This window comes from Rattus norvegicus, chromosome 4, assembly GCF_021556685.1.
Source record: "Rattus norvegicus strain SHRSP/BbbUtx chromosome 4, alternate assembly SHRSP_T2T, whole genome shotgun sequence".
In the NCBI taxonomy this organism is placed as follows: Eukaryota; Metazoa; Chordata; class Mammalia; order Rodentia; family Muridae; genus Rattus; species Rattus norvegicus.
The window spans coordinates 121,380,248-121,522,776 of record NC_141537.1 but is presented as its reverse complement, the minus strand read 5'-3'; the positions used below and the strand labels follow the sequence as shown (position 1 = coordinate 121,522,776).

Below are 142,529 nucleotides of genomic sequence, written 5' to 3'. Positions count from 1 at the left end.
GACAGAGGTTCTTCCCCATCAGTCAGAGCAAAACCATCTTATTCACTTCTGTGTTCAGTTGTCAGAGCAAAACTATCTTATCCACTTCTGTGTTTCAGTCTTACTTGTTTGTTTAGAGAGTTCTGCTATAGTGGAAAGTTGAAAATAACACATTCAATCAAGTTCTTTTTTTTTTTTTTTTCTATAGTTACTTCCCGTTACAATCACTGTGGTTCATTCTACTTGAAGAGATGGGTCTTCTGTCTCTGCAACCCTATTTTCTAACCTCTATAGCCTGCTTCTTTAAATATCCCTAGATTGGATGACCTTTGCATCTGTTTCCCCTTGTCATACTGTGTCCCCTAGATCCCTGTGTGACTGATATTTTATTGTTCAGGTCCTAGCATGAATACTGCTTTCCCAGAGTCCTCCCCTGCCCTCTCGGGTGTCTTTTCCCTATCTATCGTCTATGTGCTTATAGCACTCACCTGGATTGTTTGTCTCTTCCTGTTGAAGATAAGCCCCTTAAAGACCCAGATCCCTTTGGGCAGCGTCAGACACATATGTTCTTTATATGCTTGCTTACTGGTTAATATTTACAGAGGGAGCGGAAGCCAAGGAAAGTGAAGTAACTGGTTTACCCGAGGTCTCCTACAAGTCAGGGACAAAATCAGGATTTGAACTCTGGAATTGGCTGGCTTCTGGGTAGAGTGCTTACTTTCTGATTCCCTCTGAGCCCGGAAAGGCCGCTCCAAAGTTCTGGAGGCTGATGACGTGGATGAAGTACTTCACTCACTGAGCAGAGTGTGCTCTGGGGCCGCTTTGCTTTGTCTTTCTTCTCTTCCCCTCTGTTTTGTTTGTTTTAAAGACAGAGCTTAATGTAGTTTAGGCTGGCCTCAAACTCACTATGTAGCCGAGGATACCCTTGAACTTGTGGTCCTTTTTCTGGCCTCTACTTCCCAAATTCTGGGGCTTCAGACAGCTATCACTACAACCAGTTTTTATACTGGTATACATATAAATATTTTCGATAAGAGCTGGCACCAGAATATTTCGGGGTGTTTATCAGCTAGTAGGAGCACTGAGATAGCCCCGTTTGGGCTGGTCAGATGACTCAGCTACTAAAAATCCCTGGCTGCCCAAACCCAGGGTCGCAGGTGAGAACAGACTCCTGAAAGCTGACTCCTGACCACCACACATGTGCCATGGCATGTGTGTACCATGGTGCATGCATGCACGTGTGAAGCACATCATATACAGACACAAAAATAGCCCACTCAGGTCTCACAAGCTGTTGTGCACAGCCTTTTTAACGGTCATTTGAGGAGTCTCCAGGATTTGCTTTAGGTCTGAGGGTGGATGCAGCACATGAATCTGAATGCCGTTTATTGGAGAGTCTGAAGGTGTGGATCTTCTTTCTGTCTTTACGGTGGGAGTTCTTTCTGGTAGCCTCAGGCCTCTTCATCTCTGAAATGGGACTGGTGACCACTCACCTACTTGTGAAGGGTGTTGAAGAACTGGACATGTTTGAAAACACTTAAAATTCTCCTGGCTTTTTTTCAGTTATATTTTAAAATTTATTATTATTATTGTTGTTGTGTGTATGTGCACACACGTGCATACACTTGTGCAACAGCAGATTTGTGGTGGTCATAGGCTAACCTGCGCAAGTCCCTTCTCCTTCCACAATGTGGGTCCTTTGGAGGGAACCCAGGTTACCAGGCTTGACAGCAAGCTCCTTTATTCACTGAGCCATTTGTCACCCTTTCCTAGCTTTTTTTTTTTTAAATAGATGATCTAATCATATGGTTCAAAGTACAAAACCTCAAAGACTTAAAGAGACACACAGGGAAGTTTCTCCTACTCCTTTGTCCCCTCAAGCTACCCCAAACCCAATAAGCAAAAAAGTTAGTACTACCCATCTCCTTTTTATTCCCCAAGTATATTGTAAATAAAGCCAAATTTTATGATGCAAACAAGAAAAAGATTTGCTTTTTTGTTGCTTCTGTCGCCATTTTCTCTCTGGATGAGCAGGGCTGGTCAGCTTGCTTCTCTACCTCACCGCACTGCCCGCTGCACCGCCCCTAGGAAAGCCCAGCTTTAAGCCCTGAGTGCATGCCTACTGCGTCTCACTTCCTTCACGTGGACACAGTCTGTTATGTAAACTTGGCTGTGGGAGGACAGGGAACCTGCTCAGGAGTTCGTCCCTTTACATGGCTCCATCAGGCCTCCTGGCCACTTGGTGGAGACACCGGCACCCCTCCTCATGGAATGGGTGCCTTAGGACCTTCCAGCTCATTGTCCTTGATTCAGGCTGTTTTGGGCCTCTTAAGTGCTCTTTGTTTTCCTAGCTCCTCCTGTCACTTCCCAAGCAGGGATAGGGAAGGTTTAGAAAGAAACATGCGTGTGTGTGTGTGTGTGTGTGTGTGTGTGTGTGTGTGTGTGTGTGTGTCTGTCTGTCTGTCTGTGTCTGTGTGTCTGTCTGTGTCTGTGTGTATCGTGTGTATCAGTGTTGGTGATGGAATCCAGGGACCCATGCACTCTAGACAAGTGCTCTCCTACTGAGCTGCACTCCCAACCCAGAATTTCTTTTCTTTTTCTTTTTTTATTGCCTTCCCAGTTTTTCCAGTCCAGGATCTAGTTTTGTGTCTGTGCATTTCCTATTCAGATAAAATCAATTTGACTTTTCGGTTCTGCTCAGAAATAGCAAAAGGACTGTTAGATAAGAGACGTTCTAGGTCACGGTGATTTTAAGAAGAAATCTGTTCTTGATACCAATGGCCACCATCCTCACTGTAAACTAAACTAAACCTTGTCTCCTGAGGATTCTTACTGTCCTCAGGCAGTGCTCATGTGGAGAAAGGGGGTGGAGGGGGGGGAGAGAGAGAGAGAGAGAGAGAGAGAGAGAGAGAGAGAGAGAGAGAGCTCAAGCGACAGAGGTGGGTGGGCAGAAACAAGCTAAGCCCCTAGTTAGCTCTTACAGACTTTGCCCTAGTGGATTGTCAGCAGAATGGGAAGTGATGCTAAGAGAGGAAGTATCTCAGGGAGTCAGGAAGGGTGGCCGCTCAGCTTATTTGTTATTGGCCTGCCCCACTCTGTCCCCCTCCCTTTTTTTTTTTTTTGATTAAAGTCTTACTCTGTAGCCCAGAATGACCTTGAAGTTGCCTCCTCCTCTCCGGTGCTGGTATATTGGGTGCTAGCTACCTCATATGGCTCCTTCAAGGTTTCTTTGGGCACTTGGTGTGTAAAGGTCAGCAGCAGGAGGAGCAGTGCTTGTGTGTGTGCGCCTTACCCTCCTCTGAACGAGTTCCATCTGAACGTTGCCGCCGCCCCTGGGGGTGGGGGGGGTGTCTCCATTGTACAAGGGAGGAGAGGTCGCCTGGATGTGGAAGTCTAGAACGGGAACCTAGCCTTTCAGCTCCTAATCAGGAGCTTTCTGTCCTTGAACTGTTAGACCCTCCACCCCCAGCAGTAAGCACACAGAGCAGCCAGTGAGGGAGGCAGGGATCAGTATAGAATCTGGTTGGGGGCTGCTGAGGTAGCTCAGTGGGTAAAAGTGCCAGGCTGACAACCCGAGTTCAGTCCCTGGGACCCACATAGTAGGAGAGAGTCAACTCCTGAAAGTTGGCCTCTGACCTCCATACTGGCTGTGTGGTACACCTGTGCTCCCCTCTCCCAAATCAGTGGTATTTAAAAATTAAAAAAAATAAATCTGGTTATCACAGATCATTTGCATTGGACATTTTGATGAGCAGTATTGTTTCAGCATTGTCATACCAGGTACTTATTATAAACAAATGCTCGTTCAGTCGAATTGGGCAGTGTTGAAAATGGCCACCGTGAATAAGGGAAAACGTGTCTTGGAGACTAATGTTTGAATACAAAATGCTTTATTCACGTTGCAATAGAAACCAACCAAATCCTTCTAGATAAGGAACCTGTAGCCTGCTGTGAGTTCATGAGGAAGGACCTTTTGTCGTTAATAGCTTCTTAAATCCCATGTAATATTGTCTTTGTTGTCATCGGAAGAGGCCGGGTCTCCTTATGTAACCCTGGCTGACCTGTACTTGCTGTACGGCCCAGGGTAGCTTTGCATTTTGGACAGCCCTCCTGCTTCACGACCTGGGATTGTGAGCTTGCCCGCCCCTGGTCTCTTCTACCCTGCATTGTGTCACCTTGTTTTGAGACCTTCCCTTCCTGGATGGGAAAGGGGGAGCCAGTCCTCAGTGTGGTGTTGGATACTTGGTCCTTCCATTTACAGTACTGGAGATTGAGCCCAGGATCCTGCACATGCCAGGCAGTGTGCTTTACCACTGAGCTATACTTTTGGCCCCCTATTTTCTTTTCTTTTAATTTAGTTTTTGTTATGTAGCTGACCTCAGTGTTGTGTGATCCTCCTGTCTCAGCCTTCCTGTGCTGATGTGAGCTACCGTGTTGGCATCAGGCTTCATTTTGGACCAGAATTAACTAAGGACACAAAGGCAGGCCCTAGTGGCCCAGGCGGGCACTGCCTGCAGTCATCAGATCTACCCCTGAAGACCTGCCGAAAGAGAAAGAACAGGGTTTCAAAAAAGACTCTGGATGTAGCGTTGTGGCCGATTGAACATTCAGAACTACCAATTCAAGGAGACCACTCTGAAAGGAGCAGCACTCATGAAAACACTTAAGTTATCCTCTGTGATGTCAAAAATTCAGTCATGTTGCTAACCATTAGTCACACCTGTATATGCTTTTGCTTTCTGTCTGTCTGTGTCCCCCCCCCCCCCCCCGTGTGTGTGTGTGTGTGTGTGTGTGTGTGTGTGTGTGTGTGTGTGTGTGTGTATTCTATGTAGACTAGAGGTCAGCCTGCTTCTGCCTAAAGAATGCTAGGATTGAAGACTTGTACCACCACATCCAGCTTTATTTTGAGACAGGATCTATGGTAACTGGCTTGGCCTGGTACTCCTGGGCTCAAGGGATTGTCCTGCTTCAGCCCCTAGGTAGCTGGGATTAAAGGCAGCTAGTTTAACATTCCGTATTTGGGATGGTATCACTGATCATGAACACATGTAAAAGCTTAAGGACGGATGCTTATCAGGTCTGATTGCACAAGCCTGTAATATCAGCTACGCATAAGCCTCAGGCAAGAGGGTTGTAAGTTCAAAGCCTGCCTCAAAAAGCAGCCAGCAGGAGTCTGTGAGATGGCTCAGTGGTTAGAGGTGTTTGCCACCATGCCTAATGACCTAAGTTTGATCTTATGATGGGAGGAAAGATCTCACTCCCAAAAGTTATCTCTTGACCTTTCCTGTACACAAAAATAAATAAAATGGGGCTGGAGAGATGGCTTAGTGGTTAAGAGCACTGTCTGCTCTTCCATAGTTCCTGAGTTCCCAGCAACCACATGGTAGCTCACAACCATCTATAATGGGATCCGATGCCCTTTTCTAGTGTGACTGAAGACAGCAACAGTGTGTTTATGTATAATAAATTAATCTATAAAAAGTAAATAAATAAAATGTAATAAAAATAAAACAAGAAACTAAACAACCCACCCAACAAATAAAGCCAGCTCTAGGGGTTCTTGCTCATTGCTACAGTGTTTACTTGCTCAGTACACAATGCCCTGTGTTCCATTCCCAGCACGGGGACAGCCAGGTGGTTCACTTTAGGTTCGAGGGCAGCCCCAGACCCCCAAGACAATTCTGACATTGGTGGGCAGTGACAGGCATTTACTAAATGTGTCTCATCCCTTTTTCCTTTATTTTTATTTATTTTTTGAGATAGAGTTTCTCTATTATGTAATTATGGCTGCCTTAGAATTTGCTGTGTAGACCAGGCTGGCCTTGAACTCACAGAGATCCATCTACCTCTGCCTCCTGAGTGCTGGAATTAAAGGCATGTTCCACCATACTTGGCTCTTTTTTTTTTTTGGTTCTTTTTTTCGGAGCTGGGGACCGAACCCAGGGCCTTGCGCTTCCTAGGCAAGCGCTCTACCACTGAGCTAAATCCCCAGCCCCTACTTGGCTCTTTTTACATTTGAAATATTTATTTTGTTTTATGTATAAATGTTGACCTGCCTGTGTGTGTACCATGTGCATGTGTCTGGTGTCTGCAGAAGCCAGAAGCAGGTATGGTATTCCTGGAACTGGAATTATAGACAGTTAGGAGCAGCCATGTGGGTGCTGGGAATTGAACCGGGTCCTCTGAAAGAACAGCCAGTGTTCTTAACCCTGGGCCACTCCGGCCTGTTTTAATTTTTGAAGTAGCAACTCTTTAAGGGGACTAAGCAAATCTTGACTTGAGAGACCAGTTTGGCCTCCAGCCCACAGGCATGGGTTAGCTTTTTATCACTGTAACAGAAAACCTAAAAATCAGTCAGTCAGAGGAAGGATGGCTTACTTTAGGTGACATTTTCAGAGACTCTTATGTGTTTTCCTTGGCTGCTTTGGGCTGGTAACTCAAGTGCATCATGGGAGCATGTAACTAAGGAAGACTTGAGAAAGAGAAAGAGCTTAAGTTCACGCCCTCAGGGGTGGAGAGATGGCTCAACCATTAAGAGCACTGGCTGCTCTTCCAGAGGACTTAGGTTCAGTTCCCAGCACTCACATGGCAGCTCACAGCTGTAAGTCCTAGTCCATGGAATCTGACATCCTCATATAGACATGCAGGCAAAACGTCAGTGTGTGTGTGTGTGTGTGTGTGTGTGTGTGTGTGTGTGTGTGTGTATCATGTTCCCAGTGATCCATCTTCCTTCCCCAGGTTCTACTTTCTAAAGTTCTACCGCCTACCATTAGTGCCACGGGCTGGTCAGACTGTAACAGCAAAGGGAGGTCAGTCCCTGTGGGCAGTTTGCTGTCTATGAGGATGTGGTGTGATCCCTGAAAGAATTCTTGTCTTTGCACACCAGTTAACTGCTTTGTTGCCATTGTTGTGGCTGAGGAGTGTAGAAGCTGGGTGAGTTTTGGTGCTGGGGACAAACACAAGGCCTAATGTAAGCTCTTCGGCCAGCTCCCACATTACCTTTTGAAAGCTTAACTTTGCAGTGATTGAGCATAGAGCCCTGTGCATGCTGCGCAAGTTGTCTACGTCTGACCCGAATTCCTAGCACAATATTTTATAAAGTTAAAAGTACTCTTTGTATAGTTTCAATGAAAAACTGATTCCCCCCACTTAGGTATACTAATGACCAAAAAGGAAAAAAAATTAGGATTGTCAGAATAAGCATCAGTTTGGTAACTATGACTTGTTAATATCTGCTATATTTGTATTTAAGTGAAATACGTAGAAAAAGTTGTAGGAAGTACACAAAAGTTTCTGTGAAATACATAGAAAAAATCATACAAAAATAATTCTATTACTGAAGCGCCAGGGTAAACTCGTAACTCTGTAGTTCTGACTGCTTCTTGGCTTTTGGGATGGCCTACTTTTTAGTCTGTGCTTGGCCTGTTCAGGGCCCAGGGTTCTACTCTGAAGGGAAAGAAATCTTTCCAAGGTTTCAGGCTCTTGATGGAGCAGTAGGTGGGTTGAAGTAAGAGCTATGGGGAAGCTATGTGGGACCTAGCCAGTGTTCTGTGGATTCCTTGTTGACTAGAGGCTTGGGTTTCAGCTCTGAATCAGGACAATAATCCTCCCATGACTGGCTCGTGGTTTGTCCATGGTTCTATAAGTACCTGCCTGCCTCCTCTCAGACAGTGGTCCAGGTCCTGAAGAGGGCAGCTCTACCTATTGGGAATGCTGGTCCTCATGGTGCCTATCTGAACTGGGCCAGGCACCTGGGAGCGATCCTGTGCTCTATGCTCTCCTCTTGGTGCTATGTCCCCATGACTGGTTGTAGGTGGGTGGTCCAGGTTTCCAGGAAGGGAAGAGGGGTGTTGGGAGCAGTCAACCCACTGTGAGCAACTAAGGCAGGACTTGGTTGCCAAAGGTACAGCAGAGGTGGTCCATTTTCTTCAGGCCTCATCTCAGACAGCACCCGGTACTTATTAATGCTGTCACCGTGGTGGCTGAGACTCTGAGCCAGGCAGTGGACACACCTGGTGCAAACAGGGCCACAGCAGGGCAGAGTGTTAATAGCGACGATAGCTACTACAGTGCGGAGCCCTGTGGTGTTGTAGCTGCTGCGGACACACAGGGATGTATGTTGCATGCTTGGGCAAGCCCAGAGGAAGCAGCAGTCCACCGTGTCCAGGGTTATGGAGACAGGAGGGTTGAGGGAGGCATTAGAAAATGGCGGAGTGTTCATTCCTACATGGGAGACAAAAGGGGTTTCAGATGTCATGGAGGTATGCATGCCAGACCATAGAAACACGCTAAAGGTGTGGGTACACTTGAGAATGGGGGATGAGGCCATGGATTGCTCCCAGGCCAGCTCGATCCTTCTGGCATTGTGTCCACTGTGTTCTGAGGGTAGCAGGAAACAAAGTGATCAGCTTTCTCTGGGAGGCCTGGGAGACTGCCGTGCACTGCTTTGATATGGGGGAGGACAGAGGACCCAAGGTCGAACAGAGATCCCAAGCTCGTGTCACTTTCTTATTACCAAGGTGGCAGGGCCCAGGGAGGGTGTCGAGGGGGGCGTGAGTTGAGCCTGTAATGTGTGCATTAGACTGAGGATGTCCTGGGAGACAGGACACAACTAGGGGTAGAGCAGCTTGTTTAGCATGTACAAAGTCTTAGCTTAATTCCCTAGCCCCTATTTTAAAACAAACTGCCTTATTGGTAATAGAGAGAGCTTGAGTTTAGAGACTTAACTGTGGAGACTCGGAGGGCCAATGAGGGCAGAACTCATGGCCTCTACTTTAAGAATGCCACTCTTGTTACAAAAGGCTCTTCTGATAGGCATGGTCACACGAGGAACTGAAAGCCCCTCCTACTGGGTGTTGTTCTGGTTCTGAGGTGCCCATCTGAACTGGGCCAGATGCCCGGGAGAGATCCTGTGTTCCAGGCTCTGGTGCTGTGACCCTGTGGCTAGTAGTAGGTGGGTGGTCTGAGCTTCCAGGAAGGGAAGAAGGGGGAAACTGAGGCAGGACCTGTTTGCCAAAGGCAAAATGTCATGGGCATTCAGGCAAGGGTTTGATTCTTGTGGGAGATGTAACTCACTGAGGAGATTTACTGAAAAAACCGTCTATGTGCTGTGGGAGACTTGCACGTAGTGAGGGGCATGGGCTGCAGGCTCAGGATACCATTGCCACAACCTCTCCTGTGACACTGAAGATGGCAGGAGTAATCTTGTAGCTGGACATGCTGCCATGGTTCTGTCCCCTGCACCAAATAAAACTAGGATTGATGGCACATGCCCGTAATCCTGAGACTCAGCGAAGATGGGGACAGAAGGATCAGGAGTTCAGGGTCACTTTTGGCTACATAGAGGGTTTGAGGCCAGCTTGGATATGAGATCTTGTCTCAAAAAAAAAAAAAAAGAAAGAAAGAAAGAAAAAGAAAAGAAAAGATTGATCCTGGGGTGACAGCTCTAGGCACTCTGCTGAGTTCTGCTTGTCTGGATATGAGGCATCATGGACCTGACCTCTCAGTATGGCTGTGAGATGAGGTAACACTGTCTAGTGTGCTGAGGAAACCTGCAGAAGGCTGACATAGCTGCCCCTAGTCACATGGTCACATGTTCTTTGTGTTGCTACAAATTCCCATGGAGAGCCACATTACTGCAAGGGACTTAAGTACTTCCTAATGCCTTGACCAAACCATGTTGAGGGATTGGGAGGAATTCTGTATGCAGAGGCTGTCCATATCCCTCTGACATTGACTCCTTTCAACCTCTTTTTGTTTGCCTTGCCAGTGTCCTCAGGACAATGTGTTCTTCTGACCTTTCTTCTCCTCGCTTGTTCTTTGTCAGATCAAGACTTGCCTCTGAGCACAGGTTAGAGTTAAGCGCTGTTAAATATAGCCGACCAACCATCAATGATAATGGCAGGTCCTTACTGTAAGCACCCTTTTATAATGTGTATTCTTCCTTTAAATAAGTTAAGATTTGGGGGCTGTCTTAGTTAGGATTTCTATTGCTGTGAAGAGACATGAGCACAGCATCTCTTACAAAAGACAACATTGAATTGGGGCTGGCTTACAGTTTCAGAGGTTAAGTCCATTATTGTCATAGTGGGAAGCATGACAGCATACAGGCCACATGGTGCTGGAGAAGGAGCTGAGAGTTCTATATCTTGATCCACAGGCAGTAGAAGGAGACTGTGTGTTACACTGGGTGTAGCTTGAGCATAGGAGACCTCAGATCCCAGCCCTACAGTGACCACACACACACTCCAACAAGGCCACTCCCTATGGGCCAGGCATTCAAACACATGAGCGTATGGAGGCCAAACCTATTCAAACCACCATGGGGGCCAACATGAGTTGATAGCTATTAAACTTTCCTTGGTACCCTGTCTGCCTTTGAGCAGAGGATTATCAGCCAAGTAGCTGGCTCTGATTGGACTCATGGATTTCTTGAAGAAGCCATACAGCAGCCATGGCTGCTGACTGCCCAAGCAGACCTCCAACTCCAAAGTCATCACCCCTATCTTGACTGTTCAAACAGCTTGCACTAGGCTTTTGCCATCACAAGCTTGGTGAACTCTAGCAGCCATTTCCCCACAGGACAGAAGTGGGGAACCCTCCACTGGTGGCTCAGCAGAAGACCTGTGATTGAGGCACGCATGGTCCTTGGCTTGTTTGAAGGAGCACACTGTGATGGTGCGGATATTCTGGGCACGGCACCTTTCTGGCCATGTAGGAAGTCAGTTCCGTTCACTTTACACTCAGCTACAGGACACTCCCTTGTACTGAACCTGGGGTTGCAGCATTAGGTCAAATGCAAGGCTTCTCCTGAAGGTGCTTTTCTTGCCTTCTTTTGGCCATTATTATTACTAGATGGCGGCATGAAGAGGGGAGGGCAGAACCCAAAGCTATGGCAGCAGTGACAGCATGAGCAGTAAGAGGGTGGCTAAAGAGTTCCCGAGACGGCAGACAAAACCTTCCGAGAGCCAAAGGAGAAGAGACATAGAAAGCTTTGAATGAGATGAGATTGGGATGAGAAACTGTTAGCTTCAGCTGCTTGAAGAGTTCCAAGGAGCTGCCAGGTCTTTCTTTTTTAAAAGATTTATTTATTTATTATATGTGAGCACACTGTAGCTATCTTCAGACACACCAGAAGAGGGCAGCAGATCCCATCACAGATGGTTGTGAGCCACATATGGTTGCTGGGATTTGAGCTCAGAACCTCTGGAAGAGCAGTCAGTGCTCATAACCACTGAGCCATCTCCCCAGCCTGAGCTGCCAGGGGTTCTAGACACATTAAGCCTTCGAGCTGTGACACCAACCACTGCAGGAGCTAAGGCTCCCAATACTGAGGTTCATTAAGGAGTGCAAAGCAAGCTGTGGGAGACAAGGGTTACAGTGGCTGCCAACTAAAACCCAGAGCAGTGAGCCTCTAGCCTCAGGACCTGGAGACACAAGCCTTTGGCGACTGAAGTTGGAGCAACAGGTCACTAGCTTGAGCTGTGAGGCTGCAGTGCCAGCCCCAGGGGAGCGTTCATCACCTACTCACTTCTTTTTCCAAAGCAGGAGGCCAGACAGCAGGTTGAACCTGCCCACCTACTGCACTTCCCTTTGTCAAAAGTACTCTTGCCTTTTGACAGCTAGTATAACACACTGGGTTCTGCTGCACCCAAGCTCTTCCCTGTGGGACAGAGCACAGCAGAGGAGGCCGGCTGGAGGAGGAGCCCTCAGACGCTACCTCCTGGTTTGACTCACGTCCCAAGACATCATAAAAAATAGCTCAGGAACTTGTATTTGGGTCAGCCTGACCATCTCAGTTTTTGCCCTGAGAACTGACTTTTCCAAGGTTCTCTTCTAAGGCGAAGAAGGCTGGAACTTTCCACAGTCTGCTTGCTCAGGGCAGGCTCCCTTTCCATCGGGTGGGCGGGACAGGACACAGGTCTTGGAACTGAACTTCCAGCAGTGTTTTTAACCTAATAAACAGGCTTGATTTACTGCAGCCATGTGACTTACTCAGTGGGACTGAGCCATGAATCCCTGGAAAGCAACTTGCAGCCCCTGTGTGCATGTGTGTGTGTGTGTGCGCGCGCGCGCGCTGCTGTGGCTGATGTTCCTGGCTTAGCTCCTGAAGTCATTCTGATGGATACTTGGTAAATAGATAATGCTTTCTATGGCATGAGTTGTTAGGGAGACAGGAACATGAAGGGAAGAGGAGTTCCTTCTGTTTTAGGGCTGGAGCATGAGTGTCAGGGAGAGCTACCCCAGGGTGGTAAGGGGTGGGTAGAAGAGTGTAATACTAAGGTAGGACCAACGATACAGGTAACATAGCTTCATCTGGGGCTTATGGAGACTTGTGGGCCAGCATTGGCTGAGAGTCATTAAGGGTGGAACTTGAAAGTGATTAGGAGCCCCACCCCCATGGAGGAGGATGATTCCCAGTCTTTCCATTACAGGGCCAACGAAGAGATTGAGCCTCACTCGCCCAACCTTACTTAGTGGCAGTGGAGAGGCAAGTTTTTTTCTTTTTTTAAAATGAGCATTTGTGTTCTGGGAGTCCATTTTTGTCCTTACTGGGACTCAGAAGTGCTCTGGCCCTACAGTTGCTCATGGGTACAACTCTAGATATCAGCAGCCTGGAGAATTTCTCCTAAAGGTTAAGTGCAGGCTGAGAAGGCTCGGCTGGGAAGGATTGAGAAGCAGGTGCGGCAGGTGAGAGGGTGCAGAACCAAGCCCCGCCGGCCTCCATGTGGCGATAGGGACTGGGGTGGTGTCAGTTTGATAGGTATTCTTGGCAGTTTGAGGCTGATCTTGGCAGTGAAAAGGGTTCTCAGCTTTCATAACACTCAAATTGATCAGCAGTTAGCTGTCAGAAACTGTGGCTTTGAGCCTGATCACAGGTCAGGCTCCTGGGACAGACACAGTATCCATCCTCCCATTTTTATTGGCATTGGACCCCTTCTCATGCTAGGCACTGTGCTAGGGGCTGAGAATAGAAAACCAGATAGACATAGGCCTGTCTTTAGAGGACTCATGTGAAGGGTGGGGCTGAGAGAGAGAGAGTGAGAGAGAGAGAGAGAGAGAGAGAGAGAGAGAGAGAGAGAGAGAGAGAGAATGTGTGTCTGTGTGTGTGTCTGTATGTCTGTGTGTCTGTCAGTGTGTGTGTCTGACTGTGTGTGTGTGTGTCTATGTCTGTGGTGAGTCTGTGTGTGTCTATCAATGTGTGTGTGTGTCTGTGTGTGTCTGTCAGTGTGTGATGTGTCTCGTGTGTGTGTGTGTGTGTGTCTGTGTGTGTGTATGTGTATGTATGTATGTGTCTGTGTGTGTCTGTTAATGTGTGTGTGTGTGTGTCTGTCAGTGTGTGATGTGTCTGTGTCCATGTGTGTGTGTGTGTATGTGTATGTATGAATGTGTTTGTATGTGTGTGTGTGTCTGTCAGTGTGTATTTGTCTGTGCGTGTCCATGTGTGTGTCTACGTCAGACTGTAAAGTACAGCGAAGGGTATTTACTTGGGTCTGAGCTGGAACTACAACTCAGTGGTAGAGTACTTGCTTGCATGTGCATGATCCTGAGTTCCCCAATCCTGTCCAAAAGGAAAGAAAAAGAAACTGGGGTGAGGGAGTAGATGGGGCTATTCCGTGGAGGTGTTGACTGAGCGTTTATTACAATGAAAAAGGAAGTGACCATCTAGGACAAAAGCCTTACTGCTGTGACCCAGGAACTCAGGAAGAAGCATAGATTTTATTATTTTGTTTTCTGTTTTCTGTGGTCTCCCCCACTCCCATAGTTTGACTATGATCCACTATAATTTATTGTGTTTCTTCAGCTTGGGATTTGTCGGTCTCCTTAGTCATTTGTTCTTTAGCTATCCCTGGCAGGGATCATCACATGCACACACTCTCTCCATTGCCCGTCCAGCAGGGTGCCTACCGTAGGGCTCTGGCATTTGTTAAGTGAAGAAGTAAATGGTGGAGAAAGGCCCTTCACCCTGTGCTTTGGCCAGGGTGGATCAGCACGCACCCACTGCCCAGTCAGCTTCCTCACCACCGACAGTAGAATCATCAGGCCCTACTGTACGGTCAGGACCCAGTGAGCTTGCAGGAGAAAAGACCCAGATGCATAGCCTCAGTGCAGCCTTGGAACCAGTTCCTCACCTCCAGCCTCTGGCGGTCAGCATCTGTAGCTGTAATCAGGGTTAAGGGAGAGTCCATGGAGGACGCAGGTCAGAATTGCCTGGCCTTGAGGGACCCTAGAGTTTCAAGGCAGGCTCCCTGTCCCCCAACCCATTCGCTTTCCTTCTTCATATTGGATCTCTGAGTTGCTTTCTTTCCCTTTATTTTTTTTTTTAATTTGTCTGCACATCCAGAGGCAGAAGAGAGAGTTGGGTATCCTCCCATCACTTCCCATCTACTTCTTTTGTGGCATGGGTCTTTTCCCTGAACCCGGAGCTTACGTTTTCTAGACTAGGCTAGAAGCCAGCAAGCTTTAGTGACTCTGGGCTCACTTAGAGCTGAGGTTCTGGCTGTGTGTGGGAGGTCTGGTTTGTACATGAGAGCTGGGGCCTGAGCTCTGCTCTGTGGGATTGCACAGTTATGGCTCTGAACCCTCTGAGCCATCTCTCTAGTCTGGGTCACTGTCTAAGGCTGGCAGGATTGTCGCCGTGAGCCATCTTTAGGCTCGTGAACACACTGTTCTGGGCATGGGTCTGTGGGGCTGCCCTTCCTGTCCCTTTGACACATGTCGTTGGGTCAACCCCTTCAGCTCCAGATTTGGGACACAGCCGGCCAGGAGCGGTTCCGGACCATCACCCAGAGCTACTACCGAAGTGCCAATGGGGCTATCCTCGCGTACGACATCAGCAAGAGGAGCACCTTCTTGTCGGTGCCTCACTGGATTGAGGATGTGAGGAAGTACGCGGGCTCCAACATCGTGCAGCTGCTGATCGGTGAGCTAGGGATGGTGGCTGAAGGGGTCTGGGGCAAGCCCTATCTCTGCCTTTGCCTTTTTTCTTTTCCAGTACAGGGTAAGCCTGCCTAGAGAGGGGCTAAGCTCGAACAGGAAAGGAGCTGCAAGTTGAACAGGGAGCTTTCAAGCCCTCATCCCCCTTGTCAGTTTCAAAGTTGAGATCGGAAGGCGTGAAGGGTGCTGGAGTTGGCTCTGCTGTCCCTGCTCCAGATCATCTGGCTGTAAGGCGTGGTGTGTCTGCAGACAGCGCAAAGGCAGCTTCTCAGTGCTCAGAGGAAGCCATGTGGCTGGTTGGCTGCTCAGAGGTTGAGGTCACTTCGCTAGTGCACGAGAGGCTACAGGTTCTATCCCCAGCAGTGCAGAGGGGAAAAAGCAATAAAAAGAAATCAAGATGCCACAGAGTAGGAGCTTTGTTTATCTGGATTTTACAATTGCATTTAGAGTGTAGCCTGAGCATGCAGGCTGTACTGCAGTGCATGTAGAATCAGAGGACGACTTGCTGGAGTCAGTTCTCCCCTTTTGGCTAAGTGGGTCCTGGGAACTGAAACCAGATCACTTGACTTGGCAACAGTGCCTGTACCTGCTGAGCCATTTTGTTGGCCTAGAATAAGAGTTTTAAACATTTAAAAAAAAAATCTCTCAGTCTGCCTGCCTGCCTACTCACGTCTATCTGTCTGTCTTGTCATCTATCTGGTGTATGTATGTGGGCATACACATGCCAAAGCACATGTGCGGAGGCCAAAGGACAACTTACAGTCTGTTTTCCACTGTGTAGGTACTGGGGATTGGATCGGGTTACTTAGCTTAACAGCCAGCACCACAACTTACTGAGCCATCTTGCCAGTCGAAAGTAAGAGTTTAAAAATGAAGGCAGTCTGACTTGGTGGTTACACTTGTCTTAGCTCTCAAGAGGCTGAGAGGAAGGAGGGTTGTTCTAGTCAACAATTTTGAGTTTAACCTAGGCAACCTATGAGAACTCTTAATTAATTAATCTATTTATTTATTTTAGGTGTTTTCAAGACAAGGCTTCTCTGTGTAACGTCAGATGTCCTGGAACTTGCTCAGTTGACCAGGTTGGCCTCAAACTCAGAGACCCACCTGCCTCTTTAATCCTCCTTGAGTGCTGGGATTAAAGGTGCTTGCCACCCCAGCCTGGCTGAGAACTGGGTGTGGTGGTACTCTCCTTTAATCCTAGCATTCAGGAGGCAGAAGCAAGCAGATATCTCTTGAGTTCAAGGCCAGACAGAGTCTACAGAGGGTGTGCTAATCAGCCATACCTATACCTGTGTCAAAAAATAAATTTAAAAAAGATTAAAGTAGTGGCTGGAGAGAGGGCTCAGTGGTTTTGAGCGCTCACTCCCTTACGTCCTGAGTTCCCCCGACAGCACCTACATTTTGGCGCAAACCATTTATAACTCCACTTAAGGGGATATGATATTTCTTCTGGTCTTTGTGGCTGCCAGACACACATGTGGTTCATGGACATACACTCAGGCAAAACGTCCATGCATAACATTCTTCGAAAGGTTAAACTAAAAAGGACTATTGTAAGTCAGTCTCCACACCTAGCAGTGTTACCCTGGAGCTGGTGGAGGGGCACTCCTGGGGACTTTTTGTGTGGCTTTGCTGGGTAGGACTGTATAGGTCTGGTTCCTGTGGGTCCTACCATGCTTTACTTGGCCTTTCTCCACAGGGAACAAGTCAGACCTTGCTGATCTCCGGGAGGTCCCGCTGGCGGAGGCGCAGAGCCTGGCTGAGCACTATGACATCCTCTGTGCCATCGAGACCTCTGCCAAGGACTCCAGCAATGTGGAGGAGGCCTTCACCAGAGTGGCCACTGAACTCATCATGAGGCATGGAGGCCCCATGTTCAGTGAGAAGAACACTGACCACATTCAGCTGGACAGCAAGGACATTGCGGAGAGCTGGGGCTGTGGATGCTGACTGGGGGGGCAGGGCAGGCCGGCTAAGACCTCCCCTCCTCCTTTGTCTGCAGCCTGTCAAGACCCACCCCTCAGAGTCAGCCCTCCAGGGCACTGGCTTCTCTAGAGGGATTCTGCACCCCTAGCCTGGATGCTGGGTAGGAAGGGAAATGCAGGGAGTGTATCCTGTGCAGAAGGCTATTGGCCCAGGGCCGAATGTGGACCATCCCACAAGCCAGCATCTGCTGCCTCCGTGTTTGTCACATTCCAGGGCTAGCCTGAGCCTTCCAGCAGACTGTGGTGGGAAATGGGCTGGCTGCGGGGCCCAGCCCTGCGTGCTGGTTTTGACCTTCTCCTGCCTTGACTGCCGCAGGCTGCTGCTCTCCAGGGATGTGGCTGGTACCCCAGGTTCTTTCTTCCAGGTCATTCTCCTGCCTCTTACCAAAGCATAAAAAGCACATCAATTAGACCAACAGACTGGTGCCGAGCCTTGTCCCGGGGAAGCCTGAGGCGTCTCTGTCCTCACTGCCAGCTTGGAGCTCTTGGCTCCCTGGGCCTGACTCGTTGCCTTACCAAGACCTCTCAGAGGTTTCTGCTTTCCTGTGTAGCATCTCATTTTCACCGACCCAATTGTAGGGTCATGGCCAAGGGCCAACTGGGAACTGTCCGTGGGCTTAAGGCCCAAAATGTTGCCAGTCAGGTTGCAAAAGCATCTAATCTTTCAGTGTGGTTGAGGGGTGAGATAGGAAAGTGAGGATTTAAGGAAAAGGAGCGGCTTGCAAGGGGCAGCTCGTGGGTAGAGCACGTGCCAGGCCCGGAGTTCAGTCCTCAGCACCAAAACCATACAACAGCAGCCTCTGCTGTGTCCCTGAGGTTGAGGGCCCTGTGGGCGCCAGCCTTGCCCCATGTGGAGAAGCTGTCTCTGCCACTGTCCAGAGCTTTTAGTTCCCTGTGGTCCTGGTCTGGGTTACAGTTTCAAAGCAAAACAGATGAGTGCCCACTGGCCTGAGACCCGGCCATCTTGGACCTCACTGGTTCTCTGCCTGCCTTATCGGGTGCTTCCTGCTGGGGTCAGGAGGAGTTGTTCCCTACATCTCCCTTCCCACTGGCATCCTACCCTTGCCTCCCACCTCAAGCATTTTGGCCTGTCAGCACCTTCCTTAGAGAGATCTGGCTACAGGGCTAGGAGCAGGGCTTTGCAACAGCTACATTGCAACCCAGGGAGATGGACCTGGGGTAACTAGATAGATGGGCTATACTCCTGGGCCCTTTTGAGGTAGGAGGCAGCCTGCGGATGAGCCGAGCCTGGCTCTGATGGGATAGAAGGTGGCCTGCGTGAGCCAGGGCCTGCTCTGAGTGCTCAGGGGGGCTCACTGTGGCTGTACTAGGCTGGGGCTGCATGGCTTCAAGGGCTGGAGGCCATGAAGCCCATAAGTCATGATCCTTTTGATGGGAGGCAATAACCTTTCCACAGAGGTCACCTATCAGAAAACAGCTGACTGCCTGCCTTTCCTGGGCTTGATGCAGTTGAGAGGGTCCTACTTGCTGGTTTCATTGGCGTAAACTCCTGCTGGGGAGAGCTGGTTCCTTCCCTGACCCCTGCACTGCAGAGCCTGGCCCACCCATGGGTGGAGAATGCCCTACACTGAGTGGGCTCTTTGCACTGCACATGGTCTTCGGAGCCGTGTGGCATCTGTGTTCTGTGAGTAGATCCTGTGGGGTTGATGTTTCCAGAGCCGATCAGGAAGGCAGCCCTGGCTTCTTACAGCCCTGCTCTTTTGCTGGGTGGTGAGGAGTTTGCCAGGCATTTGGTCCATGTCTGGTGTTCAAATGGAAGTCCCATTTTTAGGATGTGTGTGTCTGTCTAAGTATAGACGGACCCTGCCATAGCTACCCACTACTACCCAGCAAGCCTTGCTCTTTACCAGTGCTGAGCCCAGCAGGACACTAGGGTTCTTTTGTACTTAGGGCCTAGAGGAGGGATGCCAGAGGCCTCCTGCTCTAAACAGAGCTCTACCCAGAATTCACAAGACGGCAACCGATAGTGATGGGGCTCACTTACCCCCCCACCCCCGGGCCATGAGCCTACTTCCCAGCCTCCAAGGCCTGGAGGCCATGAAGCCCATAAGGTGATGTGTCTTAACTCATGAGTCATGACCTCTTTAGGGGGTTCAGATGACCTTATCACAGGGGTCACCTATCAGAAAACACAGAAACTTACATTATGATTCATAACTAGCAAATTACAGTTAAGTAGGTACGAAAATCATCTTATGGTTAGGGGTCACCACACCATGAGGACTGTATGAAGTGGGGGCACTAGGGAAGTTGAGGAGGAGGCTGTAGGCCTACCCTGGAATGGAACGAAACTCAGCAAGCCCTTCTTCACCCGTGGCCCCTTGGCTCACCTGGAGACCAGGAAGATTCTTTCTCCATTCACAGGAGTAAACCTTACTTCCCTTTTACAGCCGCTGGGTGCAGAGTGTGGAGGAGGCCCTGCTCTGTACCCTTATGTAGGAGCTGCCCTGCTTTAAGAGTTTAGCCCAAACAGCAGTCTCCTTGAGCCCTGCACTCCCCCACCCCTGCCCTGTAACCACCCTGTTGTCTCACATTCTGGGTTCCAGTTCCACTGCCAGGTGCAGGTCTGGAAGGCCAGGCCCAGGGCCCTCAGCCACTGGATGACCATGGCCTCCACAACCTGCCCACCTCTCTGCTCACCGTCACGTCTGGGGCTAACGTGACCTCCCTCTTCCAGATCTCTCAGCCAACCTGCCTTCTTATAGCACAGAATCCCACACGTGACCCAAAGCACCATCTTTGAGGGGCTGTACAGCCCCTCCCCAGCTACAGGCCTTACCCCCCAGTATCCTGGCAAGGATCAGTTCCTCCCTTGACCCCTGATTCTGTGGCCTGGGAGGGCCCTGAGTTCTGGACTGAAGCTGGCTTCTATGGAGAAGCTGCAGCCGTCCCTTTTTACGGTAGTGCCAAGCCTCTGGCCCTCTGCTGAGGCACCTGCCCCACCAAAGTGCTCAGAGAGACCTTTGGGCCTTTGTCAGAAGGTGCCCAGGGCTTGAGGACTAGAAAATAAGCAAGAAACAAAGCCAGCTGCTTCCCATCCCCTGGGCAGACTTGGCTGGCTGCCAGCAGCAGCCCAGGGCCTCTGAGGCAAGGCAACAGGAGTTTAATCTCTTCCCTTTGAACAGTTACTGAACAGCAGGCGCGGGTGGAGGTTGATGCTGTTGGTGAGGAAGTTCCCACAGAAGGGCTGGTAGGGCCAGGGGGCGCAGCAGTTGTAGAGGTCTTGCCCACTAAAGGTACTAGAGGAGGGGCTTCATGTCTCTTTGGGTGGAAGTCTGTTTCCAAGGACACAGACCCCAGCTGGAGGGGATCTACTGGAAGCCCCTGGTTCACATTGAATAGATTATCCTATCCCAGGATACTGCCAGCAGTGGGCCTCTAGCCAAACTCACCCCTGCAGGGCCTGGGCAGGGGCAGAATTGCCAGCCCAAGGATGCCAGGCACATTGTGAAAATTTTCACATTACCTATTTATGAATATGTAAGTCTTTCTATAAAATCTATTTTTGGAACATGAAAAGTTGCCTTTCTGGATATGTCAGAGCCAGTGTACAATTCAACCATTAAACATTTCTGTACTGACTCTGTGCTCAAGCTTGGTCCTATTACCTCCGGGCGTAGAGCCTGTCTAGTGGTCTTACCTGCAATGCCTTGTGGAGTCTCTAGACTGGGTTTCAGCATGGGTGGTGGGTGCATCTCACTGCCCAGCCTGGTCTGGAGAAAGGATCCTGACTAACCTTTCCTCTGGTTCTGGCCCCTCTGAAGGAGAAGCAGTTGGAGATAGGGCCACATCTCTGCCAAGGGCAACAGTGACTCTGTTCTGGACCCCACAGATGGGGTCATGTCAGGGAGGGTTCCTGGAGGGTGGGGGCCAGTCCACGAGGGAGGAGTTACCCTGCCTTTCACCGGACATGGAAGGCCTCAGGGTTAACATTCTTGCTGGAGGAAGACAGGAAGAAGCAGCGCTGTGGTTCTCAGTGGGCCCAGATTGCTTGCTTGGCCCCTGACATGGCAGATGCCCAGGTGAGGAGTATCCGAATCAGCTGCCTGACCACACGCCCATAGCTGGTATCCGCCCAGATAACCTGAGGTCATTTCTAGTGGGATTCTTCACTGATGGAGTTTTCACGTGTCTGGCTGTTAGTCTGTCCTCCAAGGACTAAGAGGCTGAGAGGACCCACTTGTCCTTCCAAACCCAGCTGTGGGACAGTCTATCTGAGGGTGTGGCTTGGGTAAATTATTACTTTTCTCAAGGCTCCAGTCTCCACAAATATAGGATCTGATTGGTCCAGTGGTTTCCCCAGGAGCCCTAAGGAAACCTCACGAGGCAGAACATAGGACCCTGGAGGCCAAGAGTCCTTGGCTTTCAGAAGGGACACATTTCAGGGAGAAGTAATACTTGCTTAGGGCAAGAAGTGACGTAACCCGCTGTACCCACTAGATGCCAAACCCAGAATTAGACCTGCCTGAGATTGGCCACTTCAATACCCCCTCGCCCCCCAGGGCTCAGATATAAACTTGTCTGTCCTCAGGATTCTCTGATACCTCTGTCCACACCACAGGGACACTAAGATTATGGGACAAACTTGAAGAATAGTGGATGTAGTCCTGGACTTGGAGCAGGGAAACAGTTTGGAGCCCATAAGGACTTTTTCTAATCTCTGAGTTCTCTCCTGATCATGACTTGAGCTAGGTCTGGGCTGAGTTCTGGGACCAGAGTATGCACCTGCCAACCTCTAATGGCCACCAAAGCTCCACTTGGGACTTGTCCTTTCCAACAGTGGCCTTGGCACAGTGGGTCCTGCCAGCCTTCTCTTACAGAGCGTCCAAGAGCATGTTAGACATTGACTAGATCTCACTAGACATCAGGTGCTTTAGACAAGTGGTCGACACAGCTGCTGGCTCTGTGTTCTCTGACATGGCTGCCATCTGCAGCCATGGGACTCTACCATTCACCATGATGTTGCCCCTACATGCCCTCCCCAACTGCTGAACAGCTCATTGCTCTTGATGTGGGATGGGCTTCTCCAAGCAGGAGCTCCTGTTCCAAGCCTCAGCTGGATCCCTGTGCCCAAGGCATAACTGCTTGTCCTGACACTGACCTTTCAGATGTTCCCACTAGCTTCAGGGTAGGAGGCCCGGGTCCCATGTTGCCCAGGTTGTGGTCTCAGGATGTTCCCAATATGTAGCAAAGACCCAAACCTTTGGACTCAGTGCTTTGGACTCAGTCACTAAGTCCACACAGGCCCTTGATAACTGTCCTCAGCTGTGACCCTGGCAGGGTGCTTTGCCCCACCTCCACTCCAGATGGATCTGTCTGGTTCCTGCCACACCCTGTCTGGTGCTTGGAGAGCTCTCTTTGCACATGGTGCCCTTCTGTGACTGTTCTCACACAAAGAGTTTCCATAGTAGATTCAAAGAAGAATCATTTAATCTCTCTGTGTGTCTCTGTGTCTGTGTCTGTGTCTCTGTCTCTATGATAGGATCTCACTGTATAGCTCTGGCGGGCCTGGAACTCACTATGTAGGCCAGGCTGGCCTCGAACTGACGAGATCTACCTGTCTCTATCTCCCAGATGCTGGGATTAAAAGCATGTGCTGTTGTGCCAGGAATAAGTTTGTTTCTTATGATCACAAATGTTTGCTGAATTTGAGGAAGTGCCAGGGACCTGTTTATCAGGAAGTCATGAGAGAGATGATTGGTAGAAGAGGGGCCATAGCTGGCTGTGAGACAGGAGTGGGACTAATTTGCTTCAACCTTGCTCATGTGGCCTCAGGCCTAAGGCTTGTAGCGGCAGTCAGCCAGGGACTTGTTCAAAATGTGGACTCTGAGTCTCCACCTCAGATTCTTTTCTAACTTTTCTTCATTTCAATTTAATTACTTTTTTTTTAAAGATTTAATTTTATGTATATGAGTACACCGTAGCTGCCTTCAGACACAGCAGAAGAGGGCATCAGATCTCATTACAGATGGTTGTGAGCCACCATGTGGTTGCTGGGAATTGAACTCAGGACCTCTGGAAGAGCAGTCGGTGCTCTTAACCACTGAGCCATCTCTCCAGCCCCAATTTAATTACTTTTAAAAGGTTTCTTTTATTTGTATGTTGTAAGCGCCCATGTTGTACAGGGAATTGAATCCAGGTCCTCTTCAAGAACAACAAGCACTCAAACGTGCTGACTCAGCTCTTGACATCCCCCTTTATTATTTGAGTATTTTGTCTTCATGTATATCCATATACCATGAACATGTATATCCATACACCATGAATATGGAGTGTCCTGGGAGGCCAAAGAGGGCATAGGATCTCCTGGCACTGGTGTTACAAACAGTTGTGACTTCTTTGGGTCTTCTGAAAGAGCAGCTGGTGAGCTCTCTCTCTCTCTCTCTCTCTCTCTCTCTCTCTCTCTCTCTCATTGAATATATTTTTTCATACAATATATTCTGATTACAGTTCCCCTCCCCCATCTCCTCCAGACCCTCCTCATTTCCCCATTCACCGAAAACCAAAACTAGAATAGGACAAGACAAACAGGAAAAAAAAAAAAAGCCAGAGAAAAAGCACAGGAATCATACAGATGCTGAGAGACACACAGAAAACCCAGAAAAACAAAACAGGAAACAATATATAGGCCAAAAAACAAACAAACAAACAAAAAACCCAAAAAACAAAAACCCTATAAGGTTAAAAAAGAGAGATGTCTAGACAAAGCATTGAGAAACAAAAAATGCTCCAAAGATATTTTGGAGTTCATGTTGTATTGGCCATCTACTGCTGTGCCTGGGATGTGCCCTTAAGTGTGCTTTGTATACCCAGGGATCTCCACTGGGAAAAACCTGATTGTTTCCTTTTTGAGTAGTTATAAGTTGGAGACGGCTTCTGATGGGATGGGAGCTCGTGTCCACTCGCCGTCTTAGAACTGGGGCCTGTGCAGACGCTGTGGGGACCTGTGCAGACGCTGTGCATGTGCCACAGTCCCTGTGAGCTCGTATGTGCACTGTCCTGTTGTGTCTACAAGGTCCTCTTCCTTCCGCGTCTCCCATCCCCTCTGACTCTTACAATCTCTACCTTCTCTTCTGCAGAATTCTTACTGCTACTTTTCTTTTAGAATAGTTTTGGTTTCTCCTCCAGTCCATGGCTGCCGTAGTCTTGGGTTCTTGACCACTGTGGCAACGCCGTGTATAGGTTCCATTTCTGTGGGATGACTGTAATTCTAGTCAGTATTGATTGGCTACTCCCACAAGCTTGCACTAGCATATCGTGCAAGTAGGACAGCAATGCAAATCAAAGGGTTTGAAGTTGGGTTGATTTTGTGTTTCTCCTTTGATAGTGAGCAGAGAGCCATCAGTATCCTCAACACTAGTCAGTAGGGGTGCAGGCAGGAGGAAGGTACCCACTGGGTTTCTCTGTGTTCAGTGAGAACACATATGATGATGTCTTCACCAATAGGGCCTTGCCACTGGTTGGTGGAGAGCGACCAGTAGCCTGGCAATAGCTTGGGTTGTTTGGGAGTTTCCTTGATGCCCCCTTTGCCAACAACTCAATTAGATGTAACCCATTCCCAGCCCTGGAGTTTCCTTTGATGGCCAGAGATGTCTTGTGGGAGCTTTGTCTCCCCCATTATTTGGTGGTCCCAATTTACTTTCTTTCACGTATATAAGAACCTATATTAGGTTTCGTTGAGACCCCTCAAATGGCCATTAGTTTTAGCTGTTCCTCCCCATAGTCCCTCTCTCACTCTCTTTACCCCCTCTCCACTGGATCCTACTGTTCCAGCCCCAGCCCCTCCCACCCATCTGTAACTGTTCATTTGATTTTCCCTTTCCAGGGAGAGTCTTTCCTCCCTCCTCGTCCCACGAGTACTCTTAACCACTAAGCCAACTTGTCTAGATGCTCAGATTTTTGTTTCTTTTGAGACATAGCCTTGGCTGTCCTGAAACTCACTATGTAGACTGGGTTGGCTTTAAACTCACAGAGATCCACTTCCTCTGCCTCCTGAGTGCAGGGATCAAAGGCACGTACCACTACCCTTAGCTCCTCAGATTTTTTTAAAGATTATTTTTATTTTTCCTTTGTTATATTCATGTTATGTATATTATATTTTGATCATATCCTTCCTAAATTCTCCTTCTCTATAGAGCCTACCAACATGTGCCCCTTCTGTCTTCGTTTTGTGTGTGTGTGTGTGTGTATTTGTGTGTGTGTGTGTGTGCGTTTAATAATTCTCTGAGCCCAAACACTGCTGTGTGCAAGAGCATTGGCAGCCAGAAACCACACTGAAGAAAAATGATTCCCTCAGCAATTGTCAGTAGCTCCTAGCTTATGAGCTCTTCACTTATCCGTAATAGAATCACTGACTGCCTTGATCTTGTGGGATAACTCCAGATGCCCGAAGTGCATGAGCACGAAGACTACATCATATCCTACAATAGCTTCTCATAGAATCCCTCCTTGCCGATGTCTAGCTTTGGTATCCGTGTGGTGGGTAAACTGAGGCAGGCAGCCGACGAAGGGTCAGTGTTGAGAGCTGCTGATGGGGGTGGATCCAGATACCTACAGGGGCTGCTGCCAATAGCAGCCAGCGATTAGAGGTTACTCAAAGACTTTTTTCTGAGGGAATAAAGCTTAAATTCCTGGGGCTGGCACTCCCTGTAGCCAGCGGAAAAACAATAAACTCTTTTAACTCCTTGGGGCCAACGAAAAAGAAAAAGAAAATAATTTACACACACACACACACACACACACACACACACACACACACACACACACACACTAAGTTGATTAAAAACAAGAGAGAGTCCAATAACTTGATACACATACACATAGACAGACAGATCTACAGACGTACACACATTCACACATAAAACTGTTAGAGCAAAGCTCCAACAAGCAGGGTCCAAACATTTCACATCTACATACACAGATACACAATTGGTAGATGGAGCCAGCTCCAAACACACTCAGACAAGCTTTACACACACACACATATACATACATACATACATACATACATATACACATACATACATACATACATATACACATACATACACATACATACATACATACACACACATACATACACGCATGCACGCGCGTGCACACACACACACACAGAGTTGATGGACCTTTACAATTATGTCATACAGGTAAAGAAAACAAATTATTCTCCAAATCCCACATACATTCATAACTAAGCAACTTGTTATAGATTAACAAAGTGTAAGCCACCAAGGTAGTTTTCTCAGCCAGTTCCTCTTACTGGCAGGCAGCAGTTTGCCGTTACAAAGAAAGAAGTAATTATTTTGCTATTTAGTTTTAAAAGTAATCTCGTAAGAGTCTTAAAAGAATCACAAATCTACACTTTTATGTAAAAAATCAGTCATATCTACCTTAAGTACTCAGATGCATATCGACTCACCAGCAATCCTTATTAAATCATACCAGGGAGCTGAGGGCAAAAACGGGTATGAGAAATCACTCCTCACCAGGCCAGCCTCAGTGAGAGTCACATCAGCCAGCGCTGCCATTGTTCTTGATCCTAGCTTAACTATTAACACCATGCCTTTGGGGTTGGGGATTTAGCTCAGTGGTAGAGCGCTTGCCTAGCAAGCGCAAGGCCCTGGGTTCGGTCCCCAGCTCCGGAAAAAAAAAAAAAAGAAAAGAAAAGGGAAAAACAAAAAACAAAAAACACTGTGCCTTTATAAACTTCAAATTGTTTCCTAAGATTTTCTAACTCAGAGCCAATAATGAAAACATCTCAACCTGGCTTCACTAACAATTTTATTTTTCCAAATGCTTTCTTTTTCTATTTCCTTTTTTTTTTAAATTTATTTATCTTATGTACCTGAGCACACTGTAGCTGTCTTCAGACACACCAGAAGAGGGCATCAGATCCCATTACAGATGGCTGTGAGCCACCATGTGGTTGCTGGGAATTGAACTCAGGACCTCTGGAAGAGCAGTCAGTGCTCTTAACCGCTGAGCCATCTCTCCAGCCCTTTCCAAATGTTTTCTAAGGGTGGTGGTGGTCATTGTTGACAATCCTTTCTCTAAGTTCTTTCCTAGGGTGGTGATTGAATCATGAATCTGCTCCAGCAGCAAATGCCTGAAAGAGCAGCCCTGTGCCGGTGCCTCCTCTCAGAGGAAACTCCGCAGCACTGTGCCCAGGGATTCTCCTGTCACTTGGTACTAGCTTATTTTTAGAGGAAATCTTTGTAGAATACATTTGGAAAAGAAAAGGCTTAGTAAGCTGTCAGCCGTGCTTGTCTTTGACTAGAGGAGTGCCATCATTTGTGCATCTCCATTCTACAAGTTGGATCGTTCAAATGATAGAGGTTCCGCAATTCTGGCATCTGGTTAGGGCCCCATGCTGTGGCCTGAGATGGTGGAGGGCACTACATGATAAGAGAGGAACTGAGCAGATCGAATCTCAGAAGAGATGCTGCTTAAGCTGATATGAAGACAAACTGGAGGGACAGATATTAACTCCACAGCAGGAGCTTAAAGAGATACATTGTTTTTTAAACAATTTTTCCTGGTGCTAGAGTTTGAACCCAATGCCTTATACATTCTAGGTGTCTTAGGATTTCTATTGCTGTGGAGAGACAGCATGGCCACGGCAACTCTTATAAAGGAAGACATTTCATTGGGGCTGGCTTACAGGTTATAGGTTTAATCCCTTCTTGTCATGGCGGGAAGCATGGTGGCGCACAGGCAGACATCACCATGTCTGGAGAAGGAGCTGAGAGTTCTACATCAGGATAGGCAGGCAGCTGGGAGAGACAGCAAGCCACTAGGTCTGGCTTGCACTTCTAAGACCCCAAAACCTAGTGACACACTTCCTCCAACAAGGTCACACCTCCTAATAATGTCACTTCCTATAAGCCTACGGGGGCTATTTTCTTTCAAACTCCCTCACTAGGCAAGCCTCTGTACTGCTGACCTGCATTCTCAGCCCCTGTTGTTTTTATTTATTTAAAACATTATACATAAAAAGTATTTTATGTGTGTGGGTACTTTTTGCTACATGTATGTCTGTGCACACATATGTGTGCCTAGTGCAAGGTGTCAGATTCCCTTCAACTAGAGTTATAGATGCTTGTGAGCTGACACAGGGCAGCTGGGAATTGAACCTAGGTCCTCTGGAAGAGCCTGAGGTGGTTACTACTCCTTTCTTGGTCGGGGAAGCAGAGACAGGGTGTGGGCTCCAATACCTTCTCCACATACCCGCAGTGCTTAAATTCCTCTCATCAGACTCCTCTTCCTGAATGTTCCAACCCTCTCTAGAGTGCCTCGTGCTGGGGCCCAAGCCCCCAATTCACCAGCCTTTGGGAGACTTTTAAGATTCACCATAGCACCTGGTCTATGGTGAAATTCGAGTCTTGTCTCTGGGACTCTTGGAGAATCAAACCCCAACTCCTACCTCACAAGGCTGAGGGCAGCTGGCAGGTTCTCACTGGATTGAGCCAGCTTGGCTAGTAGGGTGAAGGCCTATAAGTGCATATAAGAGTACCAGGAGGGGCAGGAGGATTGTCCCCGCCATGATGGGGCCAGAGACTGAAAGTTCCTTAGATCTGCACGTGCTCAGATCTTCACTGAGACAGAGTCTTACCATGTATTCCTGACTGTCCAGTACTTGCAGGAAACCACCTGCCTCAGCCTTCTGAATGCTGGGAGCTCTTGATGAACCACTTCTGGTTACCGAAAGGGTCATGGTGATCCGTCTATCAATGGCTTGGGGTCCATATCCCCCTCTACGCTAGGGGAGACACCTTGCTGACAAGATACCTGAGAACACGTGGAATTTCACACAGGCCTTAGCCCCAGCAGTAGATGCCACAGTTCGTTGTTGTTACATGTACCCGTGTAAAGGTTAATTTCTAACATAGGCAAGGTCTCACACTGTGTTCTGGGCTAGGCTGGTACTCACTATGTTGTAGCCCAGGCTGGCCCTGAATTTACAATGATTGTCTTACTTTGGTTTCCATAGTGCTGAGATTACAGGTATAGATCCACTCCCTGCTCTTTTTAAAGTCTGGTTTGATTGCCAACACTTAAAGAACACATGGTCAGGACCTCTGGAGCTTAGGGGACACTTTCTACTCAGTGGCATTGAGTGAAGCCCAGGTTGTCTAGTTGTCACAGTCCCCACCACTCCCCATTGTCTCCTCCCTGAGCGTCTGGCTCAAGCACTTTACTGAGTCCTGTGAGCCAGGGTCTTGTTGTACACTTTGTCCTCTTGGCCTTCGGGGCAGAACCTCTGACTCACGTGCCCACCCTGGCTGGCACAGTTCTTAGCTCGTAGGTAACCATGGAACTTCTACAAGTTCGGAGAGGGAGGGAGAGAGAGAGAGAGAGAGAGAGAGAGAGAGAGAGAGAGAGAGAGAGAGAGAGAGAAAGAATATCTGATGACTACTGCTTAAGGCAGGATGGGACCCAGACTTTGGGCTGCTGGTGCCAGCACTTTGGGAAGAATTGTTTTCTCTTTTGAATAAAGAAGCAGGCAGGGAGGAAGAAGAGGAAAGAAGTCATGGAAGAAGCAGGGAGCCCCCACATCCCCCATACTGGAAAGAAGCTCAAACACCAGCTGGGTAAAGCGCCATGAAGAGGCCCCCTCTCCTCTCCCCTCCCCTGGATCTTCAGTTCACTCTGTCCCACTCACTGCTATGCCCAGTGAACTTCTGTGGAGCCTGGGTGGGAGCTGAAGGCCTGCGTGAAGGGGCTGTTAGCAGAGGCCATGAGAGCTGGTCCCAGGACCTGGCTCAGGATGTCTAGAGATTGTGGAATTGGTTTAACTGGATGGAAAGCCTCCGGGAGAGAGTAGCCTCGGTGCTAAGTTAAAACAAAATGTACTCAGGGGTTTCTAGAAGAAGCAAGACTTAAGAAAATGATTATTTTGGGCTCATACAAAAAAGGCTGTGCAGAGGGTTTATTGCTGTCTTTTAAAATTACATTTATTTATTTGTCGTGTGGGCATGGCAAGGCTGAGGAGGTGAGATTCCATTCTCTTCTGAGGATCCAACCCAGGTCTTTAGACTGGGCAGCAAGTACCTTTACCCATGAGGTGGCCTCAGCCCACTCCGTGTGGGCTTTTGATAGCATGGGCTGACTGGGGCTGATGCTTCTGGGGACCTGGCTTAGGTCTGGGCTCTCCCTGGTTTTGGGGCTAGGTTCAGTTCCGGGACTCTGTAAATGTGTTCAGTAGACCAGCCAGCAGAATCAGGCCTAGCACAGCCACAGCCACCAGTGACACATCCCACCAGATCCCTGAATAGGCCCAGGATGGTGGCAGCTTCCAGCCACAGTTACCTAGCTCATAGCCTGTGAGCTGGCCCAGTGGGCGCTGGGTAGCCAAGTCCGGGCTGGCACAGTACACATGTGACAGGGCCTCGGGCATGTGGTCCTCCAGCCAGAGGCGTAGGTAGGTGAGGCTGCAGTCGCAGTGCCAGGGGTTGTGTGCCACCTTAAGTTCCCACAGCTGAGGCATGTGGTCAAAGGCACCCGGTGGCACTGAACGTAGGCTGTTGTTGGTCAGCAGGAGCTGGCGAGTGTTAGCTGGCAGCACAGGCAGGGCTGTGAGGCCTCGCCCCTCACAGTTTACCTTTAACCCCATGGTTTCCAAGGACTGGCAGGTACAGGGTCTGGGGCAATCCTGAGTAGCTGTGGTCACAGGCCAGAGCAGCAACAGGAGCCCCCAGGTAGGTATCCAGCAGATGGGCTGTGGGCAGAACAAGATTAGTGCTTGTCAGCGTGTACCAGGATATCTGTGCCGGGCAGGGTGTGCACCTTCTCTCTGGGCCTCTGCAGAGTGTTGGGTTCAGCTGGGGAAATGTGGTAGAGAGGAGCAGGGTCTTCCTGGTCTCTGGCAGAGATTCGAGTCTCTGCTCAGGAAGGGAAGCAGGTGACTGCTAAGAGACTCCAGTCTTAGTCCCTGGCCACAGAGAACAGGAACTGTCTTTCTGGATTGTACCCAGTCCTTTGCCTGGGCCAGGAGTCAGGCCAGGGAATGCGTTCAATACCATGGCCACTCTCCCATGATGCCTGATTCAAAAAACCTGCAGGGCTCCTGGGGTGGCAGCTCAGAGGGGAGCTCATAGACCTGTCATTCATGTAGGCTAATGCCCAGAACTGGGAAAGGGAGGCTCAGAGAGGGAAAGCACCTGCCCAGGGTCACCCATGGCAAAGTCCAGAGTCAGGAAAATGCCTCATGACCACCTGGTTCTGCCTGGTTTGCAGCCTTTTTGTTTCTTCCATTTGCTCGCCCGCCAGGCCCAACTCACAGCAGGCCTCTGGGGGTGATCACTGAATGACTCGTGAACCTTGACTCAGACAAGTTGCTGGTTGACAACTTAGAGCAAACGATCGTCCACTTTCCGTCTTTTAGCAGAGTCCAGCGAGAGACAGAAGTGTCCCTCTCTTTCTGCCAGCTCAGCTGGCGTGGACGCCAGGCAGGAGGTCATGCTGAAAGGAGGAGGACTGCTTACCTGTGAGGCCTGGGCTGGTGCCATCCTGGTCAAGGCAGCGGTGGTGGTGTGTGTGCGAGCTGTGTGAGCCGGCAGTGTTGCTTGACAGGAGGAAGGAAATGATGAAAATAGCCTGGCTTATCCCCTAAGGACAGCCCCGAGGGCCTGTCAGGGCCAGGAGGCACCCAGGGTCCTAGGGCTGCAGACCAACCTCACTTTAAGGGAGGGGTGCCTCTGTACCACAAGCAGCCTGTGGTCTTGTGTGATCAGTCTGTGGGCCAATCAAGGTGCCCCTTGCCTGGTGCTAGTGGCTGGCAAGGAAGGGCTTCCTGGAGGAGGAGAAGAGTGATGTCTGGCTGTAAGTTTTCCTTATAGATGTGGGTGATGGTCCTGGTGCTTCCCTTCCTGAGGTGTGGTGTGGATGTCTATTTATAGCCAGTCCTCCCTCTCTCTGAAGGTGGTGAGGGAGGCTCCTCTCACTCTATGGCATCTTTCCCACCTATCGGGCCCTTCTCGGTCCTGTTCCTCATAGAGTTGCAAGTTTGCAGGGCTGAGCCTCTCGGAGACATGGTCCCAACTGCAACGGAAGACCAATATTTATCTCACGTTTACTTTTCTAGTCTCTTCCACTTGAGTGTGGAAACTCAAGAAACCTCTCTTTTCAGTTTAAAGAATGCTTTTGGAGGGGCTGGGGATTTAGCTCAGTGGTAGAGCGCTTGCCTAGGAAGCGCAAGGCCCTGGGTTCGGTCCCCAGCTCCGAAAAAAAGAACCAAAAAAAAAAAAAAAAAAAAGAATGTTTTTGGGGGTTGGGGATTTAGCTCAGCGGTAGAGCGCTTGCCTAGCGAGCGCAAGGCCCTGGGTTCGGTCCCCAGCTCCGAAAAACAGAAAAAAGAAAAAAAAATGCTTTTGGTATTACAAGATATTAATAAAAATTGGGCTTAATGGTGAAATAGAGTCATCATGCAATTAAAGGTTAAATCTGTGTGTTCTTACAACAAACCACAAAAACCCCACAGTTGTGAATATTAACCAAGTCAATTGATACTTAACAGATGACAGAGTTCTTGGGCACAGAAGTGGTGAAGTCCGGGCTGGAGTAACATTTGCTGGAGCTCCTGGGACAATGGGAGGAAGGATGGACCACTGGGGAGAGTAAGGGACCCCTGACCAACCCTGTGGTCATGGCTGGGGTTGGCCAAGATGTTGATCCTGGCTCCTTGGTCTGGAGAGATTCAGATGGGTATAGGGTTGCAGGGAGCAGCAGTGCCACCATCTAAGGGAGTAGGGTTGGAGAGGGAAACTGAGGCAGGGAGCAGCATCTAAGGCTCACTGGATCCCGTCAGCAGGGACAGAGGCCAACATCCTGTCAGCAGGACAGAGACCGCCAATATGGCCTGCTGCTGGATCCTATGCATTCTTCAGGAGCAGAAGTCACGCTGGCCGGAATCAGGGCAGAGGCTGACAGCGTCTCCTCTTACTCTTACACAGGCCTCTCGCACCTCTGCAGACCGGCTGCTGCCCACCCTGTATAGGTCTTTGGACGAGGCTGGTGACTGGGTCTCCATCTGGGCCTGTGGAAGGCCTGTGCTTTCATTGCAGCGTCTGCCCGCTTCTGCTTTTGTAGAAGGGCTGCATATCCACAGACTTCTTATTGGGAGAGCTCTGGTTCTCCAGGGCAGGCTAGGTCCTTTCTGGGCCCTGAGGTTACACCTGCCCAGAACCTACTTTCATGCTCTTGTGAGGACGTTGCCCCTGGTAAATGCTGGCCTCAGCCTCTGCGAGCTTTTCCTCCATTTATGGTAAAGCTTTGTGCATCAGGAATCTTCACTGTCCTGCCCATCTTCAGGGTAGCTGGTTTCTCCTCAAGGTGGGGTCAGAGTCCCTGGGTGAGTGTGGATCCCACAGACCCCAGGCTGTGCTTCTGACCAGGCCTGTGCAGGCTCCTAAGACTTCCTTATCTTTAGCAGATAGAAGTGGCAGCAGCAGCAGCAAAAACAACAAAATACTCCACAAATAATTTATCTTTCTTAAAGGAAAATGTTCAAAAGAGTAGGAAGAAGAAAATAATATTTTTCTCCAAATCCCAATATGAAGTAAGAATGCCTTTGGGGGGGGGTGCCGTTAAGGGTGCAACTCAACATAGAGAGTTTGCCTAGCCTGTGTGAGGGCCTGGGTTTGGAGTCCCCGAGCCATATGGTTAGCAATACATAAGTCTTGGCGAAATAGGTCATTCAGAGCCCTTTCTCTCCTCGGCTCTCTCAGGCTTCCACTGTGACTAAACCCACATCCACAGCATCTGTCATGGAGGCTCAGCACTGCTGTGTGGGTGTGGCTTCCTTAAGGAATCCTCTTATCTGGTTTGCACAGGGCCTTTGTGGTGCTGAGGGGATCAGAAGTGTCTCCCCTCCCTGGGGCCCTGGAACTGTGGCTGAGCATGGTTAGGATTACAAACAAGTACTGTTAAACGCTGTTAGAACTGTGGCTTGTCGATCATGAGATGCTATAGTAAATATTCTTTAAGTGCTATTTACGAATAATAAAGACTGCCAGGAGCTGTTAGACAGGTCCTTACTCTCTCCCCCACCCACTTGGAGCCAGGGTTTCTCTGTGTAGCCCTTGCTGCCTGGATCTTACTCTTGTAGATCAGGCTGGCCTTGAATTTAGAGTCTGCTTGCCTCTGCCTCTGGAGTTCTGGGATTAATCTCGACAGCCTTGGGATGAGGATTGTCAACCTAGTGGCTCAGCTCTTCTCTTGTAGTTGGCCTGGACTGTTCTCACAGCAGTCCTGCTAAGCTGGACACTGACTGAATGGATGGATGGCTGCCTTGAGGAAGCTGCACCTGACTACAGCTGCTTTCTGCCAAAATACAACTCCAGCTTTCACTAGTTCCCATGGACTAGCAGCTGTTTTTATCCAGATCAGATGAAGAACTGGTCTCAGCCTCCCTATGTAGTTGAGGAAGATCTCAAATTCTGGGTCCTCATGCCTCTACGTACCAAGTGCTGGAATTACAGGCCTGCGCCACTTTGTCCCTCTCAAAGACAAATCTTATTCTTTTTGTTCTCATCTCCCTCCTCTTCTTTCTCCTCAGGATGGCTTTGGCTATTCTGGCTCTTTAGTAGTTCTGTACATCACACACACACACACACACACACACACACACACACACACACATACACAGACACACACACATATACACACACATACACACAAACACACACACACATACACAGACACACACATACACACACACACATACACAGACACACGCACATATACACACATACACACACATACACACACACATACACAGACACACACACACATACACACAAACACACACACATACACACACAAACACACACACACACATACACAGACACACACACATATACACATACACACACATACACACACATACACAGACACACACATATACACACATACACACACATACACACACACAAACACACACAAACACACACACATACACACACAAACACACACACATACACACACATACACACACACAAACACACACACACATACACACACAAACACACACACACAGACACACACACACATACACACACACATACACACACAGATACACACACACACCACACACACACTCACACACACACAGACACACACACCACACACACATCACACACACACACATACACATACACACACACCACACACACATACACATATACACACACACAAACACACACATCACACACACACACAAACACACACATACACACACACGCATTTTTATTTCATGTGTATGACGTGTTTTGCCTGCATGTATAACTACACCACATGTGTGCCGGTACCTGCAGAGGTCAGAAGAAACATTGAATCACCTGGAACTCGAGTTGTAATGGTTGTGAACCCATGTGGGTTCTGGGAACTGAGCCCAAGTCCTCTGCAAGAGTAAAAAGTGCTCTTAACCAACCAGCCATCTCTCCAGCCCCTTTATAGGGATTTTAATATTTTTCTATTGCCATAGAGAAAGTCATTGATGTTTAGATAGGAATTGTATCAGTTCTATAGGTCACTTTGGGCAGTATGGCCCTTCAGTATCATGGATTCTTTTGATCTATGAACATGTCCTCTGATTTTCCTCTTTCTTTTCTTTTCTTTTCTTTTTTTTTTTCTTTTTTCGGAGCTGGGGACCGAACCCAGGGCCTTGCGCTTGCTAGGCAAGCGCTCTACCACTGAGCTAAATCCCCAACCCCCTTTATTTTCTTTTTACACTTTCTCTCTCTCTCTGTGTATGTATGTGTATGAGTGTATATGTGTGTATGTGTATATGTTTTTTATGTGTGTGTTTATGTGTGTGTATATGTATGTGTGTATGTGTATATGTATGTGTTGTATGTATGATGTGTATATGTGTGTTTATGCATGTGTACGAGTGTATGTATATATGTATATGTATGTGTGTGTGTGCAAGCATGTAGCATGTATGGGTGCTGTAAGACAGAGAAGTACTAGCAGGAGTCAGTGCTCTCCTTCCATTATATGGACTGTGGACTTGGAGCACAGGTCGTTAGGTTTGGTGGCAAGCACCATTGCAGTCAGCTTGTCAGCTCTTTTACTGAATACTGCACTGACGGCCAGGCAGTGGTGGCACACATCTTTAATCCCAGCATTGGGGGGGTGGGGTGGGCAGAGAAAGGAGGAGTTCTGTGCACTAGACACTAAACTTCCAACTTTATAATAAACACATACAGAAATTGTCACACAGAAAGGAAACGCCATTGTTTCTCTGCTTGGCACAGCTTTAAGTTTTTATGTGGTCACAAGAAAGAGGAATATGGGGGTTGGGAATTTAGCTCAGTGGTAGAGCACTTGCCTAGCAAGCGCAAGGCCCTGGGTTCAGTCCTTAGCTCCAGAAAAAAAAAAAAAAAGAGGAATATGTTCTACAGCTTCTTTAAATTCATTTTTAAATTTACTTATGTTATTTTCTGTATATGAGTGTTTGACCTGCGTGTGTGTCTGTGTGCCACATACATGCAGTCCCACATAGCTCAGAAGAGGACATCAGATCCATGGCCCTGGATTACAGAGGGTTGTGAGTGAGCTAGCATGTGAGTTTGGGGAGTCGAACCCGGGGCCTCTGGAAGAGCAGCCAATGCTCCTAACTTCTTTCACCAGGGTCTTTTTTGACTTTGAACATTCAGCGAGTTCATTGTGCAAATGGACTGCTGCCTTTTCAGTGCCGAGTAGTTCTTTGTTATAGCAATGTATACGAATAAGTGTAACGAAATGTTTATAAGCAACTATATAAGACGATAGATGGCATTATTAGGCTCCAGAGGATACTTTTTTGTTTTGCTTTGTTTTGTTTTCAAGGCAACGTATCTCTGTGTAACAGCCCTGGCTGTCCTGGGACTTGCTTTGTAGTCCAGGCTGGCCTTGAACTCACAGAGAGATCCCTGTCTCTGCCCAGATTAAAGGTGTGGGCCACTATGCCTGGCTAAACTTTACATCACTCATGCACAAAAACAAGAGATTGGGATTCTCATATGTTCTTATGAGCATGCAAAGAGCCGCTCTCCTTGCCGTAATTTATAATCCCAACATTTTTATGCACTCTGAACAGTGAACCACTCTTCAGGGCTTTTATTATGAACAGAAATAATTGCACCAGGGCTGATGGCTCCAGTACTCAGGAGGAAGAGGCCGATTGTCTCAACGTTTGAGACCAATGTGGCCCACATGGTAGGATCCAGGACAGCCAGGGCTACACAGCAAGACTTCATCTCAGAAAAGAAGAAAAGGAGGAAGACCGACTAACCTGGACCCTTGGCAGCTCTCAGAGACTGAGCTACGGACCAAAGTGTAATCCTGGGCTGGACAGAGGCCCATGACACGTAGGGCTGCCTTCTCTGGCCACAGTGGGAGAGGATGTGTGCAGAGACTTGACCTGCCAGGGTGGGGGGATACCCAGGGGGCCCGCCCTCTCAGAGGAGAAGGGGAGGGGGAATGGAGGGAGGGACTCTGTGAAGGGGGGATTGGGAGGGGGAACAGCATTTGGTATGTAAACAAGCAAACAAATAAACAAACAAACAAGTAGGTATATGTATGTGCCAGTGCCAGTGCTGAAGAAGGCTTTTTTGTTTTTTGTTTTAAAAAAGACAAGACAAGGTTTCTCTGGGTAGCCTTGAATGTCCCGGAACTTGTTCTGTAGACAAGGCTGGCATCCTCGAACTCACAAAGATCTGCCTGCCTCTGCCTCTGCCTCTGCCTATGCCTCTGCCTCTGGCTCTGGCTCTGGCTCTGCCTCTGCCTCTGCCTCTGCCTCTGCCTCTGCCTCTGCCTCTGCCTCTGCCTCTGCCTCTGCCTCTGCCTCTGCCTCTGCCTCCCAAATGCTGAGATTAAAGAAAGGCATGTGCACTGGCTAAAAAAGGCTTTTTAACAACAAGTATGAAGCACACAGCCATAGTAAATAAAAGAAATATCTTGAATTAACTAAACTTGCAAAACAAAAAGTGGGGGAGGAGTTTGAGAAATTGGTTAATATCAACAGAATCTATTCGCATCTTACAAGACTTTATTGATTGAAAAGACAATTTAAAAAGCCCCACAAGTTAATAGAAGATCTCATGTTACTTGCTGCCGTTAAAATGTAGAACTGGTTCACGGAAACAAGCATGGGAAAGAAGTTATAAAAATCCCCTTCTTGGGGGTTGGGGATTTAGCTCAGTGGTAGAGCGCTTGCCTAGCAAGCGCAAGGCCCTGGGTTTGGTCTCCAGCTCCGAAAAAAAGAAAAAAAAATGCCCTTCTTTGAATGATGCTGTTTCTAAGAGAATTTCTGAAATTAGTAACCAAGGGTTCTAACAGTGTATTAGCAGATTACAGGCACCTCTTCGGAGTCTGTACTTCCGGTAGACAGAACGACTCTTTCATTAGTTACATATTTGTTCCTTTAAAAGGATTTGTTTATGTGTGTCTGTGTATTGTGTGGCCAGCAGGGGCACACGTGAGTACCAGGGTCCATGGAAGCCAGAGGGGTGTCAGGTGACCAGGAGGTGGAGTTACAGGTGGGCGTGGAGCACTGGAACCTCTTCAAGGGTAACAGGTGCTCTGCTCTACTGTTCTCCGGTCCCCTGCTCTCCCCCCTCCCTCCCCTTCTCTGCCTTCCCCTCCTACCCTCCCTCCTCCCTCCCTTCCTCCCTCCCCAGGGTTTCACTGTGTAACCCTGGCTGCCCTGGAACTCCATGTAGACCAGGTGGGCCTGGACACATACAGAACCCGAGTGCTGGGACACACGGCTCGTGCTTGGCCTGTGCTTGGCAACACGTGCCTGTCCTGGCTCCTCCTCAACCCCAGTGTGTTGGATTTATTTCTCAAGACAAGGTCTCAGGGAGCTCACACGCTGGCTTTGAACTTGTTATATAGCCAAGGATGACCTTGAATTTCTGATTCTCCTGCCTCCACCTTCAAAGTGCTGAGGTTCTGGGTGAGCATCACCTTGCCTAGCTGAACGACTGGCATTTTTCACTTTATGAGAGACGTGTCTATAAAGGGCACACATAAAGAATTGTCGTCTTATTGCTGTCCTCTAGGAACACGGGGCGTGGAGGTGGGGGTTGCCTTGAAGCTGATGAGTTTTTCACAACTGAAGCGTACAGTGGGAACACCGCATTGGTTTGTCCAGCCAGTGCTGGAGGGATGGTGGTGAGAATGCCGGGTTTGCAGTCACAGTTAAAGCTGGTGGTAATGAGCAGAGTGCTTTTCCTTTGGCGCGGTCCACCGGGCGGGGCACTCAGAGCAAGACAATATCAATATCACTAGCGCTCCATGCTGCCTGGAGTTTGCTGTATGTATAGACCACCAATCAGCAACGTGTGAGCGGAGCCCTAGCAGCCACTTGCCTCAAACCCTTGCAGACATGCTTGATCACCGAAGCTTAACCAAAGCTTATGACTTCATCTGGAGAGAGGGGCGGAGTTTAAACAGATGATCGAAATTCAAAGGTTAAGTTTTTAAAGTGCATGCGTGTGTGTGTGTGTGTGTGTGTGTGTGTGTGTGTGTGGTGTGTGTGTGTATGTGTGTGTGTGTGTGTGTGTGTGTGTGTCTGGTACACGCACGCATGTATGTGGGTGGGACTGCCTGTGCATACACTCAGAGGCCTGAGAAGCATACTGCCCCTGCTGTATCACTTTCTGCCTTGCTCCTTTAACGGGGGATCTATTACTGAGCCCAGAACTAGGCTGGCCGTTAGATGCCTGAGGGGCGCCCCACCCACTGCTGGGGTTATAGCTGAGCCCTCTTTGTCATGGTTCTGGGGTCTGAACTCAGGTGCTGTGATTGCTCTAAAACGCTGCTCGTTTGGCCTTTATTCTGGACGCTGAGTTAATTTCTCCTGTTGTTGCTGTTGCAGATTCCTCCACTGATATTAGAATCAGCTCCACCAAACTCCCATAAAGGACAGGTATTCATTCATCCATCCATCCATCCATCCATCCATTCATTTTTATTCACTTTACGTCCTGATCACTGCACCCCTCTCAGTCACCCCCCTCCCACAATTGCTCCCCCCACCTTCCCTTCCCTTCTCCTCTGAAGGAGTGGAGACACACCTCCTACCTCCTCCCGGTATCTCCCAGTCCCGGCACATCAAGTCTCTGTGGGGCTAGGCATGTCGTCTCCCACTGAGGCAGACAGAGCAGCCCAGCTAGAAGAACACATTTCACAGACAGGCAACAGCTTTTGGGATGGGTCCCACCCCAGTTGTTCAGGAACCACATGGAGACTGAGCTGTGCATCTGCTACCAATGTTCTGGGAGGCCTAGGTGCAGCCTGTGTATGTTCTTTGGTTGGTGGTTCAGTCTCTGAGAGCCCCAAGGGTCCAGGTTAGGTGACTCTGTTAGTCTTCCTGTGGAGTTCCTATCCCCTTCTAGGCCCTCAATCCTTCCTCCAACTCTTCCATAAGAGTCCCCAAGCTCCACCCTGTTTAACTATGGGTCTCTGCATTCATCTGAGCCAGCTGCTGGGTGGAGCCTCTCAGAGGACACCCATGCTAAGACTCCTGTCCGCAAGCATAACAGAGCATCATTAATAGTGTCAGGGATCTATGCTTGCCCATGGGATGGGCCTCAAGTTGGGCCAGTTATTGCTTGGCCATTCCCTCCAGGGTCTCACTATGTAGCCTTGGCTGCCCTCACACTCCTAGAAATCTGTCTTGGCTTTACAAGTGCAGGGACAAAAGTGCTGCCATAGCCAGCTTCATCACTGACTGAGGACCAGTGGATTTTCAGGAACCCTCCCTGATTTTGGTGCAAGATTGGGAGTGCTTGGGCCCAAGCTTTGTGAGTTGATAAGCTGTGGGGTTCTCAGTTTCTCAGGGTGTCAACTATTGTTATTCCTTCAAAGTAAGCTCATTTAATGATTTTTCTATTTTATATAATATATTCTATCTGTCTGTCTCTCTGTCTGTCTGGTCATCCCTCCTTTTTGTCTTGTTCTTCTAGAGAACCCTGTATAATACAGAAGCCCTTACTTAAACCACACCAACTCCTTCAAACACCTTTCTAAAAATACTTAGTTGGTCCTGAGCAGTGTGAGGTCAGAAGTCAGGTCAGGAGCCAGGTCCAGGGTCTTCTGTCTTTCTCTGTGCTACTTTTTTTTGGGCATGCTTCATTTCTTAAAAATATCTACAACTATACTTTATAAATTTTTCTTTAGACAGGACCTCTCTATATAGCCCTAGATGTCCTGGAACTCTCAGTGTAGACCAGGCTGGCCTCGAACTCACAGAGATTTGTCTGCTTCTGTCTCTAGGCTGTTGGGACTAAAAGAGTGAGCCACCATGCTTAGCTGGAGCTCCACTGAGTTCATTTATGAGCCGTAAAATCTTTTAAAATGCAATACATACCATTATCTACACGTAATGCCTCATTATCTATGCGGGTACCTTTTCTCTTCCTGATTTGGATGCCCTTTCTTTCTTCCTCTGGCCTAAATGCTCTTGGTCAGACTTCCTGTACTACATTAAATAAGAGGAAAAGACAGACAGACTTCAGACCTTACAGCAAATGCTCCAGCTTGTCCCTGTTGGTGTGACACTGTCTGTTTTTCACGAGTAGCTTTTGGCATTCTGAGGTGTGCTTCTTCTGTACCTGACTCATTAGGAGCTTTTCTCATGAAGCTATGTTGAAGTTTATCAGATATTTTTGCTGTATGTATTGAGGTGATCTATATATGATTTTGTGCTTTATTGTGTTGGGTTGTATCATGATCCGTGTATAAGTTTAAAAATAGAGCAGATTCTAAGGTTAAAAAAGAAGGGACTGTCCTAAGGCTCTCGGGGTTGAGCTTGAACTCCCATTCCAGGCTGTGAGAGGTGGAAACCTCGCCCTCTGTGCTTCCATCCAGTGAGTGAGTTCTCCACCTAGTGGCGACAATGTAGAATTACTGCCTCTTAGTTGGGTGTCAGGGGAGGAAAGCAACTTAAGGTCAATGGAATATTTTTGCCAGAAGGTGAAAGAAGGACATTGGTTAGAACTTCCCAGAAAACATTTTTTCTAACAAGTTACAGACACTTAGTACAATTCCAAAATTCCAGAGAAGCACTTCTAGAAAAAGAGTCAGAACGGGCAAACAGGACGTCTGTCGTCACCCACTGTTGTGTTTCCCTGACCTGTTGTGGAATTGCCTCCTTCCCTGCCCTGTTCCTCAATTTGCTACCCAATACATCGCTCTCGCCCTTCCATTCAAGGGCCCTACACTGGGTGTCTCAAGTTCTGGGTATTATTATTATTATTATTATTATTATTATTATTATTTTAATTTTGAAACAATTTTTTTTTGAATTTTGTTTTCTAAGTGGTGGGTGCATGGACTTCTGGAGCCTCAGCGCACACAGGCTTCGCTCTTTGATTACCTTCCGGCCTCGCTGCTGCGGGTCCCCTGCATCCTTGTCCTATCTCAGCTCAGCCTCCGGCTGAGGGGTATTGTATCTGATGTGGACTAGGAGAACCAGGCCTGGGCAGGAATGCTCCTCTCCCAGTACCTTTTTGCTTATGACTGCCCTTCAGCTGCCTTCCTGCTTTAACTTGTTTAGGGATCACTAGACAGGCCTCCCACCCCACGATGTACATTAATGAAGCGCGAGTTACGTTGGCCGCCTGTGGCCGCGCGTGCGTTTGTTATTTACTGCCGCGTAACACACCTCCCTGCAAAACAGCAGCTTCGCAGTTTGTTTTCATTGGTGGTTTTTGTAGGTCAGAAACGCTCGTCTTTGCTGGAGAATTCTAGACATTGCAGGTAAGATCTCAGCAGACCTGCGGTTGTCACTGTTATGAAATATAACGCGACGAGGAAGTACCTGGCCGGCCCATGCCCAGGTGCCTCTCTGCGAAATTACGCAATGTAACGGATCTGGTATAAGGAGGTGTATGTGGGCGAAGGTGGGAGTGAGGATCTGGAGAAGGGGTAGAGGCAGACGAATGGACAAGTAGATGGGCAGGCAGGTAGGAGCAGAACTGCGAAGACAGGGAAGAGGAGGGGGCACAGAGGAGGACAGAAAGGGGTAGAGAGAGAGACTGGAGGGGATATGTGGCAATGGAGAGAGCGAGCTGGAGTGGTGGGCAGTCCTTCTATATGCAGCCCACACCTGAAGCAGTTAGTGGTGGCAGATGATGACAGAAGTCATTGCTGGGACCCTGAGAGGAGCCTAGTGGAATTGCCTGTAGTAACAGTCACTGAAAGTTTTGACTGGGGCTGGTGGAATCACTTCAGAGATGTTCGTCTGAGCTGATGGCTGGAGTCTTGTTTCTTGCTGGCTATTGACAACTGGGATGACTCAAGGCCCTCTGGACAGAGCTGACTGGGTGTACTTAGCCCACAGGGGCCAAGAGAGCAAGGTAGATACCACCAAGCCTTGTGGCTGAGTCTGTGTTCTCACCACCAACTCCTGCCACACTCTGCTCGTAGGTATGGCTCCTACTTGACAGTCTTGTTCACCTTCGAAGGAAGGAATTAGGTATTTCATTCTGGAGGAAGAGTAGATATGTGAAAGAGTTTCCCTCCTCTTGATGATAGGATGGAACTTAGGACTTCACTTGTCAAGAACTCTTCAATCAAATAATTGCGAGGCCTTTATTAAGAAGATGGCGGTTTCCAGATGGGGGTCCTGACACTAAGAAGGGGACGTGGACACAGGTTCCCACTCTAAGCAAGAAGCTCTCTGCAATTAAAACCCGATTTTCCCCATGGAATCTCATGGGGTACTAGCCACACTTCAGGGGAGGCCTCACACACAGCAGGAGATTGACAGAGCAGAACAAACCCAGTGGAAATCTTGGAGACTTTTTGTGTCAGATTGCTTTGTTTGGGCACTTTTTTGTTTGTTTGTTTTGCTTGCATATTTTGGTTTCCATTTTTGTGGGGTTTGCGTGTGTATGTTTTTTGATTTTTTTTGTTGTTTCTTTGTTTTATTTGTCTTTTAAAAAAGAGAGAAAGAAACGCTGTGCAGTTGGATGGGTAGGCAGGATCTTTGAAGACTTGTGTGAGGAGAAAAGCGTGACCAGGATATATTGTATACAATTTTTTTCAAAGAGATCCTAGATTTTTCATATTGAAAAATAATTGAAAAATACTTAGTAGAACTTCAGCTGACAAAATTAGTTTAGACAAGGGTACTATACAAGGATGCAGTGAGTGTGAGTTAATATATTGCATGTGAAAAAGATCAGTGATAAATTCATTTAGCTCCTTTTCTAAGATAAGTTTGGTATAAATTGCAAGCTTTGTGTTTGTGTGTGGAAAAAAATAGAAAACACTGACTGAATGTGGAGTTCATTTGTATCTGCTTGTTTACATAGGTAATGCTATTTCGGTGTTACTGTTGTTGATTTAGGTTTTTTTTAGACTTTCTACATTCCTTGTCTGGTATTATTTATTGGACCGATATAGAAATGCAAATGTGCAAATATAGCAGTTTCCTTTCACCTGCTTTGAAATGTTAGACACTTGCTGGCTACACAGAGATGTCTACCTACTCACTACCTCAGGTGTGCTCTCGGCAACACACGATATGTAAAATAATGGGAATATAAATTAATCTTTGGCTGAGAGTTGTATTATTATTCATAGAAAAAACCTTGTTAATATGGATTTAAAATAAAGTGGCCCATTTAAATGTTCTTCAATTAAACAAAAAAGAAGACAGTCTTATTGAGCAGCATAGACCAAGGAGTTTGGTGAGTGGTGACTCCTGGGACTCACAGGAAGTGAGGCAAGTTTGGGTCAGGTTCTGGGACTCACTATCCAACTAGCTCATTCATTCATTCATTCATTCATTCATTTTTTTTTTTACCATTTTGGGGGCTTCAAATATCAGGGGAGGTTCTGTTTGAGTAGAATCGTTCATGTATAACTGCTTTTGACTCAAAGAGACACAGTTCCCTTAAAGACAGCTCTCTGGGGATGTGGCTTTGGCTGCAGTGTCCTCTCCCTGTGAAGGACTTTCCTTGACTCTTCAATGTTTAGGCATCTCAGGCCTTGAGCTCTGTAAAGGTCTGTGGGCTGGCAGATCTAGTGGTTGGATCTGGCCTTTGGTCAGGTCTGCTGGGCTCTGCTGATGAGCTGTGTGGAAGACTGTAATGCCCAGGGTTATAGAAGAAGGGTCCAGAAGAGTGTCAACCCCCAATACCTCAAACTTGAGGACCTACCTCAGTATTTGGCTACCTCCCCACTCCCAACCTGGCCCCATAAAGCTGACTCCCCCACCATCAATCCTAGCAGGAATTTATTACTCTGACAGTTACTAGGCTTTACTCCTTGTTTGACTTATAAGGAGTCCCCCCTCTGCCACAACCAATCCCCTGGAAAGAGTCAGAGTTGGGGTTAATCTAAGGCCAGTGGGAAATTCCACCACAAACCTCTAAGCACAAAGACCTCTCCCTTCTAGGGAGTAGTTAGTTCCTGGAGCAACGGCAAACCAAACTGTCAAACAAAGCTTCCTGTGACTCCCAACTGACCTCCCCTTGACTCCCAACCGTCACTCCTGGAAAGTCCAGAACGATCCACTGATCACATGTCAGTTTGGAGGTCACTTTGCCCCACCAATAATACCCTGCCTAGTTACCAATTGTTTGAATTCTGCCCCAATTGTTTGCAAGGTATATAACTCCCTGTCAGAGTCTGCTTGGGGTCATCTCTCCTTGAAGTGGGAGGACCCCGATGTGTCGGAATTAAACTCCTCTTGCTATTACATCAATCACTGTCTCCATGAGTCTCATTCAAGAGGTCCTGGAAGAGGTTCAACTTGGACCTCACACCTGAATGTAGATAAAGTACCTTCCAACACCCCTAACCCGGCCAATGGTAAACAGACACACAAATCTTGTCCCAGAGACCCTGGCCTCCCCAGGGGCATAAATATCCCTCCCCCCTCCAAGAAATGAACCAGTTCTCTGAAGCTGTTCCCTAGTGTGTTTATTACTTGTGTGAGATCCTACAATGCACCCACACTTGCCTGTCTAAGTTTCCCTCGCTCCACCCGGCTTGGTGTGCAACCACCCTGGTATTCTCCCCCGACCCCCACCCTTCCTAGGGAGAAGCAGAAATTACAGCAGCAGTCCTTGTCACTGAGGTGTGGGTGCCAGGTAATTCCATAGCTTTCGGACAGTCATATAAGATGCACTGGCCCTGCCTTCGTCCAGAGAATCCCACTGTCTTCTGAGGTCGTCTCACCCTGAGCTTTGTGCTTGGCTAGGAGAGTAGGCATTTTCTCAGACCCCATCCAAGGTCAAGGCCTCTGTACACTGGGTGAGGGAAATGGTGCCCTAGGCTGTAGGCCGGTAATGCTCTGAAGGCTCAAGGAGCCTTGTGTACCAGCCTCACTTAGGAGGCCATGGTATCCTGCCTTTTTCCCATACAACAGTATGTTAGTTTCACTTGGGTAAGGTGAGCAGACCTACCTTCCTTCCTTCCTTCCTTCCTTCCTTCCTTCCTTCCTTCCTTCCTTCCTTCCTTCTTTCCTTCCTTCCTTCCTCAGTGATAGAGATTGAGCCCAGGTCCCAGTGAAGAGCAATAGTCTGCCAGTGAACTTTGTCTCCAGCTTACGCTGTTGACCATGACTTGCTGGAGATCTTTGTAGCTGTACCTCTGAGACATTTTGCTCTGTCTTGTTTGTTTGAGGTATTTGCTAGCATGCTGACAATCCTGATCTGACAGAAAGGGCTTCTGTTTTCTGGAAAAGACTGTAGATAAACTGTAAAACCTTCTCCCTACAGTTCAGTGGTGCTGTAGAAACTGTCCTGGCCCCTGTTACTTTTCTGTTTTGTTAATTATTAACTAAATTATCTAATACATATCAGATTGTTTCACGTGTGTGGCTTTTATGTGTTTTTCAAAGAATCGGTCCCTTTTATTTTGCCCACCAGGCTTATTCACAGTCACACTTGAAATATTTCTGGTGGCGTTAAGAGTTGCCCTGCGGTGACAGCCCCTCTCTCACCTCTGGTATTAGTAAGTTGTTTCCTCTGGTTTTTCTTTAATTAGCCTGGCGAGAAGCTTCTATTAACCAATTTCATTAATCTTTTCAAAGAACCAGCCTTGGCTTTCCTGAGATCCTCTTTTGAGTTTGATTTCTGCCGTGATTTGTATTTCTTCGTCTGTACACTTCGGGTTGATTCTGTACATCAAATTGGGACGTACTGATCACGTTGGTCTTACAGTTTGCTTTCCTTTTTATAGCTTCCTGAGGTGGAGGAGTCTTGGTTTTTGGACGTCTCATTCTTGTTAACATCCTCATTTCCATGCCATGAATTTCTCTCATTTCTCTCTGAGCACTGCTCTTGCTGTGTGTCCCATACATTCTGATGGGGTGCATTTCCACTTTCATTTAGATAAGTGTTCTAAAATTACTCTCGAACTTTCTTCTTTGATATCTATTTAATGCAGAAATATGGTATTCAGTCTCTAAGCCTTTATGGATTTCCAAGCTGTCTTTCTGTTACGAGACTCCAGTTTAATTTTGCGTCACTTGAGGGCAGTGTATGATCCCCATAGTTTAGTTCAGAGTGTTTGTGCCAGAATGTGGAGACTGCTGTCTGAGCTTGAGGACAATGCATTTGCGCCATTGTGGAATGAGCAGGCTGTGTCCACTGGATCCATTTGCTTGATGTTTCTGGTGTGTTCAGATTTATGTCATAACTGCTGGATACGCCCAATTCTTACAGAACTGTTGAAGCCTGCTACTACAATACTGGACTCATCAGTTTCTTGAAAGTTCTATTAATGTGTTATTATTATTATTATTATTATTATTATTATTATTATTATTATTATTATTTTGAGACAAGGTCTATGTAGAACAGGCTGGCTCTGAACTCACAGGGATCTGCCTGCCCCTGCTTCCTGGGTGTTGTGATTAGAGGCATGCACCACTATGCCTGGCTTTGTGTTAATTCTGTCCCCGGGCAGTTTGTAGCTGTTACTAGGTAGACACATTATTTTCTTAGTGAGCTGACCCCTTTGGCACCATGTGATTCCCCTTTTGCTCCTGATCCTTTCCCTTGCCTTGAAGTCTGTTCTGTCTGAAATGAGTACAGTGAGTTGGGCTTTCTTTTGACTGCCATAAACACAGTAGTGTGGGACCAACTTCACTTAGTCCACAGGAGTCTAAATCTAAAGTAGATCCCTTTTTAAAAGATTTATTTATTTCATGTATGTGAGTACACTGTTGCTCTCTTCAGACACACCAGAAGAGGGCACCGGATCTCATTATAGATGGTTGTGAGCCATCACATGGCTGCTGGGAATTGAACCCAGGTCCTCTGCAAGAGCAGTCAGTGCTGAACTGTCTCTCCAGCCTCCTAAAGTGGATTCGTGTAGACACCATGTAGCTAGCTGGTCTGAGAATCTCTATCCTTTGGTTGTTATAATGAGACCATTAATATTTGCGGGCGATGCTGACAGGGTGCTGATGTCCCTCACGACTGCTCGAGTTTAACCTTTGTTGTTCTGTCTTCGCCTCGTAGTCTGACATTTGTGGTTCTGATTCAGTGTTTTCTGTAACCCCTCCTCTCTTCTTTGCTGCCCCTTCCTCCCTTCCTTTCCTAGTGGCTGCTCTAACATTGCAATACCCATTCACACGAATCCAAGTCCATTTCAACAACTGTACTGCTTCATGGGCAGCAAAGCTTCCCGGGCTCCATGGTAGCAAAAGGTTCCCAGTTCCTTGGCTGCCCTTGTGCCTGGGCTGGGCATTTCACTCACAGAAGCTGAACGCAATACACGTTCCGTTCTCAGACCGTCCACAAACTGCTCTTCATTAGGTAAGAAAGAATAAGAGAAATAAAGGATTTTTTCTACCTTATTCTTTCTTTTGTTGTTTTTCTTTCTGTATATGAATCCAAAATGTTTGTATAATTCTCCTTCTCCCAAACACTTCATTTCTTGCAAGCCCAGATGAGTTTTGTTTGTCTGAGACTCTCCACTCCTTTGATCTGAACGGTAATTTTGCAAGTCACAATGAATATTAGGCTGTTTTCTCTCCCCACCTCAGAGTCTCACTCTCTCCTCTCTCCTGTTGTCCTTTCTGAGACGAGCTCTCAATATCTAGCTTGGGCTGGCTGTAAACACCTCCTGAGCAATGGAATTACAAGTGTGCATCACCATGTCTAGCTTCAATATCATTTTATTTTTTATTTTGTTTTGCATTTACTCTTCTGAATATGTGTCTTGGTGCCTGAAGAGTGAGTGGGGGGGGGATTAAAAGTCCTCACTGCTTTAACGGCTGTCTGTCCTCCCATCCTTAGTTACACGTGTTGTAGCTGTTTAACACGTCTTGGATTTTTCTGCTCCTTGTTCCTAGACTTTTCATCTCTGCTGTTCAGTTCTAGAATTTTCTAGGATGTGTCTTTAGGCTCTGGAGTCCTTCCTTGTTTCTACCATCGTCTCTGAGCCTACAGGAGAGTTCTTTTTTTTTTTTTTTTTTTTTGGTTCTTTTTTTTCTGGAGCTGGGGACCGAACCCAGGGCCTTGCGCTTCCTAGGCAAGCGCTCTACCACTGAGCTAAATCCCCAGCCCCTACAGGAGAGTTCTTTATTCTGTTCAGTCGTAGGACTCCGAGGAATTCTTGGCTCTTCCTTGGGATATGCATCCTCTGTTTGTGTTGCTTGCTTGGTCTTGCATGCGTCTGGCCTCTTCCTTTAGAACTGCCTGGAAACCAGATGTTTCAAATTCCTAGTCTGATGGTTCCCGACTCTCTGATATAGTCAAGGATGGCTGTCTCTTCAGATTGTCTTCTGCTAAAGGCTGACTCCATGGGCTGGGTAAGGAACCCCAGGAGCTGAGTCTTTAGTGACATGGTAATAAAAAGTGTATGTAGGAAGTAGGCGTTTTGTTATTCCAGGATTTGCTAGCTTCATATGGGACTATGGCCTATTGTTCCAGATACCTGGGAGCCAGGATAATAGCTTGAGCCCAGGAGTTTGAGGCTAACCTAAGCAACATAGGGGAATCCTCCTCAGAGAATGTAAAACAATCAGACACAGTGCCTGTGATCATGGCTGTGTTAGTGAGCCTAAACTTGTCTCTGAGGGTCTCCCCTCCCTTGCCTAGGACGAGGCCTAGGGTGTGCATGGTTGGGGAGTTCCTGCAGTGCTTAGACATCCCAGTAGGAGAAAATCAGCAAAACTAAACCCAGGATGGGGGAGCCCATTCCACACTGGTCACTGTCCTCTTCCTCCTAGAAGTATTCAGTGGTTTATCTTCTATCTTTTCTGTGAGGGTTATAGTCAAGCTCACAAAGTTAGACTTGCCAATGTGAGGGTTCCCCTTTGCCGGGTCCCCTGGAGTTTTTCCTTGCACATTTATCCACACAAAGTTCTAGTACAAACACAGCCTGACCAGGCCTTTCTTGACCAGGCCAAATAGCAAAGGTCAGTTGCTGGGGCAAGCAGGGCCTTGTGGGCTCAGGCCCAGCAGGGAGGATTAAAAGGGGGCAGTCCTTCTGCTCAGTCCTGTCTGTTTGGTGCCTGGCCTTGGGCACGGACTCCTGAGGGTGGCGGGTCCTTGGATCCTCTTTTGATCTGGTTGTACCTTTCTTCACTGTGCCCACCCACATCCCACTTCTCCTCTTGGATGACTTGGCAGCCCAGCTTCCACCCACAAGCCTACAGACCTCATTTTCTCCTTGGAACTCAGATGTGGGGACTTCCCCAGTGATTAGGTAAGCCCTGGAGGCTGGGCCTGGGTTTACTCAGCAGGCATTCTGGTGTAAGAGGACAGTGCTTGGGGGTAGGTAGGGAGGGGAGATCTCAGGACTCTAGGGAAGAGATTCTGGGATGTGCTGTGCCCAGGATGAGGGCAACAGCCTCAGGTCGAGGCTGGTCTAGCAGCTTCAGACTTTCAATGTGGGTGTTCTGAGAGAATGTGAGAGGCCAAAGAAAGGGGTAGTTGTCAGACCTAGTCTTGGAAGGAGCCTTGGCTGCCAGAGATCTGAGGGAGTGACAATGGTCAGACTCTTTGTGGAGTGTTCAGATGGCGGAAGACAGTCCAACAGTGGTCAGGCTGGCCATGGAGGCTGGACTGATGATAGTCAGGATGACCACGGTGGCTGGTCCAGTGATGGCCAAATGCTAGCTCCATGGTGGTCAGGTTGACCATGAAGGCTAGCTAGTCTGGATGTGGCCAAGGTTGGTCTGATGATGGTAAGACGGTATGACGGTAGCCCAAGGCTGGGCCAGGGAGCTCAGCAGGAGACGAGGAAAGGGTTCGTATGTGCAGGAGCCTTGGATGCTGGTGCTGAGGGGTTTCTCTGTAGGAGCTCACAGCCAACTAAGGCTTGGTGCAAGGTGTCCAGGATGGCCAAGGTGCCCCGTGTACCCTCTGCAGAGAAACAAGGCGGGAGCCAGGGTGGATTTCTGCATCTTAGCCACAGTCACTTCTCTCTTCCATGTGGTTCTCCTACCACCTGCCCCGTACCACTTCCCAGTCCTGCCCAGAGCTGCCGCCCCTTACGTCCCTGCTTAACTCCTAGACCAGCGGGTCTCTCAACCTGTGGGTTATGACCATCCTGCACACCAGATATCCACATCACGATTCACAACAGTAGCCAAAATACAGCTATGAAATAACAATGAACCAGTTTTATGTCTGGGGGTCCCCACAGCATGAGGAGCTGTGTGTGTGAAAGGGTCACAGCATTAGTAGGGTTGAGAGCCACTCTTCCGGTTACTCCTTGTCTCCACTGAGAATGGGCAGTTGAGGTTCCTGCCAGCAAGTGAAGGCTCACCTATCTGTCTCCCCACGAGACCCTGTGTCGCAGGGTCAGTGGTGGGGCGGTCTCAGCTGCTCTCAGCTTGGCCACAGGGCCTGGAGCATTAGGTGAATCCCAGGCATTCAACTGAGCTAATTCTCGACTGTGCAATGGGGGTAAGCCTTTCTTAGAGTCAGAACTGGGCATGGAGGTGCTTCCCTGGTTCTGCCCCTAGTAAGCTCAGTCTGTAGTACCAGTCTGACTCGCCAACAGGCACACCTACCCCTGCCTGCTGTTCCCATGCTGGCTTCTAGTTGTCACAGCTGCCGGTGGCCTCTGCAGCTCTGTTCTGGTTAAACGGTACTGTCTGCCTTCTGAAATCTGTTTTCACTATAGCCTGTAGGCCTTTGGGGGTTGGAACAGCGTGGCCAGTCTGCAGACAAGAGCTTAGAGCAGAGCTAGAGTTCCTGGTTAGGGTGCCCTTAGCCACCATTCATTCTCTGCGAGGCACCTTTGCTTACCCTGTGAGGGGTTCTGGTCCAGGGCATTCAGCAGCATCTTCCCCAGTGCTCTTTTTGATATGTTCTTCAAGAGAGATGAGAGAGGCCGGATCAGATTGTGGCTTCCATGTTTCCACTCAGCATGTGGAGCACAGAAACTCCTAGAGGCTTCTGTGCAGCTCATTCTCCCTTCCTGCACCCATCATTCCTCCTTTCCGAGCTCCATCATCCCTACCAGCCCCTATCATCCCTTCCTGCCCCAATCTTCCCTTTTTGTCCCTTCTGTCCTCCCTCACTGCCCCTCTCTGTCATCTCTTCCTACCCCTGCCCTCCATTCCTGACCCCTCATCTTGCCTTCCTACCTTGTACACCCTCTCTACCTCCCACCATCAAGGCTGGACACAATGGCTTTTCAGAGACTGTCAACAGGTAGGGGTGGGGTGTGTAGCCTCCATTCCACCAATGACCAGAGCAGATGGCCCTGGGCAGAACGGTGACTAAGTCTTTAGCATTTGCTCATCCACACCCCAGAACGAACCATTTATTATGTGCATGTAAGCAGTGGGGAATCAGTACAGGAAGGAAGAGGCAGAGAGAAAGAGTAGGCTACACCTGTGATCCTAGCACTCAAGAGGTGGAAGCAGGACCAAGATTTCCAGGCTAGCCTGAGCTATATAGTGAGGTCCCTTCTCAAAAACAAACGACCAGCCCCAAGCAAAGAACACTGCCCTGCATTGCTGCTTCTGGGGCTGAGCTGGGCCTCAGCTGGTCTCGGGCTCATTCCCAGCCTATCACGTAGTCTGCCTGCCTATGTGATACTGGGCCAGACCTTGTCAGCCAGGGTCCCAGACAGCCCACTCAGAGCTCTGGAGACAAGGGCTCATAGCCAGTTTGTGCCTCACACAGGCTGCACAGTCCTGGGTGGCTGACCTGTTAAGTCAGTGGTTCTCTCCTGTGGTCTGCAGTGGGGTGGGTTATGGTGACAGATTGCAAGGGTGTGAAATCACCTTTAGTCTTAAGGTAATCCACACAGTCAATTTGCAGTTCTTTTTTTTTTTTTTTTTTGGTTCTTTTTTTCGGAGCTGGGGACCGAACCCAGGACCTTGCGCTTCCTAGGTAAGCGCTCTACCACTGAGCTAAATCCCCAGCCCCTAATTTGCAGTTCTTTAAATACTGGGTTTGCTTGCTTGTAGGTTTATTTTAGTCAATTTATTATTATTGAGACAGGGTCTCACGGTATAGCCCTGGCTGGCTTGAAATTCACTACATAGAACAGGCTGGTCTTGAATTCTCAGAGGTTCTCTGACCTGTCTCTGCCTCCCAAGTGCTGAGATTAAAAGTGTGTGCCATCATGCCTGGCTAGTTTATTTTATTAATTTACTTTATGTATGTGAGTACACTGTAGCTGTCTTCAGACGCACCAGAAGAGGGCACCAGATCCCATTACAGATGGTTCTGAGCCACCATGTGGTGGCTGGGAATTGAACTCAGGACCTCTGGAAGAGCAGTCAGTGCTCTTAACCACTGAGCCATCTCTCCAGCCCTGGTTAGTTTTTTTTTAACTTTTTTTTTTTTTGAGGTAGAATGTGCCAGGCTTGACTCAAACTTGTGGCAGTCCTCCTCCTGTCTCAACTTCTCCAGTGTTGAGATTACAGGCACCACTGTGGCCAAGTTTGTTAGTCTTTAGTAATTGGTAGCCATGTTTATTTTAAAAACTATTTTGTTTAATTTTATGGGTACGGTGTTTTTCTTGCATGTGTGTCTGTGTACCATGTGTGTGCTGGGTGACTGAAGAGGCCACAAGAGGGCATTAGAGCCCTTGGAACTGAGGTTGTGAGCAGTCAGGAGGGTGCTGGGAATTGAACCCTGGTCTTTTGCAAGAGCAGTTAAGTTCTTTTTGCTGTTTTTTGTTGTTGTTGTTTTGTTTTGTTTTTTATTTGAGACATAGTCTCTTTACATAGCTCTGGCTATTCTGGAACCTGCAGTGAGTGCTCTTAACCACTGAGCTATCTCCCCAACTCTGCAGCCATGTTTAAAAGAGATGCTAGTTTAAATTCTTTCTTGATCATCCTCCTTTGATCTTTAAAAATCATTTATTTGTTATTATTGTACGTGGGTGCATATGTGTGGGCATGCATACCGAGGCATGTACATGGAGGACAGAGAACAGTAGTATGCCATTGGTTTTCTTCTACCTTTTCACTGGTTCTAGGGATAGAACTTGGGTCACCAGGCTTACGTGGCAAGCTTCCTGTCAGCTCCTGACCCAGCCTCCCAGTCTCCTAGCCTCCTCTGCTCCCTACAGTGTCCCCTTATAGACTCTCCTTGGCCCATCTTACCATCACCTTGCTCTGGCTCTCCCAGCTGACCCCCAGCACCCGTTTCCCTCCAGGATCCCCTGAGTTCCCACCAGGTCCCGGAGCCTCTGCAGGAGTTGTAGCACATCCACCAACTTCTCTTCCATCAGCGACAGCCGGACCCTCTCCGTCTCCACCATCTGCAGCTCCAGCCTCAGATGCTCAGTTTCCACCATCTGCTGCAGTTCTGCCTGGTAGAAAGGGTCTCGGAGCATTCCCTACACCCCCTTCCCCAGGACGCATGTCCATAGCTCCCCAGCAAGGCTGCCTGCCTCCCAGGCACTTTTGCAGAGATCACCTATTCTGGCCTGCGTGTAAGGCAGCCATGCAGATAAACCACTGTGAGGCCAGAAAAGCGAAGTGCTTGCCCAAAACTGTCCAGTGGATAGTATGGCGATCATGCACACACACACACACTTATGAGCACACACACTCACACACATACACACACACTTATGCACACACACAATATACACTTATGAGCACACATTCACACACACATACACTTATGCACACACACACTCACACACATACACACACACTTATGCACACACACATAATACACACTTATGAGCACACACACACACTTAAAATACACGCTTATGAGCACACACACTCACACACACACTTATGTGCACATACACATACATACACTTATGCACACACACACTTACAATACACACTTATGAGCACACACACTCACACACACACTTATGTGCACACATACACACATACATACACTTATGCACATATACACACACAATACACACTTATGGGCACACATACTCACACACATACACACACACTTATGTGCACACACACATGCACACACACATTTTGTTCTCTAATGACTCTATTCTCTCTTCTTTTTTCTATCTTGGTTTGTTTTCTTTTCGATGAATCTGAGTTGGCGGCAACTAGTAGAAACCAACGTGATTGGCTGACACAGAAGGAACTTACTACAGGCTAGTGGACTGTTCCCGTTACATCTTGTCCAGGGGTCCTGGACATTCAGGGAGCTGTCTACTTTCTACAAAGTGTTACCAGGATCCCAGAGTTGATGACAGGGGAAATGTCTTATGTTCCCCTCCTAAATCACATATGTGACATGACAAGCACCCTTTGGTACCAGGGTGCTCAGAAGTCCCTCTGGCTTCAGGTAGGAGTACAGAAGGCCCTGTGCTTCCACCCACTGCAGGCAGGAGTAGAGGCTAGCCCATTCTGGAGCTTTCCCCTTTTATTGACTTGAAGTTTACTTGGAAAAGTGACAGCTGTGCCTTTCCCCAGGTGTTCCCTGACTGCCAGTTCATATTCACATCTAATGGGGACTCAATACAGCAGCTCTCTCCTCTTGGGGGAGATCCTGGGCTGCAGGATCGGTGTCTCAGGGAACAGCACTGTGGTGCAAATAGACAGCCTGAAACAGCAGATGAACCTAGAATCCCAGGGGGTCTTCACCAGGCAATGACGGTCAGAGCGGAACCACAAAGAGCTCACTACCCACAGCTTTACACACTTGACACATGTGTGATGGCATGCTCCAAGTGTGGAAACCAAGACATGGAGATGCTGAAGAATCCTAACCAGGCCACACAGGTACTGCATGGTGAGGCTGAAGAATCCTAATAAGGCCACACAGGTACTGGAGTTGGGACTGAGGCCAGGCAGTCTACTCTAGTGTATACTGTGGGGCCCTGCTCTGACCTGTGACTTTCCATTGCTCATGGCTTAGCGTCCCTCGGCGGGTGGAGGGCAGAGTGCAGGGTGGAGGTCCTGAGGGAAGACTCTTACACTGACAGGAAGACCTGGCTGTCCTGTGTCCCAGGAGAAGCTGGGAGGGACTTCAACAATGGGCCTGGTGTGATAGCTTGTTTACCTTCAACCTTACCAAAAATGCAAGACCTGTAGGAAGCTGGCATTTCTTGTTATCTGTAAGTCACCCTGCAGTCCTTCCTCACAGGGGCACAGCTAGTCCTGGTTTATTGGATACTCACTGTTCAACGGGTTGAAGTGTACCCTGGTTCTAGAATCACAAATGGAGCTAGCTGAGATCTTTAAATTGTTAAAACTCTATCCTTGGGGGCTGGAGAGATGGTATAGCGGTTAAGACCACTGACTGCTCTTCTAGAGGTCCTGAGTTCAATTTCAAGCAACCACATGGTGGCTCACAACCATCTGTAATGGGATCCGATGCCCTTTTCTGGTTTGTCTGAAGACAGCTGCAGTGTATTTTTTATATATGAAATGAATAAATAATTCTTTAAAAAAGACTCCATCCTTGATGACCCCTAGGGTGTTTAGTCTGTGACTGGAGGCTGAGGCCTCAGAGAGTCACAGAAAGGAAACAACCGTGTTTATTATGTGTCTGGCCAGCTATGCCTGCAGCCCGCAACCCCCTCAGGTCTCATAAGCTCCTGCTTTGTAACCTAGCTTATCTGGGGTGGGATTCTGTAACTGGCATTCAAAGTTCCCATTCAGTGACAGTGGAGGGAACCACACCTCCTGAGCTCTGGTCACATCTCTGTGAATGGGCTGCAGGACTTCAAGTCCCTCCAGCTGCAAGACCTGGTATCTTAGGGCCCTGCTCACCTCCTCCTCCTCCTCCTCCTCCTCCTCCGGCCTTCCCAGGGTCTCTCTGCTGCAGCCCAGGGTCTGCAGCTGTTCCCCAAGCCTGGTGACATGAGGTTCCAGCTCTAGGGTGCAGACGTGCTCAGCACCATCACAGTGGCCGAAGGAAGCCTTGAGCGTCTCAGCTGTCTGGTCATCACACCTGTAGGAAAGGACAGGTCAGCACTGCAGGGAGCCCACCATCCTGGTGCTCCAGCCTTTGCAAGCCGATGTCATGGGGTCTGTCTGCTCAGCATTTCCTGTGGCTCCCTGGCTTCTCAGAGGGACAGCCAGAGGTGTCCCCTACAACCTGCCTAACAGCCCTCCCTCACCCACCTCACTCAGTCTGCCCCAGCCAATGGACCCCCCAGGCCCCTGGGCCCCAAAGCCTTTGCCTACTCTTCCTTCCCTGCCCCCAGGTCTCCTCTCACCTCCCTTGTCTCCTCTCTTGTCTCCCTCCCTACAGTAGAGGCTCTAGGATGGCAGGACAGCCATCTGCTTATAGTTTCTCAATGTCTCCAGTTTTGCCTGGCACAAGTACCCACTTGACAAGTACTTTGTGTGAACACAGTGGGTGATGCCACGGCCCTAGAAAGCCAGTAGTGCTTTACAGTGCAATAACCATGCTGTCCCTGAGGCATCGTCCACACTGGCCTCAAGTCCTCACGAAGACAGCGTTACAGACACTGTACAAGGAGACCGAAGCCCAGGAAAACCAGGCAAGCCGAGACACCCATGGATGCCAAGCCCACTTCCAGTATCCTCGAAGATGGTACAGGGGTTACACCAGCGGGTGGCTGAGAAAGAGCCAGCCCAGGGCCAGGCTGGGGAAGAGGAGGGCTTTGAATGGTGCTGTAGGAAATGATGGGTAGCTCAAGGACAGGAGTGGGCGGGTCTCGGGGACAGTGGTCGAGGGAGTGATGGCCAGTGGGGACTAAAGGCACCCACAGGTTCCTCATTTCACCTGTGCACTTGGCAGGATGTGTTCTGAGCTACGACTACCAGGAAGGGCCATCAGGGGCCAAGTGTGGCTGTGCACTACAGCTGCCAGCTTCCCATAACGAAGCCAGTGTGAAGGGCCCTGCAGGCCAAAGCCTCCTTTCGACTGCTCTGTGCTTTTTGGCAGCACCGGGGCTATCCAGGCACTTACCTGTTCACACAGCCTGAGGGTTGCATCAGGGGTACCTCGCTGTGGGCCTGTGGGCGCCCTGGCTTTTCCTGCCACCTTTCTTCCTCTTCCTCCTCAGAGGCAGCCTGGCCTTCCACGGAGCGGAACAGCTGTTCTTCCTCTGGGGAAACATAACATCTAGGGACTGGAGACCCAGCATGAGGACCATCCAGCCCTCATTGGGACATGTGTGAAGTGAGGCACTGGGGACACCATGACACTGGCCCAGCCCCTGGGGAACTGCAGGGGAGTCCCCGAGATATAGCCCATTTCCTCAGGTGACACGTGAGGACATATCTCTGGTGTCATGGTCGAGCATCAGTTCTACTTCAGGACATGTGACCTGGATTGGGGAACTGGATATGGCTTTGTGGGGTACTGGTATTATGTCACAAAGACTTTCAGTTCTCAGTTTTGGGGGTTTTTGAAGAAGAGGTGTCCAATATGTGGCCTGTGGACCCCCAAACTGACGAGCTTTGATGAACTGCATGCTGACTGGCGTAGGGATGGCAGTCACCCTGTCTTAGTGCCCAGTCAAAGTCCTTGTCCCCATTTGTAGATCAGAGACTCCTAGAGACCCTGACTCTTTTGTATTCCAGCTCTGGGTACCTGTCAGGCTGTGCCAACCCCTGGCAGCCCTCTCCAGCCACAGGGAAGGCTCTGGAAGATCTGAGACACCATGCACGTCAGTGAAGAATATGGCCAAATTGAACTCAGATGAGAGCTGATCTTCCTGCTCTGGGCTTGAGGGTCAGGATATGGGCTAGAGCCAGGGTTGGGGGGAACAGGCCAGGCATTGGGAGTGGCCCCAAATCTATGGATGCAAGTTATTCGAGCCCATACTTTCCTTTTAACCTGAGCAGTTTGTGCTGACTGATGTGACACTCAGATTTCTCCTACCTCACAGGAGACCCAGGAAGCTTGTGGATCCCTGGCTCTGGATACCCATTGCCCTCCCACGGCTTCACCCATGGGCTCTCAGGGATCCACTGTCTGGCTGGGCCACACAGACCCACGGGGAGGACTTTCATGACAATGTTGCTAATATCAACAGTATTGTTTCCCTCCCCTGACTGCCCCCTGACATTCATCTGTGTTGTCCTGGTGCTGAAAGCAGGGGCAAATGGAAGGGCTCTGAGACTGGGAGTGAGTGACAGAGATCCAGGACCTGGCACACTGTGGGGGTGAGCGGCCTGACTCCCAAGGTTCAGGTTCATGTGGAGACACCAGAAGATATCCTTTGAAGGAAGGTACTGGAAGCCAGGCTGACAGCAGGGTGGCGGCTTGTCTGGGGGCTGGAGGTAACTCTGATACCTCAGCCCTTGAGAACAGGGATGGGGCATGGCCTCCTCATTGACTGTGGGTTTGGTGGCAGGCTGGGCATGTGGGGACTGACCTTCATCTGTGTCTCTACTCCTTAAGCTGGTGTCTGACTGCAGGACTCCCTCTGAAGTGGTGTCTGAATCTCTGGTGCCTCTAGCCGTAGGTTCACCATTCTTGTTTCCTGGCCTTGGACTAGTTTGTGGGGGTGTTAGGAGCTGAGGCCCTTCTGACCTGTGGGTAGGGGAGAGACATGTTTTGAGAGGTTGGACACCCTCATCTGTTTCTTATGCTGCACAGGTAAGCCGCCTACGGTCTACACCACTGTGCTGGCAAAGGCAGCCTCCTGTAGGCCAGAAAGAATGTTAAGATACGTCGCGCTTCTCTTTGCCGATAGGGAACAGACATGAAACCCATTTTTAGAGAATGGGATGTGTTGCAGGATATTTGATCACACTGTGAATCCTCAGATTGTGTCACTTACTGGAAAAACCTGTTTTTAGTTGTGGTGTGGCTCAGGTCTTGCACACACCTTTAGTTCAAGAGCTTTCTGCAGGGGTTGGGGATTTAGCTCAGTGGTAGAGCACTTGCCTAGCAAGCGCAAGGTCCTGAGTTCGGTCCCCAGCTCTGAAAAAAAAAAAAAAGAAAAAAAAAAGAGCTTTCTACTTCAATACTGTAAACAGGATTAAATAAAGTCAACTATCGGTCAAGTGATGGTGTAAGCAATCCATTGACAGGCAGTGAACAGAGGATTATTAAGAAAAAAAAACATAGAGAGTAAGAGGGAGTCAGTCAGGAGGATGGACAGAGACACACAGGAAGTAAAAGGGAGGAACATTCAGTTGGAAGGAGGTTTTTTCCTTCTGTTTTTGATTTTTTTGTTTTGTTTCGTATTGTTTTGTTTTTGAGGATGGCAGCATGAGAGAGGGGCATTGTTTCTGGAACATCGTCTGCTGAGGAGAAAGGCCAGCTGGGTGCTTTCTCTCTCTCTCTCTGACAAGCAGGCTTTCACCCCAGCAGGTTCCAGAGTCCTCACTGGTAAAATTGAATGATTGAGATTTTGTTGGAAAAAAAAAACACCAAAAAAAAAAACCACACCAGAAAACAAACAAACCAAAAACAAACAAACAAACAAACAAACAAACAAAAACAGGAATGCAAGGCAAAGTCTTCTGCAGACACTTCAGGACAGATTTTCATCTGTGTAACAAGAATCACGAGGCATCACCAACAGTGGTTTGGACCCTCCCACATCGGTCACTAAATAAGAGTATGCAGCAAAGACTTGTAACAGGCAAATCTGGTAGGGACATTTTCTCAGCTAGGTTCTCTCCTCCCAAATGACTCTAGCCATGTCAGACTGACATACAGCTAGCTATCACACCTGTACCATGGCCCCCCTCCCAACTTCTTTCAGCTTAACTTCATCTCTCTGAGGTTCTATAACGTCCCCAGACATCTTGGGACTACATGTCTGCACATGAGCTTGTGGGGACATTCCACGTGTCAACCATAGCAATAAGTAATGCCATTGTCCTTATTTCACAGAGAAGGTCTCGTCAAAGGGACAGGAAGCCCCTAGAGTGGCATGGCATAGCTGCTGTCAGCTTCAGGAGCCTGCAGGCCACATACATGGGTTTGGGAAGAGGAAGCCCCTAGGCAGGGCTGTGGCAAGGACGTAAGGTAAAGAAAAACGTTGGAACCATTTTCTGAGGGTTCCATGTGGCTTTTTCCTGCTACATGGGATTTCTCTGAGACCTCCGTGGTTGACAGAGCTGTACCCCCCTTGTTAAGTCACCAGGAGGCATACTGTATTTCCCTGTCCTGTGTTCTCCAGGGGGGGCCCTATTTCACCGAGTACCATCCTCTTTTGGGATCCTTAGTGGAGTAAGGGTGTTTCTAGGAGATGTCAGGGTGCCCATGACCTGGAAGGCCTTGTTGGAGCCTCCTTAGTGGCTAGATAGATCTGGAGAAATGAACTCTGGTGACTCCCACTATTCCTTAGACTCAAGTCCTCTGTGTGGCTGGGCGTTCCCGCCAGCTGGCCACAGCCACACCCTCCTGGAACCCTAGTGTGCCTCTGATGGCTTCCATCTTGCAGTCCATGGCCACCTCTGGCTGCCAGCCCAGGGGCTTAAACAGTCTGACAGGAGCCAGATGTTGCATTTTCTTCTCATCCCAGAGGTTCCTAGCTTCCTCTAACAGGCTCCCTTCTTAGTTCGGTGATGCCAAGGGGCCACAGAAGCTGCCATCAGCCTGCAGGACCACATCTTCGCTGTGTGAGCCCTGCAACTCCCTCACCCTCCTCTGAGCTGTCTCAGTTCATTTCCCACGTGTTTACCAATGACCAGTAATGGTCTCTACCATTGAGTTGGACATTTGGGGGTCCTATGATGAAATGAAACAATGGATGTTTGGGGTGAGTTTAGGGAGAAACCAGATGAATGTGGAGACTGTGTGTATCCAGCTAAGCATTTATTTCAAATGTCTCCTAAAAATAGTGAGCGCATTCGTTTTATTTATTGTCTTTTAAACTTTATAATAGTGATATGACTTCCTTTTAAGATTATTTAAGCTGGGCTGGAAGTGTAGCCAGGGGCAGAGTTTGTCTCGCATGTGTAGAGATCTGGGTTCCATCCCAGCACTGCAGAGAGAGAGGGGTGGGGGAGGAAAAGGAGGTGTCAACTTAGGGGAAAACAGTAATTAAGTAACAGGCTTTACATATGGCAAAGGGGGCTGAGGCCTGGGCAGTCCAAGGCTAAAAAATGCTGAAATATTAGCAGTAGTTTGGGGCATCATCGGAGCAGGGCTCCTCCCAGACAGGCTTCCTTTGACTCTAACAGTCCGGAGCCATGGAGATCTGGACCGTTTCCTGGAAGCCAGCATATTGAAGATTTGGTGTTAGCTTGGTCTTACTGGGCCATGACGGAGCTTATTATGAGGTAGGGCCTCATGGGATAAAGTAATTTGGGTGTGCTCCTGGGGGTGGTATTTTTGGGCTCCTCACCCTTTCTTCTTTCTTTGCTTTCTGGTCCAGGAGGTGAGTAGTTTTGTCCCCTGACCCACAAGCAAAGCTACAGATCCATTTCTTTAGCCACCTTACCACGCTGGCCACATTCCAAGTGCTCAGTAGCCAGACATGGCTCTGGCGTAACTTTGAAAAGCACACAGAGAAAAAGAGAGGAAGCTTCTAGCTCATCTTAGTCAGGACAGCGCAGTCCAGGCATGGGCATTGGTCTAAAACAAAGGCTAACAGGTAAGTGACTAGCGTCTTACCACAGACCCCAAACAGCATGGCTAACCAGCCATGACCGTGAATAACCAGGACCGTGAGCCAAGTACCCCTCCCCCATCTCTCCACGCCTGGGATTGGCCAGAGGGCCTCATGAATGCCGACCCAGCCCAACCCCAATGGTTTCTTAGATACTTTGTTATTATGACAGAAAGTTGACTAACACAGACATTGTGGAGCATTCCTCAGCTTGAATCTGAGAGCAGGCTGGATAAACAGTACACTTTTTATTTTGAAAAAAATTAATGTAATGATAGTGAACAGTAACTTAAATGGGGAAAAATAATTTTCTATTACAATTCAGTATGAAATATTCAGATATAATGAAGCTTTCAGGTACTTGAACCTACACATAGTGGTGAGTCTGTATTTAAAAGGGTCAGGGTAGTATTTACTTGGATGCTGTTGGTTATCCTTCATATATCTGACATTTTGAAACACAGGATAAGAACATATTTTCAGATAGACAGATGGGCAGGTAGACACACAGACACACGGACATAAGAGTGAGGAGTTACAGCGTCCGGCAGTGGGAAGGACTCAGCTTCCACCATCTGCGGTGTGCTTGGGAAACGATGAGCAGCTCTTGGGGAATTCCAAACAAAACAAAGTATAATGCCTCAGCTCACAGAGTCCCGTGCTCTCGGAAAATTCTTTGCATTTTATAACTGTGCCGAAAGCTGTTTATTCATCCAGCGGAGTTCAACTCTGAGTTTAGATTGTTACTGTAGCTATCTCTTTGCTACTTTGAAGGTTCTCCTTTCTTTCACCCTTTCCACACTTTTCCCATTCTTTCAGCCCCCTAACACTAGATATAGGAGAGAATAAAGGATAGAAAAGAGATGGAGCGACATTACCATTAGACTCCTTGCTGCTGATTAGGGGCAAGTCTGATCTTCACCATCAGGATGTCTAGTTTTTCCTTCTACTTGTTTCTTCTTTGTGCATGACTGCTTAACATATCACAACCGACAGCAACCAACAGCAACTGACAGCAACCTACCAACCACCAGCTCTCAGGCCCTAGCATCTATTTACCCTCTGATAAGTCTCCAGAATTTGAAACGTCACATGATAAACAGAAACTACCTGCAGCTGGCAAAATCACGCCCCTGCTAGGGCACGAGGCAAATCATAGTCACTTGCAGTGAGGCAGCCCCATATTCCACACCTGGGAGTAAAAGGAAAACATATTCCTGTAATATTTCTGTATTTTTCAAAGAAACCAAAACTCCAAAATTATCACTACAATCACAGCGGAAGTGTTTAGTGCACAGATGTCCAGCTGACCACACAGAAGCTGTGCAGGAGTGGGGACCAGAGGCTCGTTTTCCTGGTGTGAGAAGCCCTGTGTCTAGTCATCCTCCCACAGTCCTTGAGGAGACAGCTTCTTGTTGTTCCTGACTCCTCCATAGTTTTGGTCTCACGTCTTCCTGGCCAGCCTGGGCTGGTCATACTTTCATGTTGGTTATGGCCTGCGGACAGGCAGCTAAGGAGCGTGTCTGTACCTTAGAGGGGTGCCATCTAAGGTTTCTGCAGTCTGCCTTTTCCTCTGGGACCCCTCGTGAGACTGGTTTTGGCTTGTATATCTGCTCTACTGTGGGTCAGTGCTAGGGAAGGCTTGCTGTTCTTTAGAGGAAGGAGGTCACCAATAGGTAAGGGTTGGGACTTGACACACAGTTGGTACTGAGTAGATGCCAGCCCCCATGCTTGCTCACTGTCTCCTTCCTGTTCACTGGGTCTTTCCATCTTGTATTTTGTCTCCTTAGCTTGGCCCTAAGTTTAAATCTGATCTATGCTGTCCAGTATGGCAGCCACCAGTCAGAGATAGGTATTTAAATTTAGAATAATTAAAACAAGTCAAGCTATAAGCCTATTTTTCTTTTTCTTTTTCTTTTCTTTTTTTTTGAGACAGGGTGGTGTGGTGAAAAGTCTGTTTTTCTGCAAACATCTGAGCTTAGAATTGGACCCTGCTCTTCATACAAACACAAAGTACACCACAACTGAGATTCTTTACAATGCTGTGTTTTGAGAACTTAGTCCCCAAATCAAGATGCTGACGGGTATTTGGGGACAGAGCCTTTGGAAGAGGTTAGGATTGGTGACATCGTGTGGGTGGGTCCCCATGGCGGTGTTAGTGCTTTGTCAGAACAGCCAGTGTCACTGAGCTTACCATGTGATGCCGGTGTCACCTCACTGCAGTGTGAGGGTCTTGCCAGATGCTGACATCATACTCTGGGGATTCCCAAACTGAGCGAGCTTCTTTCTCTATAAACTACCCAGCCTTGGGTTTTGTTATGACAACAGAAAACAAACTGACAATGCTCCAAATTTTGGGAAGAATTATTTGACTGATGAGGAAACCAACAGAAGGAACTGATGAAAAGCCTGATTGGTCAAATTAGATGGAAGACAGCACCCCCCCCCCCATACCAGCCGTGAAGAGAAAACTGGAGCGACCCACTGGTCACACCCCTGGAAGGGAAGAGTCAGGGTGGACTCAAGATCTCAGCTTGAAGGAAAAATCAACAGAACGACACAGAGCTGAATGGGTTTGTGACCCAGGGCGAACAACTCATTTCAAAAGCAGAAGTCACAAGGCAAAAGGACTTGATCCCGTCATAGCACACTGTGGGCTGCCCTGTATTTCTTGGTCAGAGGGCATGAGCATCCTTCCCATCCATGGCCTATCAGATCCTCTTGGGTGATGTCATATCAGCTTCCCGGGGCACACAGGAAGATGCACATTTAACCTCATCTCAGGAGGAGGAGGCTCCCTCTGATGGGTGGAGGACTGTGTAAGGGAGAAGTGGTGGGCTGAGGGATCTGGAAACATGGTCTGAAACCCAGCACTGAGCAACTGAAGAGGACAGGAGGAGGAGGAAGTGGAGGAGGAAGGGAAGAAGGAGGAAGAAAAGGAAGAAGAGGAGGAGGGAGCATGAGAGCACACAGTACCATCTCTGCAAGTAGAAAACACATGCTTTGCAGGAACGCACACAAGGGGGGAAGGTAGAGCCCTTCATTGGGGGGATTCCTCATCATGGCTCATGGATGCCCACAGCTGCTAGCTCAGTGGGCTTTTTCCTCTGCAGACCTGTGAGAAGGCATAGTTGATAAACCAGGTACAGTAAGAGGTCAAGAACATTGATTCACATTGCTCTGGAACAGTTACTGTACCAAATAAGTCCCGTCCTCGGTTTCTACTGCTTTGATAATGACCATGACCCAAAGCAAGATGGGGCTGAAAGGGTTTATTTCATCTTAGAGTCCATCACTGAGGGAAGCCAGGGCAGGAGCTGAAGCAGAGGGCATGGAGGAACACAGCTTACTGACTTGTTCCCCATGGTTTGCTCAACCTGTTTTCTTAGACACCCCAGGATCACCTGCCCAGGGGTGGCACCATGTACCAGTCATTAATCATGAAAATGCCCTACAAACATCTGGTGGGTGCATTTCCTCAACTGAGAGTTACTCCTCCCGGATGTGTCAAGTTGATGTAAAATTAGCCAACATCAACCCATGAAGATGGTTGTGGAGTGACTAGTGTGGGTTGCACATGCGGGATAAATATAGAAAAGGCGCACAGCAGGATGCTATGGGATTTTATCACACTTTTCAGAACAGTGCAGTGTGATGTTTATGAACTACTTATTTCTGGCACTTTCCATTTTCAGATTGTGAGTGGCCACTGGTGACTGAATCCACAGACAGTGAAATTGAGGGTGTGTGGGTGTGACTAGCGACCACTGACATCATAGGAGGAAGGGGACTGGAAAGAGAAGCAGAAAGACTGTTCCTTCCCCATCCAAGTTTCCCACTCAGGACAGACAGGTGCCTCAATGGCAGATGTGATGGCACCAAGATAGCTTACCAGTCATGAGGGTGATGTCATGTATGTACTCAGGCATTCATGTATGTAAGCACCCGAGGGCCTGAACATGCTCAGAAAGTATTCTGCCAGACACTGACATTAAATCAGGAATTGGCAAACTTTTTCTGAAGTTATTTCAGGCTTTTAGGCCTGGTCTTACTATACATGGTCTTTGAAACACAAAAGCAGTCTCGGAGACACTCAAGGGACAGACATGGCTGTGTTCTAAGAACCTTTGACTATCTTCACAAACAGAATTTCATACTGTGAAATTTTCATACTGTGAAACATCCTTTTTGAAGTATTTTTAAAGATTTATTTATTTTATGTACCTGAGTACACTGTAGCTGTCTTCAGACACCAGAAGAGGGCATCAGATCCAATTACAGACGGTTGTGAGCCACCATGTGGTTGCTGGGATTTGAACTCAGGACCTCTGGAAGAGCAGTCAGTGCTCCTAACCACTGAGCCATCTCTCCAGTCCCTTTTTGAAGTTTTAAAAAAGTCATTAAAAATGAAAAAAATAATTCTTCGTGGATTGTGGCAAGCTAGCCCAGAGCTAGGCTCTGTCTCGATGAGGTAAGTGCTTTCTGCCCTCTCTGCCAAGCCTGTCTGAGCAAACTGTCTAATCAACAGTAATGTCTCACCTTTGCTTCCAGGCTAAAACCTGCCCAGCGCTGCCTGAGGCCCTCAGAGAAACAATCACCAACCAGGGCAGGAAGATACCCTCAGGACTATGGGGAGCCACAGTCACTGCACAGTCACCGGAACCCTGTGGTCATCCCACAGGCAAGGTGCTTCATAATTGAGGAAGGAGGGGAAGCGTGTTTCTGAAATCATTTCTTAGTTGTCAGAATCGCTCACCTCTGGACTTTACATTTGCGGGCACAGATGTTGTTGTTGTTGTTGTTGTTATTATTATTATTATTATTATTATTATCATTTTTATTTTTACTTTTGGTCCTTCGAGACACGGTTTCTTGTGTAGCCCTGGCTGTCCCGCACTCTGTAGAACTCACTCTGTAGACCAGGCTGGAGTCTAGCTCTTCCTGCCTCTGCTTTCCTAGTGCTAGGATTAAAGGCGTATGTTACCACTGCCTAGCCACAATAATTTATTTAATTTTATTTTATGTGCATTGGTGCTTTGCCTGCCTGTATGTCTGTGTGAGGGTGTTGGAATTACAGACAGTTGTGAGCTGCCATGAGGGTGGCAGGAATTGAACCTGGGACCTCTGGAAGAGCAATCAGTTTTCTTAAACACTGAGCCAGCTCTCCAGCCCCCACACACGCTATTACTTAAGCTGTTGTGAGTTGTGTTTATGATTTGCAGCTGGAAGTATTATCGTTACTAAACTACTTTCTGCAATCCTTGGGGGGGTGAAATGAGGTTGTGTAGATAAGAACTCTGGCACACTGCCTCATGCACAGCAGATGCTAAGAAATGCTGGCTCCTGTCCTGTGTCCTTACCTCAGCCCCCACAGAACTAGACTCCAGCCCGAGCGGGTAGGTCACCTCTAGCTATTTGCCATGTACTCATACCGTGTCTATAGCAAGCTCCAGCAAGGTCTTCTCTCCAGCAGGTAGTCTTGGAGACCTGCCAGTCAAGGCTGAGACTTGCTGAAAGGGAAGGGTGAAGGCAGCCTGGAGTTCACAGCACGGCACACATGGCCATGCCTGTAGGCAGAGCGCCCTGTCACTCAGAAGCCTTGACCTTGCTTCTGAGGTACCCTGGGCTCAGCATCAAGTCTAAAAGCAAATGAAGGCTGGTCTCAAACATCTGCAGGGGCCTTCACAGCAACCATTGCAAACCTCTGGCTGGAATCAAGCGTCCGTCACTTTACCATGCCATTCCAAAGCCCAGGAGAGGCATGGAGACCTTCCCACTTTTGATCTTGGCCTCTTCTGTCATAAACAGTGTCATGGTAAGCGGCTCAGTCACCTGCCCTTTCAGCCACTCGGTATCTTGGAAACTTCACGAAGACTTAAGGCTGATAAGACCCTCTGCTGGCAGGTGTCCTTGTGCCAGACTGGTGTAGACATCCAGGCCATAGCCTTCTTCCCTGGAGGTCCTGGGGATTCTACACTGGCTTCCTTTACTGTAAGGTATTTCCTGAGCTGAGAAGCCTCCCGGAAGTTGAGGCTCCTTGTGAAAACAAGAGAACAACAGCAGGAAGGAGGGCCAGCATTGCTGCCAGAGAGAAGTGGAAAAGAAGCCACAGAGGAACAGCACGGGACAGCCCAGGGGTCTCTGCTGTGCAGTCTCTGGTTCTGTGAGGGCCTGTGGCTCTCCAGCTGGTCAGCCCACTGGCAATACTGTCCTCTGATCCTCAATAAACATATTGTGGGGCAGCTCTGTCCTGAGCAAGAATGGGCCCCAGATCCCATGGCTTAGCTGACATTAGGGAGATAGAGAAATTGTCACAAAAAGAGAAAGGGATGATGGGAAGGGTAGACTGTAGGGACCATAGGGAACTGCTTTAGTAGCATGGGGTATCTGGCTGAGATCCGGGATGGCCACCGGAGACCGATCTAGGGGCTGCAGAGGGCTGTGGTGGACTCAAGGGATGAGTGGGTTGGTAGATTCACTGCACTGGATCCTGACAGACCTAAGGTCAGAGGTCAGGTCACTTGGAGCTATGAATGCCATGGCGGATAGGCTCCAGAGGCTATGATTAGGGAAGCTGCCCAGCTCTCTTGGGTGTTCAGAGGCCACCCTCATTAGTGACTGGAAGGGAGCTGGGAACAGAGGAGGAGCCAGGGAAGCCATACAGAGGCAGTGCAGGGCTAGATGGACCGAGCAGGACCAGGTAGAGCCGAGATAGGGCAGAAACTGGGGTTCAGGGGGAACACGAGGCAGCATCTGGGGCTTTCTGCCTACTTCGCTCTCCAACCTGTGTGGCTTGTTCTAATCTAGGCCAGGTCCTTCTGCATATGCCACTCTGAGTTCATGCCAGCCCTGTGTTCTGCAGTGCGACTCCCTGGCCCAGACTCGAAAGACTCAAGTGGCATTCTGAATATCAGCGTTACCTCAGAGAAGAGACACCTACAGTGTGCAGGGCATCCCCAGATTTAAACACCGAATCATGGCTGCTGGAGACAGGGGTTGTATATGGATAAACAGGTAAGATGAGGTTTTAGAGTGCCCTGCCGTCCAGTTTGTCCAGGGTCCTGGCAAACACCCGGAAGTCTTATCGTCTCATTTTACAGATAAGGACACAGAGGCTCCTGGACACAAGAAAGTCTTGTCGAGGGTCACACTTAGCCCTCCCTGACCCCTCCCTACACAGTATGTATACCAAGGTGGAGGAACACAAGTTTCCCCCATTTAGTAGATGAAGAACTTGGTCTCATGGAGGGGAATACACTTCCGGGTACTGCATAGCCCATAGAAATAGCTGGGATTTGAGTTTGGGGTACCTAGGCCTCTGAGCCTGGGCCTCTCCCCAGCTTGTCTCTGCTTTGTCTCTGAAAGAAAGGCCTCTGTTCCTGCCAGCAGCCACCCACAGGGCCTCAAAGGACAATGGGACAGATGACTTGGGCCCCCGCCCTGTCCTTTTCTCTGTCCTTCTGATTGGCTGACTGTGGCCTCCAGGTCAGGCAGGCCTGCTGCTGTGGGTGAGAAGAAAGGAGGTAGCCCTTGAATGGCCTCATCTTTGTGTGCCTTTCATGGTGGTCTGCAGACTGAGCAGTAGTCTGTCTCCCTCCTTTCCTGGTCTTTTCATCCTCCTGACAACAGAAGCACAGAGGCCAGCCCAGCCCCCGGGGCCCCACTCAGTGGTCAGGAGGAGACGGGGGTTCTGTCTGATTTCTTTGCTTGCTCTAACTTCCTAGCCTGGTGTGCCGACACCTGGCTTCAGGGCAGGAGAGGCACAAGACACAGAAAAACTGCTATCCCAGCAGAGGCTTCTCACACCCCGGGTGAGCCTTGCTAGAGGCAGAGCTGCCACTCTGGACAGCCTGTGCTCAAGCTTCTGAGGCTAGCCTCCACGCATGCATTGCTGGCACCACTTGGCTGTGTGTCAGGCCTGGGCCTGCTGTTTCCTTGGAGGGAACAGTCAGGGAAGGGGATCCTGGTGTGCCTGTGCCCCCTCCCTAGCAAGCACTAAGGTGTTCAAGCAGCACAGGTCGTTGGGGTCAGAGTCCTCTGAACTACCCTCAAGGTGCATTTGTAGACAGGAAACCCTGACATGGAGACAAGCCTGGGTTATGTCTGACCAGGTTCCTCCTGGGCGTTACTGACCAAGCTTTAAGGGGTCCCAGGTAGGCTGCTCCTGAGCTGAGAAGGAGGATTTGTGCTGAGATCATGAGCTGCTGAGGATATGCAGCGTTTGTATGGGTCCTGGTACCCTCTCAGTCCTCTTAGTAAAGGTCCCAGCCCAGAGGACAGTGTAGTGAGCATGGGACTGAGGCACGGCTAGCGAGAACATCAAATTATCCTGCCACAAGACGGCTTCAAGGCGGGGGACATATTTCCAAGGTGGCGAAGAGGCTTGGATCTGGACTTCTATGGGATGCCCAGGCAAGGGGTCAGGGGGTAGCACTCTGCAGGGTCGGGGCAGAGGACTTGCCTTTAAGTGAAGGCAGCCCTCAGGAGATGGGCAATCCCGCTTGGGTGCCTGATCCAGCCACACCTGATGCCGCACAAGCCTAGGCTTTTTGGCTCTACGGATTGACTTTGCTTCCACTAGTCAGTTTGAGTTCAGCTTTCTCGCATTTATGAAGGAGAACTGCTTGGTAGGAAGGAATGAGAAGAGAGAGTGGGAATGGGGTGGGTCTGGGTGGGTGGGTCGAGCTGAGTGAGGTGCCAGTGAGGCACATGGATCAGTCAGGGCAGAACGATATTTTACAAATGGCGGCACATTTTGTAGGAGGTTCCTTCTGTAGGAGGTTCCTTCTGTAGGAGGCTTCTTACTGCAATGCATTCTCTTTCTTCCTCACCACACCTAGATAGTCTTGGAGGCAGAACCTTTGCTAGGCCCAGGCGGACTGCCTTGTGGGATTGGAGAAAGCAGCTAAGACCTCGGCTCACATGAGAGAGGGACTGCAACTGTACAGCCATGATGGTATCCCCTTGGGACTGCTGGTCTCAGCAGCAGGGGGCTGGGCGAGGTGGGTTCCTGGAGACTTCTATACCCCAAGGAGACCTAAGACCTTATTATACTTTGGGACGCCTGTCAGACTTGGGACCTTCCACGTCTGAAGGCACCAGGGCAGCTTTGTGGCTGCTCGGTACATGTCCTAATATGTGTGACCAGGACCTGCTCCCTGGAGATCATCGGAGTATGATAAGTGATTATATTCCATTTCTGTATCCTTGAGGGATTTAGCACAGGTCTTGGCTTATAAATTATGGTTTAATTAATAAATGAATGTCTCCAAGTGTGTAAGTATTCACCATCCTGTCTTAGATTGGTGGGCAAGGTGGTTCCTGATGCACTACAGAATGTTCCCTTCCACCTACAGACAGACAGATAGCCTGGGTAAGACATAACACGTAAAAGAACAAGGGACAAGGCAGAAGCAAGAAGAGACCTGTAGTTCACGTGAGGAGCAGGAGATGCTCACAAGGCTGAGATACAAAAGACAATTTGCCGAGTCAGTGAGAAGCTCCTGAGTTCAGGTGACATAGGATAAAAATAAAACTTCCTCTCCCAGGCCTGGGGATTTTATCCCGAGGTATGAGGCTCTCAAGAGTAAAGTTGAGAAACTCGGTTCTAAGGAACCCATTCCAAAGTGGTTAAGATAGAACCAGGCTGTGGTGAAGACAGGGGTGAGAAGGCCAAAACCTTGCTTCTCAAGGACTCTTAAGGGCCTAAGCTCTGCCGCAGAGAGACTTAGAGCAAGAAATTGCCCAATGCACCAGAAACAAGAGACAGCAGATGTACAACACTTGTGGAAACTCAGACACCATAGCAATCCAAACACTAAGTCTGGTCGGCTGTCAGAGTCTGCAGAAGAATGGTTTCTGCGCCTCCCTCCCATGGAAAAAATCCTTGCATGCTCAACCTCTTGTATACACTGGCGTTGTGTTTGCACAGAACAGTCATGCATCATCACATGACTTTAAGTCATCTCTTCAGAGCTTTTAACACTTGGGATGGTGTTAATGCTGCATGCATGGCTGTAACACTATATTGTGTAGAAACAGCAACTCTACAGAGACACAGACTTTCCACAGATTGACTGTGGCATACAGAGGCCTTGTTTAATGGAAGACCAACTCTGTCTAAAAGTTGTAGAGGGTTGGATGGAACCAACACAGGACAGAGCAGGATGAAAACAGAAGCTTGGTTTGGAAAAGGACTAAACGGAAGTCCTAGAGATGGGAAATTAGGCTGTTACCTAAGAAAAGTGGCAGGGGTTGGTTTACAGCTGAGGACAATCTGGGCTCTGGTTCAGCTGGGTCCTTCCTCTGTGATTTTAATAAAGCCACCAGGGCCCTTAGTCAATAAAGTTCCTATCTTAGAGCACCCTTACTTAGCATCAGAGTGGAAGGTTCTATGAAAACTAGAAGCTAGGTCAGCTGCTTCACAGACATGCCTTCAGAGCACTTGGAAGTGTTAGCATGGTGTCACCTAGGAGGGCAGAAGGGCTCCCATTTGTTCCTCCCGGATGTAGACCCCAGTCTAGCACAGAGGAGGGAGGGGTGGTTTGACACTCCGGGACATCTGAATGCCAGATAACGCATAAGCAGAGATAGTGTGTAGTTCTCCCCACCCCCGCCACAGGCTTGTCTGTTGGGGTCTCATTTGCTTGGTGATGGGCTTTGGGCAGATGGTGGGCTCTTGAGAGTGCTGGCATATCAATATAATAACCCCTTGATGGATCATAGCATGGCAGCATTATTGAAAGGTGGTGAAAGAGATGTGGTGGGGCCTGGTTCGAGTTTAGAGGACAGTGGATCACGTCTCTGTGAGCTATAGCTGACCCTGGATCCTTCATACTCTTTCTCTGTGCTCCTTGGTGGCCATGAGGTGAGTAACTTTTGCTTTATGCTGCTGTTGCCTAGAATCAGCGGGCTCAAGTACTATGACCAAAACTCTTGAAACTATGATCCAGAACAAAGCTTTCCGCACAGAGTCTGAGTAACACCCCCTTTCCCCTGGGGTTGTAAAGCATCCTGTGGATGTTTGGTGGGGATGGGAGTGAGCAGTGGGGAAACCCATCTTCTCAGAGCCAACTAAGCCATGTGGCATCGGGCTGTGCAGGTGGGGCTTCCATTTTGCCTCTTACTTGGTCCTAACACATGTCTTCTGGTCTGTGATACAATAAGAATGGTCTTCAGTTTGGCTTTGAGCTCCTGTGCACTGTTGAGGAAAGGGTGCTTACCATGCAAAGCCCAGTTAGCTTTGGCCTCAGGAGATGAGCAGGGCTCTGCCTCCTGAGCCATTCATTTACCTGCTCACAGTGTGGCCTTCACACTGTGTCATTTGCCCTTTAGTACTCAGTTCTATCCTTCCAGACTCTAGGTTGCCTGGCCTTTCCTATTCTCTCCAGACACTTGGCGTTTCATCTGCGCTCTCCACAGCCACTATTTCCCCTTCCTTAAGAATGGAACTCTGATTGTATCTGGGGCTCGCCAGTACTATCAGTCACCACCGTGGGTGACTGCAGAGAATGACATAGACCATGCCAGTGAGATCCAAATTCAAGTTCTGAAGGCAAAGGCATAGGATCCCCGGGGGAGTGTGGTGGTTTGTATATGCTTGGCTCAGGGAGTGGCACTATTAGGAGGTGTGGCCTTGTTGGAGGAAGTGTGTCACTGTGAGGGTGGGCTTTGAGACCCTCCTCCTAGCTGCCTGAGGCAAGTCTGCTCTTAGCAGCCTTCAGATGAAGATGTAGACCTCTCAGCTCCTCTTCGCCATGTCTTCCTGGATGCTGCCATGTTCCTGCCTTGATGATAATGAACTGAACCTCTGAACCTGTAAGCCAGCCCCAATTAAATGTTGTCCTTTATAAGAGTTGCCGTGGTCATGGTGTCTGTTCACAGCAATGGAAACCCTAGCCAAGACAAAGAGCACATCCCCCTTGTGCCTAAATGGTGGGTGCGGAGCCGTAGGCATGGTAGCCATCCTACAATCAATGGAACAGCAGCAGCAACAAACACGTGGGGTAGAAGGGAGAACACTAGCTGTGGGGCAGGCAGACTAAATGTTTCTACTTTCTGGCTGCATAATCTCAGCTGTGTTTAAAATGGTATCTGTAAGATGGGGATTGAGACCTCCACCTTGTACAGCAGTTTCACGGATCCAGAGCTGCGATGACTAGGAATCTATGTTCTCTGCTGTAAATCTCTCTCTTATGTTGTAATTGTTTTGATGCATAGACAAGTAATGGTGACTTTAAGGCAACGAGAAGGAGACCATTTGTTTCTCCTCATGGATGTGGACTTTATGTCAACCAGCTCTGATCTGTAGCCATCAGCCAAGCAAACAGGAAGCAACTATGCAAACATTTGGAGCTGCAGGAGGCTGGCCAGGGTCAGCCTCTCCCAGCTGAGTGCCTCAGAAGTCAAGGATGAGGCCCCTCCTCTGAGGACATAAGTTCAAAGCCATCCCTTTGGGCTGTCCTCCCCTGGCCTTGGTCGGATCACCATCTGTCAGGGGAGACCTGTCCTCATTGGCTCCTCTAAGCTGTCTCCTGTACTTTGCCCCTCCTCTCTGCCCCAGCACAGCAGGAATGGGGTAGGTTTTTTGTTTGCTTTTTTTTTTCTTTCTGAAATGCAATCTGCTTGGGCCGTCTACGAGTCTGTGATTTCATGTTCTCTAAGGATTAGATAAAGGCTATGGGTGTCTGTTCCTTTCCCTCTCTTCTGGCCATGCTGACTTCTGTTTCGTTTCTGGAATGTGCTATGGTGGCCCTGAAGGCTTTGTTAATATGGCTCCTATTTTCTCAGCGTTTAGGGGACAGGCTAAGACTGCAGCAGGGGGGTTGGGGATTTAGCTCAGTGGTAGAGCGCTTGCCTAGCAAGCGCAAGGCCCTGGGTTCGGTCCCCAGCTCTGAAAAAAGAACCAAAAAAAAAAAAAAAGACTGCAGCAGGGACACATTACCCCAGCTCTAGCATTTGTCCCACCTCAAGTCTGTTCCTGTGGAGGTCTCATGCTCTCTGACTGCAGCCTATGACAGAGATTTTGGTCTGTTCTCTTCACAGTCACTTGCCAGGTAGACAGTGGCCCAGAAGGTCCCAGCTGCTGTGCAGGTCAGGGAGGTAGGCCCGCTCTACCATGTGAAAGAAAAACAAAACCAATCAACCAAACAAACAAACAAAAAACGGGCAGCAGGCACAGCCAGGCAGAGCCTCACAACTGTTCTGCTCTGCAAAGACTCCAGTCTGCTCCACCCAGGAGCAACAGGCTCAAGGACAGCTGGTGACTTGCCAAACTTACACATCTGTCAGCAACCTTGCTAGAATTGGAGCCTGGTCCTGAGTCTAGCTTCCTGCCCCCATCCAGCTAGCACAAAAGGTCACTTTAAATCTGTTTCCTCATCTGAAGAATGGGATCATAACAGGACCCTCTTCGCTGAGCTGTCCCTAAGGATTAACTGAAGCAAGCCCATAAAGTGCTTTTGCTTGGGGCTCGCCCATACACAGTGTGCAGTCAGGGACCAGCAGGATCAAACTGAAGAGCCAAGAATGGGTATCATTGGTTGCAATCCACGAGTAACAAGTGAAAGGATTTCCTGGATGAACAGATGGATGGATAGATGGATGGACCGATGGGTGGTAGTGGAGTCCACAATAACTTAAGTAACGGAAGAATCATATGTACGAATAACTGAAGACAGGAATGAACATTAGAGTACGCAGTGGGTGTGTTCACCTAGGTTTGGGAAACGGGATCCCGTCCCAACTGCTCCCCGCCAGTTGCTGCCCCGCTCACCGGTAACGTCTAAGCTCTGCCTCCAGTCGCTGCACCTGGCGCTGCAAGCGGGGAACGCGCCGCGCCAGCGACTCCAGCTCTCGCACTCGGTGCAAGCTGCGCCGGACCGCCTGCCGGGCCTCCTCAGTGCGCAGCCGCACCTCCACCTGTCTTCGCTGCAGCCGTCGAGCGCGCGCCTCCGCCTCTGCCAGCGCTCCCTGAGCTCGCTGCAGCTCGTGCGCCGCCGCTTCCGGGATGTCCGACTGGCTTTTCCAGAGGCCGACCTACCCGCGGAAAGCCACAGTGAGCGACCACTGCAGGAGCCTACGGGGACATCCCCTTACACCACTCGTTGAACAGCGGGCACAAGCGGCTAATGCACTTGTGTGCAACATCCCCACCCCCAACAAGGGAAGCTGGGACAGGAAGTCCACACTCTGTTTTTTTGTATGGTGACCGTAATTTCTAGGCTTAATTCCTGCATCCAATGTGCGCTGCTCCTAACTCACTGGACTCAAAGCACAGATTAAAGAGCAGACTGAAGTTTCCGCCCTTCCTGAGATCTGTGCTCTGGCCTGTCCTTGGAAACTGGAGGCTGTTCTGTTATGTTTACTGCAGTGTTGGAAAGCATAAAGGAAGCTGGCACAACTTGAGTGTGAGAGATGGAGAGACCCTTTTAGCCAGTCTCAGGCACCCCACACACGACTCTGCGTACTCCGAGAGTTCCCTCTGCCGCGTCTGACGCAATCCTGGCACACATAAGAACCTCGGAAGGACACTTTGACACCTAATTGTACCCTGCAGCATCTAGGAGGCAGGAGACACCAATGTAACGCCACCTTCAGGTCCTCTTCTCATAGGGGCTCCTTTTCTCCCTTGGCTGGTCACCTGAGCAGCACTCAACACTTATCTGTGTGTAGGACGCGAGTGTTCCTTGACTGATCCCAAAGGCCAGGCTGAATCTACAGCTCAGTCAGTGGCTCCACCTCAGTAGCGCAGAGTGAGCTTGGCGCTCAATGTTAGCCATCGGGTGTCTTTCTCACCTGGGCTAGGGGCCTGCGGGTGAGGGATTCTATGGGTTTCGCTGACTTGGGGGAAGGATGATCCTTTCTGTTTTACGTAAACCTTCCTGAAGAATGATGCCTGCTGACCCATCACTATGTGACTGCCTAAACAGGCTCCTTCTAGAATTAGACAGATAGGAAGCTGGGGTCTTAAGGGATGATACATTGGGGTGAAAGTTGGAATGAAGAGGGTGGGTTGAGGGCCAGCTGAGGAGGGGGTGGGCCACGGCCCAGTGCCTATGTCTCCACCCCCGGCGTCCCGCGCACCTGAAGAGCCAGGCAGCGCGCGTCACTGCTCTGCAGCGCAGCACGTAGGTCCTCCACCAACTCGCGTAGGCTACTGTTTTCCTCCTCTAGATGTGCCACGCGCTCGCCATAGGCGCCACCGTGCAGGCTCGGTGAGCCAGGCCGGCGGCGGCGGCGCGGACGGCGGAGGCGGATCTGCGTCTCGATGTGCTCGCTCAGAGCTCCGCGAGGCAGCCGGGACCCCGCTCGACTACTGAAGTAGCCACAGAGGCGCGCGTGGAACTGGCGGAAGGTGAGTTCAGGAGGATCGGCCCGCAAAGCCAGGAGCGCCTCTTCCCTGACGTCCGCGTCTCCGCCAGCGATCATCCCAGTAGCCGGGTTCTTGGCGGCCACCTCCGGGTAGTTTGCGTCTTCCTTGGCCGCCTCCCCATCAGCGTTCAGTCCCAGGACCGCGCAGAGTGCACGGAAGTCGGCGCGCGGCAGGCGGCCAGCGCCCCGGCAGTCCAAGTGGTGGAAGACCTCCTGCAGATACTGGTCCAGACCGGTAGCCAGCACCACGATCTCGTTCTCCACGCCGCGGTCCAGCCCGTAATGGTGAGCCAAGGCGCTCAGCAGCCACTGAGTACGCCGCGCGGGCCGCCGGTATGGGTCTCCCGCCGAGCTCTCCATGCCTCGACCTCGGCGGCTCCTCTCAGTGGATCGGATCGGCGCCTTCAGACGGCCGCTCCAGTCCGCCGAGGGAGGGGCCGGACGGCCACCGCCGGGCTGGAGAGGCACCGGACTGTGGCCAGGCAGCTGCGTGGGCCGTACAGGACGTCTGTGCTTATCCCGGTGGGAGGCGCTGGAGCTGCGCGCTCTAGTAATGGCTTTGACCTGCGCTCCCCATCGCATCCCCATTCCCATCACTGTAACCAGTCCCAGGCTCGGTTCTTTTGCCCTCTCCAGGCCTTTCCGCTATTGTCACCAGAGGCTGGAGCTCCTGCGCCTGCTGTTGTATTTTGCAATTCCCAACCCTGGCCCGGCAACCTGCCTAGAGTCCTCTGCCCCATTTGCGAGGCCTCCTCTCCAGACTGCTTCCTAAGCTCTCCCGCCCCCTACCTAACTAGAACCGAGGAGCAAACAAACTTGGAAGTGGATGAAGTCAGAGTTATGGCGGGAGGAAAGTGGTTGTCCACTGCTGCCACCTTTGGGCTCCAGGTGGTGGCCTGAGTCCCTTCCGCGGACTGGGATGAGGTAAACAGGGTTGTTTGGCCACCATTTTCTCTGGCGTCCTAGAACTTGTTTATGGAAGATGCTGGACAGACCTGCTTGCTCTTGAGTGCTAACTGGTTTTCCTTTTCTCTTTCAGAGATGTGGTGTTGACTCCACCTGTTACCTGCCATGGAAACCTTACCCAGCCATGTTGGAGCAAAAGGCAAACTCCGTGGCCCTTGATAGGCAGATCTTGTTTTGTGTACACCTCTGATTTTAAATATTAAATCTCAGTTGAAAAGTATTATCATTTCGTTTCCTCCATTATAGCACCCCAGACCAGCACTCTGTCCTTTGTCCTACACATTCTTAAGCACTTTGTCCAAGGCACACCTCTAACCGGGAAGGAATCAGACATCCCGAGCAGTTTGGATAGATGAGATTGGCTGCTCTTCTAGAGGACCTGGGTTCAATTCTCGTTCCTACAAAGTGGCTCACAACCACCTGTAACTTCAGTCCCAGAGAGTCCAATGCCCTCATCTGACCGCCATGAGCACTTCATGCCCATGACACACAGACAAATGGAAGCAAAACACTCATACACATAAGATTAAAAAAGGGGGAAATTTGAAGTAGTCCTTTGTGTAATCTTTTTGTTAGTGTGTTTGCTTGCATTTTTTTTTTGTATTCTTAGATCATTTTTATTTAATTTTTTTTGGGGGGGAGAAAAATGTAGGTAATGCAAAACACTTTTTTTTTTTTTTCCGGAGCTGGGGACTGAACCCAGGGCCTTGTGCTTGCTAGGCAAGCACTCTACCACTGAGCTAAATCCCCAACCCCCAAAACACTTTTTATATTAGAACAGGTGCAGATAATATTGAATAGAATATAAAATGTACATTACTTTTTGAGACAAAAGTACTTTTGACACCAAAGACATTTGTAGCTAAGCCGTGTGTTGTAACCGCACAGGAAAAGACTGGCATGCTCGCACTACCTAACGTCACGCCCTCTGCTGCACTGATAGAAATGTAAGAGCAGCACATTCAACACTTCCTTACTTGGCCAAGTGCAAGTGAGCCACTTAGGGCCTGCCTCGCCCTAGGCTTTCTCTTTCTCTTTCCTCTTCTTTTAACAAAAGATATATTTATTATATATAAGTACACTGTAGCTGTTTTCAGACACAGCAAAAGAAGGCATCAGATCCCATTACAGATGGCTGTGAGCCACCATGTGGTTGCTGGGATTTGAACTCAGGACCTCTGGAAGAGCAGTCAGTGCTCTTAACCCCTGAGCCCTCTCTCCAGCCTTCTCTTTTTTATTTTTTAAAATATTTTATTTATTTATTTTTCTTTTTTTTTTCTTTTTTTCGGAGCTGGGGACCGAACCCAGGGCCTTGCGCTTGCTAGGCAAGCGCTCTTCCGCTGAGCTAAATCCCCAACATTTTTTTATTTATTATATGAGTACACTGTAGCTGTCTTCAGACACACCAGAAGAGGGCATCAGATCTCATTACAGATGGCTGTGAGCCACCATGTGGTTGCTGGGATTTGAGCTCAGGATCTCTGGAAGAGCAGTCTGTGCTCTTAACCACTGAGCCATCTCTCCAGCCCTCTCTTTCATTTTTAAAATTAAATTTTTATTTGTTCTTCGTGAATTTCACATCATGCGCCTCAATCCCAGTCATCTCCTCGTCTCTTCATATCCACCCTCTGCCCTTGCAACCTTCCCCCACAAAAGAAGAGAAAAAATAAAAATAGAAATAAAAAACAAACAAGCAAAATAACTCAAAACAAACAAACAAACAAACAGAAGTCTCGTCCTGGCTTTCTAAGGAAGGTGTTGTCACATACACTTGCATTCTGTGTTACTTCTGAGGGATGCTCCACTGTGTGGACAGACCACATCTTGCATTTTTTTATCCATTAGCTAATGGGTGTTGGTGTTTGACTGTTGTGAGTGACCCTGCTAGGGATTTTGTTTGTTTGAGTTCATGCGATTCACTCCCTGTAGGTGTATACTGAAGAGTGGATTAGTGGTTGTGCTGGCTAGGCAAAGCTGGAATCACTCTGGAAGAGGGAGTGTCAACTGAGAAATTGTCTCTATCAGATTGGACCGTGGGCATGTCTGTGGGGTCATTTCCCTTGATTAATGATCGATATGGGATGAGGGCCCATCCCGCTGTTTATGAGCCACCCTGGGGCCCATAATTCTGTATTATATAGGAAAGCAGACTTAGTAAGCCATGTAGAACAAGTCAGTGACCATGGTTTCCCGGTGGCCTTTGCTTCAGTTCCTGCCGTGGCCTCCCTCAGTACTGCAGTGTGGTCTGTCAGGCAGATAGACCCGTTCATTCCTCCTCGGGTTGCTTTCGGTATCCCAGCAATAGGAAGCATCCTAGGACAGAGGGATCCTGTGGTAGTTTGATGTCTTCTTGAGGAATGGTCCCTGTCTTCCCCAAAGAGGCCTCCATGTGTTCTCCAGCGTGTCGAGTAATGCAGAGATGCTCTGCCTGCACTTTCTCCACTGCAGTGCCTGCTGCCAAAGTCTTTCTTCAGGCCTGTACCAGTCAGCTGGTACCATCACCGTAACAAGTACCCCAGGTGACTAGCTTTGTAGGAGGAGAGAGATTTATTTTGACTCACAGTTTGCTTTGGGGCCTTTTGGTGACATATATGAATGCATGGTGGTTAAAACGCCATACACTTCATGGGTGGTGTGGTGGTTTGAATAAAATGGCCCCTATCGGCCCATAGGAAGTGACACTATTAGGAGTGTGGTCTTGGAGTAGGTGTGACCTTGTATAACTAAGCTGTGCGCAGTGTGACTCACAGTATTGTTCTGCTGCCTTTGGATTAAGACATAGAACTCTCGGCTCCTTCCCCAGCACCGTGTCTGCCTGCACGCTGCCGTGCTTCTCGCCATGATGATACTGGACTAAACCTCTGAACTGTAAGCCAGCCTAAATGAAATGTTTTCCTTTATAAGAGTTGCCGCGGGGTTGGGGATTTAGCTCAGTGGTAGAGCGCTTGCCTAGGAAGCGCAAGGCCCTGGGTTTGGTTCCCAGCTCCGAAAAAAAGAACCAAAAAAAAAATAAAATAAAATAAGAGTTGCCGTGGTCATGTTGTCTCTTCATAGCAATGAAACCCTAACTAAGAAAGCTGGAAAGAAAAAGAAGAGGACGGGACCAGGAGTCCACTGTTGTCCTTACCGACACAACCCAAGCAGCAAGCTACTAGGCCTCATCTCCTGAACTTTTTGTCACCTGCCAGTAGCAGCACCCAAGGGACCAAGGTTTTCACATACGTACCTTTGGAAGACATGGAAGTTCAGAATTATAACAAGGTTCCCCTGAGGCATACCCTAGATCCTACTGTAAACTTGTCCCCTGGACCTGCCTTTGAAACTTGTCCTGAATCTGCCTCCTAGGATCCTAGTGTACTGAGATCACTCTTGGCCAAGCTCCTAGCATCTTTCTGCTGTGCGATTGCTTCACCTGCTCCAAAAGCTTGAGTTTTATGTACATATATTCATGCCCTTGAATGCCTGTGTCCGGTTCTTGAGGGATGTGGTTAAATCTTAAGTTATTCCATGACCCTGCTCCTCTGCTCAGAACTCACTAGGGATGAAAGACAAACTCATCATCTTGACCCCAAGAATGGCACATCAGTACCTACTGTCCCTTTAACCTCTACCATCAGCGTTCCCTGCCTCAGGCCTCAGCATCTCTTCACTGACCCACACCTCCTTCACCTCACCTACCATGGATCCTATCAGCCCTGGCAGGAAACACCAGACCATGTGGGAGGAGCCCTGCCTGACGTGCTCACCCGGAACAGTATTTAACACAGCAGAAGAAACAGGCCTATGGCTTTTGTTTCAGCTTCTTCCCCACGGTTGTCCCAGCAAAGGGCATGGTAGCACGTTGCTTTGTGTCTGCTCCTGTGGCTGTTAGTCACAAATAATGCATGTCTTTTATTGGTGTGTGAGTTTTAAAGCAACCCTCACACTATGTCGTGCTTGAGCTTCATTCATGGCCTGAGCCGCGCTAGGCTGGAAACCTGGTGCTCCAACGGTCATCACAAAGTAGGTACTTGGTTGCTTTGCTTCGCACCAATTCGTATTGGTGAGTATGAATTCACAGCACCAAAAGGGAAAACTACCTCTGGAACGTACCTCCTGCTGGACCATGAAATCCTGGCCTAGAGCTTAATGTAGCCATTTAAGGCCAACATCTGGGCTGTGATAGAGTCCTGTCTTTGCGGACCAGCCCGGTCTCATGACAGTTTTGAAGGCTCAGCTTAAGATGCCACAAACACACTTCCTAGTCCCTTGCTGGTGACGGCACTGCTGAAGGACTCCTTCAGACAGAAGCTCTCCTGGGCCAGACAGCACTGAAAACCAAGCTTGTCAGCATCTTCCCATGGGCGGGCGATTCCCCCAGCCTCCTGCAGCTTAGTGGGGAAGGGTTTATAATGGCGTGCTGTTAGGCCTGTCTGTCTGTGGGCTGTGTTACTAGGCACCCCTGAAACAATCCCACTTGGATCCTGAAGGCTTTTGTTGGAGGTTCAAAGCATGCAAACTCAGAAGGTTTGTGAGTTCCTTTGTACGCGCTGGGGGTAGGGGGTTGGGGCGCCTGTGGGGGAAGGGTTGAAGTCCTGGCAAAGTACTTGTGAAGTCACTTCAGTATTGTTTGAGCTGCTTCCAAAAGTGCGCTGTTCAAAGTGTCAGTATGAAGTCTAGAAATACATCACGAAGCAAAGGTCACCCGAGATCCTGCAACCATCTAGCCGACAGTGTATTTGTGATGTGTTTATTCTAGATTTTTCCATGTGCTGAGGCGTGAAAGAATGGGGGGCGGGCGCTGCTTGAACTGCTTTGTGGTGGGGCTCACGGCACATCTGACACTTTGAAAGGGCAAAGTTCGTAAATTAAGAGGACAGCGATTTACTCAGGGATAGAGAGCATTTGCTGGAGACAGTTACGACCTGTGTGGTAGCAGTCATTATGCTTATAGCCTGGGGACTGACATTAGCTAGGAGCTGTCAAAACAGCTCCACGGGATCCTGTGTGGCCGTCTATACTTGTAGACAATGTAGAGGCTGTCTTTGCAGATGAAGTCACACGGTGTTACATCTGTGAACTTCATTGGCTGAACCACTGGAGGGGAGGAGTAGTGAACGCCCAGAGGAAGAGCATGAGATGTCTGAGAGGTGATCTATCCTTGGAAAACACAATGCCTCGGGCCCCTAAGCCTTCTTCCTGGAGAGTTATCCCTCAGGGCCTGGAAGGAAACCTCAGAATATTAATTATTGTTATTAGTATGGCTATTATGCTGGGAGGTTGACCCAGGGCCTGGCACACGCTGAGCAAGCTCTTTACCATGGAGATACGTTCTTTTTTACTTTTTGTTTTGAGACAGGTTCTCTCTAAACTGCCCAGGGTGGTCTTGAACTCATGTTGTAGTCCTAGATAGTCTTGAACTTGTGATTCTCCTGCCCCAGTCTCTTAATAATATAGGATGACAGGCCTGTGCCATTAGGCCCAGCAAAATCTTATTTCTGATGTATTCTGGGTAACACTGATGTGCATTTAGGATAGGCTTTGGCCCTTTGACCCAGACCTATGACCTCTCACCCTGAGTCTGGGGATTATGGCTACTGTCCTTAGGTAATGTGATCAAAGACACTTTGAACTCTGTTGCCAGATAGCATGATCATGGATCCCTCTCTGTCTCTGTCTCTGTCTCTGTCTCTGTCTCTCTCTGTTCCCGGGAAGGACCTGTCCAATTCGGCTGTGCCTTCCTGCTGAGGTGCCTCCACTTTGCTGAAGCTGATCTCTGATGATGTGGCAGAGTAAAGCCAGACTTCATGTAGGTTTTATAGTGGGCAATACAATCTTGACACCCAGTAAGACTTGCTCCTGGTGTTCTTCAGGCGCTCAACTATTTAGCTAAGGAAGAAGTTGCTATTCACAAGTATCTTGAGGTGAAAAGAAAGGATACAGGTGTTTAATCCTGACACAGAGCTGAATTGACCAATTGGCTCATTATTGTGTGGGATCTCGGAAACATGAGTCATTCATCCAGGTCTCCACACAAGTAGCATGTATCTGTTTGCGCACTAAAAATAAAAATCGTGGTTTCAATTAAGCATGAAAGGACCCTTCAGCGGGAAATCAGAGTCGAGGTTGTAGGTGGAGACCAAGGGACAGAGTCCCAGTGTCTGTTATGAGGGATGGAGTGGCTGACCTGCTCCTGCTCCTGTTGGCTTTAGGAGCTGCGTATCTCCTGTGTCTTGGTTTAGGGAGTGCAATCACTAGGGTGCAGGGGTGTGGACAAGGTGAATAGCCTTCCTTAAAGGGACTTGCTGCCATTCAGTGTCCACCCCTTCTAGTTTTTCTTGAGGTTCTGGTTTTCTGTTGGTTTAACCCGAGGGTTCCGTTTACTATGCAGTGTTCCAGAATGTTCTATCTCATCTGACGACCTAGAACAGTACGCACTGGGAAGCTTGGGACTTGCTTCCAGCTCCAACTCTACTGACTCTGCTCTGAGACTAAAAGTAGGTCATAGGTCAACTCCAACTTCACTTTCCGCAGCTACCAAATGTAGGCTAAGCTTCGTGCTCCCCTTTCTTTACTAAACCGGCTGATGGAACACTCCCTCACTAGAAAACCTACCAACCATCCCACCAGCCCTCCACATCCCCCACTGAGCATAGTGCTAACTCATGCCTGCCTTTGGGCCCTGTGTACCAAAAGCCATCTTGTCATTTGTCTGTTTTCTATGAACTTGTCATGAGTTTTCACCCTCTCGACCTTGTATGTGCCATTTCTTCTGCGTAGGCTGTTTCCTGCTTCCACAGCCCTGTCTGGTTTTCATTACCTCTTGATGTCCATCCCTGTCCCATCTGGTCAGTCCACTGTGGGCTGTTCCTCTCTGCCTCAGGCCACTTGATGTGCAGTGGCCTTCTGGGTCAGCGGCAGCAGCTGGGGTGCTTAGCCAGGGTGTTTCAGTGTGGGTAGGCTCTGCTGTGGCGTGCAGGCATTGGTGGCCGGAAGTCCAGACTCCAGTCCAGTGCTGCAACATACCGGCTGTAGCTGCTTCACCCTTTTAAGTCTGTAGCCTCATTTCAGAGGAACAGACTTCTCACGCTCTTTTGAGGTCTGAATATGTAGAGACCATCGTTTCCTTTATTTATCGTTTATTTAAGCGTGGGAGGTGGGAGTGAGCGGAGACATAGAGAGAGGACCTAGCAGGTATCCAGCTCAGAGTGAGAGTTTTTTAAATATTGGAACTATCTGATTCTTCCTTCCACCTTTTGCCAGGTCTGGTGCACCAAGGCAGAGCAGAAGCGGTGTGTGTTGTGAGAAGCCCCTGCCTGCTCGTCCCCCATTCCCCGTAGTGAATTCCTTGTTGAAATTTATACCCCCCACCACCTCCCCGAATATCTAGAAGAAGCAGGCTCCCATCAGAGCCTATAGCCAGGAGCCGAACTCAGCCGCAGGAAGGAAGCCCCGCCCCCAGCCGTAGACTGTGATCTCCTGGCAACCGCCTAACAGAGTCTTTTTGGGACTGTGCTCCCTTAGCGCCTGCGCTGAACTCCCCTGATTCGAGTGGCTGCAACTGTGCAGCAGGTGCAGGAGCCAACAGGTGTGCCCACTCACAGGTAATCCTCGGGCCTTGGGTTCAGCCTCTATTTCACCCCAGATACCCCCGGTCCCCGAGGCACCGATTTCCTGGCAGCTAGACTTCTGTATCTTGAAACCTGAGTGATGTCCAAGCTAGAACTCTGTCTCGCTTCAGGTCAGCTTCCCAGGGTCCGGTATATACTGGGCCCGCTCACTTTCCCCTCTGCAAGTGGGAACTGCCACGCCTGTGCTGTTGCCACATCTGGGACTCTGCTGCATGCTCTTGAAAGGAGCCGGATCTCCCATCTTCAGGTGCCTCCTGGGTCACCTGGAGCCGTATGCCAAGAGCACCCCCTGACCAACTCCTGATTTCTGAGAGACGAGTTGGACGAGCTCAGGTTGGAGAAACATCAGTGATCCTTCCCTGCCAGCTGCAAATCTCGGGTGGTTCCTTCACCTATTCCTTCTCTCCATCCATGGAGCACTCACTGTGTAGCAGACCTCTGCAAGCCTGGGACATTGGAGACAAGACAGAGATGGGACTGGGAGGGCAGGCCTTCCTGCACCAGGTAGATTTACTCCTGGGATCTTTGCTGTCTCCCACCAGGACCATTCTAGTGCTGTGCGACATGGCCCTGCAGGCATGGGACTGGGAGGAAGAGGAGAGAGCAAGCACGAGGCCCCTCTCCACGGCCAGTGATTACCACTCAGCGAGCGAATGTGAGACGGAGGAGTACCCGAAGTCCAGGACCCCAGGCAATGAGTGGGACTCTGAGGACCAGTTCAGCAGCCTGCATTCCTCAGAGGGGCCTGCCTGCATCTCTAACTCTGATGTGCCCCAGGTTGTTCCCTGCAAATTCGTGATTTCACTGGCCTTCCCCTCACTACTGGGTAGGTGGTAAGGAAGAGCTTTGCCCCTGAGCAAGGTGGGACACGACTGGCTTCCCCTGGGAGCTGAGGGCACACCCCTGCCTCTTTCCCTCTGCCTGTCCCTCCCATGCTAGAGTACTTAGCGTCAATCGAGGGAGAGGTCAGAAAAAGGACAGAAAATTTGGGCCTGGCTATTGGCTAGGCACGGAGGTGATAGTGGGAATTTCACTTAGCCCACTCTGAGGCCACAAGAAACAGGTCACACTCCTCCCCTCCTTTCCTCTCCTCCCTCCCCTTCCCCTCCCCTCCCTTTCCCCTCTCCTTCTCTCTTCCTTCCCCTTGTATTCCCCCTCACCTCTCCTCTCCCTTTCCCTACCTCAGCTCAACAAACCCTGCAAAAGTTACAACTTGGTTCTCATACACTATTACCTAATGCCTTGCTTAAAATACATCCCAGACTCATTGGCCAAAATCTCTTGAGTCAAGAGGTATACCAATTTAGTAGTGTAGCAGACTCACTGCTCGCAAGCAGGAGCCACATAGGTTCCTCATCAGGGTGCCTCATCAGTGGCCTGCCTTCCTCTGTTCCAAGCCTTTAGTTTTAATTCTTGCTAGATGTACTACTCCGGACACTGACTGTCTGTGGACAGGCACGAACCTTTGATAGTTTATCTTGATTGCCACCCTGATGGGCTGTCAGATCATGGAAACAAATGGCTGGGTATATGGGTGAGGGATTGTGTAGGTTAGGTTGAGGTGGGAAGACTAACTCTAAATGTGGGCAGCGTTATTCTGCGAGCTGCAGGCAGGAAGTGAATGAAGAGGAGAAGGAGCCAAGCAGCTTCTTCCCCCTTTGGTGGCTCCTGCGACCATAGCTTCCCCATCATGTGTGAAGCACATCCTCTGGAACTGTAGGCTAACGGAGGAGTCTCCTCAGCATGCTGCCCTGTGGGCGTCTCACACAATGAGAGCAGTGGCCAATGCACAGAGCGCAGTCTGCCTCTCTGATTAACTTTCTTGTTAGAGCGAGCCACATGGTTGAGCAGGGGGCAGAAAACAGTGCTTTAGCTCGTGATTCTTCCTCCCTCCCTCCCTCCCCTCTGCTGAGTATCCCGTTTGATTGGTTGCAGCCTTTCCTTGCATTCTGTCTTGTTAGGTATTTGACTTACACTCACTCTTATCTGCTTGGTGATTCAAACTTTGTCCTTGCTCGGTGACCTCCTTTTGCCATAGGTGCTTTTTTCCATCCGCCTAAATCTTGGGCCTATTAATATCAAACAAAAGAAGCTGGAAGAAATTATCCGGCGGAAAGCAGCCACGGAGACTAGTGTTAGTCGAGCAACGCTTGCAGCTCGAGTCTTAGGCGGGCCAATCTTAGCATTTTCACCAAGGGCATTTGCAGAGCACGTCTTCAGAATGTCACAGAACTCTTGACCCACTCTAGCTGGAAACCATTTCTAGGTTCATTACTCTCTCCTTTGTCTTGGTTTCTTTTTCTATTGCTGTGATAAAATGCCCAGACAAAAGCAACTTCTTTTTTTCTGACTCACAGTTCAAGGCCCATCAGGACAGGCCCAGTGTCTCAGTGGGGGGAGCCTGAGGGAGCCATTCACATCGCATTCATGGTCAGAAGCGGGGGGGGGGGGGGGATATGAATGACTGCTGTTGGTAAGTTCCCTTTTCTATTTCTTCAGCCAGGTATCCCAGTTAGGGAATAGTGCCGCCCATAGTGGGCTTGCCTTTCCATTTCAATTACATATGCCCAGAGGCCCATCTCCCAGCTGATATAATACAAATATTAAAAGGGGATTTATTAGATTGGTCTGCAGAATATGGTCTGAATCGTCCAATGGTGGCTGTTTTATACTAGAGAGAAACTGGGAATATGGTAGTTGTTCAGTCCAAAGGGTTGTGTGTCTGAGCAGTCCTAATTGGATGTTGAAGGCCTGGAGCATTCTGAGAGAGCTGCTGGTCTTCAGTCTATGTTAGAATTCTGAAGAGCTTGGTTCTAATATTGGTGAAGGAATTGCCACAGCATCAGGGAGATGAACTTGCCAGGGAGAGCAAGAGCAAGGAAGCAAAAAGCAAAGTTTTCTTCTCTGTCCTTTTATCTGGGCTGCTACCAGAAAGCGCGGCTCAGATTTGGGGTGTATTTTCCTGCTTCAAATAATCTAATAAAGAAAATCCTTCAGGAGTGCCCAGTCATCAGGTTGATGAGCAAGATTAGCCATCACAACACCCTTGGTATCTAAGCATGTATACGAACATGTGCATATATATATATATATATATATATATATATATATATATCACATACACACACACACACACACACACACACACACACACACACACACATGCTGGGTTCTGAGAGTTCCACAAAACATACAAACACTGATCTCAGTCAGCAGTCAGACAGGGATGGTTTTTTTGAACACACACTTTAATTCTGATTGATCAGAGCCATAGCTCAGAATTCAGGGCTGAGGCTACAGCCTCGAACTTTTCTCAGGGCTGGCTTATAAAGGAAAAAAAAACTACAATGAGCTCATGTGCAGGTGCAGGAAGTGCTGCCCAGTGGTTGGCTCTGACTTAAGCTACTTTGGCTAACTAGACAGAACAGCGCTAACTGACCTTTATCCTGATTGTTCCTAAGTGGAGCGTATGGTTGTGGGATTTCTTAAGATTAACAAACCTCAGAACCTACAGAACATAGCAGGGTATGTGGTAAGCAGGATCCTGCTTTGAGTCAAATTATTTTTCTGTCAATGACTGGCAGGCATGTTATAGCAACTCTGTGGAACAGCTGGCAGGCATGGAACAAAATGGCTACAGCTATGCTGGAGACTCTCTCTCTCTCTCTCTCTCTCTCTCTCTCTCTCTCTCTCTCTGTGTGTGTGTGTGTGTGTGGCCTGAAATTGAGGTAGATTTGCCTGACAGTGAGTCCCTCGGATCCTCCTGGTCGTGACTCTCAGCCCTGGGATCACGAGTATATGCTGCCATGCCTGGATGTTTTTTAAGACTAAGGTCCTCATGGTTGTATGGCAAGCATTTACCAACTGAGCTACCTCTCCAGCCCTGGCATAGACTTTTTGTTTTGTTTTGTTTTGTTTTGTTTTGTTTTTTTGTGACAGGGTCTCACTATATTGCTCTGGCTGTCCTGGGACTTACAACTCACAGGCTGGCCTCAAATTCACAGAGATTTGCCTGTCTCTCCTTTCAAACGCTAGCACTAAAGGCAATCACCACAACACCCAGTCTAGACATTCTATATATACATTTTTTATGTATACATTCTTATATATACAAATAGGTGGTCACTTCTGAAAGGAAAGGTATCAGCTCAGGACCCCCAAGTCCTTGTTCTCAGCACAAAGGAGAAAGAGGGCAGGGACAAGGGACAAAGAAGGAGATAGAGGAGGAGGGAGAGGGGGAAGGGCATTTGCCTTGGAGGACAAAGGGCTGCCTCTGGGTAGAGAGGAGACAGAGATGGCACACAGGAAAAGGGCAGTTTATAAAGGCACAAGGGGAAACCCCCTTGTTAGGATGAGGTGCTTTGACTGTGGGACTTCAAAACTTTGATAGCTGGACCTTGGTGGTCAGCCTCAAGAGGAGGAAGTGGATGAGTAAAAGACTAGCCCTTGGTGGCTAGTTTTAAGAATGTAATCTAATGACTTCTAGCAAGGCAGAGGGAATGGGGGAGAAAACTATCTGCAACAGTAAAAGAACTTCTGGGGAAATCACCATCTCTGAACTCAAGCAGTATTACAGAGCAATTGTGATAAAAACTGTATGGAATTGGTACAGAGACAGGCAGGTAAATCAGTGGAACAGAACTGAAGACCCAGAAATGAATCCACACACCTATGGTCACTTGATCTTTGACAAAGGAGCTAAAACCATCCAGTGGAAAAAAAGATAGCATTTTCATCAAATGGTGTTGGCTCACCTGGAGGTCAGCATGTAGAAGAATGCAAATAGATCCATTCTTATCTCCCTGCACAAGGCTCATGTCTAAGTGGATCAAGGACCTCCACATCAAACCAGATACACTCAAACTAATAGAAGAAAAAGTGGGGAAGAGCCTTGAACACACGGCACTGAGGAAAATTTCCTGAACAGAACACCAATGGCTTATGCTCTAAGATCAAGAATTGACAAATGGGACCTCATAAAATTGCAAAGTTTCTGTAAGACAAAGGACACTGTCATTAGGACAAAACGGCAACCAACAGATTGGGAAAAGATCTTTACCAATCCTACATCTGATAGAGAGCTAATATCCAAAATATACAAAGAACTCAAGAAACTAGACTCCAGAGAATCAAATAATCCTATTAAAAATGGGGTACAGAGGGGTTGGGGATTTAGCTCAGTGGTAGAGCGCTTGCCTAGCAAGCACAAGGCCCTGGGTTCAGTCCCCAGCTCCGAAAAAAAGAAAAAAAATGGGGTACAGAGCTAAACAAAGAATTCTCAGCTGAGGAATATCAAATGCCTGAGAAGCACCTAAAGAAATGCTCAACATCCTTAGTCATCAGGGAAATGCAAATCAAAACCCTGAGATTCCACCTCACACCAGTCAGAATGGCTAAGATAAAAAACTCAGGTGACAGCAGATGCTGGTGAGGATGTGGAGAAAGAGGAACACTCCTCCATTGTTGGTGGGATTGCAGACTGGTACAACCACTCTGTCTGGAGGTTCCTCAGAAAATTGGATATAGTGCTATCTGAGGACCCAGCTATACCTCTCCTGGGCATACACATCAAATGATGCTCCAACATATAACAAAGACACATGCTCCACTATGTTCATAGCAGCGTTAGTTATAATAGCCAGAAGCTGGAAAGAACCCAGATGCCCTTCAACAGAGGAATGGATACAGAAAATGTGGTACATCTACACAATGGAGTACTACTCAGCTATTAAAAACAATTGTTTCATGAAATTCATAGGCAAATGAATGGATGGAACTAGAAAATATCATCCTGAGTGAGGTAGCCCAATCACAAAAAAGCACACCTGGTATGCACTCACTGATAAGTGGATATTAGCCCAAAAGCTCGAATTACCTAAGATTCAATCCACAGACCACATGAAGCTCAAGAAGAAGGACAACCAAAGTGCAGATGCTTCAGTCCGTCTTAAAAGGGGGCACACAAATATTCATAGGAGGAGATATGGAGACAAAGTTTGGAGCAGAGCCTGAAGGAATGGCCATGCAGAGCCTGCCTCACCTAGGGATCCAGCCCATATATACACAGCCATCAAAACTAGACAGTATTGCTGATGCCAAGAAGTATATGCTGACAGGAGCCAGATATAGCTGTCTCCTGAGAGGCTGAGCCAGAGCCTGACAAATACAGAGGTGAATGCTCACAGCAAATCACTGAACTGGGAATGGGGGTCCCCATTGGAGGAGTTAGAGAAAGGATTGAAGGAGCTGAAGGGGTTTGCAATCTGGTAAGAACAACAATACCAACCAACCAGAGCTCCCAGGGACTAAACCACTACCCAAAGACTACACATGGACAGACCCATGGCTCCAGCTGCATATGTAGCAGAGGATGGCTTTGTTGGGCACCAATGGGAGGAGAAGCCCTTGATCCTGCCAGGGTTTGACCCCCCAGAGTAGGGGAATGTCAGGGTGGGGAGGTAGGAAGGGGTGGGTGGTTGGGGAGGGGGAACACCCCATAGAAGAAGGGGGAGGAAGGATAGGACAGGGGGCTTATGTATAGGAAACTGGGAAAGGGAATAACATTTGAAATATAAATAAAAAATATCCAATAAAAACATTAAAAACAAAACAAAACAAAATGAAGCAATGTGTGCTATTCCAGTGGTATAATGGTGGAGTCAGTAGGTGTGCCCAGGCCAAACAGTGGGGCTGGACACAGGGATGGTGGCCAAAAATGGAGTGCTGAATTTCTGCTGCACGTGCTTAAAAATGCAGAGAACAATGCTGAACTTATGGGTTTACACATAGATTCTGTAGTCATTGAGCACATCCAGGTGAACACAGCACCTAAGGTGTGCCAACGAACCTACAGAGCTCATGGCCAGATTAACCCAGCCATGAGCTCCTCTGCCACATCGAGATGATCCTCACTGAGCAGGAACAGATTGTTCCAAAGCCAGAAGAAGCAGTTCCATGAAAGAAAAAGATATCCCAGAAGAACCTGAAGAAACAAAACTCATGGCCCAGGAATAAATTCAGCAAAAAATAAATTCAGATAAAGGTCATTTAAAAAAAATGCCCTACAGGCCTGCGTATAGCTGGGTCTTAGGATGGCATTGTCTCAACTGAGCTTCCCTCCTCTCAGATGCCTCTAGCTTGCTTCAAGTTAATGTAAAACTAGCCAGCACATGAACCTTACAGGAGGTCTCAATGCCTACAAGAAATTGGCCAGTGGCTCCTTGTTCCATACTGCCTGAGGTCTGTGGCAGTGCCAGAGTGAAACAGGGGCTAGTGGGGGTTAAAGACCTGAACTCATAAAACTGCAGCTTGGGCCTGCAGTGGGGCAGTGTTAATGTGTCTAGCATGTTCCAGGCCTGGGCTCTATCTCCAGTGCTAAAAGACCAGAGAGAAACAGCCCAGCCTGGAAGCAAGGAAACAACCCCCACCCCAAGATGCAAAAATAGAAACAAACAAATAAACAAACAAGCAAACAAACATACATCACCCAGAAACCAGAAACAAAACACAAATGAGAAAAACCTAGCTTTAAAGGTAGTCATGTTTGAGGGTTCGGGTGATGGCACACACCTTTGGTCCAAGCATTTGGGAGGCAGAGGCAGGTGGATCCCATGAGTTTGAGGCTAGCCTGGTCTACAGAACAGCTAAGGCAGCATAGTGATACATCTTGTCTAAAGAGATAGAGGGAACAGATGAGAGACCGTCACATGTAAACGCTTTGTCCTCATTATTTTTTCTTTTGCATTTAAAAATAGCTATATTTGGGTTGATATGTGTGGAAAGCTGGGTTTGTAACTAAAGTACTTGGGAGGCAGGAGGGTCACTTGGGTGCAAGGACCCAAGACCATCCTGGGAACCTTGCTGAGATCATGTCTCAAAACAAAATCAGCCAACTGAACAAATGATTCTCAAATATATGTGCGGTTCCTAAATGCTTTCTTATGGTAGGAAAAGACCCAACCCAAAGGCTCATTTAAGCTCAAGGCAGACTACGCTGGTCCCTCGGGTTCTGGCTTCTGACTGAGCCCACCCTGCCTCCTGTACCTCATCAGCCTGTCTACCTGATACAGGCAGCATCACTTATGAACTTTTCCTAGTCTGTATCTGGATGGTCTCTATCTGGATGACCGCCATCCTTGTTCCTACAAGACTCTGCTAAGAGGTCCTGGGAAGTAGGTGCTCAGATAGACATTGCTCAAAGCACCTCAGATCCCTGTTCATGCTGCTACCACACAAGTTCCATTGTCTTGAGATTTGGGGGTCTGATTTTGACCTACTTGTGTGAAAAACAAGAGGGCTAACACGAAATCTTAGCGTACCCACTCTCAGATCCATGCCCTTCACTTCATATGCATTGTGCACAGTCACACTGTTCCTTGGCTGATCTGGGCCTGGGCCTTCTCTCTGAGCCGGTGTGTAAGCAACACAGTGATACATAGTTCCTGCAGGACAGGCTCTTTGGGTTAATCAGATTTGCCCCTGAAAAATACCAGAGATACTAAATTTACAATGAGGAAAGACTTGTTCGGTTCACAATTTCAGACTGTGATTCTTTGAATCATGATTACTTTGGGCCCTGACACAAAGCAGGACATTCTGGTGGAACTGCCTATGAAGGAAATTGCTCCTCTCAATGTCAGCCATGTTGGGGATTGTGGCCAAAGACAGACAGAGGGAGGAGATGCTGGCACCCCCCTGTCACCTGTGGGGAGGTACTCCCACTGACCCACTCTCTAATGAAGTTCAACTCTTAGTTTCTACTTCCTTCCTGGTAATGGCACTGAGCAGTGGGCCTCTGAACTGTTTCCAAACCACAGTAATGTTTCTTGCCTTCAGGGAGCAGTGGAGCTAGGCACTCTTTCCCCAAGTTAAGACAAGGCTCATTAAACCTGTGTCTTCTAGGTAATAAGGGAAAACCCACCAATGTACCTGATAAAAAGAAGGCCGCTAAATCAGAAAACCGGGCTGGGAAGGCTCGTCAGTTCTACCACATCGAGTATTTTTTCCTGCCCGATGACATAGAACCCAAAATAGTTGACATCGTGGTGTTTCCTAACGTAGCCAAAGTGTTTCTGGATTCAGGAATAAAGGTGAGTGGAGCGTGTGTGTGTGTGTGTGTGTGTGTGTGTGTGTGTGTGTGTGTGTGTGTCTGTGTGTCTGTGTGACTGTGTGTGTCTCTGTGTGTGTCTCTCTGTGTGTATGTGTGTGTCTGTGTGACTGTGTGTGTCTCTGTGTGTGTATGTGTGTGTATGTGTGTGTGTGTGTCTGTGTGTGTGTGTGTCTGTGTGTGTGTCTGTGTGTGTGTCTGTGTATGTGTGTGTGTGTGTCTGTGTGTGTATGTGTGTGTGTGTGTCTGTGTGTGTGTCTGTGTGTGTCTGTGTCTGTGTGTGTATGTCTGTGTGTCTGTGTGTGTGTGTCTGTGTGTCTGTGTGTGTGTGTCTGTGTGTGTGTGTCTGTGTGTCTGTGTGTGTGTGTCTGTGTGTGTGTGTCTGTGTGTGTATGTGTGTGTGTGTCTGTGTGTGTGTCTGTGTGTGTGTGTCTGTGTGTGTGTGTCTGTGTGTGTGTGTCTGTGTGTGTGTGTCTGTGTGTATGTGTGTGTATGTGTGTGTCTGTGTGTGTGTGTCTGTGTGTCTGTGTGTGTGTCTGTGTGTATGTGTGTGTGTATGTGTGTGTCTGTGTGTCTGTGTGTCTGTGTGTGTGTGTCTGTGTGTGTATGTGTGTGTGTGTCTGTGTGTGTGTGTATGTGTGTGTGTCTGTGTGTGTATGTGTGTGTGTATGTGTGTGTGTGTCTGTGTGTGTATGTGTGTGTGTGTGTGTCTGTGTGTGTATGTGTGTGTGTGTGTGTGTGTGTGTGTGTGTCTTTGCATGGACTGTCACATTCAGGATGCAGAGTATGTTCCACTGACTGCAGCAGGCTCAGCAGTGGAGTTTTCTAGATATATGGGATAGTGCGTCCACCTGAGAACTAAGGAATGAGAAGGAGAATAGCAGAAGGGACCTACAAATGAAATTCCATGGCCTCTTTAGACATCTTTACTCTGTAGGTGCTGGAATGTTTCATCAATGTTTTAGTTTTATTTTAATGTTATAGGTACCCAGCATTCACTGTAGGCCCTGGAAGTTCTTTCCTACTAAGTGTATATGTACGTGTGTGTTTTGTGTGTGTGTGTGTGTGTGTGTGTGTGTGTGTGTGTGTGTGTGTGACTTTTCATGTGCAAGGCTTATACCAACATGTACGCACACATGAAGACTCCTGGAATGGCTTGGCACAGAGTCATTGTTTGGAAGTAACCGTCAAGGCCACTGTGTGTGCACTGGCGTAGATTTTTGTTTTCAAGGGACGGGTAACTTGACAGGGTCCAGTACACAGGACCCATTTCCCTGTGATTAGGAGCTCGGAGAGAGGCAAGCACAGAAGACAGCTAGACAGGAAGGATGTCAGACTGTGCTGCTGACAGGGCTAGGCCAGTGGGAAGTGCTGAATCTGTAGGTTGGCCCTTCATTTCCCACAGTCTCTGAACTGTGTTTTACACAGACTGTAAAGCCATGGAAAGATGACGACAAATTCTGGGTGTCATGGAGCCAAACTTTTCATGTCAACATGACAAAGGAACTGTTAAAGAAAATGAATTTCCACAAAATCACTCTGAAGCTCTGGGACACCAAGGACAAAGTCTCAAAAAAAGTCAGGTACCACCGGGTGAAGACATCGGCATATTCGGAGGACTCAGACTCCTTTGGTAAGTTGGTACTTTTGCTTCTATTGTAAATGTTTCTGGTGACGTGGCCTTTGTCTCTACAGGCTGGACATGTCTAGTCCAGAAGTGTGAGGTCTGACGTGGTACCAAGTTTGATACTTTCTGAGAGCTGACAGGATGGCTCAAGTGAAAAACTCCACAGCTGAATCCACAAAGGGTCATCAAAATACCAAGGCAGAGTGGTTCTCAACCATCCTAACGCTGGGACCATTTAATAGAGTTCCTCATGTTGTGCTGACCTCACAACCATACAATTATTTTTATTGCTACTTCATAACTAAAATGTTGCTACTGTTATGGATAGTAATGTTTTCCAAGGCTCTTCTGTGACCTTTGTGAGAGGGTCATTTGGCCCTCACCAAAGGAGTCTCAACCTACAGGTTGAGAACACTGTCCTATAGCATCTCCTCACAACTGTGAGTGGAGTGTTCACACTCCTTGAAGGACTCTCCTGTTTAGAGTTGAGTTTCCTCCTCTCAGGTGCTGCATTTGTATATGAAAATATTCCAAAATCTGAAGAAAGCCCCAAGTCCCAAGTATTTAAGATGAGGGGTTTTAAATTTTCACATCAGAGTGAAAAATCAGTGTTCCTTTGTGTCCTCATGGGATTAGCCTGATGCACACAGTGCTTTCCGTGTTGGGGTGTGACATCCACCCAGGGCACACTTGGGGAGTCACGGTGTGTCTGTGTCCTCGGGCAGTGTCTATACCTCCTTTATCTTTGGTGACCTTTTGGTACAGAGCAGCTCTGATATAAGTTACTGACACTGGGTTGTCTCCCCAGGCTGATAGTGTGTGTTTACTCAGGGATACCAAGAAACAAAAGAAAGGTTTGCCTTGTGTACAGCTCAGTGGTAACGGGCAAGTGTTGCATGTCTGAGTTTCTTCTCTAGTACTAGAAAAAGAAACAGACTGTTAAAAACGTCATACCTCCTCTGGCTGGAACGATGGCTCAGTTGGCAATGCCTGCAATGCAAGTCTGAGGACCCAGACCTGACCTTCCAAAACTTATGTGAAAAGATGTGGGTGTTGACACGAATCTGTAGCTGTGGTTTGCGGGAGATAGAGATAAGTGCTCTCTGGAACTTGAGACCACCAGTCTAGTCAAAATGGCGGGCTTTAGGTTTAGTGAAAGTTTGTTTCAAAACCTAAGGGAGAGAGTGACTGAGGAAGGCAGTCAACTTCAGCCTCTGGACTCTGCATGTACCCTTACCCCCAAACATGTATGCTTAAACACAATCCTTCCTCTTTCACGTCAACATGCTAACATTCATATGTAGCCCATTCAGGGGTTTTTTGTTGTCATTGTGGTGGTGGTGGTGGTGGTGGTGGTGGTGGTGGTGGTGGTGGTGGTAATGGAATCCAAGGTCTTGTACATATTAGACAACCCTTTACTTCTTGAGCTCCCACCAACCTTTTGAGTACCTCTCTTCCAAGTTTAATTTGAGACAAGATCTCACTAAGTCATCCAGGCTGTCCTGGAACTTTTGACCCTTCTGCCTCAGTCTCCTTAGTGCTGGGATTACAGGGCTGTCCCTAACAACAAAGACTTTCACTTGTGTGAGTATACCAGTATGAGATTCTTCTGAACTTCCCTGAAGTAGGAAGGAGGGAAGAATAGGGAGACTCGTGATATGATGTCACAGCCATCTAGTCCCATCCCCTTCTTATCCTGGATGCAGAATGTGTGTTCTTAAACATTCCTCTCATCTGTAAAAAAGAGAAATTAGTAGCCACTCCACTAGCACGGAGATGACGAGAGTGGCTTCTTAGGACTCATGCAGCAGGAGAGAGGGTATTGTTCACGGAGAGCTTAAAAACTAGAATGAAGTGCAGCTAAGGAGTGGATGCTGGGTGCGAATCCAGCAACTCTTTCTGATGCTTAGAGACAGACTCTGTGGGATACATGCTCTCGTTGTTCTTGGCTTTCAGGTAAGTGTAGTCACCCAACCTTGCAGTGAGCTGAGACCACCCTTGTACAGAAGTGAGAGGGGCAGAGCCACACACCAGCTCCCTGTGCCTGGGAAACCTTGGGGGAGTGTTAGCTTCCCACGTTGCCTTCTCGAGGGCCATTTTCACACCTCAGACCTGCTTGTAGTTTTCCCTTGGTACTCTGAGCATTGAGGATATTTTGTCGTTTTCCCTTGGTACTCTGAGCATCGATGATATTTTGGGCCAGGTGCTTTCTGGTTGTGGGCTTTCCTGAGGATAAGATTAGCAGCATCCTAGGCTCAAGAATTTCTTCATGTATTGCAAGATGTCTTTAGCGGTTCAAGTCATTGCTCACTGGGGACCACTGATTTAAATCTAAACTAGTAATCAGAGAGTTCCTATGGGAGAAAATGGGACCAATACATAACTTGTCACTCAGACCAAAGGAAAGACACCTGCAGATGTCTTCTGTGTATTCAGGTCCTGGCTGGGGCCTGAATTTCTGGTGCGTACCTGCCTGCCATTAGAGTAGGTATTGGGGCAGTGGCTTCTGTTCTGCCTGGTGAAAGGGCCCTGGCATCCAGTGGGCCAGAGGAGGAGGTCTGGGCCCTGCAAGGGAGGGAGCCACGGCAACAGCTTCTTCTTAAGCTCTGTCCCAAGCTTAGTGTCTCTGACTCGTATTTTAAATATATTCTTCCTATGAAAGGAACAGTGTGTATTCACTAATAAAAACCATTAAGAAATGCCTAGGAAAAAGGAGGAAAAAGTAAAGCCACAGCGTCTCTGGTCCAGAGATGGTCATTAATACCTTTCTGTGGGTCTGTCTTTTGTCACTTGATGATAACTCATAAACACCCCATTTCCTGGGTGCCCCAAGAGGACTCAGTATGGCAGAAGGAAGGATGCTTGTTTTGCAGGCCATGTGCTAGAGGCCTGTGCTAGTGGTCTGAATGGCGTATCTGCAGCAGAGCAAGCCTGTGTGCCCCTCATGCTCTGCTCCATGGCTGCTGAGTGTTGGATAACCATGGCATCATTCCTGTACCGCACAGATGCTATGGTGGCTCTGTGTACTGTACAGATGCTATGGTGGCTTCTCCTATGCTTTCTGTTCTTGTCCTTCCTCTCCCAGCACCTGCTTGCTCTTCCCACTTGACTAAAGATTCCAGAGCTTTGTCCTGTGGCCATCTGCCTCAGTTTCTCTCAGCATCTTTCTCCCCACCCCTGTCTCCTCTCTCTTGCTACCCAGGCCCTGTTTCTCCATTGATTCTGGTGCTTCACTGAAGGCCTTTTAGGACTTCCTCCCTCAGTTCCGTTCTGGCTGAAGCACCCACTGGAATACTGAGCTCCTGACAGGGCTGCTTTCTGGCAGCTGGCTACTTCTTGGGGGATTCTCAGTCTATTGTTTTCTCCAAAAAAATTTATCTGCTCTTCAACCATGAATCAAATTTAACTTCTTCCCCCAACCTCCCACCTCTTTCTTAAGTTTTCCATGATCTTCACTTTCTCCATATATTCATGGAATGCTTAATGCTGTCATGTGTGGGAAGCTCCATGCTGAGAGAGAGACTGGCATGGGGGTACAGGAAAAAGGAGTACTTGTGGGCCTGGTTCTTCTAGGGTAGCAGTTCTCAACCTTCCTAACCCTTTAATACAGTTCCTCGGGTTGTGGTGACCCCCAACCATAAAGTTATTTCATCGTTACTGCATAACTGTAATTTTGCTAGTTATGAATCATGATGTAAATATCTGATATGTGGCCCCAAACGGGTTGCGAATCACTGTTCTAAGTACCCATCAGTATCGGATGCTCCATGTAGAGGGTAACTCCACCCTTGCAGAGATGCAGAGAGACCCAGTGGCGTGGCACATACAGGTGCTTAGGGCACGATGAGGTACAAGCACCTGGCCCTAACAGATGTGTAACCAGCTGTCCTAGTATGTGGTGGCAGTGTCGTCTTCTGCTGTATGTCCCTGGGAGGTGTCAGAAGACTGGGTGTGGCAGGTGTCCACTAGGCATATTGACTGATCCATTTTCTCATTCCAGAGGAAGTGAAAAATTTGGTTTTGAGTCAGAAGAGGCTGTCTGTAATTGTCGATGGCAAAGTCAACATTGTCCCTGAAGAGTTGAAAGAGGAGAATGTACCAGGTGACCAAGAAAAGGCAGAAAAACACTCGAAATCTCCACAAGGTGAGGAGTGAGGGCTGTGAACCCCTGAGCTCAGCACTGAGCCAAAAGACCAGCTCAGTCCGCACCCGTAGCGTCCTGCGCCATCTGATCATTGCTCCTCTGCCCCTGGGCGCCTTGATTGGGATTCTTCTTCCTCGACTTGCCCTGTTCTCCCATCCTCTTCTCTTCCTTCTCTTCCATCTCCATCCCCTTTTTGAACCAGGATCTCCCTAAGTAGGCCTGGCTGGCCTAGGACTCACTACAAAGGACAGTTGGCCAGGCTGGCCTGGCCTCGAATTTGAAGTAATCCTCCTGCCATAGCCTCCTGAATGTTGGAACTGCAACTGGGAGCCAGCACATGGCAGATTTAATGGATAGTTGTTAAAACACACACACACACACACACACACACACACACACGCGCATGCGCCCTACAGATAAAACATTTTTGAGCTTTGGAAGTTAATTTTAAAAGAAAACCCAGCCTCTATAGAAAAGCATTGGACAGCGAGAAAGTCATCACCAAATGCAGTTGGGAGACATGTTGGTTGCCCCGTGACATCAGATTTCTCTGGTTTTGTTCTAGGATTCATTTTGTTTTTGTTTTTAGCATGTGGGTTTACCCAAGATACACACAGCGCTGCTGTCCTCTGAGAGGGTTTGTATATCGTCACGAGCACCTCCTATGTCCTTAAGAGCTATCTGTAAACTTTGTTAGTGGTGGCTATCAAGTATTATGTAGTATTTCATCCAATAGGACTGTAATTTGGCTAACTGTTCCCTATAGTTGGGAACTGGAGACTCTCAGAGTGCTTTCAACATTCTACAACATATCCGTAAGCAGGACTGAAGCAGATACTTTTCACACAGAGCAGACCTCCATCCTCCTTAACTGGTAGGGTTCTGCTGGCCTTTATTTGCTCAATACTTGGAGTGAATCTGGCGTGTATGTTTCATTCACGAACAAGCCCTTCTTTCTGAACGATGTTGTTGTATTAGGCCTTTGCTGGGAGATACGTCACTGAGATGGGCAGAGATAACACTCTGAGCTAGCTCTGGGTGAAGCTTGCAGACTCCTGGTAACATTTGATTCTCACCAAGCAGAACCAGAAACCCCTTCTAAGAATGAGGAGTGTGAGAAGTTACTGAAGATGGAGGAGTCTTCATCTAGGTAAGGACTAGCTACTTACGTGGCGTGCGTCAGAGTAAGTCCCCCATCACCCACTGGTCCCTCTCTGAGTCTTTGAACACTTTTTTTGCTGGTCTTGGTTAAGGTGGAGCTAAGATAAACAAGGAAAAAGGAAAGATCAGGGAAGGAAAGGGAGACGGTGCTTTGGGGTGCACAAGGCACCTGCTTTTTTCGGGATGCAGGAGGCACCGGATGTCTGCAGGAAGTGTTTAGATACCTTGACTGATCTGCAACACTAGGTGGTTTGACTATCAAGTTCCAGTATAGGCACAAGGCAACGAGTGCTTTCAGTGAATTTCACAAAGTCAGGAAGCTGGAATTTGTGGGTAGCCAACGTTCCAGCCCACAGCCTCAGCTTGTGGAGCCTCGGTGAGGACTTCCAGAAAGTCACAGCTCCAGAACTCAGATAGCCAGGTGGGTTCTGGAGAAGCAGGGGTGGAGAATGGAAAGGCAGTTGTGGGCCTGGGGCAGGTTGAGGAGAGCCAAGAGCCCATGCTGCAGGTTTCCTCTCAGCTTAGGTTTCCAAGCTCAAACCGTTCTCCTGCTGAATCCTCCCAAGTGTGCATGTAGGCATGCCTAGCTAACAATGTTGACTTGCTTTTAATTAAATTTACATTGTTTTTTACTTAACAGGCATCCTTCTTTATAGACTTTAGTGGAGATAATCAGCTCCTGGAAATGTTGTGGATAAGTCTTGTGGGTTCTTAGAGGAATGATGGTTTTAGCTACTTTAGGGATGTATTTTTTTCATGTTTTCCATTTGGTTTGAACCTTCATTGTGCAAGTGTGGCCCACTGTATCACTATTGCTGGAGAGACTGGCAGATTTAAGGAGTCTCAGGCTGCACCAGACTTCCAAGGCATCATCCAAGTCTGACAAAAGCCCTAGGCCATTCCCATGTATGTGGCGTTAAGAAGTAGGGACAGACCAGTGAGTAGACTCTCAAGATATGATACCTGTATGTTTCCTTCTTACGGATGCCTCTCTGTGAGGATTTTCTAGACGGACCACTATGAAGACACCCATTTCTCTGAGTGGAGCAACCATGATGGAGATCAAGGAACTTATTGAGAAGCCATCGTTGAGCAGCTTAACCAACATGGTAGAAAAACAAAAGTCTCAACGTGAGTCAAGATGGGATTTGTGCTTTTCTGACATAACTAGACTTGAAAAGTTATGAAATATTTAAATTTAAGGCACGTCAATAAGACCATTGGGTATTGGATTAAATGAGATACTATACGGTCCTATACATATGTTCACTTGTCCATCAACCCATTTGTCTGTCCATCTACCCACCAACCTACTCATCCATCCAGCTATCCAGTTGACTGTTTGTTCATCTGTCCACCTATCTGTCCACCCACTGACCCACAGAATTTCGTTCCTTTCCATTCCAACAGTAGTTTTGGATTCCCGGTCCATGAGTTGCACACATGCAGACATGAACATGTCTACTCACTAGAGCTAAGCTCTCTAATAAAAAGCTGTTACTCTGCATGGCAGTGCTGTGTTGGGGGTAGGTTCAGGGCTGTTGGGGGTCATGGAAAGGCTCTCCATGGTAGACAAGGGGTGGTCTGCATCTTGGGGAGGTGAAGGCACAGCATTGTATGTCACAGGATGGTCTCAAACAATGCATGACATCTTAGCCTGCAGAGCAACAAAAATCACAGGAAGCCACATGTCAGGCATAGGTGGGGAATCTTTCCACACACCAGGTAAAGATGGTGTTTTTATTATTCAAATGCTGACTTTGGTATTGTTATTCATAAGGCTGTGCCATATTTGGTAAACATGCCCTCCATCACCTTCTGGTTGGTTTAATAAAGAGCTGACCAGCCAATAGCTGGGGTAGGAGAGGAAAGGTGGGACTTCCAGGGAGAGAGGACTCTGAGAAAGTCAGACACTGGATGTATGAAACTGAAACTGAGGAGAGGAGCCATGTGGGAAAACAGAGATTAGTATAAATGGGCTAATTTAAGTTATATGGGGACAAGTGAGCTAAGGCCTAAAGCTTCCATAATTAATAAAGGTCTCTGTGTCATTATTTGGGAGCTGGCCCCTCAGAGACTATCTGGTTACACTTGTCCTGGTTGAGATTTCCTCCCTCCCCCTCCTTCTTTTCTTGTCATCAGCTTGACACAGGCTAGAGCCATCTGAGAAGAGGACCCTCAACTCAACTTGGAAATTGCCTCCTTCAGCTTGCCTGCAGGCAAGTCTGTGTGGCATTTGCTTGACTAATGATCTATGTGGGAGGGCCCAGCCTCCTGTGGGTGGTGCCACTCCTCCGCTGAAAGCAGGCTGGGCTAGCCAGGAAAGCAATCAGTTCTCAGTGGCCTCTGTCACGCCTCCAGGTTCTCTCCAGCCTTGCTTTGGCTTCTTTCTCCTGATGATGGGCTGTGCTCTGTAAATAACCCCTTTCCTCCCCATGTGCCCTTGGTCACTTGCTTTACTGCAGTAATAGAAATCTAAGACACCAGCCGACCTTACCTGCTCATTCTTAGCCTGGATCTTCTCACCATAAAAAGCAGTGGGTATTGAAGAAGTGGGTATCTACTGAGAGGCGAAGCTCCCCGTCACAGGCTGCCTCACCTTAGTGCTGCTGCTGCTGCTTCCTCAGCCACCAGTCAGCTGTTGGTCCCCGAGTCCAGCTCCTGCTGGGGTGCTGGAGGCACAACCGCATAAGGTTCTTTGGAGACTCTAGGCACGGTCACCACACTCACATTTGGAAGACCTATTAGGTCTTCCAGAAGGTTCTTGTTTCTAGAAAATGTGTTTTTAGTATTTTAGTGAGGGTTTCCCAACCATTCCTTTTATTTTGAAAGAGACAGAAAATTCACAGAAAATATAACATCTACGTAGTCATAATTTAGGATTTAATATTTTACCATATTTCCCCACTTCCTTTTTTTATTCCTTTGTGTGTGTGTATATGTGTATGTGTGTGTATGTGTATGTGTGTGTATATGTGTGCATGTATGTGTGTGTATATATGTGTGTGTATGTGTGTGTATATGTGTGTATGTGTGTGGTGTGTGTGTGTATGTGTGTGTATGTGTGTATGTGTGTGGTGTGTGTGTATGTGTGTGTATGTGTGTGTATATGTGTGTATATGTGTGTATGTGTGTGTGTATGTGTGTGGTGTGTGTGTGTATGTGTGTGGTATGTGTGTGTATGTGTGTGTATGTGTGTGTATATGTGTGTATGTGTGTGTGTATGTGTGTGTATGTGTGGTGTGTGTGTGTGTGTGTGTGTGTGTGTGTGTGCTCATGTGCATGCATGAGCATGTGGTTCCATGAATGGCATAGTGTACATGTCAAGGTCAGAAGGCCCTGGATCTTGATCCTTGCCTTTCACTTTGTTTGAGTCAGGGCTCTCTTTTTCTTTGTGGCTGCATACACCAGGCTCTGTGGCTTCTGGGGATTCTCTTGTCTCTGCTTGCCATCTCTCCCTGGGAGCATCTGAACCATAGCTATGTGCTACTGTGTCTGGCTTTATGTGAGTTCTGCGGATCTGAACTGAGGTCCACGTGCATGTGGGGCAGTCCTTCACCCACAGAGCCATCTCCTGGGGAACAAAAGATAACAGATACAGTAGAAGTGCTCAGGGCATCCTGCTCTTTGAGGGACACACCTTTCTTGTCCTTCCTCCAACCCATTCATTCTCCCGAGTTCAAATGACATACTGGTTTTTATTCCTGTGATGTATGGAGATTGTTCAATGCCTCCCACTTCCGGGCTCAGCTTCATTTTTGAGGTTTACTCATGTCTACACATGTAAGGATCCTACCTTTATTCTGTTTGCATAGCAGTCTGAGGGTAGACCACTGTCCTTCATCCCATCCTGTCAGAGGACACTTGAATGTCCCTATGGCTTTCTGCCCCTGACACCAGGAACACTGTGTTCCCATTGCTTTGAGGACTCCTGGGTAAGACAGTTGCCTGCGGCTGGTTTTGGGGGTTCGTTCTTGTGTAGGCTGGGCTCTAACCAACTCCCCAGTGATTGGCATCGAGAGTCTCCCTTTGTCCGACTTCCAGTGCTCAGCCACACTGGCTCTACAACCTCGGCTTCTGTGAGGCTGCACAGGACTGCAGAGGCTTCTGTGGTTCCAACAGTACAGGGTCTGCCTCACAACATCTGCTAATCATGGACGCTAGTGGGGGATGACCCTCTCAGAGAGGGGTATGGCATCCTTTGAGTTCCCCTGAGGTGTCTTGCTTTGTGTGTCACATTTCACTGCCTCTTCCTAGTTCATACTCTGCTTAACACCTGAGAAAACACTTCCTTACATGACCCCAGTGCAGGCACGGGATGTCTGTTTGGCGATTCTGAAGTCTATTCCGGATTCATTTCAAAGACAGGATAAGGTTGGGATAGCCCTGCAATTCATTTGCTTAACATGGTCGTTCTGTAGCTTGCCAGAACGACCTGTGCTCTAATCAACTCTCCCATGTGTGGACCTGACCCTGGACTTTGTAAGCAATTTCACTCACTGGCCTTCATGCTCCTCAAGCAAGCAGCTCACACTGTTGCCTGGGATCAAGGCAAGCGCCCCCCCCCCTTTTTTTTTAAAAAAAAAGGCAAGGTCTTTATTATGTAGCCCTGGTTGGCCTTGAGTTCACCGCTGTGAATCTACCTGTCTCTGCCTCCCGAGGACTAGGGTTGAATGTGTGTGCCATCATGCCTGACTGAGCCGAACGTTGTACTTTCCCCAACATCCTTCTGTCATTAGAGGTATCTCAGGTTAAAAGGCTCGTCCTGCACTACCCTCCCCCTGTAGGAAGGTGGAGAGGGGTTTGGAATTTAGCTCAGCCCCATAGCCCAAGCTCAGCACTGCACCGTGACTGAGTGACTTAAGTCGTTGGAACACAGTACAGTGTCATCGTCATGGTGACTTCAGTCTCAAAGGGGTTGGGGCACTTTCGCCATATACCTACTTAGAGCTGACAATCACTTGTCACCTAAGTCCAGTTAACTCTCTGGTATTAGGAAGAGACAGCAGTAGAAAAGATAACCCCTAGAGTAGAGAGAATCTCTTGTACTGTATGGAAGAATCACCTGTCAATAAAAATGCTGTTGGCCTAATAGTGTAGGCAAGAAATAGGGAGGTGGGAGTTCCGGTACAGAGAGAGGATTCTGGCAGACAGTGGGACAGGAAAGAGGAGTTGGCCCCAGACACGGAGGAAGATGGTCACATGTAATTGAGGACCAGGTAACCAGCCATGTGGCAGAACTTAGAATAGAATAACAGTGGTTAAGTTATGAGCTAGTAAAGAAACGATCCAAAGCATTTGGCCAAGGGATTTGTAAATATATTTAAGCCTCAGAGGAGAAGGTCGGGAAGACACCATGGCAAAACACCTGGAGCAGAGAAAGCCAGGTCTATACTAATGTGCAAGTATCTTGGGGATTCGGGCTGGGAGGTAGCCAGATTAGTTTAGAGGACTAGAATAGACGAATAACTGTCCAGATATTGTACTATAAAGCCTATTAAATAAACCTGTCGTCACTGTTTCATTTATTTGGGAGCTAGCTAGGATAAAGGAGAAACTGCTACTTATAAAATTGCTTCTAACACCCCGGTTTCTAGGAGCTTCTGGAACCTTCTCGATCTCGATCGCATACTTAAATGCACATATCAAAGCACGGTAAATCCCTTCTTAACATGTGTTTCGTTTGGTTCCAAAGTTAAAGGCAAAGAGATAGAAGTAAAGAAGAAAAACCCAAAGAAAGTGAAGAAGTATCAGACAGAAGAGGAAAGGGACCAGAGGCAGGAAGGCGCCCCCTGGAAGCAGAGCACCTTCTCCATCCAGCTGCCCGTTATGCCGCTCCTTGCCGGTAGCTACCATGTTCTTAGAATGCTCACACGAGAAACTCGTGGTAACTGGGAGTTTGCTCTGTCCTCATTTCATCCTCACTGATACCTCAGGAATGTCTCAGGTGTACAGAGAAAGAAATGCAGGCCCAGGGAAGCTAGCTACCCTGTAAGATCACACGGCTTACAAGTGTAGCGGCAGGGCTTGACTCCAAAGTACAAGGAAGCCCGTGAGAACGTAACTGTCAGCTGTGTTTGGCATATAAGGCGCTGCCTTTTAGGCGCTGGTCTCCTACAGGTTCTCACTGAAGCATTTAGGAAAAGGAGCAGAGGGATGCATAGGGGCCGTTTTCCAAACCCTTTTTCTGGGTTTTCACTCTCACGTGAGCCCTCCAATGGCTATTTTGTAGAGTTGCAGGCTCCATTCTGAGATGGCACCCAGTCAAAGTGTCACAGAAGACAGTGTGTATAAACTGTTCAGTGCAGGATCGGAGTGGCTGGCAGGGAGGTGACAAGCTGGACCACTGGGAGGGCAGATTCGGATGCTGGTGGTTCGAGGGAAGTGGAGCTGAACCCCAACCCTTACAGCACCTGCAGGTGGTGGTCAGCTAGAGTGGCCTTGACTCAGGGTCCGCTGCTTTCACCATAAAATCTCAGCCTGAGATTATCCATTCCAAAACATGCACCATTTTTTTTGGTCAAAGTCTTCCATTTCAGGTTTTCTATACCATCACAGGAGACATTAGTTGGCCTGTTTCCCAGTGGGGCTTTTGGATCCTGAACTTAGGAGTGAACTCTTGCATTAAAGGAAGGTGTCGTGTGTGGGAGGCTGGGGTGAGCGAGCCGCCAGGGCAGGCTGCAGGCTCCACAGGATAAGAGTTCAGAGACCTTGGGTGATCACTGAACACCCGAGCTCAGTTTCTCTTCTGTGAAGGCGACGGCAGTCCTGGAGGAGTGTCTCCAGGACCAAGTGGCAATGATAGCTCTGGGGTGAGCACTCAGAGAAGCTCACCTGTCATTCCTTCACGTAGCACCAAGCTTTTCTTCTGGGAAGCTGTATCTCATGGGGGCGGATGACTTGGTGAGGGCGGGGGCATTTTTGATCATCACAACTGGGAGCCGGGTGGTCCTGACACCCAGCAGGACGCTGTTACCTTCTGTCATGCACACAGCGCAGGAGGGGAAGTAGAGTGCGCACCACGGGTGTTAGTCATGCTCTCTGTAGATACCCGTTTAATGGCTACAGTTAAAGAGATGCCTACTAGTGAGCTCCAGGTACCTGTGTGGACGTCAGCTGCTTTCAAAACAACGTGCTCTGTTTTGATCTAGCTGCCTACTGCAGCGTGGCCACTGGTGCTGCCTGCAGTGAAGGCCAGGCTCCATGTCTGCCGGCTCACAGCTACACATCCACTAAGCACTTGAAATGTAGCCAGCGTGGAGAAGGACAATGGGTACCACCGTGGTGATTCAGGTCTAGAACATGGCTGTGTAGTCACCTACCTGTGTAGAAGCCATGCATTGGGCAGTTAATCATCTTGGTGTGGTGATACCTGTGAGGCAATACCTTTTACTTTGCTCAGAGTGATTCAGAAAATACCTTGCCTTTAGGTGGTCAAGATAAAATGATAAAAATTCAATCCTCTTAGGGAGCTGCTTAGACCTTGGCTTGAGATGTTGGCATTTGACATTCTACCTGTGAGTATTTCCCAGTTTTTCCAGTTCTGAGGATGGACCCTGTGGTTTGGGTATACTAGGCAAGTCCCCTACCACTGAGATATATCTCAGCCCTTGATTTCTGGAAACAAGGGTCTGGCTATGTAGACAAGGCTGGCCTGGAACTTGAGCATCTCCTGCCTCATCCTCCTGACTGATCATATCACAAGTAATTGCCACTATGCCCAGTGTTCCAGTTCTTTTTAAAGGTTTCCCCTTGTATTAAATTTTAATTTCTTTTATCTTTTCTTTTCTTTTTTTTTTTTTAAATCTTTTTTTTTTTTTGGTTCTTTTTTTCGGAGCTGGGGACCGAACCCAGGGCCTTGTGCTTCCTAGGCAAGTGCTCTACCACTGAGCTAAATCCCCAACCCCTATCTTTTCTTTTCTTGAAAATACATTTTTTCCTCACACACATCCTGATTATACTTTCCCTTCCCTCTCTGTTCTTCCAAGTTCCTCTGTCTTAGTCAGTGTTTTGTTGCTGTGAAAAGACACCATGACTAAGGCAACCCCTACAAAGAAAGGCAGCTGGAGAAGTAGCTAAGAATTATATCCTGGTTCATAGGCTGAGGGAGAGGGAGAGGGAAAGGGAAAGGGAGAGGGAGAGACAGAGACAGCAGAGACAGAGAGACTGAGCTGGGCTTTTAAAGCTTCAAAGCCCTTCCCCAGTGTCCAACAATGCCACACCTCCAAATCCTTCCCAAATAGCACCCCACCCTGATGACTAAGCAAATACATGCACCCTTGGGGGCCATTCTTATTCAAACCACCATATTTCACTCCCTGGTCCCCACAGGCTTGTAGCCATATCGTAATTCAAAGTGTATTTAGTCTAACTTCAAAAGTCCTTACAGTCCATCACAGTCTAAACACTATTTAGTGGTCCATAGTTCAAAGTCTTTGAGACTCGTGTAATCTCTTAACTGTAATCCTCTGTAAAATCAAAATAGAAAAAGCAGATCATATACTTCCAGAATACAGTGGCATAGAATATACATTACCATTCCAATAGAGAGAAGAGAGAGCATAGTGAGGAAATACCGAAAACCAACAGGCAAACTTGAAACTCTGCACCTCCATGTCTGAGGTCAAAGCACTCTTCAGATCTCCAGCTCCTCCCAGCCTTGTTGACTGCACTTCTTTCTCTTGGTCAGATTCCACTCTCACTGCTGCTTTCCTTGGCAGGTACTCCATGACTTTGGCATCTCTAACATCTTAGGGTCTTTAACACAATCCAGGCTTCACCCTCACAGCTTAATACAAGGACCTCTTCAGCCTCCATATAGGGACACCCCTGGCACATGCCTGACCTCAGTAGCTTTCCATAGCTGGGGAGTGAGATTGTACAACCCTTCTCCTGTGTGCTTGACTCTAAAGCTAGAGTCAGGGTCCTGAAGCTGTTAAATTGTGCTGCAACCTGGCTGTCTCCTTTAGTTACATTTGTATCCAGGTTCCAGCCTGCCTCCTTCAGTTATATTTGTATCAGCTTTCTGTTATTGATGGTTTCTTTGCTTACATTGTCTTTAATTCTTTTTCACAAGCTGGGAGCTTAGCTGAAAGATTTACCTCCAGGCTACCACTTCCTTTATTCTATTTAGCAACCAGGCTTCTGCACAGCTTTTTATTTCCTTGGTCATAGGACTTTGCGTTGTAACATTTCCTAGCCCTCCTTTTTACTTCAAACTGTGTGTGTTGCATTCCTCCTTGCCCTGTTTGCTTCTTTTCATTGTGACTCTTCATTAAACAATTAGAAAACAACCAATAAATACTAGACTGTCTTGAAATCTCCTCTCCCAAAGCCATGAATCCAAACCTCTTTAATTTAGCTTCAGGTAGATTTTTAGGACACAGGTTAAAAAACAAAAAACAAAACAAAAACCCCACAGCAACATTGTTTGTCAAAATATAACATGAATGGTCTCTATGTCAACTGCTAATATCCTTCCCCTCTGAAACCCTTGAGCCAGCACCACTGTCCTCCATGCTCCTACTAGTATGGCCCATTAAGTCCCACTTAAAGCATTCAATTGCTTTCCTAATCTAAACTCCCAAAGTTTACATTCTGCCAACAAGCAGCATGGCCAGACCTGCCACAGCAACACCCCAGTCCCTGGTTCCAACTTCCATTTTAGTCACTGTTCTATTGCTGTGAAGAGACACCACGAGCAAGGCAACTCTTATAAAAGAAAACATTTAATTAGGGACTTGCTCACAGTTTCAGAGATTTAGTCCATTATCACCATGGCAGGGAGCATGGTGGCAGGCAGGTGTGGGGCTGGAGCAGTAGCTGAGCTGAGAGCTACATCCTGACTCACAGGCAGGGGAGGGAGGAGGGAGACACACACACACACACACACATACACACAGAGAGAGAGAGAGGGGGGGGGAGGAGGGAGGGAGAGAGAGACAGAGACACACAGAGAAATAGAGACAGATACACACAGAGATACAGAGAGAAGGAGAGAGAAAACAGGCAAAGAGAGAGCAAGCCTCCTTCTTCCCTATTCTTTATATAGGACGCCAGTAAAAGGTGTGGTACATGCTATTCCCAGTTTAAACATCAGGATTAGAAGTGGGTCTTCCCACTTCAAATGATTTAATTAAGGAAAAAAAAACCTTCTGGGTGGTGATGGCAGCACTTAGGGGGCAGAGGCAGGTAGATCTTGGTGAGTTTGAGGTCAGTCTGGTCTACAGAGTGAGTTCCAGGACAGCCAGGGCTACACAGAGAAACCCCGAATCAAAACAAAAGAAAAGCCCCCAAAACAAAACAAAAACAAAAATCCAGAACACACTAACCAATCAACCAACAAAACAAACACTCTCTCCCGGCTGTGCCAGCCACTTGGATTTCAGTTAATTCCAGATGTAGTCAGTCAAGTTGATAACCAAGAATGGCCATCACAAGTCCACCCCTTGTCAACCTGACACAAAATCATATCTTCTAATGTTGTGCTCAATTTCCAGATGAAAACAATAACTGAGTCATAATAATGTCTAACACAAAATGACTACCTCATGTACAATTGAAAACAGTATATACTTAACTAAGTCACAATTATGCTTAACATGATATAACTACCACATACAACTGCAAATGCATTATATATTTAACCAGGTATAATTATGCCTGGTTAACTATTTCACATACAGCTGCAAGCATATTATAAGTTTAGAATAGGTAGCAATATCTCTTGAGGGGACAGATATCTGTACAAATGTATTCTTAACAAAATACAACAGAAACACACTCATGTCAGTTATAATTCTCTTTTCTGCAACTGATCAAGTGGCCTTAGCTAGCATTTATAACTACCCATTCTGTATTTCCTCCATCCTCAGCAAACGCCTCAGGTCTTGACTCTTTTCCTGGAAGAGTGATCCATATCTTCATTCCTGAAGGGTTTGTACCCTTTGCACTCTGCCTGGATTAGGTTGTTGTAGTTTCCCATTGACGTTAACCACAGAATATAGTAGCCTTAAAGGACCTTCTGTACTGCAGAAATAATCTTTCTTACCTCCATTATGGGAAAGCAATCAAATTCCCTTGGTACTATAGATCAGGCACACTGCCTAACATTGCTACTGTTTTCTTAGTCTCTTGGCTTAAGGGCATTAGAAGACCAATGTGGCTTTGTTGGGGTGTGTGAGTGTGTGGGTGTTGGTGTAGGGGTGTGGGAGTATGGAGGTGTGGGGGTGCATTCTGAGCTTCCAGTTCAACAGAATGTTTATTGTGTTTCCTGACAGGAATGCCAGAATAGTAGTATTTGGTTTTATCCTAGTTCCCTGGGCTATTTATCTCAGGTTCCTGGCCACCCAAACAGCATTGGGTATCAGTTCCATCTCATGGAGCGGTCCGTGTGTCAAATCAGATGTTGGCTGGTTACTTCCACAAGTTTTGTGCCAACTGCTGGGTTGGTGTTTACATTTCTCCTTTGGTAGACAGCAGAGTATCTTCTTGTAACTAAGATGCTAGCACTCCACGTGGTTATGAATTTCTTATCATCGGGCTTGGGATGAGTACCTGCTTCTGACTGCCAATGCTACTGGGGGCTAACGATGCATGTGTTTTCTTCTAGGCTGGCAAACGGTCATCTGCCGTGGCAGTGAGAAGTCTGCCAACATTTTAGACTGCTTTTTGACCTTAAAAACAGAAGTTCCTATCATGACTGAAGAGCAAAAACAAGAATTGAACCCCCTGACCATAAAGATCAGGTGCGCCTCTTGTCTTCCAGTCCAGCCTGTATCCATTCATGATCTGGAGGTAAGGATGAACCCCTGCTTTTCCCACTAAGAATACCTCCTCATCCCGTCCAGGTGGCTATCGTGTGGCATCTTTGATCTTTCATGCGCTTGATGTGAGAAATGCCAGCCTCAGCTTAGCACTTAGGATTCTGTAGGGAGAGAAAGACACAGGGTTCCCAAGAGCTGGAGCCACCAGATCTGAGCTTTTCTACTGCTCCCTAAGTGTGGGCTTCCCTGTCATGGCTGCAGCACGCAGATGGGCACTTACTGTTGTAAACCAACCAGGCTCAGTGCCAGTGTGCGTCTAGGACTTCCCTCTTCCTTCTCTGGGTCATCGTTTGGAGGACTGTTTTCCTCTTTCTGTGTTTGTGTGCTGGTTGGTTTCGCTGGCACATCCTTGAGCGTATGTCCGGTGGTCACAATTCTCATTCTAAAGGGATCTTTATATTTTCTTTATAGTTCCTACTCTCCTACTTGGAAGATAGTGTGGTTGGTGTCGTAGTTTGTTTTCTAGGGCCATGATAAAACATTTAGTAAGAACAACCTGGGGAGAAGAGGGTTTATGACATCTTACAGGTTAGAGTCCATCTCTAAGGGAAGCCAGGAACCTCAAACAGGAACCTGGAGAAGGCCACGGGGGAACACTGCTTACTGACTTGCTCCTCATGACTTGTTCAGCCTGATCTCTCTCTCTCTCTCTCTCTCTCTCTCTCTCTCTCTCTCTCTTTCTCTCTCTCTTTTGAGAGGGTCTCCTTCTGTAGCCCTGGCTGTTCTAAAAAACTCAACGTAGAGTAGGATATCTCAACCTGCTTTCTGGTATAACACAGGTCCACCCAAATCTAGGGTGGTACCACCCACAATAGGCTTAAGTTGGGCTTTCCACATCAGTCACTAATCAAGAAAAATGCTCTAAGTTGTTCCTACAGGCCAATCTGACTGGGGCAATTCCTCAACTGATATTCTGACACCCTAGGTGACTCTAGGTTGTGCCAAATTGACCAAATCCAAAAGAAGCCAAACCAAACCCTTATCTATCTATCTATCTATCTATCTATCTATCTATCTATCTATCTATCTATTAATCAATCAACCAACCAACCAACTAACCAATCAAAGTAAAACAGCCAGTCAGCCCAGTTGGGTTTAGCTGTCTTGGTTAATAATCATCGTTTAAGTGTTTTGAAGGCATTGTTATACTTTTCTCAGAGATTGGAGGATCGTCTTTTGTCTTCAGAAACTTATGCGTGGTGATTTGAAGGAATGTCTCTCCTAGTCTCAGGCCGTCAAATATTTGGTTCCCAGCTGGTGGCACTAATTGGGAGATGTGGCCTCGTTGGAGCAAGGGCATCACTGGGTGGGCTTTGTGCATACAAAGACTCCATGCCATTCCCTGGTCACACTTCCTGCTTGCTGCTGCTTGTGGTTTAAGTGTGAGCTCCCAGCTCGCCGCTTCCATCACCGTGTCTGCCTGATGCCAAGCTTTCCTCTTACCATGATTGGGTCCTATCCTTCTGGAACTGAAATCCCAAATAAATCATTCCTTCTACAGGTTGCTTTATCACAGCAACAGAAAGTTAACTAATGTATAACGTATCTTAGTGTGAGTATATTCACACGTATACATTATACTTTTCTAGAAAAGAAACCGGCATACATTGTATATATATATATATATTTTTTTTTTTTCCAGAGCTGAGGACCAAACCCAGGGCCTTGCACTTGCTAGGCAAGCGCTCTGCCACTGAGCTAAATCCCCAACCCCTTGTATATTTATTTTGAAATATCCATTTACAAGAAGTTGTCAGGAGTCTGAGGAAAGCCCATGTGTAGTCACTTTATTTTCCCCAGTACATATCTAGAGCACGGTATGAAAATCAGGACATGGATATAGCATTTTATCACATGTCGATGAATGGAATATCAATGCCCTCGAGCTAGAGCATGGACCGTCACAGGAAGATGCGCTTCTGCTATATTTTACAGTTCCCACAGTTCATCACATCTGTCTCTCATCATTAATTTGTCTTGCATTTATACAGATTTTGCCAATTCTCTGGATTAAATTGGTTCTCTTCAAAAAAAAAAAAAAGTCGAATCCCTAATCCCAAGCACCTTTTAATGTGGGCTTATTTGAAAAGGGGGACTTTGAGGAGGCAGCGAAGTTAAAACGAGGCCATTAGAAACCACGAAGGCATCAGGATCATCTTCCTGCCACTCCACACAGGAACAGAGCAGTGATAATAACGTTTTTTTCTTTTCTGGGATGCCACATACCTGGATTCATTCCATAGACAGCCTGCAGAACCTTTTCTCATTTACCAACATGCACATCTGTCTTAGTTTCTTTCGCTGTGCTACACATGGCGACCAAAAGCATCTTAGGGAAGAAAGTATTTCATGTTACGACTCTCAGGCTACACTCCTCCATGGAGGGAAGTCAGGGCAGCAATTCAAGGCAGGAATCTGGGGGCAGGAACTGAAGCAGAGGCCATGGAGAGGTGCTGCTTACGGGCCTGTTCCTCATGGCTTGCTCAGCCTGCTTTCTTATAGAACCCAGGACCATGAGTGACACTCTCCACTCCTGTGAGATAGTCTCATTCACATTAATCATTAATGGAGAAAAGTCACGGTAGACGCCTACAGACAGTCTGGTGGAGGTTCTTCCTCAGTTAAGACTGAGCTCTCCCAGAGGTGTCTAGGTTGATGTCAAGTTGACAAGAACCAACTAGGACACTGTCTGTTCTCAGCTCACAAGATTTCTTCTGTGTAAGGAACCATGCCTTTGGCATGTTCTTAAAATGCTTTGCCCAGCTGAGCATGGTGCACACCTTTAATCCTAGCACACTAGAGGCAGAAGCAGGCAGATCTCTGTGAGTTTGAGGCCACGGAGTGAAACCCTGTCTCAAAAACACTCTTTGGCTTGCCTTTTCCCTTTCCCTCCCTTCAGTTCTGTTTGAGTTGGCATGGTGACTAACCACATCTGCTAAGTCTTTTCTGTCTCTCTTCCATGCCTCCTACCTTCTCATTTCTTGTTCCCATATTTTACGTTGCTTTGAAAAAGTAAGCACAGGGAGCCTGAGCTGCTGTCTGCTTTCTACTTTGCCAAGTCTTTCTTTCGCTTTCCTAATTTGATGACTCCCGTGGAAAGCATTTTGAGTGGGATACTAAGAAACTTGTGAGCATGCACGCCTGCAGCCACACCTGCAAATGGCAGTTTTCAAACCTGCATCTAAAAGTACTCATTGCTAGTTAGTAGAACTGTACTAGGTCTTAGTGATACTATTCTATTTCATTAAACTATCAAATATACTTGTTTATCTTTGTCATATTATATGACATATCTGCGTGTCCCTTCTGATGCTGTAGGCATTTGGAGTTCTTACTGTACTCTGGTGTTCACTGAGCTTTCCTGGGTGACCTTCTTTGAGGTCTTAAAGTAATTTCTTCAGAGATAGTATCTAACCCCTGATAGGTACCTATGATCACTGCCAATCCATGATTATGCTAAAATAAATCCTTAGTTCTGGTTTAAATGATTACTCCTGGAGAACAAATCAGACCATGGACAGCTATTGATCATAGAAACTCTTTGAACCAATACTGCAGGAGCCCAACTTCCAGTCTTCTACCTCTGTGCTTTCTTTCTGTGCCCTCTGAAGCCCAGGATCCCGGGTTTCTCCTCATGTCAATGTCTAGCTCCAGGCTATTACCACACATACTCCATCTGCTCTATCCTCCAGGCACCTTCTAGATATCAACACATGACCCTGCCCTTCTTCTTCCCCTTCTCTTTGTGTTCTCTCCTTCCTTCCCTTCCTCCCCCTCCTCCCTCTCTCCCTCCTCCTCATACTAAGGATGGAACCCAGAGTCTCAGGCAAGTTTTTCAAGTATTCCACCTCTGCTTCTTTTCCAAATAAAGCCACGTAGCTTTCTTATTTATTATCAGTGTATGGTTGTAGCTGGGAGGATATGCACATGCTACAGCACATAGGTGGAGGTCCAAGAACAACTCTGTGGAGTTGGTTCTCTCTTTCCACATTTTTGGGGATGCTGAGGATTGAACTCATGCTACCATGCTTGTGTGGTGAGTGCTTTACTATGTGTGTCTGTGTGTTTGTTTATATTTGTATTTGTGTGTGTGTTGAGTTTGGTTCCCAGCATCCTCATGAGGTGGCTTACCTGTAATTCCACCTCCAGGGGGTCCGATGCCTTCTCACCTCCATGGGTATCGCTCAGACACACATGCATACACATAATTAAAAAGTTTTAAAGAAGTGGACTAGAAGTTGGTCTGGTGTCATGTGCTTGTTACCATTACTGTTGAGACTTAGACGGGAGGGTCATGATCTCAGGGCCAGCCTGGAACACAAGGGAGAAAATGTCTCAAGTAGTAGGATGCTCAGCCTCTCTGAACACTTCCCATCTTTAAGCCTGGGAAGGAAGCGTCTAGATACAGCAAAGGGAATTTGTGGGGATGAGATATGAGTGGACCATGAAGTGGGTCCCAGACTTCCAGTCCTTTTCATCATCCCGCAGACTAAATCTGAAGAGTCGCCATCCAGGAGAGCGGTCATTCGTCAGGCACTGGCTCTCAGACAGAAAGGTGAAGCTCTCAGACCCTGACCGAGACTTCTCACTAAGGCTTTAGCCATCCTCTTCTCTTCTCTTTCTACCCAGGCTCTGGGTCTGGAGTACTGGAGCTGAGCTGGAGTTCTGGGGTAGGCACGGGCTTGCTTCTGAGTTGCTCTGCACATTTGCTACACGGCTTTGTGAGCACAGCTCCTTCCCCACTCTTCTTTCCACCTCTCCCTCTGAGCTCTCTCACATTCCCTTTCTCCTCGTGGGCTTGTTCTGGCTTTATTTGTCCACTTCCTTTTTGTGGAGCTCTAACCTACATAAGGTCCCAACTTTGACTCTTGCATTGCAGAAACAAAAGCCAAAGGAGTAAATGCCAGCCTGAAGCCATCTCTTCGCACTTCTCTTAAGCCGTAGCCTTTGTTCCGCTTGTGTTCTTTCAGGTCATAGCACCAGACATGTTTGCACCAAGGGAACCTCAGCCATCCCGAAGCCCCTCATAAGTCTGTCTGGCCACCGCAGCCTGTTTCACCACTTAGTCACAACCCCAGTAGGATTGCCTTCACTAAAATACTCTTCCCTTTGCCTTGCCTGTGGCCAGCATTAGGACTGGAATTAGAAGCAGAGGTTAAAAGAAGCATTCCACCTATGTCTCCAGGACACTTGTTGTTCAGGAAAGGGGAGGGAATCACTCGTCCTTGAGCCTGTGGCCTGTGTCTTGGGATCCTTGACTTGTTTGTGCACACAGCCTGAGTGCCGGTGGTGACCTCACAGCGTGTGTCTGATGAAGGAGGAGACTCAGGCTTCAGAACTTTGGGCAGTGAGTGTGCTCTGCCGGGCACACGGGTGGAGTCTGACCTGCTGTCCTGTCTGTGCATGCAAGTTGAGTGTGACGCGCTGTCTATTTCTCTTGCAGAGGCTGTGCAGCCCCGTGTACTGCAGATACCAGTTCCACAAGACTCCGGTTCACGAGACCAAGGGAGAGCCCCATGGAACTCACGTATTTTTTCACGACCTCAATGTCATCTTCCTTGGGGCCATGCACCCCAGTGACTTGAGGGAATACTTGGAGGGGCCCCCCATGGTAGTTGAAGTCCATGACAGGGACCGGAAGTCAGAGGAGTATTCCCGGAAGCCTACCCTGTTTGGAGAGGACCTTATAGATTCCTACTACAACCTCCAAGCTTTCATCTCTTCCAAAGACACAGAGAATAACCCTTTCGAGTCACAGAACAAGATCTGGGATCCTTATGGGGTTGCCAAAGTCAGTTTTGCTGACCTCCTCCTTGGTTATAAGTACTTGAACCTGATTGTCCCCATCCACAACTGTGAGCCAAAGTCTCCCAACTGGAGCCAGGATAGCAGGAGCAGGAGGACTATAGGACTGCAGGCTCCCACAGATGTCCAGCACAGCTCAGTTCCCATAGGCAACTACCTGGAGGCCAACTCTTTACTCAAGCTCCGAGTGGACGTCGCTGTGCCACTGAGTAGTAGTTGGTCCAGAGTTCCTGAGTTCAACCTAATGGGCACTCATTTTGGCCGCATCATTTTTGTGTTCAGCGCCAAGAAGCTGTCCCTCCTACAGAACCTGCTGCACGACATCACCGTGATCAATGCCAAAGCCCTGGAACTGGACAGTTATCCCCTCCAGAAAATCCAGCAAATCCTGTCAGCCTTCAAGGTGCGAGTGAAGATCCAAGAGCAGCAGAGCCTGGATGTGCTCACTGGTTTCCATCTGCTGGATGGGAAGATCCATCTTTTTATTCTAGAAGGCTTGGCAGACCATGGTTTGCGGAGGCTATGGGAGAGTTACCAGAGCAGGTAGGTAGACTCTAGCCCATTCAGGGGAAAGCATGGCTGTCTAGATACAGGGCAAATGGAGCAGCTCTTGCAAGGCCACGGCCAGGTTCAGTGTCCTTTAGACACGGACAACAGGCAGAACTGGCTGTTTTAGCTGGAAGGGGAAATGTGGGACTGAGCTAGTGAGATGGCTTAGTGGATATAAGTGCTCTGTAGAATCCTGGTGCCCCAAGTTAAGGCAACAGGACTCACAAAAGATGAATGGAAAGAACTGACTCTATAAAGTTGTCATCTGATCTCATGTATCTGCCATGCCATGGTGAAATACTACTACTACTACTACTACTACTACTACTACTACTACTACTACTAAAAGCAATTTTAAATGAAACAAAATTTAGGGTGATTTAGAACATAGTACAGAGAGAGGGCTCTGTGTACATTAGGTTTAACTTGTTTGAGGCACAGGCTCCCCCTTTAGTGGGAAGGCAGATTTCGGGGCCTCGGGCCTCATTTGGTAACAGCAAGAGGTCAGAAGATTTTTATCTGCCCAACAGGGGGTTGGACTACTGGGCCTGCCCTGATGCACTGACAAGCTGAGAGACTCCTGAGAGAAGCATGGCTTCTCTTCAGATGTGTACCCGAGACAACCAAAAATGTATATCCACACCAAAATCTGTAAAGGAACGTCTAGTACATTCAACAAGTGGAAACCAGCCAGGTGTGGTGGCGCACGTGTTTAGCCCCAGTACTTGGGAGGCAGAGGTAGGAGGATCTCTGTGAGTTGGAGGCCAGCCTGGTCTACAAAATGAGTCCTAAGACAGCCAGGACTGTTAGAGGAAGAAACCCTGTGCCCCCAAAACCAACCAACCAACCAACCCAAACCCCAAAACCCAGAAAACAAAACAAATAAAAAGTAGAAGTCAAGCGTCCTCAGCTGATCATCAATCAGTGTGTAACATGGTGGGACACGCAGTGACACATGTAATGTGGTCACAGAGCATGATCTGATGTCAAAAACCCAGACAGAGAAGCATAAACAAACAGGGAATCCACAGTAGACAAAAAGTTGGAGAAAAGAATCCTTTTCAACAAACGGCGTTTGCTTTCAAGCCATTCATTGAAAACAAATCCAGCTGATTAAAACCTATGTGGTTTTTTTTAAAAAGAATATTTGTATTAAGTTCATTTTATGTACATGAGTGTTTTACATGCATGTATGTGCACCTTGTGTGTGCAGTGCCATGGAGGACAGAAGAGGGCATTAGATCCCTTAGAACTGGAGTTACAGATGGTTCATGTGGGTGCTGGGAACCAAACCCTGGTACTCTGAACCACTGAGCTATCTTTCTAGCCTCTCTATGTATGTTCTAAACCTTTTTTTTGTTTTAAAATAATTATATATAAAGAAGAAACTCAAAAACGTTACCGAGTGCTCCTCTGTACCCCTTCCGAGCTTCCCTCCGATGTGATATCTAACCAGGGTTCTGACAGTGCCATGTGGACACGCTGCACGTGAAGTCTGTCACATATGAATCGTGCAGTTTCTATAATCAAGAATTATAGCAGAATTATTTGTGTCACCTCAAAGGTTTTTCTCCTGTTGCCATAGTAACCACGCCTGCCTTCCTTTACAGTTCTTAATTCCCAGCGACCACAAATTTAGTCCATCCTATAGTTTTATTATTTTGAAAATACTACGTTAAGTTTCAAGTGCCAAATAGTCTCTGATTGTTTACAGAAGCATAACTGACTTTCATAAGCTGACAAACCAACTCGTTGAGTGAAGGAGTTGGCTGTTTTGGTAGATTCTTTGGTGCCATCATGTAAGAGTGGTGACTTCTCCCACTCTTCAGTCTGCGTGCTTTTGCTTCCAGAAGTGCTGGGGAGGACTCGCAGTACTGTTTTCTGTGAGTGGTGGGTATAAGCAACTTCACCGTGCTTTGTCGATGCACAGAAGGTGTTTAATCTTTCTCTGTGGTGTCATGGGGAAGGCATGATCTCTTTGTTCTCTGTCAGCTTGAGGAGGCGTCTCTTTCTGTCTGAGGATTTCCAAAAGCTCTCCTTTACGTCATGGAGGAAAGGCAGTTGCAAGTAGAGGATAACTCCTCTTTTTAAATTGTGAACTTGGAAATAATTAAAGACTCACAAGTTGCAACAGTAGTAGTTACTCATTACCTCACTTCCCTGGTGGCAACATCTATATAACCTCCATGTTTAGGTTGGTCGGTAAAGCATAGCTAGTTAGACTAAGATGGTCTGAAATTTTTAAAAATCCTTTTCTGTGGGGGGTAGTGTAGAAAGAGAGCTAGAAAGTTTCACTTTGTAACCCAGGCTGTCCTGGAATTCAGGGGCTTAGGTTGTTTTAAAATCTGCATCAATTCCCCTGCCTCAGCTTTCTAAGACCTGGGATTGCAGATGTGAACCAACATGCTCATACTTTTAAGAATCTATTTCTGAGAAGCAAAAATATCAAAATTTTAGATGACAAGAGAACACACTCATGATACCACATTAGAGAAAAGTTGCTCTAGTAAGATATAAAGAGTCAGAGAATGATACAACTTTTGGCCTCATTCAAAGGAGTAATTTTTGCTCAATAAAATACCATATGGTTTTGAAAAATGAAAGCATCAAATTGAAAATATCTGCAACGTATGGAACAAAGTTGATGGCCTTGTCCGAATTAAAAATCAAAACAAAACAAAACAAAGCAACAGAAACCTGTGGTGGGCATGACATGCAGGTGGGCTGTGGTCCAGGGCTCAGGAGGGAGATAAAGAAGGGATAATGGCCAGGTTATCCTGGGCTGCCAGAGAGTCTGTAAATGAAAGTTCTATGAATCAGCAGGACAGCAATAAAACGTCTGAGTGGAAGCTTGGTGGATGACCCAAATACTTCACATAGGAGGAACCACAGTGTCCAAGGAGAGGTTTCTGAAGGAACAGGGTGGGCCCAGATCTCACCGGGCTTCACTTATAGGAGCATCACCTGGGACACTTACAGGTGCATTTAGGAACCCCGTCAGGTTGCTATTGCTAGAGTACCAAGGGTAATCCCTGACCTAGGGGGACAGAGGAACAGGAATGGGGACATCTGGCCTCAGTCACCATTGTTTTCAGGGTCCCCAAGCTAGGTCTACTCGGTGTATTTACTAACATTACATTCTGTACATTGCTTTTAAATAAAAAGAACCCCCTGCTGGACAGAGCAAAGCCACCAAGTGTTTTCAAGACTCATGGACAATGCTAATCCTCCTTTCCAGTGTCACTACCTCCAACCGTGCAGCCTGCAAGGTGCTCTATGACTCCAGGTTGCTCTTCCGCCACCGCCTCTACGCTGACCTGGAGACCGTCCTGTTCCACGTACATTTGTTCAGGCCCGTGTCCGTGCTCCTGCGGTACCCTGCACTCTATGTTCGCGGGGCTGTGTCACGCATGACCTTTCAGGCACTGTCCAGGTGAGTGGAGGCGGGGCAGGAGGCACAACACTTTATCTGGAGGTTGGGTGGGCAATAGGGACAGCAGACAAGAATGCCCTGTACTCCTAGGCTCCAGGAGAAACAGATGCGGGTTCTCCTGAAACCTCTCAAAGCATGTTAGCTTAAAGGGGACTGGCCATGAGGACGAGCAACTCTGCCTAGTCTGCTCCCGTGGGGAACATTCTAGAAGGATCTGAGGAGGAAGCAGCTGTATAATTTCTAGTGAGAACTGGGGATACAGACTGCACCGCCAGCCTCAGCCTTTCGTTTGACCCAGCATTTCCCTTCACTTCTGCCCTAAGGCCAGTGGTACAGGCCCTCTCATTGCTAAGAAAGCCTGTTGCCAAACAGCCAGCTCTCGCCGTGTCCTCTTTGCTATGCCCTGCCTATCAGCCTGGCCTTTGTACCAGGAGTCCTGAGGGGTTCACCGTCCCTCTGCAGACCAGCCTTGACTGAGGGGTGCTGGAACCTTGAGGCCCTAGTTCACATGGAGCTGGGCATACGGCACCAGGAATGCAAAGGTGCTTCACGGGCGCTCCATGTGCATCCCTTGGAGCACGAGAGAGCAGCGGGGCATCTGGGGAGGCAGGAAAGAGGGACCTTGGCGAGCCACTGGACATTATTACCCTGAGTCATGAGAGTCATGCCTCTTCCAAGCATGGGGTAGGCTGTAATTCCTATCTTCCTATTTTTAGGAAACATTGACTGCAGCTAGTGTTGTTGAATTGGTGAAGCAGAAGGAGAATAAGGAGCTAAGGGAGCACAAGTCCAGGAGGAAGAGAAACAAGGAAAGGAGAGCTCAGGGCGAAGGCTTTCCCTTACTTCTCGATTTCTTCTTACAGTTTGGGAAGGGCTTGGGATGGGTGTTAGAGGCAAAGGCTAGCTAGACCTTCCATTTTGGTAGATGATGCGAGAGAGTTGGGAGTTGGGGAATCTGTATTGGGGGAACCAGAACTCCCAATATACTTTTTGAATTAGGTGCTTGTGATGGTTATTTTTTTTTTTTTTGAGACAGGGTTTCTTTGTGTAGTCCTGGAATTCTCTGTATAGACCAGGCTGACTTAGCACTCATAGAGATCCTCTTGTCCCTGCCTTCTAAGTGCTGGGACTAAAGGTATTTGGCACGTGGTGATTGATCTTAATTACCAATTTGATGGCATTTAGAATCACCATGGAAACACACTCCTGGGTGTGCCTATTAAGGTACTTCCAGATAAGGTTATCTGATCAGGGAAGAGACATCCTGAATGCGGCCTGTACCACCTCATGGACTGGGGTCTTGGACTGAATAGGGAGGAGGAAGTGGCTGAGTACCAGCATTTTAAATTCTTGACTTCCTGACGGTGGACATGATGTGGCCACATCGTCGCCAGGATGGACTTTATCCCCTTGAAGTGTAAACAGAGCAAGACTTTCTCCCTTAAATTTATTCTTGTCAGGGGTTGACCACGGCAGAGGGAAAAGTAAGTAATACGGACCATGGGTTCTGAGACGTGAGCCTGTTGCTATGGTAAGTGTGAAGGTATGGTTCACATATCCCTGTAACTGGTTCAAGAGAAGAGTGTGGAAGAACTTGGAGCTGGGGTCTAGAGAACCATAGAATGCCATAGCAGACATTAGTTAGCCAATCGACTGGGAATTCAGAAAGTCCAGAAAGCTGAGAGAAATGCCAGCTGTCGAGGTTTCAGACAGAAACAAGGGATCTAATGACCATTTGTATTCTACATAGGTAAAGAATCTGGTGGCATTGTGGCAATGTCCTGACAACCTGAGTGAGGTTGAATAAAAGAGCGATAGGCTACTTTGTTTGGGAGAAGAAAACCCAAGATGGGTTAGCATTCGGGTGCTGTCATAGTCACTGCTTTCTGCTCTGATTCAGGTCAACATTGAGAAGGGGGCGGGGAGAGCAACAAGTGGGACAGAAAGATGAAAATGTGCTTTGGTCTGGGAAAGGAATTCATTTTAAATGGCAGGCAGGGTGGCTGAGAAAACAGCTCTGATTTTTAAAGATTAGTCTCATTACAGAGAAACCCTGTGCTCAATAGGAAAGATACCCAGAGGGCCAGTCCCACCCTGTGGAAGGTCCATCTTGTGGAAATGTAGAGTCATTTGGAGGATGAGGTCCAAATCTAAGAACACCAGAGAAGGGCAGAGGGTAGTGTTGCCTACCAGGGTCAGCAAAAAGGGACCGATATAATTGTGGTCCAAGTGCACCAGGCTCCATCTTGAGCTAGCAGAACTTGGTCGAATTGATCACATGGACTCCTTGCAGGCATTGAAAATGCAAGAGTAATGGAGCCGTGGAGACTTGTACGAAGATTTGTGAAGGCCAGTGAGGCCAGGCAATGTGTGGCAGGGGTGGAGTGCCTGCAAGGAGTTCCTGAAAGGCCACTACATGAAGCTATAAAGGTCAAGACTAAGTTGCAGTGGAGATCTTGGGATGTAGGAGAGGTCAAGACCACAGGAAATCAGCTCAGAAAGACGGGTGCAGAGTGGACTCTATCCAGGAACTCTAAGCTGCTTGAGTGCTGCTGGAGGTAGAGGTGGAAGGTTTGGAGCCCAGGTGATTCTGTCACGAGTTCCAGATGCTGGATACGGAGCTTCGGGACTTGACCTTTGTCCTATTGGGCTTGGGCTTGCTTTGGTCTGGTCCCATTCTTTTGGGATGGGAATACGATTTTGTGTCATTATATACTTGAATCATGCAACTTTTTTGTTGTTTGTTTTTTAAGGTGCTCACAGTTAAGGGATTGCCTCAAGACTCAGAAAAGGCTTTGGACTTTGGGCTTTTGAATAATTCTAGGACTGATAAACACTATGGGGACCTTTAAAGTTGGATTAAACAAATGCATTTTAGACAATGAGACAAAAATACGACTTTAAGGTCAAGGGTGGAATGTTATCATTTCTAGGTGATGCCTTTAGCAGTCAAGTTTATGAAGGTTGGACTTGTGATGGATAATTTTGATTCTCAATGTAATGGTATTAGAATCATCAAAGAAACACCTTTCAGTGTGCTTTTGAGGGTCTTCCCAGAAAGAATTCACTGAGCAAAGATTTGCCCCAAATGTGGGTGCTACCACCCCTTAGGTTGGGGTCATGGACTGAGTAAAAAGAGAGAAAGCTTTTGCCAGAGTTCATTTCTTTCTGTTTCCTGCCTGTGGATGCAGTGTAACCAGCTACCCTATGCTTCGACTGTCCATGCCTTCTCAGTCATAAGGGACTGCATCCTCTCCAACTGAAAGCCAAAATGAACCTTCTGCTTTCAAGTTGCTTCTGGTTAGGTATTTGACAACAGCAACAAGAAAAGTGACCAATGTACTACTACAGCCCCAGTCATTGTCTTTTCTTTGTTTCTGACAGTTGAGGAAAGAGTCCACTAATTCAGAAATATACCTTACCTCAGATTCAGGAAACAGTAGGGGTAGTGAGTAGCACCCAGAAGTTCCCAGATGCTATCAGTGTGGATCCTGGGTTCTCTGCAGGCCGGCCTAGGTGTGGTTCATTGCTACCCCTGGGGTTCAGGAGATAGCACTGCCACTCAGGCCTCAAGCTCTGTGCTGGAAAGAGCTGTGATTGCATTGTCCTCTCTACTGCAGGAGGACTCTGACATCTACCTGCTGAAGGTCAGCCAGCATATTGGGGTGGTTCCCTAGTGGGGTGTGATGTTGAGGAAGACCATGAATAAAAGTCACAGTCAGAAAAACACTCAGTGCCATATTGTGGGCAGCCCCTAATTTTAGCTTGAGGCATATGTCAGGAGTCCTAGCCAATTAAACCGGCTCTGACCCGGTACCACTAGTCAAGCTGACCTTTCACTTCTGCTGTGAAGTGAGGGTGTTTATACAGGTAAGGCTGAGCAGCTGGCTGTTCTTCACTTCAGGATCCATGACATCTGCCACAGCAGCACCAAGCTCAAGGACGTGATTTCTCGAGATCTGCTGCCCTCCTCCTGCATGATTAAAGACCTGAGCCAAGAGTTTGGGGTTCCCATTTCTCAGGAAGAGCTCATAGATGGACAGGTGTTGCCAGTATCACCCCAGCTCAATGACAACGAGGAGGACGTCCAACATCAGACTTCTAATCTCCCACTGGAGATCCAAGTCCACCAGGATAAGTACCTGCAATGGCGGAACAACATGCTTCTGAAGAACCAAGTCCATAGGGATTCCGTTGTTCAGGTGGGTGTTCTCTCTCTCCCTCCTTGCTGGGCAGTAGTACAGGAGGCAAGGCTGAATTATGCCAGGTCATTTGCTTCCAGTCCCACTTATCTTAGCCGTCCTTGGATATGAGAGAGTGAACTTAGGCAGAGAACACTTACCACAGGACCAGTGTTTCTTTTAGAACTGTTATGGGTATAATGTCTTGCTTGAGCTGCTAAGGCCATGGGTATCATAAGTTGTTTAAGCAGCATAGAAGTAAACTATGTAAAGTAATATAATATATAATACATATTTTTAATACACATGTAATACCATATGATATACAATATACAGTTGATATATAAATACATATAGTATATAATGTATTATGGATAATAGATATATGTAATAAATACAATAAATAAATAGTAATAAAGCATATAACATAAAGTAGGAGAAATCATGAAGAGGAGACAATAGAAGACAGATACGCTGGTGAGGTGATGGAAGGTCAGTGATGTGTGGCCTGGATGGCCACAGATATTGTCTTACCCAAGCTAGCCCCAGCGCCTTGGAAGTGCAAACATCTCAAGTGTGACTTGACTGTCTGCTATGACCTCTCTGCGAGGCCCTCTCCACCCTCTTCTTCATGTTCCACCTCCAGTCTGGAGACTCCTGCTGTGCATCTTTCATTGTTTACTTCTGGTGGCCATTTCTTCGGCAATTTAAAGGCATTCTAACTATATGCCAATACGTTTTCTGCCGAAACGGTGCCGTTCTTCTTAGGATTGTACACTTAGGGTTAGAATGCTGACTCCATGGCCTAGATCATATATTGTTTTTCAAAATAGTAGTTAAGTCAATATATGTATGTAGCCGGTCTTTGCTACTTTGAAGGCTCTTCTTTTCCCCACCCTCTATCCCCACCCCTGGTTTCATCCCCTAACACTCGATAGGAGAGACAAGGGGAGAGGGGAGAGGAATTAGGAAAACCCCTGAGCTGATTTCTTTCCTTTTGCTTCTTTGACCATGACTACTAGCAAACCACAACCAACCTCCCGAAATGAACGACTCCCCCACCCCCTTCCTTGACGCTCGGGAATGTAGCATTTATATACTTTCTGAAAAGTTCCCAGAGTTCCAAACATCCCACAACTGCAGAAACCATCTGCAGCTGGCAAAACCACGCCCCTGTTCGAGAACGAGGCAGATCATAGTCAGCCACTGCAGCCAGTTCAAACCGTCCCGTAGCTCCACACCTGGGATTAAAAGGAAAGCACATTCCTGTCATATTTCTGTGTTTTATAAAAAGAAACTAAAATTCCAAAATTATCACTTCATATTCACCCTTATCACAGAGACCCACCTCTCTCCGTCTCTGAAGTGCTGGGATGAAAGGCACGCACCACCATACTTGGCTCTCTTTCTCTCTTTCACTTCACTTGATCTTAGCCAAAAGGCCGAGAAGCGATCTCTCTCTTTCACTTAAAAACCTCTCTCAATGGCATTTTGAGCAGGAGTCGTTTTAAATTTAGTATATTTCCATATTTTTCTCATTTCTTCAGGAATCTTTTCCTACTCCAAGATTATGAATCTATTTTCTTCTTTGAAACGTTTGTTTGTTTTGAGGTTGGGGTGCCCCAGAATCTTGTACCTGGAGGGCAAGCATTCTACCACTGGAGTGCGTTCACGATCTGGGTCCAAATATTATCATATTTTAACTCAAATGGATCTGGACATTTTCTTTCTTTGAGACAGGGTCTCTTGCTATACAATTCTCACTGACTTACATACAACTCACTGTTTAGGTCAGACTGGCACTGAAGTTTTGGGCAATACTCCTACCTCTGCCTATTGGATGATGGACGGCAGGGCTGAGCCGCCACACCCAGTTGGGGTTTATCACCGTATGAGGGTGGAATCTACTTCCGTTTCCCCCTTGTGGGTGATTTGTTGCATTCTTAGTCTGTATTTACCCTCAGAGATTGCTCTGTCAAATCAGTTAGACCAGGTTGCCTAGGATCAGGTCTGTTTATGGTGGTTGGGGTCACCAACGAAATCACCTCTGTACCATTATTGTTCTCCTCAAAAAGGCAGCAACCTGCTGTCTTGGTTTCCATATTATATGTTTACTTCTGATTGTATTTTTACAGTATTTGGGTTTAACTTCTTGTTCTTTTTTCTGAGTGCAGGTGGAAATATAGATGACTGGTGTATTATAAAGCCATCTTTATATAATTTGGTTAAAAACAAACTATGGGCATGAAGCACTTCTCATGAGTTTTTTGCATTAATTTATATATATATATATATACACATATATATATATATATAGTGTGTGTGTGTGTGTGTGTGTGTGTGTGTGTGTGTGTGTGTGAATGTGAATGTGCTTTGCATAGCACCTGTATGGAGGTCAGAGGACAAAGTTTTGGAGTTGATTTTGTTCTCATACCATGTGGATTCCAAGGATTCAACTCAGGTCATTATGTTGAACCATGTTGCCAGCTCTGCTCCACTAGTTTTATAAAACTTATAAAATCTATTGTTATTATTTTATTTGTATGTGGGGGTTGGAGTAAAGGGGAGATAGAGAAGAGAGAGGAGAGGAGAGGAGAGGAGAGGAGAGGAGAGGAGAGGAGAGGGAGGAGAGGAGAGAGAGGAGAGGAGAGGAGAGAGAACACCATGAGTGGGTATGGGTGCTTGTAGAGACCAGAATGGTCATCAGATCTCTTGATGCTGGAGTTCCAAGAGGCTGGATGCTGAAACCAGACTCAGGTCCTCTGGAAGAGAAGCCATCTCTCTAGCCCTGAACATGGACATTTAATTTCTATTTTTTATTTTTATTTCATGTGTATGTGTTTTGCCTGCACGTATGTCTGTGCACTGTGGCCTGGCCCCTGTGGAGGCCAGAAGAGGGCACTGGATCTTCTGGAATTGGAGATGGTTGTGTGGGTGCCGGAAACCAAACCCAAGGCCTCTGGAAGAACAGCAAATTCTCTTGACCTCAAAGCCATCTCTCCAGGCTTTTTTTTTTTTTTTTTTGTAAATTTTGTAAATATTTTTGTAAATTCTGTTTCTCACATACTCTGACTTTGGGTTCTACCTTAATCGCATTGACATCGGTGAGTAAATTTTGTGTCGTTTTACTGTTGAGAAGTCACAGCTCAGCCTCATGAAATGCTTCGGGAGATGCTCCAGTGTTTGTGGAAACAACGTGTGCCCCACCGTTACTCAGCAGCTGTGCACGTCTGGTATGCCAGCCTGGTGATCTGTCAGGCTCGCTGTATCCTGTTTGTTTTTTCCCCAAAGCAGAGTCATAGTTTATTAAAATCGATTTTTAACATAGATTTAAGCAGGGGCTGTTACTAAGTACTATGGAAAGAATGGGACACAGCCAAGTGCTGATAAAGGCATTTCAAGACAGTCACCTAGTTATTATTATTATTGTCTTATATTTTTTACTTTTATTTTGGTTTTTCAAGATAGGGTTTCTCTGTGTAATTCTGACTGTCCTAGAACTCACCTGATAGACCAGGCTGGACTTAAACTCAGAGACTGGCTTTCCTCTGCCTCCTGGGTGCTGGAATTGAAGAAGTGTACACCATGCCCAGCATTTTTGTTATTTTTTTTTCAGTGCTAAAAGTTGAAGTCAGGGCAGCATACGTGCTAGGCAATTGCTCTGTGGCTGAGCCATGCTTCCCGTTAGTCTTTGAAATCTGTTTGTTTTTCTCAGTTAGTTACTAGGAAAAGTCTTAATAAAATCAACTATGATTATTAGTTTACATTTTTGTTAGGTGTCTCTTTTGGCTTTTTAAAAACATACAAATACATTTAAACATATACAAATATAAAAATAGGATTTTATATTATTGTTGTCCTACCTATAGGACCCCTTTTATTTTTAGAAGTATACATTAAATAAAATCTACAAATCTGGGCGGGGGTGGGGGGTATGTTTCCTGGGATGGGTATGTATGTGCCTACACAAACTGAATGCACCCTTTGCCTGGACCTGATAATCTAAAGTCTCCCCGACCCCCAGGTTCTTTGAGCCAGGGTTTCTCTTTGTAGTCCTGGCTGTCCTAGAATTCTCTTTAGAACGGACTGCCCATCTGTGCCTCCTGAGTGCTGGAACTTAGAGGCATGTGCCATCGTCGCCTGACTAGACTGGAGTTGTTTTTTTTTTTTTTAAACATGTATTTTGTTCACTGTGCTTCTGCTGTGGAATGTGATGTCAGTATGACATGACTTCTTTTACAGATGGCCTGCTGTTTCCCTCTGAAATGTTTAAAAAATTTATTTTGGCTTTGCTTTTGTATGACTTTTCAGGGGAAACCACAAACATTTATTAACACAGATAAGGTACCAATGACAGATCAGAGAAACAAGTCTGTAGGTCTAACTTGATGGACCAGGGAGTTTGTTGGAGTTCCTACAGGGCATGGATGGCTGCTGCATTACTGGCAGATCCACCCAAGCATGGGTGAGGACTCACAGAAAGCTGCATTCTTGCAGCTCCCTGCACTGCCTGTGGACCACTGGACCAGCCAGCCTTTCCTCCCTACACTTGCTGCTGTTTAAATAACCTGGGTCCTTTGAATGTACAAAAATTCTGACCTTGTTAAGTTTCTCCTACTCCATTAGGGGATGCTTCAATTCTGAGGGGGTGCCTGCACCCCAGTCTTTGCTCTCTTTAATTTTACTGAGAATGGTCTGGGGTTTCTATCATCTTTCAGACCTGCATTATTTCCCTCAAGATGTATCACTTCTCCTCTCTGTTGGAAACTGTGCTATTTGGATGTTGCTACTTCTGTGTCTCCTCTGTACTCCAGTTCTTACACATATTCCTTGTATTCAGACTGCCTGCTGGGAATCCATCACAGGCTGATTTTCCGGCACATTCATTCAGAAGCTGTGAATTTCACACACTCAAATTTTAAATATTTATATACCTCGTGTTTTTCTTTATATTTGTTTTTGTTTCATATATTTTTGGTATCTGGACTTGCTTCCTTTAATATATATTTTTTTGTATCTACCTAAACCATGTCTCCCAAGTTTTACCTCCAGATGATCAGTGCGGATTGTTTTCTCTTACCTCACGTGTTTCTCAGGCTACTTTGGTTATGACTCAAATTCTTCTCTCACATCTCAGAATACCTGGTACCCAGAGCACCTGGTGACCTACTTGATATCTTACACCAGGTGGCTCTTTTGATCCAAGTTTTGACTTTAATGTAATGGAAATAGCATGGGAGGAGGGACCACCTCAAGGTCAGGGCTGGAAGAGCAGGGAATTGAGGAACACAGGTTAAACCTTCTAAGGATGGGGGGAACATAGAAAAATAATGAAATGTTCTTACTTATGTCCATGTGGGCTATGGCCAGATCCAGTGACACATCTAGCTAGTCTTGGTGCGCACTGACTTGTTTAAAGCCATGGCAGCCACATCTTGTCTGCATGGGTGCTTTCCTTGTGCGTGAATAACAGTTGTAGCCCTTCTTCTGACTGTATTGAGGTCCTCCTTGGGACTCTAGCCAAGTCATTTGCCTATGTTAGGTAACCATCTGGACCTTAAGCGCTTGTTTGAGCAGAAGGTGGTTATTTTTCCAAATTCAGTAGGGAAATGACAGGCAAGGTGAGAATGTGGTATGGGCCCTTCTGTGCCATCTCCCCCTTCCCGGCTCCGCCCACATTCTCCTGCCCTTTATCTTTCATTTCCATTGCTCAGGCAATCTTCATCTCTTTCTTCTACCTCTCTCTCTTTTTTTATCTCCCACTGTTCCTAGCGATTGAAGCCAGGTCCTTGCTCATTCTAGGCAATGGCTCTCCCGCTGTGCTGCCACACCCACACCTTGTTTGTGTTTGTGTTTTAGATGGGTTCTCTTTGTGTAGCTCAGCAGGCTTCAAACACACGATCCTCCTGCCTGGGCCTTTCAGATGCTGACTTTACTGTGTACATACCAGGTTCGAGTTATTTTATTTGTAATTCCCTAGGAAACTCTCAAGTAAAGCCACCTTATTTCTTCAGCGTCCTTTCTGAAGAGGGGATAGCCCTCATTTCCTTACCCAGATTTCTGGGGAATCCCCTTGCTCCTGACATAACCTGTGAAACACAGTGCTTAGTCAGCCATGGCTAATAATACCCATCCCTGGGGCCTTAGGACATAGGGCCCCTTTCTGAATCATGAAAATGCCTTAGACCTCTGAACATTTGAACTGTACATTTTTATCTTTTCTACTTAGGCGAATGTAGGAATAGTGGCTCCATGTGTGATGTAGTTGGTGTCCTTGGGAAGTCTCAAGATTTTACCCCTCCAAATTCCACTTTGGACAGTGACATGTTGGACTAGAGGGCCTTTTGTCATGGCTGTGTGACTGTGTGATCAGTTTCTGCACCCTGGCTCTGAGTCAGAGAACATTTTCTGCACACGAGAAGGGTCTGGTATGGGTAACAACTGGTCTCTCTCTCTCTCTTCAGAAAAATATCACAGAAGCCTACCAGTTCACTAAGCAGTCTCAAAAGTCAATGAAGAGGATAATTAGAATTGCCATTCCTGAGAACAAAACCGTCCACAACTACAGCACCCAGACCATGAATTCCACAGAGCTTGCCAAGAAGCAAATGCTTCAAGAGATGGCCAAGGTGAGTGACAGGGCAGCTGGCTAACACTCTGTCTTACCGTTCTGTTGTTATGAAGAGACACCATCACCAAGGCCACTCTTATAAGAAAGCATTTAATTGGGAACTGAGAGTTGGTCTGTGATCATTATGGTGGGAAGCAGAGAGAGAGGTGTGGTGCTGGAGCAGAAGGTGGGAGCTTTACCTCCTTCTCTCCAGGTACCAATAGAAAGAGGAGAAAGAAGGAAAGAGGCAGGGGGCTGGTGTGTGCTTCTGAAACCTCCTAGTCCACCTCCCATTGGCACATGTCCTCCAACAAGGCCACATCTCCTAATTCTTCTCAAACAGTTCCGTTCCTTGACAACTAAGCATTCAAATACATGAGCCCACGGGCGGGGGGCCGCTCTCATTCAAACCACCACACACTTAAGTTCTTCTTTCTCTGACCAAGGGTGGGTGAAGTCAACCATTTAGGGACATTGGACAAAGGATCAGGTGATGGGAGAAGAGCCAGAGGTGCTCAGCACATGCTTAGACACTCATGGCTGAAAACAATCCAGAAGCTGGTCCTCTGGGGAGCATTGTGTTGCTATGGAGACAGCTGTCGACCATAAGAAAAAACATTTAGGCTTTTAGCACCCACCACATGTAGAAAATGGGTTTCTCTGTCAAAGGAGGCAACGATGTGACTATCACGGGTCTGCCTTAAGCATTTAGTTAGAGCACCTAGTGTCAGGACCGTGTGTCTGTATGTCCTCAGGTGTTTCTGATCCGTGCTTGGAAGCTTGATTGTTCCTAAGCCCTATCTAATGCTATTCTTACAAGACGTTGCCTCCTCACTTCTAGGAGCCAAGGAAGAGATTCACGTATTCACAGAATTACCTCTCGGCTATGGTGGATCTTCAGGACCCAAAGGAAGAGGAGAAGAAAGCCCAGAAGAAGTCCCGCCAGGCCTGGCTCACAGCCGGTGGGTTCCAAGTATGGGGTCTTCAGAGCGCCATTGGAAGCCACCAGCAGGATCTTAGACTGCCACCCATCAGAGAGCTAAATGAGGTCTTCGGGGAGGAGCAGGGCCTCAAGTCGGGGTGCTTGGGAATGTCCTTCCCCGTCACTGACTTGACGTTCTCATTTAGGAGTGGCAAGAAAGCGCTCTGTTTGCTAATGTGTTGAAGCCTGTGTTGGATCGGGAGAGGTGGGGCTGGAGCCAGCGCCACAAGGATTTTGACCTGTACAAGAAGCCGCCACTTGACTTTCAGTTGCCTTCTCTTCTGGCTCCAAAGCGTGCATCTGGTAAGATAATATTTCTGAGCCGAGTCTGGAGGAACTGCTGGCAGGCTGAGCTCTGGCCCACTGGGCGTCTCTAGCACTCTGTGCTGGTTTTGCATTTGTAGTCATACTTTCCAAGTTAGGAAACCAGGATTCAGAATGGATCTGGTAGATGTAGGGCAGAGACTCAGGATACCTGGGCTGTAGGTCTGAATGTGGGATGCTGATTGGATGCTTTTGGACGAATCTCGTTGGGCCTGATTTCTTGGCTATAAAACGGGACATTAGAAGGTATATTAGTGGCTTGTGAAGTTTCAACATTGTGACATGGGACTGGCCTCTGGACCCCTGGCAAGTTCAGAGCAGAGACCTGGGACCTTGTGGGAGACTTCTAACTCCATTTTAGTTCTAGATGGAACTACTGGAATTACTGGGGGAAAGTGAATAGTATCAGAGGCATAGGTCTTAACCAGTCTCCCAAGTCCTTTTCTCTTCCCTTACACAGTCTGTTCATGGAGAACATCTATTTTTTTCTCTAAAAGAAGTTGAAACCTTGTGTTGAGGGAGAGCATATACATTTATCAAACAGTGAGATTTGCCAGAAAAAAAAGTTCGAGAATGCTAGATCCAGTTAACAAAGGGATCTCTCTTCTGGGCTCCTGAGGGACCTGGCTACAGTGGAATAGTTTCCCAAACAGGAAGCAGTGATAACCTGGCTGACAGGTGCTCTCTTCCCAAGTGTGGATGCTGCTTCTGCACCTCCTGGCAGGCCTTTTTTTTTTTCTGAGACGGGAGAGAACCTGTGTGCTGCTGCTCCAGTTCTGAGTGAGGGGTACTGTAGGCTCTGGTGAGTGAGCAGCATGCAGCTCAGAAGACCAGGCTTGCCTCTGGGGCCCCTTCAGCGGAACCTCCCTCGAATGTTTGCCTGTAAAGACAAGAAAGAAGTTCAGACAAGCGCTTACCACTCCCATCAAGTTCAAGAAATGCAGAGGAGAACCAAACTCGAGTCTAAGCCTCTGAAATCCAGAGGGATGAATGGACAGCAGGTGCAACTGCCCTACAGGCCAACACATCCCACAGGGCTGCAGGAAACAGGGTTTAATGGCTCTTCCTAAGCTTCCCGCATGTAGAGTAGTGTTCTATGTAGCCTCTTTGACCTGGTACTTTAAAGGTATGTAGTCCACTCGTGCGAAGTTCCCCGTTTGTTAATTTGTTAACCCCCCTAGCCGACTAATTAATCTCTGTAACGTTAATTTCCAAGTCACAGCCCTGGCAAGATGCTTGGGACAGCCTAGCTCTCACAGACCCAACCTCCCATCTGTCTATTTCAAGAATCTGAGCTAAACAGAAAAAAAGTCTGATCTCCTTTGCTCTCGAGAGCTCGAAAACCAGACAGAGGCTTGTCTGCCAGAAAATGCGTATTAGGACCCTGCATGCACTGCACAGCAGCAGAGAAGAGCCCGCCGGTGCAGCCCCGCTGTGTCTTCTGCACTCAGCACCTGCCAGTGCAGCCCTGCTGTGTCTTCTGCATCTACTGGTGCAGCCCTACTGTGTCTTCTGCACCTGGCACCTGCCAGTGCAGCCCCACTGTGTCTTCTACATCTACTGGTGCAGCCCTACTGTGTCTTCTGCACCTGGTGAGGCCAATGAGGAGCCTTATATGGGAATGCATACACATAGCCACAGTTCAAGGTGGTGCCATTCTCTCATGACTGGGAGGCACGCTGAGAGCATTAGGGCTGGGGGAGGGTACCACTGCTTGCTTCCAGGACCTCATTTCACACAGTGAGAAATCAACAGAGGATCACACATGAAAAGCTGGTTTAGAGGGGTAATAGGACCAGAACGTGAAGGCTAAAAGGGACAGAGATTTTGATATTTTATACTCTTGCTGATTAGTGCTTCTGACATCTGCTGTAAGTGCATTTCATAACTACTGCTGATTGTGTGAACCAGTAGAAATGGCTGCTCACACCTCAGTCTCCTGGGAGCTTTAGAAATGACAGCATGAGCCTCAGTTTCCACTCTGGTACCATCTGAATTGGTGCAGCCTCACACAGCAGACAGCAGCAATTGAATGCTCTGTTCAGGATCTGTGGTCTCCATAGTCGCAGGGCCTCAGCTCAAACCTAGCTGTGGCTTCTTAAGGAAGGAGAAAGCCCCTCAGCACATGCAGGTGAGAGATGGTCTTCCTAATGACTCCAAGCTCTACATTTTTTTTTTCTATTTTAAGTCAGGGTCTCAAGTAGTTTAGGCTGGCCTTGAACTCACAGTGGAGCTGAGGCTGACTTTGTACACATGATTCTCATGCCTCTACCTCTCAAGTGCTGGGATTAGCCTGTTGTCTGATCTGGGAGGCTATGTGAATGGCTTGCTACACAATAGGTGTTGAGTGACGACATTGCTTCCTAGACAGGATGAGGAGCACACAGGCAAGCAATGGGTAAGGGTGCTTGGTTCATGGGCTCACCACTCACCCACTTGTCTTTTCTCAGGTGGTAGGCGAAAGGCAGACATCCGGTCTTCTGAACAACGTTGGCGCAGTCAAGTCACACCAAGGCCACCTAGTCTCCATGGCAGTATCTCTATGCAACCCCATGACTTATTCTCTCTCAGTGACCCATCGTCCTGTACTAAACACTCTGTCTCACCTAACCTCCACGTCTCATGAATCTTCAACAGGACTATACCACTCAAATCCCACCTTCCACGGCCACTGGTTTCATTAGTAGTATAATGAAGGGGCTTAGCTCAGTGCCCATAACCCTGATACAAATGCACGATTGTTCCAAGAGTAAGTTGTTCTGTGTGTCTGGCCTGTTTTGTTTTTAATATGGGGGCCTGTGGGACTCACCTGGTGATTATGATTCCAGAGTCTAGTGTGAGTGGAGCAGCTGTCACGTGCCAGCTATCCTACAGGTGGACGAGAAGGTTAGTCACCGTAACTCCTGCTGGTTCTCAGTGGTCTGGAGCAGATGCTCAGAGTGGACCCCTGCTACCGCCATGACTCTGTCAGAACTGCACCTCTGCTGTCTCAGTCACACTTTGCTCTTCAGCAACTGAGAACCATGATGACTCTCCCTCCCTTAGTGTTGTGGGAGTCTGGTGTCAGTTGTTCTGTCAATGCAACACCAAGACCTAGAAATTTGTCTAAAACCCTAGGCCAGCATTCACTTGGCCCAATGCTGCTTTTAGCAACAAGAGCTCCATAGAGTAGCCCCATGCGCGTCTAACCCTAGCTGGGCAGCTCCTCTTTATTTCAGGGAGTTTCTTTCTACCTGGAGACTCCAGAAGGAGACTATAGACCCCTCAACATGCAGCTACTACAGGCCAGCTGCCCCAGCCCATGGCGACCACAGTTTCTGGCCACGAAGGTGGAGAGTAGGCACAAAATAATCCCATGGTTGCTGGCTGCGAAGAGATGGTGGACCCAGGCCAGCAGGGCACACTCATCTTCCAAAACTAAATAGCACCTTAACAGTTTGACCAAATTAATACACGGTCACCTCTAGCCTGCTCACTCTGCCCTCACAGGGCAGAAAACAGTTACTTAGTACCTCTTCCAACCATACCCTACTTGACCCACTTGACAGAGCCAGGGCTTTCCAGGTAGACAGGGAGGAGTTGGAATCGGGCATTGGAGTGCTCAATGTCCCTGGAGAAGCCTAGAGGCTAGTGGTATCCCTTTGCAATAGAAATACGAGAAGGGAATCCAGACATGTGGTATACAAACACCAAGGTTGCCACTCATTCCCAAGTCAGCTTAGTAGTCTCGAAGCCTCTAGGCAATGATTTTATCACTCACTATGCCTCCTTCAGGCTCTCTGCAGGAAGTTCACAGTGTTGCGACTGAAGGACTGGCAACGTGGAGCTCTGTGTTCACCTATGTTGGACATGTGGGCTCCTTCTGTATGGCACAGTTCTCTCAGCCTATCAGGGAGCAACCAGCCATATGGATTATAAGATGTGTGTGTGTGTGTGTGTGTGTGTGTGTGTGCACTTCCACAATATGTTGTGTGTGTGTGTGTGTGTGTGTGTGTGTGTGTGTAGGCCTTCCACTATATGGTATGTGTGTGTAGGCCTTCCACTATATGGTATGTGTGTGTGTGTGTGTGTGTGTGTAGGCCTTCCACTATATGTTATGTGTGTGTAGGCCTTCCACTATATGGTATGTGTGTGTGTGTGTGTGTGTGTGTGTGTGTGTGTGTAGGCCTTCCACTATATGTTATGTGTGTGTAGGCCTTCCACTATATGGTATGTGTATGTGTAGGCCTCCATTATATGGTGTGTGTGTGTGTGTGTGTGTGTGTACACACACACACACACGTGCGCAGACCTTCCACTGAGGAAATAGCCATGGGCCAAACCTAGAGCATGAGGAGATCTGTCATTCTTGATTAGCTGTGCAGCTCAACCTCTCACTGAGTGCTGCATACTCCATGACTACTTCTGAATGAGTCTACCTTGCTTCCAGTCCCTGCCTCCAACAGGAGTGACCAAGTCATTTCATGCTCAGCATCAACTATGGCTTCCAGAAGTCCTGTGTCAGCAGAGCTCTTCCCCAGGCTGCTTGCTTTCCTAACTGCCCCGTCTACCTTTTGAATCCCTGTTCTTACTCTGTTCTACTAAATGAGCCAGTCCACAAGCAGGACAGACTGACAAACCCAGTAAAAGTTTCTTACTCTGTATTGACCTAGTGCTACCCACTGCATGCAGTCTGCCACCCACCAACTGCCTGTTATGGTTATGGGAAATGTTTACGTTACGGATTAAGGTCTGAGTCGTGGACAGGGTCAGGGATAAGAATGAGGGATTAGAGTTCGTGTCCTAGTTAGAGTTTTTGTCAGTGTAACACAAGCAGGATCATTGAGGAAGAGGGAATTCCAATGGAGAAAATAAGGAAGTCTACGGGGCATTTTCTTGATTAATGATTGCTGTGGGAGGGCCCCACCCACTGGGAGTGGTGTCACCCCTGGGCAACTGGTCCTTGGTTGTATAAGAAAGCAGGCTTAGCAAGCCATGAAGAATAAGCTAGAAAGCAACATTCTTTTGGTCTCTGCATCGGTTCCTGCCTCCATGTTCCTGCCTGGAGTTCTTGCCCTGACTTCCCTTCATGATGGAGTACAAATGCAAGCCCATGTTAATTTTGGTTTCTTGGCTCTGTATAGAATTTCATGGGAGTTTTGATTAGGAAGAGGGACAAAGAGCTCCAGTGACCCTCAAGTCTGTCTTCGGCCTCCTAAAGTAAGGTTAAGGTTTAAAGAGGGGGGCAGCGTTAGAATATCTGAGCCATCTCTGGCTAAGGTGTGGCCCTGCCCATTACTGCCAAGTCTCTAGTTGCTTCAGCAAGATGTTCTGACAAGTTGATAGGTCTGTGAAATCTCTCTGGGGGAAACGTCTCTCATTTTGATAGGTCTGGCTTTTGGCTTTTCATCCAGCATGGGATCACTGAGGAAAATTCTAGTCTCTTAGGGCCCACTGCTCTGAGAGTCAAAACGAGGGTCACAATGACTTTTTAACTTCATTTCTGCCAGACTGGTGACAAGGTGGTCTCTTGGGGGAAGAGATGACCTTGTTGCCCCATGGAGGCATTAGGTGATCAGACTCCAGCCCCATGACAGGATGACCTCCTTCCGCAGAGTCATGCTGTGCAGGCCTCAATATGGAAGAGAAACCCTGAAGGCCTTGCAGAGTCTGTTCTCAGTCACAAGAAAGGAAAAGATCTTAACAGAGCAGTGCCAGACTCTGGGCCAGGCTTCTTCCAAAGAGAAAGTTCCCTGTGGCTGGAAGCCCTGAGCTTAGCAACTGACTTCTCCATAGAAAAGACCACCTCTGCCCTCCTCCTCCGCCCGAAGGTTTGTGCCAACTCCCCAACTCCAAATAGACTGCTTCCCCCAATCCAGGCTTCCACCAAAGGGAAAGAGGCCCGCTACAGATCCCAGCCAGAGAACAGGCCTCCTCTACAGAGAAGGAAGATCCTCCGGCCCCATGGGCCACGTGCCTAAGGCAGGCTTCTGCCTTTGAGAAGAGAAGACTCAA

At 47.9% G+C, this 142,529-nt stretch overlaps 4 protein-coding genes across 16 annotated transcripts in view; 2 read left to right on the top strand and 2 right to left on the bottom strand.

The window, feature by feature from the left end:
- Rab43 (RAB43, member RAS oncogene family) overlaps nt 1-20,501 on the top strand; it is a 22,777-nt gene extending 2,276 nt beyond the window's left edge. Inside the window, exons 2-3 of one of the 3 annotated variants that reach the window (XM_087658806.1) lie at nt 14,719-14,902; nt 16,616-20,501. In XM_087658806.1, the coding sequence (XP_087514932.1) occupies nt 14,719-14,855 (137 nt within the window). In that variant the 3' untranslated portion in view covers nt 14,856-14,902; nt 16,616-20,501. Of the gene's footprint in view, nt 1-14,718; nt 14,903-15,931 lie in introns of all 3 variants that reach the window. The other 2 variants (XM_087658805.1, NM_001024331.2) reach the window with 2 other exon arrangements.
- A 9,356-nt stretch (nt 20,502-29,857) lies between these two features.
- Gp9 (glycoprotein IX (platelet)) lies at nt 29,858-31,468 on the bottom strand. The gene is given in 2 exon segments (NM_001031825.2): nt 29,858-30,639; nt 31,406-31,468. Coding segments are annotated over 2 exon segments (570 nt in total). The 5' UTR covers nt 31,430-31,468; the 3' UTR covers nt 29,858-30,093.
- A 17,569-nt stretch (nt 31,469-49,037) lies between these two features.
- Efcc1 (EF-hand and coiled-coil domain containing 1) lies at nt 49,038-78,688 on the bottom strand. Of its 2 annotated transcripts, none has more exons than XR_015685817.1 (8): nt 77,925-78,618; nt 76,615-76,877; nt 59,646-59,803; nt 58,232-58,370; nt 57,064-57,244; nt 54,528-54,661; nt 52,139-52,202; nt 49,038-51,247 (listed from the first exon to the last, which is right to left on the bottom strand). XR_015685817.1 is itself a non-coding variant. In NM_001446949.1 (8 exon segments), coding segments are annotated over 8 exon segments (1,728 nt in total). In that variant the 5' UTR covers nt 78,573-78,688; the 3' UTR covers nt 49,372-51,110.
- Nucleotides 78,689-85,544: 6,856 nt separating this feature from the next.
- On the top strand, nt 85,545-139,299 carry Cfap92 (cilia and flagella associated protein 92). 10 transcript variants are annotated; one of them, XM_087655430.1, is made up of 18 exons: nt 85,599-85,654; nt 86,421-86,745; nt 86,899-87,121; nt 87,331-87,614; nt 95,690-95,877; nt 97,323-97,527; nt 101,522-101,665; nt 102,749-102,815; nt 103,836-103,957; nt 108,522-108,671; nt 114,438-114,622; nt 120,095-120,999; nt 124,244-124,438; nt 128,343-128,640; nt 135,084-135,248; nt 136,071-136,277; nt 136,358-136,514; nt 138,986-139,299. In XM_087655430.1, the coding sequence occupies exons 4-18, from the start codon at nt 87,353-87,355 to the stop codon at nt 139,159-139,161; spliced, it is 3,426 nt and encodes a 1,141-aa protein (XP_087511556.1). In that variant the 5' UTR covers nt 85,599-85,654; nt 86,421-86,745; nt 86,899-87,121; nt 87,331-87,352; the 3' UTR covers nt 139,162-139,299.
- Nucleotides 139,300-142,529: the final 3,230 nt, after the last annotated feature.

Bases quoted from the DNA above. Each gene is read 5' to 3' on its own strand.
- Cfap92 (XM_087655428.1), top strand. From the start codon at position 87,353: ATGGCCCTGCAGGCATGGGACTGGGAGGAAGAGGAGAGAGCAAGCACG. The intron at 102,816-103,835 runs GTAAGGACTAGC...AGGATTTTCTAG, and splicing joins ATGGAGGAGTCTTCATCTAG to ACGGACCACTATGAAGACAC. The intron at 121,000-124,243 runs GTAGGTAGACTC...CCTCCTTTCCAG, and splicing joins TGGGAGAGTTACCAGAGCAG to TGTCACTACCTCCAACCGTG.